Source organism: Moschus berezovskii, chromosome 14 (assembly GCF_049115385.1).
Source record: "Moschus berezovskii isolate FMDL1 chromosome 14, NW_MosBer_1.0, whole genome shotgun sequence".
NCBI lineage: Eukaryota > Metazoa > Chordata > Mammalia > Artiodactyla > Moschidae > Moschus > Moschus berezovskii.
In genome coordinates, this window is record NC_142473.1 from 80,625,727 (window position 1) to 80,732,151 (window position 106,425).

General features: G+C 57.6%; 5 protein-coding genes and 1 long non-coding RNA gene across 12 annotated transcripts; 3 read left to right on the top strand and 3 right to left on the bottom strand.

The window, feature by feature from the left end:
• Positions 1-1,950: 1,950 nt before the first annotated feature.
• On the top strand, positions 1,951-42,284 carry CREB3L1 (cAMP responsive element binding protein 3 like 1). Its single transcript, XM_055423940.2, has 12 exons — positions 1,951-2,550; positions 23,128-23,356; positions 26,602-26,786; positions 29,635-29,713; positions 32,166-32,323; positions 32,960-33,109; positions 33,355-33,413; positions 33,734-33,802; positions 35,617-35,716; positions 36,653-36,779; positions 38,982-39,249; positions 39,436-42,284. Exons 1-12 carry the CDS (start codon positions 2,449-2,451, stop codon positions 39,470-39,472), a joined length of 1,563 nt encoding a protein of 520 aa, XP_055279915.1. The 5' UTR covers positions 1,951-2,448; the 3' UTR covers positions 39,473-42,284.
• LOC148775665 (uncharacterized) lies at positions 23,763-49,239 on the bottom strand. The gene is made up of 4 exons (XR_016039010.1): positions 49,114-49,239; positions 48,114-48,240; positions 24,916-25,036; positions 23,763-24,030 (listed from the first exon to the last, which is right to left on the bottom strand). It is a non-coding gene; the product is annotated as an uncharacterized LOC148775665 (long non-coding RNA).
• Positions 49,240-51,760: 2,521 nt separating this feature from the next.
• Positions 51,761-94,624, top strand: DGKZ (diacylglycerol kinase zeta). 4 transcript variants are annotated; one of them, XM_055423946.2, is made up of 31 exons: positions 51,761-52,078; positions 82,902-83,010; positions 83,250-83,345; positions 83,608-83,682; positions 84,819-84,875; positions 84,996-85,064; positions 85,831-85,902; positions 86,015-86,131; positions 86,232-86,303; positions 86,582-86,677; positions 86,919-87,001; positions 87,098-87,158; positions 87,241-87,354; positions 87,464-87,604; positions 88,025-88,103; positions 88,305-88,360; positions 88,520-88,582; positions 88,684-88,757; positions 88,846-88,957; positions 89,394-89,593; positions 89,794-89,894; positions 89,983-90,062; positions 90,152-90,221; positions 90,336-90,376; positions 90,868-91,007; positions 92,319-92,350; positions 92,602-92,645; positions 93,076-93,196; positions 93,278-93,311; positions 93,557-93,656; positions 93,891-94,624. In XM_055423946.2, the coding sequence occupies exons 1-31, from the start codon at positions 51,888-51,890 to the stop codon at positions 94,005-94,007; spliced, it is 2,817 nt and encodes a 938-aa protein (XP_055279921.1). In that variant the 5' UTR covers positions 51,761-51,887; the 3' UTR covers positions 94,008-94,624. The 4 variants fall into 4 exon arrangements, with proteins under 4 accessions (XP_055279921.1, XP_055279922.1, XP_055279918.1 ...); XM_055423947.2 differs by lacking the exon at positions 51,761-52,078 and adding an exon at positions 62,213-62,403 and having other exon boundaries at positions 83,605-83,682; XM_055423943.2 differs by lacking the exon at positions 51,761-52,078 and adding an exon at positions 81,871-82,614 and having other exon boundaries at positions 83,605-83,682.
• LOC148775666 (uncharacterized) lies at positions 63,761-65,302 on the bottom strand. Its single transcript, XM_088843603.1, has 3 exons — positions 65,191-65,302; positions 64,865-65,089; positions 63,761-64,822 (listed from the first exon to the last, which is right to left on the bottom strand). Exons 1-3 carry the CDS (start codon positions 65,300-65,302, stop codon positions 63,795-63,797), a joined length of 1,365 nt encoding a protein of 454 aa, XP_088699729.1. The 3' UTR covers positions 63,761-63,794.
• Positions 94,625-94,961: 337 nt separating the features above from the next.
• Positions 94,962-97,835, top strand: MDK (midkine). Of its 4 annotated transcripts, none has more exons than XM_055422710.2 (5): positions 94,962-95,002; positions 96,239-96,315; positions 96,410-96,577; positions 96,677-96,838; positions 97,521-97,835. In XM_055422710.2, the coding sequence occupies exons 1-5, from the start codon at positions 94,977-94,979 to the stop codon at positions 97,544-97,546; spliced, it is 459 nt and encodes a 152-aa protein (XP_055278685.1). In that variant the 5' UTR covers positions 94,962-94,976; the 3' UTR covers positions 97,547-97,835. The 4 variants fall into 4 exon arrangements, with proteins under 4 accessions (XP_055278685.1, XP_055278687.1, XP_088699410.1 ...); XM_055422712.2 differs by lacking the exon at positions 94,962-95,002 and adding an exon at positions 95,120-95,262 and having other exon boundaries at positions 97,521-97,833; XM_088843284.1 differs by lacking the exon at positions 94,962-95,002 and adding an exon at positions 95,545-95,563 and having other exon boundaries at positions 97,521-97,833.
• A 161-nt stretch (positions 97,836-97,996) lies between these two features.
• Positions 97,997-106,113, bottom strand: CHRM4 (cholinergic receptor muscarinic 4). Its single transcript, XM_055422713.2, has 2 exons — positions 105,980-106,113; positions 97,997-100,644 (listed from the first exon to the last, which is right to left on the bottom strand). Exon 2 carries the CDS (start codon positions 100,613-100,615, stop codon positions 99,173-99,175), a length of 1,443 nt encoding a protein of 480 aa, XP_055278688.2. The 5' UTR covers positions 100,616-100,644; positions 105,980-106,113; the 3' UTR covers positions 97,997-99,172.
• Between the last annotated feature and the right edge of the window lie 312 nt (positions 106,114-106,425).

Below are 106,425 nucleotides of genomic sequence, written 5' to 3' on the forward strand. Positions count from 1 at the left end.
AGACTCCACAGGAGGTGCCAGAACCAGAGTGTCTCCCCAGGATTATTTTCAATGGTTTCCTGGGGAGTTCACCTGGGTAAGAATCAGGAAAGAGAGGACACTCTAATCTTATTTATCTAAGACTATATAATCTTCCCCAATCACTTAAGTGGTGCCTGTGTCTCTAATTACAGAGCAGGCTGGGAGGAACACAGGCACAATTTCCAGCCAACCTCAGGCAGAGGGGCACTTTGGTTCCTCCTGGGAGCCTGCAGAGACTCCAGCTCAGGAGCCAGGACTCCAGACACCTGTAGTCACGAAATCGCCCACCATGGACCACTTGTCCACCTAGCCAGAGATCACAACCACCACACACCCCCCCCACGAAGGGCCAGTCAAACTCTCAGTGTCTGACTGCTCCCCAGTTGGCCAGATGTGACACACCTGGGGAAAACACCCGCAGTCTCAGCACCCTCATTCTACCTGCCACTGTTTAGAGACTGAACTGATTTCTTTCTGGCCCAGCCTAACTTTCAGAGGGCTTCCCCAGTGGCTCAGTGGTCAAGAATCTGCCTTCAATGCAGGAGATGTGGGTTCAATCTCTGGGTCAGGAAGATTCCCAGGAGGAGGGCATGGCAACCAACTCCAGTGCTCTTGCCTGGAGAATCCCGTGGACAGAGAGGCCTACAGTCCACAGGGTCACAAAGAGTCAAACACAACAGAAGCAACTTAGCACACAGCACAGCTTCTCAGAGTTGCATTGCTGGTGGACCGGTCCCCAGAGCATGGGCTGTATTCCCAGCTTCTTAGGAACAAACTCTCCAGGAGGTCCAGGAGCTAATAGTCATATGACAATCTGGAGGGTCAGAACTTCATTGTCCAGAACTATGTCAACTGGATCAGGAAATGGGCAGAAAGCCACATGCCTGCCAGCCTCTCCAGGCAAGCAAACAGCTGCTATCTCAGCCTAGGTCTTGCCCTTTCCCCACCTTGGCTCTGAGAGAGCAATCTGGGTGACATCCCTGGCTTAACTGCAATGACATCTCTGCTTCTTAAAGGCCTTTTGGTTCCTGAGCTAATTAAAAGCTCCAAACAAGGAGGACACATTTAATCCTATTAATGACTTCTGGGCAGGAACCATGAGCCCAGCCCTCTGAGGGAGTGACTTTCTGGCCATATCCATTTGCTCAGGTGCCTGGTGATTGTTTATCAGCCCTTTCAAGAGATTAAGCTGTACTCTGGAGCGAGTCACTTAGATAATGGATCCAGGGGGGCCTGGGAGTGTCCTGTGACCACGGAGCATGCAGCCAGCCCACATCTTGGCTCACACAGACTACATGGCCACTCTTCTCCAACTTCTAGCTCTTCAGAACCATCAGGGGTACTTGATGAGAAGAGGGGTCCTTACCTCATCTCTCCTGCCCTCCCCCCTCAACATAACTTTCACACACAGGAAAACTGGATACAGTCTTTGCCCTAGGGATCTCAGAGTCCAGAGGGGTCAGAGACACAGGAGCAAACAATGACAATCAAGGAGGTAAGCACACCATATAGCAATGGTAATTGCTTCAGTCTGGGGTCAGGGAAGGCTTCTTGGGGGAGGAGATCTGAAAATCCCCCCAAAGAGAGGAGATTTGTGGAGGGGCCCATGAGATGGAATTCCCTGACTTTGGACTTGGTTCAGACTCCTGCATAAGCCTAGAGGAATAGAAATAACTCAGCTCCCTCGTGAACTTATGGGAGTGTGGTTGGCAAAGCCTTAAGAAGCTGAGGTTCAAAGAACACGGTTACTGGAGCTAGGAAATGTTTGCTTCCAGCCCCTACCTTGAGCAACAGAGATTTGCAAGACTAGCTCGCAGCTGTCTCTTTAAAGGAGTAGGGAAACGATTCCTAGGCCACGCCCCTCCTCATTAATATGAAACTATCGTGAATATTGATGTGGGAGGCGTGGCGCCTTGGCCAGCTGGGCTAACCAGCCCGGGGTTCCCGGCTTCGCAGAGAGGAAAAGTGACAGAAGCCGTGCAGAGGGAGACGCAGAGAGAGCGGAGCGCCCGGCAGCCACCCAGTCTCGGGGGGAGCGCTCAGCTCCCCCGCCCCCGGCTCCCACCCTGTCCGGGGGCGCTCCTCAAGCCCTCAGCCCCACTCCCGAGCTCCCCATGGAAGCCAGCTGTGCCCCGGGAGGAGCCGGCGGAGGAGGAGTCGGCTAGATGCCCGCGGTGCGCCCGGGGCCCCTGAGCGCGGCCAGCTGTGCGCCGCTGCCCTAAGGCCTCCGCGCCCCCCGCGCCCCCGACCCGGGGCCGCGCCGCCTCTGCCCGCCCCTCCCGCGGGGCTTCGCCCGGGACCTGCCCGCCCCCCCACCCCACACCCCGCCCGCTTGCCAGCGCTCGGGCCGGAGCTCTGGGCCGGGCGCGCCGCCGCCCTGGAGTGAGGGGAAGCCCGGCCGCAGGGGGGTCTCCGGAGCCGGCCGCGATGGACGCCGTCTTGGAGCCCTTCCCGGCCGACAGGCTGTTTCCCGGATCCAGCTTCCTGGACTTGGGGGATCTGAACGAGTCGGATTTCCTCAACAATGCGGTAAGATGAAGGGTCTGGGCTTCGCCTTCCACCGCTCCTTACGCCTCTTCGCGGTGCGCCTGGGGGCCCGGAAGAACCGGGCTACACACATCATGGGCAGCAGTGGGGGGAGGGCGGCTCGGCGCTGGGTCCCCTTGAGGGACCCGTCCTTAGGGCTCTGAGATTCGCTGACCCGATCCCTCTACACTTCCCTGGAACCCCGAACCTGGACTGGAGCCTACGAGCTTGCGCCAGTCCGCGCTCCTCCTGGGGGCTCCGTCCGTGTGGATACACTGGCCTCGGCCTTCCAGGGGAAGGGAACTCGTCGAGGAGTCGGGGCCACCCGATCCCCGAATATGAGCTCAGGAGACACCGATTCTGCCCCTGCCCCAGTTCTCCTAGTCGTCCTGCAGCCCCCAGCCCGGGGTTCGGGGCCAGATTGGGCACAAAGTGGCGGCGCCCTTTCCTGCGCCCCCGTTAGGACTTCGGCGGCTCTGCCTCTGGCTCTCCGCTGGGGGGCGCACAGGGGAGTGTTGGAAGGGCCAGAGACCAGACGCACTTTGGGGGTGGGGGGCCAGAGCCAGACCCCGATTTTGAGCCACACTCGGAAATTCAGGGGTGCTGCCGTGCCTGCCCCCCCAGGAAATCAGGCCAGAGATTTCCCCCAGGGAGGGACCTGACCCTCAACTGGTCGGGCGCAGCACAGGGTGATCGCTCAGGAGGAGGGAGGTTTTTTCTCTAGGTCTGTTTCTCAGTCCCTCGAGTCTCTCTCTCCCTGTGGCTTGTAACTATCCGTGTCTCCGGGCTTGTGCTTCTCTTCTGTTCCCCACCATCACCCCTAGTAAAGAAACCTGGTTTCTTTCTTCTTCCTTTCCTCCTTCTCTCGGGCTCAGCCTTACGGCGCTGGGGTGGGGGGTGGGGTGGGAGATGGGCTCTGTAAGGGGAGAAAGTATTGGGGTTCAGAAGGGCTTGCAGAGTTGAAACGTCGGCAGCTTGGGGGTTCTGAGGGGATCCCCACTCCAGGCAGTGAACTGTCTCTCTGTCTCTCTCGTACACACAGTAATCATCTCAAGGGTCTCTATTTGCTGACCTCTAACTCCTGGGAGTACCATGAATTTGGCAGACAAGAGTCAAGTGCACACAAACTTAAGGGGTTGGGCATCTTGGACTTCCACCTAAACTGTCCCATGCTGCTGATGGGTGAACAAGCCCAGAGACAGGAACCCAAGTTGGGGAGGCATGGGGTGAGAGGTCCCCTGGTCCTCCATTAGGCAGCAGATCCAGGTCACCCTGCTCTCCGAGGAAGGTCCCAGGTGCCAATCAGAGAAAGCACACTTCTGCAGACAAGGAGGAGGGGAGAGAGCTTGACCTGGTAGCGGGGAGACTGGAGTTCCAGTCCACCTCTGCTTCTGCTTCTCCCTGGGAGCCTGGGCTGCGCTTTCCCGCCTGCGCCTGTTTACAATACAGGGAGAGGTTGGATCAGTCTTTCTATGGATGCTGTGGCCCAGGGCTCCTGAAGTTGGTGACAGACACTGGTTGGAGGGAGGGGGGCTTGCTGGAGCACATGCCTTTGTTGATGGAGCCCTCTGTGAGGTTCCCTGAGCCCGCAGCAGCTCAGATTTGGGCTTTCTTCTGAATGAACTCTGCCGCCTACAGCCTCCTGCTGCGGCTGCATTGAGCCTTGTGTCCCCCAGCTGCTCATCTGGGCCTTGGTCCAGCGCAGGAAAGGATGCATGATTGTGATCAGACAGTGGTATCCAGTACTGGGCCTGGGGAGGAAAAACTCTGCTGAGGGAGCTCCTTATCTCAGGCCCAAGCAAGGCCAGGTGAGGCAGGGGGAGAGGAAAGAATTTCTAAGAGGAAAGAAAGCTCCTGGGATGGGAATCAGAAAACTGGGTTCTAGCTGTGCTTCTGCTGCCAGCCAGCTGGGCAGTTCAGACAAGTGACTTTTCTTCCTGTGGACCTTGGATTCTTTATCTGAAACATGGAGATATAGAAGGCTTTCCCATAGTGTTATAGAGATTTAGTGAGAAAATTGAAGATTAATGTAGGATGATGCCTGACAGGTAAGTTTCCGTAGGTAGCATGCTCTGGAGACTAATGGTGATGGTGGTAGAGACTACTCGGGTAGGAGTTGCTGTGTGCCCCTGAGCAAGTTACCTTCCTTTTCTGGTGCCTCCCTTTAGATGACAAAGGTCCCTCCCAGTTAGGAACCCATTCCAACCTCATCCCCAACTCCCTTTTCTTTCTGCATAAGGATAGGAAAGTGTTTCCAGGGTTAAAGATGGGAATGGGTGAGGTCTGTGTGCTTCTCAGTCTGGAAGATGGAGGGTAGGTTATTCACTATCCTTAAAAATCCAGATAAAGGCCATGAAGTCACAGTAGAAACCATGTATGCTCTATTACTCTATTAAAAAGGCAAAAATCAAAAGGATGCTCACCCTGAACACACGTGTGTAAGAAATATGCATGCTCTTAGAGACAGGAGAATGAGTTGCATACTCTGTGTAAGTCTTGTGTGCTTGGCGGTGACCAGGGGTGCTGTATTTTCCATTCTATGAGGACGTCTTTATCCCGTGGCAATCTACTCTTTGTGATTCTCAGAGCCATCCCTGGGAAGGCGCTCCCTTTCCTGCCCATCGAGGGGGCTTCTCCTCCCACCCCCTCCCCACTCTTCCACAGCTCCTGATGTGCACCCGCCCCCCAACTACAGCCCTCTCCCCTGGGACCGTCAGCCCCTGGCGGGAAGGAGAGAGGGCCTGGTATTCAGAAAACTGGGATAAAGGACCAGAGGGAGAACAGGTCACGTCCCCAGAGAGAGATACCAGCTCCGTCCTCGTCCTCTGGCTCAGGGAAAGGATGACTCTGATTTTTCTAGAGGGAAATGGCTCTGGATCCCAGAGAAGCCCCACAGCTGGGAGGGTGTGGGGAGGAGGGGAAGGCGGAAGAAGAGTTCTGTTGTCTCCGAGGGGCACAGCAGGAAGCTGCAAGGGTGTTTGCCCGGCACACTCATTCACCTCCCTGCAGCTGGGGAGGTCAGGTGTGGGGATGACTGGAACGAGGGACCAGGCCTGGAGAAGAGGGGTGTGAGAGCTAAGGCTGATCATTGTCCCCAGGCCCCCTAGCCTGGCTGCTCCTGCGCTAAGCAGGGAACCGCTACCGTCACCACCCCAGCCTTTGGGGGATTTAGGGAGATTAGAGAAGTATGTGCATTTGGGTGTTTCTTTGTCTGTGTGTGGGCCTTTAACAGCCCTTAGAAGGGGAGGGGTGTGTGTGTACGTGTGTGTTTCTCTTTAAATTTTCACCAACAGGAAGGAGGATCCAAGGAGGAAAGAACTCTGGTCTCCAAATAGAATCCACTAGAAAAAAAACTAATAGAGAAAAACTAATGGAGGAGCCCAAATCTCAGAGCCCCCATTCAGGAAGGGAGATCACTCCAGACACCTCCTTCTCTTCCAAAATGCTGAGTTTGTTGTGGGCAGCTTTGTATTTTGTTTTTGCTCCCCCTCTGCCCACTTAGGATGTGAGCTCCTTGAGGGCAGGTGTTTATCTGTCTTGTTCATTGCTGTATCCCCCCAGTGCCTAGCACAGTGCTTGGCACAAAGGAGGCTTCAACCAACCATTGCTGATGAATGAAAGGGAACCCAGGCCAGGCCACACATTCTTTAAGGAAGAGGAAAAAGGATGCTCATCTCCTCCCAGCCATCAGGGTCCTGTGGCCCACACTGTCTCTGAAATTCAGGAAGATTTCCAATAAATTATCATTGCCTTGACTCATTACTACCCTCGGTGCAGACTCCCATAGCCCCTGGTTTAGGACGGTCTCCAGTTGACTGATCCACAGCATATTTGAACGTGTGGCTTAGGCCTCACCCTCAAGCACTGGTTAGCTCCAGGGCTTCCATCTTCCCCAGTTTCCCATTGTTCAGGTTGCTCTGGGACACCTGGATCCACATTCACCCAGCTTAAAACTAAACCTTCTCTGGTCCTGCCCCAGGGCCTGTGTACATGCTATTCCTGACTCTAGAATGCTTTCCCTCCCCTCCAGCTCCCTCCATCTCATCTTCCTCAGTTCAGATGTCACCTGCTTAGAGAAGCCTTCCCAGCCGCCTTAAGTGAACCCCTCTATCACTTCGTTTCAGGCCTTTTTGGATGTTGCTGACAATGCTGCATGGCATGTAGGATCTCACTTCTCTGACCAGGGACCGAAGCCATGGCCCCTGCAGTGGAAGCGTAGTCTCAGCCACTGGACCACCAGGGAAGTTCTTGTTTCAGCCCTCTGATTTCTTCATAGCCCATGTCCCAGTTTACAGTTACCTTATCAGCTTATTGTCCATTTCCTCTGTGAGTAAGCAAGTTCCCTGAGAACAGAGACCATGTCAGTTGTGTTCATCGCCATAAACCTAGCACAGTACCATGGCACAAAATAGGCACTTAATATAGTAAAACTCTGCCAGAAGACAACTAAGCCGAGTGCAGAAATTTTCAATCATGTAAAATGTGGAGTTACGTTATTGTAGGGTCAATGAAAAGTAGTATTTTTCAGTTGGTCTGTACTATCACAAAAAAAACACACAAAAGTAAAGCTGTGAAACCTCAGTACATGCAGCAGACCAAACTAAGGACGTTCCAAAGAAGCCCAAGGCAGTCACTTCTTTACTTGCCCACCTTTATTTGAGATTGGGTCCCAGGGATAGGACAGAAGCCAAGTCTGGGTCATGCTGAAGTGTACTTTGCTCCATTTCATGGGTTTACTGTATTTGTAGAGAAAATGACTGCAGACCAAGGCAGTCCTTGTAAGGGAAGGGGAGACAGTTTTCGTAAAGACAGGCCTGAGTGTTCAGGACGTGTACTGATAGTTCCAGAGGGGGCCCTGGATTCTCAGGTCCCGGCCTGGCCAGCCCTGAGGGTAACGGGGACACTGGATCCCACGAAAATGCTGTCTATGCCCCGTTCTGCTGTGAGGGCCCCCCAGTTTCCCTGGACTGGCCAGGAATTTGCTTGGTTATTCTTCAATACACACATGCCATCCTTTAACAACTGGGAACTAAAGGAGCACCAGTGCTCGTCACTGTGCAGAGTGACCTCCAGCCACTCACGACCCAGTGAGAGGGACAGACGGGGACGTGGGCAGAGCGGCGCTGCAGACACCATGATGGAGCAGGGCACTGAGGGGGCCGGGGAGGCGCCCCCAGCTGGGCTGCTGGTCTTGGAAGACTCAGAGGAGATGACCTCCACTCCCTCCCTCTCCAGTATCCCATCCCTGTTGGCAAAGGAGTTATCAGGAGGCGTTTCAGCAAGGAGGACTGGGGCTGTGTCCATTTTACTGAGCCTGGTGTACAGGCATTATTGTCCCTTGTGAAGATGAGAAAACTGACAGTTACAGAGGAGGGGAGATCTAAATGCTGTTCTCAGGGCAAGGTCCCATGGGGTCAAGGGGGAGAAAGCCCTGTCTTCTCTACCATTCTTGTTCTGATTTGAACTTTGCCCTCTAGGGCAAGGAACATTTGAGATCGCAGATAGAAGAAGGGCCTCGCCTTCACCCTCACCTACTCCCATCTTTAGGGCACCATGGATGCCTGGGGCTTTAAGGGCAGAGCCAACACATTGCCTGGCCTGTGAGAGGAGAGACCCCACATCCCTTCCCCTACCTTCTCTTCATCCTCACTCCCTGGCCCACCTGGGAACTTGGAGCTTTGCTCTTTGTAGCTCCCAGGACAGGGAAGGATGAAGGGCACCCCACTTTGTGTCTTCCCCTCCCCCATATGGTGTTTCTCCCACAAGTCCTGGTCCCAAGTCCTCTCAGAGCATCCTTCTGTGGGACATGGCTTGCCCTTGAACCTCCCTCAAGAAACCAGCTCCAGAAGCCGGAGAATAGGCTGTTCTGGCCAACTCGGCACTCCAGAGGGCAGGATGGAGGAGGAAGTTCTGCGTGGAGTTAAGTAAAGACCATGAGCATTGCTCCGGCTAGAACACGACGTAACCCGCTTCAGCGGGCAGAGTAGGTGGTAGAACCCTGGCTCAGGACTGGGGAGAAGGCAGGCCTGAGGGTGTCTGGTTCAGGGGAAGCTGGGAGGGGCAAGATACAGACCAGATCTCTGACCCGGAGAGAAAACAGATCAAAGGGGATATCCCTGGAATGTCAAAGATCCCGAAACTTACGACTTGGACATGGCATGTCATCCAAGAGGCCAGCTTCACAGCTGGAGCAATACTGGGCTTCTCTGCCGCCGGGTTCAGTGTGCCTCGTCCCCCAACTCTCGCAGGACAGAGCCCTTGCTGCGGCTGCCCTGACCCCTTGGCTCTGGGCCCAGGAGCCACTTCACCCAGCACAGAACGGCTGACACATCTGGGTTGGGCTGTGTGGTCCGAGCGAACAGCTGGACAGCAGCAGCAGCTGTGCCCCGCTTCCCCCTTCCAGAAGAGTAACAGAAAGGAAGGCAGCAGTGGGGAAAAGCAGGCTCTTCAGGCCCTCGTGGAGAGCCAGGAGGCAGTGTTCTTTTCTTTGTAATGCTTATTTACTTACTTTTGGCTGTGCTAGGTTTTCTCTGATTCTGCAGGCTTACACTAGTTGGGGCGGGCAGGGGCTCCTCTGTTGTTGCAGAGCATCGGCTGTAGGAGGGCGGGTTCAGTAGTTGTGACACAGGGGCTTAGTTGCCCCACAGCATGTGGGATGCTTCCCCCAACAAGCCTGGACCAGGGATTGATTGACAGGTGGATTCTTAACCATTGGACCACCAGGGAAGCCCCTGGCAGGCAGTTTTAAAACAGCAACTGGGGGGACCTGCCAGGGAGGCAGGGCTAAGCCTTTTCCCCTGTGTTCCTCTCTGCCTGGAATGTCCTCACCGCTCATCACCTCATCTCCCTAGCTCACTGTGTGACCTTGGGCAAGTCACCTCCACTTTCCGGGCCTCAGTTTCCTCGTTGCTGAACTAGACTGAGAGTTCTTGAGGGTGGGGCAATTATTTTTGTCTATTCCCTAGTCATGGCCATAGTGATTGAGTGCTCAGGAAATGTTTATTTATTGAATAGCTGGAAGGAAGGAGTGAGAAGGGGTGACAGATGGATGAACAAGGGGGTGGGTGGGTACTGGAAGAAGGGGGACTTCCACACGTTCAGCTTTGATGGTACTTCAGGTCGCTTTTGTTTATTTATCAAGATAAATAGTGAATCTTCACCTAAATCCCGTATATGCCTTTTACTGTATCATGGGCCTTTTCTTTCTGTTTTTTTCCAAGCTTTCTTGATGTATGCTTGATTCACAATGTTGCATTAGTTTCGAGTTTACAGCCAGTGAATCACTTATACATGCATACATGTAGCCACCTGTTATCAGATTCCTTTCCCATGTGGGTCACCACAGGACACTGAGTCCCCTGTGCTACACAGCAGGTCCTTGTTAGTCATCTGCTTGATATACCGTACTGTGTATGTGAATCCCAGTCTAATTATGGTGGCCTTTGTTATTATGAAATATGTCATGCACATAAGAGAATATATATAATGCATATATGTGAATTACAAAGTACAATAAAATGGACACCTAGGCACTCACTCCCAGCTCAAGAAATTGACCCAGCTCTCAAATCTCCTGGGCTCTCAAAGTTGCATGAGTTGGTGGAAAAGTTGAGCGGCATACTCTAAATCCACACTCCACTCTGGGCAGATCCTGGATAGGAATTCTCCTGAGACCTGGTGCCTATTTCCAGACAGCAAGTCCCAGGTCAGACGGCAGATACCTCGAAAGCCCTGGGAAGCCAAGCCATACCTGAGGTGGGGTGGGGTGACCATTAGTGGTCGATTTTAGCCCTGCCCAGACCTGGGGGCAAACTGTGGCTCTCCCCGCTCGTCGTCTGCGTCAGTTTGGACAGGTGCCTTAGCCTCTCTGAGCCTATCTTCCTCATTCATAAGGAGAGACGACTGTGGCGCATGGGGTTCTTAAGAACGCGGTCAGATAACTCTGGCAGAGTCTAGCGCAGCGCATGGCATATGGCAAGCCCCTATAAACAAACAGTAGTTGTTAACTGGCGTTTTTATCCTCATTCTCGTTGTCAGAAAGGCAGGTCCCCAGCACTGGACAGCCCTTGGAGGAATGTCCCAGCTTTATCCCTCTGCCGATCCCTAACCATGGGGATTTTATTTGCCTGTCTGTTTGACCTCTCTGAAGCTGAAAGGCTGCCTTCTTTGGGTAAAAGCAGAAGACCCCAGACCCTTTCTCAGGGCTCTGTCTTCCTGGACATCAGGAGAGGGATGGGCAAACCCGGAAACCCGGGTGAAGACCCAGGGCGTGGAATGGGGGCCCATATTTTGTGTCTGGCCCTGTACTAGGTGGGACTGGGGCGGCAGAGAAATCCATCATTCCTTCCGTATCCAGTGTTGTTGTGTGTCCTCAAGAGCACAAGCTCTGCAACCAGAGCTCAGGTTCAAATCCTGGCTCAGCCACTTACTGGCCTTCACTTCTCTGTGCCTCAGTTTCCGCAGCTGTTAAATGGCAGTACTAACAGTGCTAACAGTGCTATCAGTGCTAACAGTACTAACAGTACTAACAGTGCTATCAGTGCTAACAGTACTAACAGTGCTATCAGTGCTAACAGTACTAACAGTGCTAAGAGTACTAACAGTGCTATCAGTACTAACAGTGCTAACAGTGCTATCAGTGCTAACAGTGCTAAGAGTACTAACAGTGCTAACAGTGCTAACAGTGCTAACAGTACTAACAGTGCTAACAGTGCTAACAGTACTAACAGTGCTATCAGTACTAACAGTACTAACAGTGCTAAAAGTGCTAACAGTGCTAAGAGTACTAACAGTGCTAACAGTACTAACAGTGCTATCAGTGCTAACAGTACTAACAGTGCTAAGAGTACTAACAGTACTAACAGTGCTATCAGTGCTAACAGTACTAACAGTGCTAAGAGTACTAACAGTGCTAAGAGTACTAACAGTGCTAACAGTACTAACAGTGCTAAGAGTACTAACAGTGCTATCAGTGCTAACAGTACTAACAGTGCTATGAGTACTAACAGTGCTATGAATGCTAACAGTACTAACAGTGCTATCAGTGCTAACAGTACTAACAGTGCTAAGAGTACTAACAGTGCTATCAGTACTAACAGTGCTAACAGTGCTATCAGTGCTAACAGTGCTATCAGTGCTAACAGTGCTAACAGTGCTAACAGTGCTATCAGTGCTAACAGTGCTAACAGTGCTAACAGTACTAACAGTGCTATCAGTACTAACAGTGCTAACAGTGCTAACAGTACTAACAGTACTAACAGTGCTTAGCTGATCTTCTGAAATTTAAATCAGGCCCTGCATGGAAGGAGCTAGAACAGTTGTTGTTCAGTTGCTATCCAACCCTTTGCGACCTGACGAACTGCAGCACACCAGGCTTCCCTGTCCTTCACTGTCTCCCAGAGTTTGCTCACACTCAAGTCCGTTAAGTTGGTGATGCCATCCAACCATCTCATCCTCTGCCACCCCTTTCTCCTTTTGCCTTCCATCTTTCCCAGCATCATGGTCTTTTCCAATGAGTCGGCTTTTCACATCAAGTGCCCCAAGCACTGGCGCTTCAGTACCTGGCATATAAATATTAACTATCACTATTATTATTATTAGGTATACTATATGCCAGGCCTATGTGAAGCCCTGCAGCAGGTTCAGGATAAAATCCATCCTCTATCCGCCCCTCAAGGAGGTTAAAGTTTAGAAGGAGAGATGGGCCCCACTGTGGATACTTAAGAGTTCAAGGCCTGATATTGACCAGTGACCTAACCGTCTGTGAGTGCTACAGTGAAGATGGATCGGATTCTTCCAGCTGGATGATCAAGGAAGGCTTCCTGGGGGAAGCAGCACCAAGTTGGACCTTAAAAGATGACAGGAGTTAGAATGAGGAGATAAAGGGTAAAGGCCTTTCCAGGCACAGGGAATGATACAAGCTAAAGGCCCTGCAGCCATGGAGCTTCCAGCCGTTTCAGGAGCCATCCAACTAGGCTGGAGGGAAAGGAAAGAGGAGGCATTCCAGCTACAGTGGGAAGTTGAGATCAATCTGTAACAGACCTTGAATGCTGTGCTTAGGAACTGGGAGTGTTTTCAGCTGGCAGAAGGGAGCCAACACAAGTTTTCAGAGTTCTGAGCTGGAGAGGGTGGTGGTCCCAGCTGTCCTGAACAGTCTCAGTGCTAGGAGGTCTAGGGTCCATTAGGATAACCCAGCTGTCTGCCTGTCTGCATGAACAGGGCCTCTCCCCTAAGACAGACAGCACCGTGGGCCCTCTCTGTGCCCAGAGCAGGCCAAGGCAGCAGCAGACCCCAGGGCCCTTCTCTCCTCTGACTTCTACCCGCTGCGCTGATGTGACTTGCACGGGCCAAGAGCACCAGCTCCCTGCTGACTGCCTCTTCCCCAGCACTCAGGGCCAGGCTGACCTGGGGAGGCCCAAGGCAGCTCCACCCTTGCAGATATACGAGCTGTCCTAGCTCTGATCTGAACCATGTCCTGCCTCCTGGCCCAGCCCCAAGACCTTAAGGGGGTTCCCTGACCCCCACATTACAGTTCAAGACCCTCTACTATCAGACCAAGCGTGTCCTTATTGACCTCGAAGGAACCTAGAAGGATCTGAGCCCTCCCTCTGAGCCCAGCCCAGCTTGGCACCTCCTCTCCTAGGCCCTCCCACCAATCAGCTGGGACAAGATACCCAAAGCCCCTTCCATCACCCTCCCAGAGAGGAGGATCAACCCTGCCCTCTACCACCCCAAAGCCTTCACCCCTCTCTCTCCCAGGGCTGCAAATCAGTTCCACATTTGGGATCTGGCAGGCATTATCTCTGCTCAGAACTTTCCCCTCCCAGTTAGCTTAGGCTTCCATCTCCCCACCATCCGTCATGGTCAGCCCATGGGGTGTGTGCAAGGGGAAGGGCTTTTTTAAAATTTTTCTGGCCTTTGGCGACCCCTTCAGAGGCCTGAGAGGGAGCTGGACTGAGGCAAAGTACCAGAAGGACAGTGGGCACAAGGCTCTCCCAGGGAGAGATGAAAGAGGAAGCGGAGGGGGTTGGGCAGAGGCAGAGCTTGAGCAAGCAGATGAGGGGCCGAGGGGCTGGGGGTGGTGAGGGAAGGACCGAGGTAGTTCCCAGCTCAGCACATTCCTGAGACATCTGGACGCGCTGGAAGGGCCCCAGCTGGCCTGATGGCTGTGGCTCCAGCTTCCCCACTCTGTGATGTCAGGACCCAGTGTTCCCCCCATCCTCTCAGAGTCCCGCTGGCCTCGGGTCCACTGCGGGGGCCGGGTGCTGGACCTCCCACCCCCAGGGAGCAAGAAAGAAACCCCTGGGGCAGTGGCAGAAACGCCTGAGTCAGCGGAGGGCCTGGCCTGATGCGGGAGGCAGACATGAAAGACCCAGGGGGTTGCCCAAGCGACTGACTCAAGGAGATTCCTTCTCTGGGCTGATGAGGCCTGCCCCCTCCCTGCTCCATGGAGGGGAGATGGAGGCAGAGCGGAGACTCTGGGAACGGCTGCGTACCTTGGGCGATGTTGTCCCTGGCAAGTCCATTCCCTTTGTTGACTCTCCGTTTCCCTCTCCGTAATAACAATAACTCCATTTGAAGGGAGCCTTCTAAGTATCCTGCGCTGTACAAAGCACTTGACAAAGGTGACCTCACTTGACCCTCACAGCAACCTCACAGGTGCTGGGGTAGGTATAAATACTCCTAGTTTATAGCTGAGGCAGAGGCTCCAAGAGGCTAAGTAACTTGCCCAAGGCAACACAGCAGGCAGCGAGCTAGGATTAGAACAGGGTTTGTCTGCGCTCTTGCTCATAACCATTCAACTCCATCGCCTCCACAAGGAAAAGGGGATGGACGTGATGATGCCAGAGTTCCTTTCAACTCTTAAGATTGTAATGATTTCTTTTGGCTATGGTGGAGCTCTTTGAGAAAGGCAGAGGCAGGCTTAGTCACACACTAGTGGGGGAAGGAGGGCAGAGGCCGCTGGCATTGAAGCATCAGATGGGTCAGGCATCTTTGGAGGTTCCTCCTCCAGAGGAGTCCAACCCCCTCGGAGTCACAGCCCGATCCCCAGCCGAGCCCAGGGGTCCCACACCTTCCCTGAAGGAAGGGAGTAAATAAGGAGAGCGAGAATGCAACTTCTTCCAAAAATAAGACCTGAGGACAACTCAGACAGGCCGGTACCGCTGAGGAAGCCAGAGGCCAAACGCTGAGTGCACAGAGGAGAGGGAACAGGCCAAGGGAATTCCAGCCAGAGCCCGGTGGCAGGCTCCGGCCCAGGGAGGGCCTTCCAGCTGGCCAGGGGCCGGGAGAGCAGCCCAGCCGGCTGGCCACTGGGCTCCATTTATACTCTTGGGCCTGGCCGAAGTCTGGGGACAGTGCCTCCAGTGCTGAGTCGGGGGCTGTGTTCCCTGGGGACCTGGTCTACCTGGGGCTTAAGAGAGCAAAGCCTTGGGAAGGAACAACCCGGAGAATGGGTACAACGGGCCCCACTAGGGAGGAGCTGAGGGAAGGCGTCCAGACACATGGAAACTCTGCCTGGAGCGGGAGCAAGCTGGCATCAGAGCGGAATTCAGGGCAGTTCATTCCTGGAGGCTCAGCTGCAGGAAAAAGGCCTCGTCCCTTTGCTGCCTGGCCCCGTCCTTCGCTCACCCACTCGCTCAGTCAGTCGCTCGGCAAACAGCTGGGACCTGTGCTAGACTTTGGAGACACACACAAGGACTGGATACAGCCAGACCCAGCGGTGACACGGCTGGGCCATGCAAGCGACACGAAGGAACTTCTCAACCATCCTAAGAGCCAGAGGGAGTCATCAGTGGACAGTGAGCAGGGAAGTCACATCGTCATATTTACGTTAGAAGATCCCTCTCGACGCAAGGTGGCGACTGTTCCAGAGACAGAGCAGAGTTCAAACCTTGGACCTACCTTCAGAAATGGGTGGTCACGCTGCTAGTCAGGAAGCCTTCTGTGAACAGGAACTGGGCTCGGTTCATCTCTGTGTCCACAGGGCTGGCGCACAGTAGGTCCTCAGTAAACCCTGAACAAATGCATAAATGATGAATAAGTGACAGGTGGGAATACTCACCACTACACCAATGAAGATAAATGATGACTAGGTGGATGGGATTAGACGCCCTCATTCTCCCGCAGCCCCCAGCGCCAGTCCTGGCACTCAGTCTCCAGTGTCCTGAGCTGTCCCACAGGGATCCTCTGGCCACTGCCTATGGACCAACATCTCCAGCAGCCAGACCATGGGCTGCTGTGCCCTCTGTGGTGCCAGTCACAGCTAATCCCAGCCCTGGGCGGCGGCACTAACTGCCATCGCTTCCTCCTGCCCAGACAGTACCTGGCAGCCGCCCCAGAGTTGGGCCACAGCACATGGGCCGCCTGGTTAGAAGATGCCAGGGGCTGGCTGGGAACCTGCAGGCCAGCTCCCTACTTTCCTGAGGGCCCTGTGGCCTGGCCAGGGATGGGCTCACAAAGTCAGGAGCGGGAGCTGGAGAGCCTAACAGGACAGTTGGGGGGGCCCTTCTCTGCAAGCGGCAGCCCGTAGTGGGGTAGTGGGTACCAGCTGCCCTTCCCTCTCCCCACTTCCTTTCTCTAGCACAGCACAGAAAAGCTCGTTCCCCGTGCAGCCCCCTCTCCCAACCCCAGGCCTCACTGTCCCAGCCCCAGGCCAGCTCAGGCATCCCAAGGCTCCTTCCCTGGGGGGTCACATGACTCAGGCGTGTGGCTTGGCACAGTCGGCATTCGGTTCTGTGGTGGTGTGAGATGTTGTCTGTGTTCCTGTAAGAATGCGCATGGCCATGTCTGTGACCGTGACTGTCTGGGGTGAGCACACGTGTAAGCGTGTGTGCACATGGAAGTCTGTGTCTGATCACATGTGAGGACTGTGTCCTTGTTGGTTCTTAGTGGCTGCCGGTGTCAGCCTGTGTGAGCCCAGAGAGTGTCTGTATTGATGCAACAGCACCCGCGCCGGGCTGCACAGGGAACAGTCTGAATGTGTCTGTGGGTGGGGATCTCGGGCTGTGCGGTGTCAGGGAGGTGGGTTTCCCTGTGGAAGAAGGGACCTCACAGCTCACATCTGTGTACCATGTGCATACGCGTACACACGTGCACACATACAGGGAAGTGTTTCTGCTTATTTGGACTTGGGCTCTGTGGTGAAGAGTTCGTTCAGTAGGGGGAAAATATGAAACCTCAGCAGCTGCCTTCCCCGGGCCTGTGGGGAATGGGGGATGAGAGTGAGGTTGGAGGTTGGAACAATGTGCTTCCCTTCACCCCCCCATGCCCTGCCAGGAAGGCTCAGGGAGGGACTGGCTCCAGGGATGAGGAAAACTGGCTCCATCCCTTCATGGTCCGCAGAGAGGCCAAAGGCAGAGGAAAAGAGCCCACTTTCTGAGGACTAGTCCACTTCACCTTGTGCCTGCCATCCCTGCCTTAATAGGAATACAGACAGGGGAAACAGGCCTGGACAGAAGACCACCTGCGCCTGCCCAGATCTCAGAGCACAGCTGGATCTTGAACTGGGGTCTCCTGAGTCTGAGTCCAGGACAGCCTTCCAGTCTGGCTCTGGGAGGATGCCTGGATCTCACCTGCGACCCCCTCCCCTCAAATGACTGGATGAATGTGTGTTAGTCGCTCGTTCATGTCTGACTCTTTTCGACCCCATGGACTATAGCCCACCAGGCTCCTCTGTCCATGGAATTTCCCATACAAGAATATTGGAGTGGGTTGCCATTTCCTCCTCCAAGGGATCTTCGCGAATCAGGGATCAAACCGGAGTCAACAAGCAGACTGGTTACTGTCTGAGCTATCAGGGAAGTCAAATGACTGGAGGGTGATGCTTAAAGGTTGGGAGGGCCTGTGTACCCAGGGGCCCACCTCCCTTCCCCAAGCCCCTCCCTGCTCTCTCTTGACCCTACCCCCACCCCATCCCCACACAGGGCACAACAGTGATTCAGACTGGTGGCCCCTCAGCTTGAAATGGGGGCAATTTTCTAGTGACCACGAGGCAAGTAACCGTCCGGGAATGTAGGAGGGGGGTAGCCTGCGGGGGAGGGGAAGGGCTCTCCTCCCGTCTCTCAGCAGAGCTCACTCTCTCGGAAGGAATGTCCGGGCTCGACATCCCCACCCCACCCCCCCAACACACACACACAATCCTTATCCCACAGCTCAGCCTGGACCCACTCCGGTCTCCTCCCTCCTTTCCCCAAACAGACTGCCTCAGCCTGACCCGGGGAGGGGCGGAAGCCCGCGATGGGGGCGCAGGCACGCCGAGCTTCTAGGGGGCCTGAGAGAAGGGGGCGCTCTGAGGCTGCGGCAGCTTGGGGTGCGGGGACTCCTTTCCCACACATATCCTCATCGGACAGCTGCGCCCCCAGAGCTTTCCCCTTGCTCCGCACCGAGTCTCGGGAAGGAATTCGAGCTGGGGAACCGAAAGGAACCTCAGACGGCGCTATTACCGCCCCAGGAGTGTCTCGCCTCCCACCCCTCCCAGGGAAGGAGACCCCGCTCCCCATCCTAGCCCCAAGCTAGGATGACTCCAGCAGGGAAAGGAGCTGGAAGAGCCGCGAAGGAAGTTAAGAGTTGGAATCCAGCCTCCCCTTTTCGAGCTGGAGATGTCCGAGGAGACCCCCTCCGTCTGCACTTCCCCGTGCGCGGCTGAGGCCAGGCCAGCTGATAAGGGACTCAGGGCACCGTCGGACTGCCAGGCCCATCGGCAAGCTCAGATGGGCCGTCTCTGCCTCTGCCCCAGGTCCAGGCAGGGACGCAAGACCAGACCCCGTCCGCACACTCGGCCCTTATCCCCGCGCGGTCCGCGGAGGCCGAGGACCCTCCCCGACAGGGCCGGGCCCTCCTCCCGCCGCCTCGCCACGGCTCCTGCGGCCGGTCTCGCGCAGCTTCCTCCCATTGGCCCGGACCGCCGCACATCCGACCAATGAGCAGGCTGGATTCCGGCACGGGGCGGCCCCCTGCGCGCCCGCGTTTACGTCCCTTGGGCCAGCGCGGGGCAGGCAGGACCTGGTCCTTCTTTAATCTTAAAGGGCCCGCTGCTGAGACGCGGCCTCGGGAGGAGATGCTGCCGACTGGGAGGGGTGCCCCGAGAGCTCGGGACCTCTCCTCCAAGAGAGTGGAGACGGCGCCGGCTGCGCGTGGCCGCCGAGAGGGAGCTTATGTTGGCAAGACTCTTGGAAAAAGTCTTTTAACAAGGAGGGAAACAAATCATATTTCCTTCTCTGGTTTCCCACCCTGGTTGCTTGGAAAGGCACCCCCATAAGAACGCTCACCCCCAGTAGAACTCGGTACCCCTCAGAACGGTAGGTAGGATCCTGCCTCCCACCCCTGTCGTGTCCATCAGGTAGTCTGAAACCTGAACTTCCTGTGTGTGAACTGGAGGACGAGCTGGTTGTAGTTTTGCGGGGGTAGGGAGGCGGGACAAGGAGTCTTGATGGAGCTTAGGAGGCCTGAGATCTCCAGAGGGTCCTGTCCGGGGTGAGGGGTGGGAACGGTGGTTGCAGAGGAAGAGGAGAAGTCAGGAAGAAGTTGCTCCTCTATTCCTGTGCAGCCCCAGAGCTGTTGAGAACCCCTCCCTCGACATCACCGCCTCCTATGTGATGGTGATAGGTCCCTCTCTGGACCTCAGCTTCCTCATTAGCAAGTGGGGAGAGGGGGCGTGGACCATGGGTTTTCCCAGGTCCCTTCTGCCTCTAAATTGATGGTATAAACCATAACTGGCTGAGAGGCCAGGCATCACATAGAAATAGGACTACGAAAAATCTCTCTAAAAGGAGGCCTTCTGGCATCCTCCTGAGAGCAGAAGGTGGGCTTGGGGTGACGGGACATGCCTACCGTCACCACTGGAGGTCCACCCAGCACACAGGGAAGTCCTGAGCAAGGAGGCCCCAGTTCTCTGAGTGTCCCCCGTCCCCTCCCCTGCCTGACCCTTGGCCGCCCTCCCCTTCCACTTGGCTCCCACCCTCGGGAGGGAAGCTCTGTCGGCTGGGCCTTGGCTGCTGTCTCCAGCAGGTGGGGTGGGGGCCACTCACAAACTGGGGCCAACTGAGCTCCCTCAGCAGGTTCCCTATGGGCACCCCATAAGGGGTCTCTGAGAAGGACTGGCTTATCTGCATGGAGCTGAATCCTTGAGGGACCCTGGCCCACACTGGAGGAAGCCTCTCTCCTCTCCCAGGCCCCGGAAAAGGGCTTGGCAAACCCTTATCGCCTGAGATGCAGCTGCTGAAGAAATACCTTAGCAGCTGACTCACTGGGCTCCTCACAGCCCTTTCCCACTGGGCCCCACACCAGGCCTTTGAGAGACCCCAAAAGAAAGAGGAGAGAGAGGGTGCCCCCAGCTGGGCTGTCCCAGACCCCGCCGAAGGTAGGCCAGCACAGTCCACCCTGTGATTGACCGTGTGGCTGGGGGGCGTTGCGCCTGGTGGACGGTCTTCGGCTGGGATCGTTATTATTCTTAGAGACTTGTTCAACCTCTCACCTCCAGGTGCTGCCTTACCCCAGACATTGATGCGTCACTGACACACTGATGCCGTTGCCCTCTGGGGTACAAGGCCCTGACCTTCCACCATTAGTTGTTGAGTGTCTGTCCTGGGCCAGGGACTGGGCCCAGCAGGGGAACAAGTGCAGACCCTACCTCAGGGAGTTCAGAGTCCAGCAGATGAGCAACTCCTGACCAGGGGAGAGTCCGCTGACACTGGGGAAGGACTGGGTGGTGGCGGGTTGTGGACCCTTCACTGCTCTCCTTGGCTCCCTGGGCCTCAGTTTCCCTATCTGCCACATGTAGATATGCAACTTCCTTATCTCTTTGGGTAGTTGTGAGGATTAACTAAGATGGTGCCTGTGAAAGCACTTTAGAAAGTTAACATCGCGAGACAAATATAGGCTAGTGATGATCAGTTCTGACAAGCTGGGGAGAGCTGAGAGTGCTTAAGTCAGTGGGTTTCTGAGCTCATTTTATCCTGGATTCTCTGATTTGGGGGGAGGATCAAACCAGCTCCCTGCATTGGCTCCAGGCTCAGTTCACCTCAGGCCCAGGGTTAGGCTTTTCATAAAACAGCAATTATTGAGCACCCACTGCATACTAGGCCCTGTTCTCAGTGTTATAGGTTATCTACTGTGCAGATGTATTTGTATGTTATTTGGATCCATGTGTTCTTTGTATTTCCTCACTTTATCCTCATAATTCTGTGAGGGCAGCATTGAGCACCTAATGCACATTTTATCCTCATAACAGCACTGTGCGGTTGGAACTATTATTTTCCCCATTACAGATGAGGAAACAGGCCTAGAAAAGTGAATTAACTTAGCAAGGAGTCAGCTAAGAGTCAAAAGTCTTGACCCCCTGAATCTTATTCTCACACCAAGGGCTTTTCTGCTCACCCCTTCCAGACTAGGCCAAGTGCCAATTATTCCAGGCCAGAAAGCCAGCAACTCCAGAAGTCAGTTCTTACCCATTCACCAGCTGGGACCCCCAGGGTCAGAAGCAAAACCCCAGCAAATTCATTCAGTCAGTGAAGCACAAATGAACAGGAGGCTTCCCTGTGGTTAAGACTCTGTGCTGCCACTGCAGGTGGGGGCAGGGGGCTGGGTTCGATCCCTGATGGGGGAGCTAAGATCCCACGTGCAGCCCAGAGTGGCCAAAAAAAAATGAAGAACACTAACATGTTCTTACATATTTATAATTCTTTAGAGAGAAAAAACAAGAACTTCCTATGAACCAGCTGCTGCTGGATGCTTTATTAATAAGAGGTTTGTTGAGTAATTACTACGTATCAGGAACTATTCTAAATGCTTTACATATATTAACTTGTTTAATCCTCACAATAACCCTAGCAGATAAGAACTATTATCATCTCCACTGTACAAAGGAGGAAATGAACCATAGAAACACTGATCGACTTTCCTAGGATCACGGAGACCAATATTTTTCAGACTATTTTGTTTCTGAGAAATATATTTTACATCCTTCTCACAAACATACACACACACACATAACTGAGATAAAAATTTACCACGTATTTAACTTCCCTATACGCAGCACACCCTGGTATTTTTCTCATCTATTTTGTTCTGTTTTCTTTTTCCTTAAATTCTGGTCATGACCTGCTTCCCAGCCCACCACTGAGTCACCCCCCGCAGTCTGAATGGCACTGAGTCATAGCGAGGAGCATCAGGGCCAGAATTCAGACCAAGTGATACGGCCCTGGAGCCTGATCTCTTGGCAGAAAGAATGTCTGGGAAAACGGAAACACTGCAGGCGTGAGGACCCTGCCAATGAGGGGAGCGGCTGTTCCGTCCCTCAGTCGTGTCCGACTCCCTGTGATCCCAAGGACTGCAGCTCACCAGGCTCCTCTGTCCTCCACTGTCTCCCGGCGTTTGCTCACACTCATATCCATTGAGGGGAGCAGGGTCCTCGATAATCTTGCCACCTTGCATTCCAGCAAAAGAGAATAGAATACAAAAGTCACTGATAACGCCTTCGGAGTGTAAGCTTGCTGGCGGAGGTAGAGTTATTCTTTAGTACTTAGTTCCTTAGTCCTCTTGTGACAGAAGTAGGGTGGACTGAGAAGCAGGCTTGGGCAATCTAATCGTTTTGACCAAGGTCACCGGGCCAGAATTATAGCCGTGTGTCCTATTGCTTGGATTCTTTCCCACCATCCAGGGCACAACCTTGAGGATACCGCCGGAGAGGTTGGAGACGTCCGTGGAGGTGGTGGGGATGGTGATGTGCTGATGGGGTGACAGCAGTGATAGAAAGGATAATGGTTGGATGACTTATCTGGTCGTCCAGCGGCTAAGGTTACCCCGGGCTCCCAATGCAGGGGGCTGGGTTCGATTCCTGGTCAGGGAACTAGATCCCTCACGCTGCAACTGTGGGATCCTGGCCACTTGGGTTCAAGTCCCAATCTGAGGTACACGCTTTCAGTGGGAAGAGTGATGGGGAGGTTGCAGATGTCGACCGAAAAAGATGCACAGCAGGAGAGTTGGGAGTTAAGGTTTCTTCTGGGGCAAAATGAGGACTATAGCCCAGGAGACAGCCCCTCAGATAGTTCTGAGAAACTGCTCCAAAGAGGTTGTGGGGGAAGGCCGATCCATATGATTCTGGTGAAGGGGGCGTTCCGTGCAGTCCAGCACTTAACTTACAAAAGGTTTCTGCTAGCCACGAGGAGCTGATGTCACCAGTGAGATTTAGTGCTTGTCTAGATATGAGGAGATGCAAGGATTGGGATCATGACATCAGTTGCTGAAAATATCCAGCTCTCTAAAGACCTGTGTCACTCATTTCCCTGGAGCACAGAGTGCCTGATTCTGTTCCCCGAACTCCCGTCAGGGCGTGTCAAAGGTCAACAGGTACAGTAGCACAGGGTTCAGTCTCCACAGATGGTGGTTTCGTTGCTCATTCTTGTCCAACTCTTAGTGACTCTATGGACTGCAGCCCACCAGGCTCCTCTACCCATGGCATTTTCCAAGCAAGAATCCTGGAGTGGATGGCCAGATGGAAGACAGCCTTGGCAGGCGCCCGTTTGTCTTTGACACAGGGACCACGGTGGATGAGCTGACCCCTTCCTCCCTCTCCTCCCCTAGCACTTCCCAGAGCACTTGGACCCCTTTGCAGAGAACATGGAGGACTTCTCCAACGACCTGTTCAGCAGTTTCTTTGATGGCCCTGTGCTGGACGAGAAGAGCCCGCTCCTGGACGTGGACCTGGACTCCCCCACACCGGGCATCCAGGCTGAGCACAGTTACTCCCTGAGTGGCGACTCGGCCCCTCAGAGCCCCGTCGTGCCCATCAAGATGGAAGACACCACCCAAGGTAAGGGGGGTGGCGCAGCCCGGGACCCCAGGCCCAGAGAAGCCTCTCACAGCCGCCTCTCAAGGGAGACCATCCTCCATGTTCCGGTTCTGCCTCAAGTCCAACCCAGAAGGGCCCTTGTCAAGAGGCTCTTCCACTGACTTGATGTGCGAAGGGGTAGGTCCCAGACCGGCAGCAGCACCTGGGAACTCGTTGGAAAGGCAGGTTCTCGGGTCCCACCCAGACCTGCCAGATCAGAAACGCTTTGGGGAGGGTCCAGCTTTCCAGGTGACACTGACTGATGCTTAGGTCCCAGAACCAGTCTTAGATAAAACAATTGAGTGGCTGGTGTTGGGAGGATTAAACAGAAAGTGTGGACCAGTTACCAGGACTCTAGAACATAACCATCTCCTCACACTGTGAGGTCCTCTGAGACATTACCTGGGAGACCACCTGCTCCTACTTCTGTTCCCGAAGGCGGGACTCCCTGAAGCTCTCCTCGGCCCACCTCCTCCCCTTTGATGCAAAGGACCCTCTGAGTCTTTCCTCTCAGGTGATCAACACTCAGAACGCCAGCCTGTGCCCTCCCTAGAAATGGTCTCTTTGGGCATTTCCTCAGGTACAGGTGGTGCTGGCTCCGTCCTGTTTGGCCGGGTGATCCTGGACTCAGCCTTCATGAGCCTCCGTTTCTTCATCTCAAACGGGAATAACAGTAAACGTTTCAATAGCACTGTCCAGTTTACAGAGTGCCTTCCTGTTAATTATCTCGTTTATTTCTCACAACTCACAGGGGAGATCAGAGTCACTTTAATCTGACTCCCCACTTGTCTGGTAAGGAAAATGAGACTTCAGGAAAGCTGAGTTGTTTCGGTCACACACAGTAAAATGCAGAGCAGGGACCTGGGAGCAAGCAGGCTCCTGGTTCTAAACCTCATACCCTTGCCACCACCACACTTGCCAGCCTTAAGGGGCAGTTAGGGGTACTGGCTTTGGTGTTCATCCCGATGCCTCCACCAGCTGCTGTGTGGCCTTGAACAAGTTGCTTAACCTCTCTGAACCTCAGTTATCAAATGAAGACATAAACAGCTCGAGAATTCTGGCATATATATAAATATGTGAAAGTGATAGTCATTCAGCCACGTTCAAGACTCTGTGGACTATAGCCCGCCAGGCTCCTCTGTCCATGGAATTCTCCAGGCAAGAATACTGGAGTGGGTTGCCATTCCCTTCTCCTGGAGATCTTCTGGACCCAGAGATCAAACCCAGGTCTCCTGCGTTGCAGGTTCTTTACTGTCTGAGCCACTAGGGAAATCCCTATATAAATATATTCACGTGTGTGTATCTATATATATGTTTGTTGTTTTGCAGTCGCTAAGCATATCTGACTCTTTGCAACCCCGTGGACTGCGGCACACCAGGCTTCCCTGTCCTTCACTGTCTCCATACATATCATTTGTGGCTATTTCATTGTGTATATAAAGTCCTATGAAGACGATAGTGGCTAGAACCATGAACGGGTTCTTATTCCTCCTTCCCTTCAGAGGACAATGGTCTTGAGTGGAGTTTTTAAATTTTCTCACCTATTAAGTGAACAGAATAGCAGTGCTGGCCCCCAAGGTTGATGGTCAGTTCAGTTCAGTTCAGTCGCTCAGTCGTGTCTGACTCTCCGCAGCCCCATGAATCACAGCACGCCAGGCCTCCCTGTCCATCGTAGGAATACACAAATTCATATGCATCGAGCTTAGAATTGGTCTCAGTGCACGATGTGTGAGCTACTTCTGAGGGTCTTTGAGATTCCCCGAGGGCAGAGACGGCCCTTATACCCTGCCCCGTCCACCCGCCCCCGTCCACCCGCTTGAGGGCAGGGACACCTACCGGGGCTTTAAGAGGCTCCAGGGCTCGTGGCTGTGGAGGTCCCAGCAGTTTCCCTACACGCCCTGACCTCAGCCCTGCCCTCTGGAGGTCACCTCAGTGGGGCGGCGGGCTCCAGCCTGGGGAAAGGCAGCATGTGGGGTGGACCGCCTCCCAGCCTGGCAACTCCTCACCACCCCAAGTCTATTTTTAGAGCAATTTGTCTGTGGGTCCTCTGCAGGGGGCAGCTTCCCGGAGGCTGGCAGGCTGGCCCTGTAATTTGGGAAGATTGTGAGTGTTCCTGGAGCCCAGGGGCGGGGGCCCTCAGGCTCCCTTCAGGGTGGGGCCTGGCTTCAGAGGTGGGATCAGGCAGGCTTCAGAGGTGGGATCAGGCAGCTGCTGACCCCTCTCCCCACCCGTAACAGGCCTCAGAGCCTCCAGTCCCTCTAGCCCCTCCGTGCTGGCTCCTCAGACCTCAGTCTCACCCGAGTCAGGTGCTGGGGCCACCAGGAGCAGAGCTGACTTGGAGAGGACTGTAGGCACCCATCAGGAAAGCGGGTGACACCTGGCAGCCCTGTGGCCCGGATGAGGCCAGGAGGCCCATGGAGTGGGCAGGAGGTGGACGCTGCCCTGGGAAACCTGGGCATCACCCATCCTCCCATCCAGGCACCAGACGGTCCCATGGACTCTTCCTTCTTGTCTCCAGTATATTCTTCTCCACCCCTGCTGCCACTGCCTTAGCACGTGCCTCATTTCCTCTCTCCGGAAACAGCCTCCTGAGGGTCTCACCGCCTCTGTCTCGCCTGCAGTCAGTCCAGTCTGCACACAGAGGCAAAGTGATCTTTTTTAACCTTAAAAACCCGAGCATGCTTAAAACCCTTCAGTGTCTCCTTGTTACCTTTAGGACAAAGTCACAGCTCCGAGTCCCGCCTCCAAGGCCGACCCATCCCTGCTGGCCTCTCTGACTCCATCTTCCCCCTTCCCTTTGCATTCTAACTGCGCTGAACTGCTCATGACTCTCTCCAGACCCCCAGCACCTAGCATGGCACTCATTAGATGTTTGCTGAATAAATGTAACCGTATGCACATAGCTGCCATTTGTTGAACATTTACTTCTTGACCAGTACGTTTACAGAGAAAGCTAAGGCTCAGAGAGGTTAAGCAACTTGCCTAAGGTCACACAGCCAGGCAGGAGGGGTCTGTTGTCCAAGCCCACTCTGTAAACTGCTGAATGAAGAAGATGCCTCCATGTGTTCTGGGCCCAGCCCACTCTGCCCTCCCACCTCACCAGCACCGCCCCCCATGCCCTTCCCTTCCCGCCTCCTGGTGTACCCTGTCCAGCACAGGGGCCAGGAGACGGGCTGAGCCCTCTGCTCTGGGAGTCCCCTGAGCCTGGGTCCTGCCCCCTTCCCTAGATGTGGAACACGGAGCGTGGGTGCTGGGACACAAACTGTGCTCGGTCATGGTGAAGCAGGAGCAGAGCCCGGAGCTGCCCGTGGACCCTCTGGCCGCCTCCTCGGCCATGGCCGCCGCTGCCGCCATGGCCACCACCCCACTGCTGGGCCTCAGCCCCCTGACCAGGCTGCCCGTCCCCCACCAGGTGAGCCTGGGGCCTATTTACGGGGGCCGAGGGTGGGAGGAGGGGGATGGATCTCTGTAGGAAGGACCATCCAAAACCCTGGGCACCCAGGGCTCTGAACAGGGAGCAGCGTGGCCCTTAGGAGTCTCCAGACTCTGTCTCTGCCCCCGCCTTGGGCCACCCTTTCACCAACCTAGAACAGACTCAGACCACAGGGCCCTCCCTGTGTGCGGAAGAAGACGAAGGAACCCAGTCAGGGCTGGGCATCAGGGACCCCGTCCAGGGTCTCAGGGTAGGAGACAGCCCAGACCACTTAATTTTCTCAGTGTCCAGATTTTTAAAAGCGAAGAAAGACCTAAATGGAAATATAAAAATTATACCCTATTTCCATTGTTTATATTCATGAGATCAATATGTTTAACCTACAATCGCAGGCCGGCCCTCCCCCCACGAATGTTTAGATACCATCGCTCAGCTATAGAACCAAAGCAGACATCTGAAGACCCTTCTGGGGACCTGAGGCCCAGACCCCCAGCGCCTGGGAGAGGCCCTGCCTGGTCCCGGCTCTGCTCGCACTTGTGCTGTGGGCACAGTGCCTTCCTTCTTTATCCGTCAGCTTCCTTGTCTGTAAAATGGGAGTGTGAACTATGGCTAAGGGGCTCCTGCTCTTGCATCTCAAACATGAGTTGTTGTTGTTTAGTCGCTACCTTGTGTCCGACTCTTTGCAACCCCATGGACTGTAGCCCGCCATGCTCCTCTGTCCATGGGATTTCCCAGGCAAGAACACTGGAGTGGGTTGTCATTTCTTTCCCCAGGGGATCTGCCCAACCCAGGGATGCGAACCCGCATCTCCTGCATTGGCAGGAGCATCCTTTACCGCTGAGTCACCGGGAAGCCCTTGAGTCAGGCTTTGGCTGGCACTGCCCCCTGCTGGCCACACGGCTCACCCACTCAAAACGCATGTGGCCCAAGGGCTTCCCAGGTGGCAGCAGTGGTAAAGAACCTGCCTAACAGTGCCAGAGATGTAAGAGATACGGGTTTGATTCCTGAGTCGGGAAGATCCACCAGAGGAGGAAATGGCAACCCACTCCACTTCAGCATTCTTGCCTGAAGAATCCCATGGACGAGAGAGCCTGGGGTCGCAAAGAGTCAGACACGACTGAAGCGACTTAGCCCGCACGCAGAGGCAAGAAAGGGCATTCCCTCCTCCACCAGGGACTGGAGGATTCAGGCTGGCTGCAGACAGAGAGGCTCTTTGGGGACCATCTCCAGGACTGGCTCTGCAACTCCTCAGGCCTCCCCAGAGCAGGAAGAGAAGACAGGACGGCCGTGGAGCCAAGGTCATGGAAGTTAGGCGCTGGCCTCAGGGGAACGAACTGAGAGGTTAAGCAGCTTGCCCCACGTTGCACAGTCGGAAGAAATGGAGCTGCGTTCCAGACTCATCCACCAGACCCCGGAGCCCACCTTTTCCACTCGAGTGAGGTGTGGGAACCAGAGCTGGACGGCGAGAATGGGCGTGTGACCCACCAAAGTGGAGTCGCCGAATGTGCCTTTCATCTGTCACTTGAGGGCTCAGCTGGAATGTAGACCAGGGGATCTCCAAGGTCCCAGCCAGCCTCACCCTCCTATGAGTCCGACTCATCTGCTGAAATTCAGGATTCTGGGTCCCACCCACGATATCATGAGCTCTCTCTGCTGGCTTCTGGACCTGGAGCGGGGAGATGGGCCTGAAATCCAGCACCCAACACTGTCTTCTCAAAGAGAACACCCCTTAGGCGCGTGTTGGTACTCCTGCATAGGAAGCCGTGCCTGCTGATGTCCTTTCTGAAACAGCCCGTTGGAATGGTATAAAGAAATAGGGATGCGTGTTTATTTAAAGCATTCATCTAATCCTCCCAGTCCCTCGCTGAAAACCCATTGTGCGAGCATGCTAAGTCACTTCAGTCGTGTCCGACTCGTTGCAACCCCATGGGCTGTAGCCCACCAGGCTCCTCTGTCCATGGGGATTCTCCAGGCAAGAATACTGGAGTGGGTTGCCATGCCCGCCTCCAGGGGATCTTCCCGACCCAGGGTTCGAACCCACGTCTCTTATGTCTCCTGCACTGGCAAGTGGTTTCTTTATTACTAGCGGTACCTGGGAAGCCGCTGAAAGCCACCGGGGGTCCGCCTTGCTTCTTTCTCTGGATTCTCCTCCCGCCGCGTCCTCTCCCCAGACCTGCTCTGTGTCTCGCCGTCCACCTCTGACACTGAGCCGACACTCTGGACACCGTCCGTACTCGCCATTTCCGGATCTAGCTGGGCTCTGTCTGGGCACTGTGCTTTGGCAGATGCCTTGCCCTCGCCCACGTCCTGCCCCACCCTGTATCTGGAATACTGCTGTTTCTACTGCAGGACTCAGACTTCAGCTGCTCAGGGACGCTCGGGGGTCTTTCTCTAATGTCTCCTTCGGTACTGTGGTTACCGTTCAGTGAATCTGGCAGCGTAATCTTCCAGACATTACGTTATGTGGGTCTCATGGCAACCCAGATACCCAGGCCTGCATGGTGTTCACAGTCGGTGTAGGGTCACCCTCCTCCAAAAAAGACGGCCCTGGCCTCAGAGGCCACAGGAAGCCCTTCTTCCCTGAACTCAGGAGCTAGACGATGTTCCTAGGCCACCACTCTCTTCCCTTAGGCCTGACTTGCCTTCTCTAAGCACAAGAACTTGCCTCTGCTCCGTCTGGGATATGCCTGGAACCCTGAGCCCAGCTACATTCTTAATGCTGTAGGGCAGGACCCACTCCACAGACCCAGGGAGGGAGGGAAGTTGGAGGGCCTGGTGGGGACAGGACCCCGGAGCGGCTGATGAGCGGGCCCTGCCTCCTCCTCAGGCCCCGGGAGAGATGACTCAGCTGCCAGTGATCAAAGCGGAGCCCCAGGAGGTGAACCAGTTCCTCAGAGTGACAGCAGGTGAGTGTGTCTGGAGAGGGGCCCTTGGTCTCCAGTCTTGGACAGACCGCAGTCCTTACCCCTTGCTTCAGCCCGCCTGCCTCCCTTTTCTCCCACAGTGGTCTCTCCTCCCGTCCGCGCCCGTTCTGCATCCCTCCGGTCCCCCTCCCACTCCTGCGACTGTCATCACGGTCCTCACCACCTTCTCGCCCCGTTTGCCGGTCTCCCCTCCCATCACTCACTGGCTGAAGTCCTCTCTGTGCCGTCAGCTCACCCATCCACCCGTCCCTTCATCCAGTTTCTCATCTCCCCGTCCATCTGTCCATTCTGCCTTCTATCCATTCGTCCAACGAGAGTACACTGGGCATCTCCTAGTTCCAGGAACTGGGGCCACAGAGAGAGGACAGCCACTGTACCCAAGGAGCTCACACAGCAGTGAGGGTCACCGACACACCACCAACGACACAGCTGTGTTACGGGCTAAAGATGACAGATCCCAGGAAACACCTCCCCAGACCTGACAGGAGAGGAGAGAACAGAGGGAGCTTCTTGGATTGGGAAGCAGAGAGGACTAACTTAATCTCTCCAATCCCACCTCATTCATTCATCCAACACTGATTAAGCAGCACCTGTGTATCAGGCACTGGACTAAGCACCACAAGGTTTAGGAAGATGGATAAGACCCAAGTTTCACCCTCAAGTTACTCATAGCCTCTGAGAGAAGATAGAATCAACCGGAGGTAGAGAAGGCAATGGCAAGCCACTCCAGTACTCTTGCCTGGAAAATCCCATGGATGGAGGAGCCTGGTAGGCTGCAGTCCATGGGGTCGCTGAGTCAGACATGACTGAGCGACTTCACTTTCACTTTTCACTTTCACACATTGGAGAAGGAAATGGCAACCCACTCCAGTGTTCTTGCCTGGAGAATCCCAGGGACGGGGGAGCCTGATGGACCTCCATCTATGGGGTCACACAGAGTCAGACACGACTGAAGCGACTTAGCAGTAGCAGCAGAAAGGGACCAGTGTGAAAACGCCTTACATCATAAAGCATGGTGGCATCCATTAGCCCATTGCATCCTCCCAGCTCCATACAGGGAGTCATTTCACCCCCAATTCAACAGGGAAGAGAGACTGGAGATGTTAAGTAAACATGAATATAGGTCACACAGTTCTGAGGTACAACAGTCAGGACTTGAACTCAGGTCTGACTCCAAGTTCAGTGGTCTTTACAATACGGCGTCCACAACAGGCAGAGGAGAGCCAAAGAAGAGAGAGGGGACTCCTGTAGGAGGCAGTGGCGGGCAGAGCCCGGAAGGCCGCAGGGGTTCCTCCTGCCAGTCTCAGCCCAGCTCTGCGGTGCAATGGGCTCTAGATTCCCAAGTGTGCGTGCACGCGTGCTCAGCCGTGTCTGTCTCTGCAATCCCAGGGACTGCAGCCTCCCAGGCTCTTGGTCCTCTTGGCTTGGCCCAGGCCTCTTCCCGATGCTGTGGCCAAGAGAGGCAGCAGGGAGGGCGTGCTAGGGAGAGCAGTGCTCCTGGCGGGTCTGCTGAAAGCTCAGTACCTACTGCCCTGTTACCCTGAGGTTGGAAATGGACACCCTGGTGTTTTGAAATGGAAAGAAAGGGACAGAGGCTGTCACTTGCCCTGCCTGATCCCCATGGGTCTCACTGTGGGCAGACTCCAGTCCTCTCCTGGGGTTGCCAAGTTGGAGGCTCACAGACCCTGAGCCTTGTGAAGTGAGGGTTTAGTCACTAAGCCATGTCCGACTCTTGCAACCCCAGGGACTGTAGCCCACCAGGCTCCTCTGTCCATGGGATTTCCCAGGCAAGAATAGTGGAGTGGGTTGCCATTTCCTTCTCCAGGGGATCTTCCTGACCCAGGGATTGAACCTGGGTCTCCTGCGTCTCTGGCGGTCTCCTGCGTTGCAGGGGGATTCTTTACTGACTGAGCCACCAGGGAAAGGAGCCCCAAGAATGCAGCTCCTGTGTTATCCCTGCCAAGTGTTAGTGTTGGTCGCTCGGTCATTTCCAGCTCTGTGACCCCACCCACGGACTGAGGTCCACCAGGCTCCTCTGTCCGCGGAATTCTCCAGTAAAGAACTCTGGAGTGGGTAGCCATTCCCTTCTCCAGGGCATCTTCCCAGCCCAAGGATGGAACCCAGGTCTCCTGCATTGTAGGGGGATTCATTATCGTCTGAGCCACCAGGGAATCCCCACCAAGAACCAGGTTTAAAGGAGCTGGGCTCGGTGGAGTCAGGGATGGTGTGGCCCTCAGAAATAGTCTTCTGGGGTGTCAACTCTACTTTCTGACATACTAGGGTTGGGGGGGTGGTGGATCCTGATGTTATAGGGGTCAAGGCCCGAGCAGTCTGCCCACATGCCTTCTGGACCAGCTTAGGCCTGTGCTGTGTTGAACTCTGTCCGCCCAGAGCTGGGGTGCCCGGCTGACCTGGCTCCCCCTGCTCCCCGCAGAGGACCTGGTGCAGATGCCTCCGACGCCCCCCAGCAGCCACGGCAGCGACAGCGACGGCTCCCAGAGCCCCCGCTCTCCGCCCCCCTCCAGCCCTGTCCGGCCCGTGGCCCGCTGCTCCACGGCCATCTCCACCTCTCCGCTCCTCACCGCCCCTCACGTAAGCAGCTGGGGCCAGACTGACCCCAGAGTCGAGGGATCCAGTGTCTGGTGGGAGCCCTAAGCCTGATCCCGACCCCCATCAGAACGCAGGAGGCGCCTGCCCCGCAGATGGGAGTGAAGATCTTTTAATCGTGCTTGGGGATGAATAGGAAACGGGAAGAGAGTCCAAGAGGCCTGCTGAACCCACTGGCCGCCAAGCTAGGTCTACAACTTGACAGTCCTGACCTCCAGGGGTCGGCCCAGGCTGCCTCCAAGGAGCAGTGTTTGCAGAGTGAAGTTCAGGAGGCCCTGCGACGGGTGGGGGACCCCTCAGGTCTAGAGGTGGTAGGTGTCCGAGGTGGGTGCTGTTCAGGGGGCCCTGGACAAGTAAGCTCTGAGGCTATGGATTCCACAGTAGGATCTAGGGATCAGCCCTTCCCAACAATATATTGACGGCCTAACATGCCAGGCTGCCAGCAACATCCTCAGCACTTGTGACATGTTACTGGATTTAATTCAGATCCGCCCCTCTTGCAGATGAGGAAGCTGAGGTTCAGTGAGCTGGGTGCCTTAGTCATGCCAAGGGTGAATGGCCGAGCTCGGATTTGAATGCAGGGCTGTATGGTTTGTAACTAGTATATCCCCCTTGCCACAGAAATTACAGGGGACGTCGGGGCCGCTGCTCCTGACAGAGGAGGAGAAGCGCACCCTGGTTGCTGAGGGCTACCCCATCCCCACCAAACTCCCCCTCACCAAAGCCGAGGAGAAGGCCTTGAAGAGGGTCCGGAGGAAAATCAAGAACAAGGTAAAGCACGAGGCAGACTCCGGCCCTGCCCTGGGCTTCCTTGGGGGTGGGGGGTGGGGGTAGGCCTCTGCTCCCCTGGCCATGCCAGTCCTGAAACTGGGGAGCCCAGGAAGTGGATGAGTGGCATGGTAACTCCGTGAGGAACAGGGAAGCCTGGCCGACTGCGGTCCACGGGGTCACGGAGAGCCGGACGCAGCTTGGTGATTGAACGATAACAACTCCCGTTTGGGGGCTTCGCCCTCTAGATCTCGGCCCAGGAGAGCCGCCGTAAGAAGAAGGAGTACGTGGAGTGCCTGGAGAAGAAGTAAGTGGCCAGGGCGTGTGGAGAGCCCGGGAGCCTGGGCTCCGCTCCCCAACCTGGCTTCCTCTCCTGCCCTCTTGGGGGTGGAGGTGGGGGCGGGGCATGGGGAGCAGGATGCTGGTGGGCAGGGCAAAGGGGGCAGCAGAGGGACCTCCCTGGTGGTCCAGTGGTGACGACTCTGTGCTCCCAGTGCAGGGGGCACAGGTTCAAATCCTGGTCGGGGACTAAGATTCTGCATGCCACACACCATGTGACCCCAAAATCGGCGGGGGGAGCCAGGTCTGGGGGCTGCCGCTGAGCCTGTGCCTGCTTGGCCCCCACAGGGTGGAGACATTTACATCTGAGAACAACGAACTGTGGAAGAAGGTGGAAACCCTGGAGAATGCCAACAGGTGGGTGGTGCCACCTGTGTTCCCCCTGCCCTTCTGCAGCCAGTGACTGGCTCTGGCATAGCTCTGGGAGGCAGGAGGGAGGAGAGGCCGCTGAGTTCAGAGTGATGCAAATCCCAGAAGCAGGGGCCCTACAGCCTGGGACCCTCAGTTTCCCATCCTGCTTCATCCACTCAGAACTCTAGATACTGGACAGGGCTGGTGAGATGCTTAAATGAGGCAATACAGACCAGCAGTAGCAGCAGCCCCTGGGCATTTGTCGAAGTGCTTTGTGTTCAGGCCTCGTGCCTGCCCTATTGACCCGGGGAAGGTTCCACCACCTATGTGTTAACAAGACCTCCCAGTAATTCTGAGGCACCTTGAAGTTAGAGCGCCGGTGTACATGTTTACTACTCAAAGTGAGTTTCTCAGACCAGCGTGTCAGCATCAGCTAGGGGCTTGCAGAAGTGCAGAATCTCGGGCCTCTCCCCACACTTGAATCAGAATCTGCATTTCAACAAGACACTTAAGTGATTCACACACACGATTAAGTTTGAGAAGCAGTCCTGAGCCCACACAGGGCCTGGCATGCGGTGGCCACAGAAAGTCACAACTCTGGGTGCTGCTTTTGTGATCCTGGGAACACTGTCGCGTGTCACGGGCCCCAGTTTCTCTGTCTGCATGGAGATGATGGAAGTGGTACCTCCCCGGATTCGTGTGATGATGTAATGAGACCTACCAAGTAAAGGGCCAACACTGTCCGTGCCTTTTGAGAATGCTCCCTTCATGTTAAATTTTCTTCTTCTTTTTTCTTGTTGTTATTCCGAATTCTTGTTCGTGACCAGTCATGAGCCCACAGTAGGTCTTTAATAATTGTTCGCTGGGAGTAATTAAAATAGCAGCCAACAGCTGGTAGGGAGCAGGTGCTCAACAGAAGGCTTTTTCCTTCTTTCCTTCCTTCTCCCACAGCTTCTCCAGCAGGATCCAGTCACTCCCCTGGTTGACCTGGAGAATGCCCCCCTGACTCAGGGAAGAGGGGTGGGAGCCCTCGCCCCTCACCTGCTTCCTCTGGCCCAGATTCCTCTCTGGTCCCAAACAGGGCCAGGCCCTTGGAGCTATTTCGCCACCTGCTGTACATTCTGGGAACTGCAAACGCATGGACCAGCTGGGCGGGAGGGAAGAGATGATTCAACATTTGTTCACCGAGGGTGGGCTGATCCCTTGCTGGGGAGGACCCAGTCCCTGCCCTCAGGGAGCCCCCACAGTTAGCAAAAGAGACGGATGTCATTGTTCAGTCACTGAGCCGTGTCCGACTCTCTGGGACCCCGTGGAATGACATACAAATTTGTAAATGAACAAAGTGTTACAGGTGCTGTGATAAAAGCAAAAACAGCGACAAAATTAACAAAAATGGTAGCTGCCACGCTCACTCCTCACCATGTACCAGGCTGCTGCCAGACACGTCCTTCTCATCAGCTCAGGGTAGGAGGAGGGAAGGTCAATTTTGCTGCGGCTGGTGCGGGGTTAAAGAAAAAGAAGGTGACCTCGCCCAGGTGGCTGGACCCGCCTCCAGCCTCTGCTCTGGCCAGGAGAAGCCTCACGGGGCTCCTCTGAGCTCCCAGGGTGACCCAGCTATTCACTGCCCTGGCCACGCCACAGAGGAGCCAAGTGGGAAGTGACCTTTTCTGCCTTGAGTGAAGCGGGCACCTGGTGTGGAAGCCAAGTCTAGAGCCAGCCCAGGTGCCCCCACCCCAGCCCGCACCCAGGGAGAGCCCCAGGAGGCAGAGATGCCTGCCTGCTGGGTCAGAGCCGCTGGGTGACCACTGTGCCCCCCGCAGGACTCTGCTCCAGCAGCTGCAGAAACTCCAGACTCTGGTCACCAACAAGATCTCCAGACCTTACAAGATGGCCGCCACCCAGACCGGGACCTGCCTCATGGTAGGTTACTGCTCGCTCACCAGAGCCGCAAAAGGCCCGGTCTTCCCCAGGCCGGCTTCCAGGGGAGTGGGGGGCGGGGTGCAGAGCTTTCAGGGACCGAAATATTGTAGGCAGCGTCACCAGGGTGAAATACCCTAATCACTGGTGCACTGGCTCCGGCAGACCCCAGCCTCTTTCACCAAAGCCCATGGAACCTTCCAGAACATGGCTTTCCCTGACCAGTTCTGACACGGTGTGGATGTGTAGTGATTCACACGAACCCTGCTGGGGGTGACAGGCCAAGTGCCGTGAGGAGGCAGCCTCTGAGGATCTGGTGGGGGGATGGGCCTGGGGCGATGCAGGGAAATATGGACATGTCTCTCTCTAGCATGCCTGGTGGGGAGTCCAGGCTGTGGCCAGGGTCTCTGCTAGCTCCTTTTCCACGCTCCCTGTAGCTGTGCAGCCTGTTGCCTTTGGGTTAATCACTGCCCCCGGGCCCTCTGAGATCCTCAAGCTGTCAGGTAGCAAAGCCAGAGTAGAGGGAGGTGTTAGTTTGGGCTCTGACTCTTAGCTCCCCGTGCTGGCCAGTCTTCCTGGGAATCCTGCTGGGAATCGGGTGTGAAGATATATCCCTGTCCCTTGCCCCAGCTTCAGTCTCCTCCAGCACCTACCCCTTCCTTCCTGATTCCTTTCCACCCCAGAGGTGATAGCCACACTGGCCAACTCCCTCTCTTTTCTAGCACTGCCTGGGGTGGCCCCTCTCCAATGGGCTAAGATGGCCTGACAACCTCCACCTTCTCCTCCACCACATGGCTCTGGGAGCAGATTTCCTGAAAAATGATGAGCCTTTGGCTCCCATTGGCTCATGGAGGGGGAAGGGAGAAGGGTTTTGGGGGTGGCCAGGGTTGCAGCCGTCCCCTGGCCCAGCTCGGCCCACCACACTCTCTCCACTACTAGGTGGCAGCCTTGTGCTTCGTCCTGGTGCTGGGCTCCCTTGTGCCCTGCCTCCCTGAGTTCTCCTCTGGCTCCCAGACTGTGAAGGAAGACCCGATGGCCACTGACAGTGTGTACACCGCCAGTCAGAGTGAGTGCCCCAAGCAGGGCTGCCCTCCCCCCACACCAGCCCCAACTTCTGGGCAGAAGACCGACGCAAGTGAGGAGCCAGGTCTGGGGCTGACACCGTCTCATTCTACCTTCCCATTTTGCAGATGGGGAAACTGAGGCCCCTCCCAAGGGTCTATGATTTGTTCCATGTTAGTTATAGAATTAGGACTACAGTGCAGAACCCCTGATTCCCAACCCACCCAGGAGTGGCTTGGCCAGGGGAGGAGGTTTAGGGAATAACAGGAATGTTCCCACCCTAGCCCCCATGTATTATGGTGCTGGTTGGTAGGGGGCATCTGCTCAGGCACCATCAATATTTTATAACTGGGATAGTAAGTGAGTTTCAGCTCCAGGGCCATTTTCCATAAGATGGTAGTGGCTGCATGAAGCACGGTTAAGAAGGACTCTGAGGCCCCGTTCAGGATCAACAGGAAGGAGTGGCAAGATCCACTGGTAATGTCTGTCATGGGCAGAAGCTTAGGAGTGGTGGTGTGGCCTCACCACCGCATGGGGCTTGTGAGGACTGTTAAGAACATGGAGTTTCCGAGTCAGTCATATCTGCCACTCGCTAAGTGTGTGACCTCGGGTGTATGTCTGAAGCATGCTAAATTTTAATCTCTTATCTCGAAAATGGGAGTTACCAGTTCCACGCTTACTGAGCATGTTTGCTGTGAGGACTAAATGACGTGGTGCATGAAGGCTCTCAGTACAGTTCCTGGTCCACAGCAGGCTCTTACTAAATGGACAATAATCTCTCCTTTTTTGATGAGCTCGCAAGAGGAGAGAAGAGACACAGCATGCAGTGGCAAGGGGAGAACCGGCCCAGGGGCAGCGAAAATAGTGTGGATTTCCGGAGGCAGAGGATACTTCAGACAGACCTCCAGAGGAACTTCCAGACGGTCCCTCATGGCCTCCTGGAGCGAGTCATCCAGCAGGGCAGGAGGAGGAAAATGAAACAGATGGGAGGTCGGGGAGAGCGAGGAGCTGGGGAGGAGTGAGTTTCAAGAAGGAGGGATGCTGCAGGGAGAATGAGTTGGGCCTGCAGGGCCTTGAGGGGAGGGAGTGGCCCTGGGGAGGGTTAGGGGAAGAGGAAGCAGAGGCGGGGAGTAAAAACCCCTCCCTGGACCAGAGCAGACAGAGAAGCAGAGAAGAGGCAGTTGCTAAGGAAGGTGGGTGGCAGGGATGTAAGATCCTGAGAAGCACATGTCCGTTTTTCTCAAGGTCAGAGGGGTCTGTGTGATGGGAGGCACAGGGCACCTCGAAGAGGAAGGAATGGAAATTGGGGGAGTAGGGGGAGGGGGAGGGGTGTTGATGGACAAAAGCAGAGTCAGAGGGGCCAGAGGAGTGAAGGAATGAATGAGCCCCTCGGAGTGAACGCAGTGGGTTTCAGGCTCAGGGTCCCCACAGGGCAGGGCAAAGAGGAGGAAGCGACCCCTGGAGCAGGCTGGCCCACGGAGCTGGGGCAGCGCACAGATGTAGGGGCCCTGCTCAGGCAAACCGTGAGGTCAGGGCCCTGAGAGTGAGGAGGGTGCTGGAGGCTCCTGGAGTCAGGCGGGCCGGGGTCTGCAGCTCAGCCTCAGTGCATCGTCCTTAGTCTGGGACAACGTCCCTGACAACCTGGAGCCTCAATGACCTGTTCTGTGAAATGGACCTAAAAACATCTCATTCCAAGAGTTTCTGTTAATGATTTGATATAGGTTAAAGGACGCCAACAATGTCTGATAGGCATGGTAGATATCCAACAAATGTGTTTTCTCTTGTCCTCATCTCCCTGAGGGGTAAACTGGGGCCTCAAATGGGGAAAAGGTTTATTCAAGGTCTCACAGGAAGGGAGTGGCTCAGTAGGATGAGAACCCAGCTCTCAGATGCCCCAGCCCAGTGCCTTCTGCTTAGGGAGCGCTAACTTGCTCTGAGTGCAGTTTCAGTCACTCTGTTATCTCATTTAAACCTCACATCGACAGGAGGTTGGCCCCTAGTATTCCTTTTTACAGATGAGCAAGCTCAGGAAGGTGAAAGCAAAGGCATGGCTTGCCTGCAGTCACACAGCTGGGAATCATTGCTGGATTCAGATCCAGGCCTGGAAGAGTCCAGGGCCCAGGTCCTTGACCACTGGGCCCTGAATGCAGCCTAGACTGGGAGGGAGCCTCTTGGCACCAAGGCTCACCCTGAGCTCCTTCTCCAGTGCCCTCCCGGAGCCTCCTGTTCTACGACGAGGGAGCAGGCTCATGGGAGGATGGCCGCAGCGCCCTGCTGCCCGTGGAGCCCCCGGATGGCTGGGAGATCAAGCCCGGGGGGCCGGCGGAGCAGCGACCCCAGGACCACCTGCAACATGACCACCTGGACAGCACCCATGAGACCAGCAAGTACCTGAGTGAGGCCTGGCCAAAGGATGTCGGTGGGAACGGCACGAGTCCTGACTTCTCCCACCCTAAGGAGTGGTTCCATGAGAGGTGGGTGGGTGGCCCCTTCCTTTCCCGGGGTCCCAGGCTCCACCCAGCCTCTGCCCACCCCTGGTCCCCACGTAATCAGCAACATCCTCCCGCGGCCCCATCCCTCCCAAGTCCAAACCCAGCTTGCAGAGGGGCGAGAGGGTCCTCCCCGGACAGAGTCATCCCTGACTTCCCTTCTCTCTCCAGGGATCTGGGTCCCAACACCACCGTCAAGCTCTCCTAGGCCATGCCAAGACCCAGGACACAGGGCGTACCCTCTGCTACTCAGAAGAGGGGTCGTCCTGCTCACCAACCCGGATCCGGCTCGTACCCCTGCCCCCTGGGGTCCCATCCCAGGAGAAAGGGTTCCACTCCCCACCCCCCACCAGCCCCTCTTTGCCCCAGATTTTGACTGGGACCCCCTTCCCCCCACATTTGGACTGCTCCCTTGGGCCAACCACTCTGTTCTTACCCCCTCCCTCCCACAACCATCCGTCCTTCTCAGATAAACCACTCACTGTGTTACCCACCTCCTTTCTCATAATGACCAAGAGGACCACTGCCTCCCTGCCCCACCCTGACCACAAACACACACAGACACATCAACAGACCGACCCACTAAGCCCCTCCCCGCCCCCGCACTGTACAGAGACCAAGAACAGAAATTGTTTGTAAATAATGAACCTTATTTTTTATTATTGCCAATCCCTAAGATATTGTATTTTACAAGTCTCCCTCCTACCTTCAACCCTCCCTTGTTTTGTATTTTATGAAGTTAGTGCGGGCTTTGCTGCTCCCTGGCCCAGGAGAGAGGGTCCCCCCCCAACCCCTCACCGGGCCTCCCCCTGCCGCTGCCCAAGCCGCTGGGCCTTTTTAATTGCCAAACTGCTTCACCCATCAGCTCAGCACATGCTTTAAGAAGGCAAAAGTAAAAAAAAAAAAATGATGCAGCATCAATCCCTGACTCTGTGCCTTTCTTCATGGGAGGGGGCGTGGAGGGGGCGTGGGACTGAAGATGAAGGAATAAGAAGGGTAAGTTTATCTGGGGGCTTCCCAGGTGGCACTAGTGGTAAAGAACCCGCCTGCCAACGCGGGAGACATAAGAGATGCCAGTTCGATCTCTAGATCGGGAAGATCCCCTGGAGGATGGATGGCTACTCACTCCAGTGTTCTTGCCTAGAGAATCCCACGGATAGAGGAGCCTGGTGGGCTATGGTCCACAGGGTCGCAAAGAGTCAGACAGGCCTGAAGGGACTTAGCACACATGGAAGTTTATTTTATATTCCGATCAGCAGTGATCGAGGGTGAGGGGTTTGAGAAGGCATTTGTACTGGGTTCCCTCTTCCAGCCAGACACAGAATTCAAATGAGATGGTGAAAGAATTCTGCTGCAATCCCCCTAGCCCAAGGCTCCTCCCAGCTCCTACTACCACTGTGTAAGGAAGCAGAGAGGCATATAAGCCACCGAGGCGGCCTTTAAGGGTGGGAGCTGCGAGCACTGGGTGGTGAGCACAGGGCGGCCAGACGCTGCGCCAGGCCCTGTGCACACGGCGCCCACATCGGTCCTCATTCCTGCCCGTTTCTTAGTTTCTTGTATCGTTGCCTCATCTGCATCAGAGGAGCACACTTCAGAGTAAAAAGAGCTGCCTTTGGCTTCTGGAACCGCCACTTGCTAGCCACGTGCAGTGGGCAGAATTCCAATATGGGCTCCAGGGATCCTGCACCCTGGGGTGCACACCCAGGGTCCTCCCTTCCCCTAGGGTCTGGGGGGGACCTGTGCATGTCAGGGATGCCACTCCCATAGTTAGGTGACCTTTCATGGAAAAAGTAAAGGGATTTTTGCAGGTATAATGAAGGTCCCAAACTGACTTAATTAAAAGGGAGGAACTTCCCTGGTGGTCCAGCGACTAAGACTCCATGCCCCCCCAATGCAGGGGGCCCTAGTTTTGACCCCTGGTCAAGGAACTAGATCACACATGCCACAAATAGGATGTGAGGTGGCCAAGCAAATAAACAATAAATAAATAAATAAATTTTAAGGCCCTGGGTGGGCCTGACTTAATTGGGTGAAAGCCATTAAAAGAGGGACTGCTGCTGCTGCTGCTAAGTTGCTTCAGTCGTGTCCGACTCTGTGCGACCCCATAGACAGCAGCCCACCAGGCTCCACTGTCCCTGGGATTCTCCAGGCAAGAACACTGGAGTGGGTTGCCATTTCCTGCTTCAATGCATGAAAGTGAAAAGTGAAAGTGAAGTCACTCAGTCGTGTCCAACTCTTAGCAACCCCGTGGACTGCAGCCTACCAGGCTCCTCCATCTATGGGATTTTCCAGGCAAGAGTACTGGAGTGGGATGCCATTGCCTTCTCCGAAAAGAGGGACTGAGCCCTTCCCAGTGAGAAAGAGAGTCTCCTGCTGGCCTTAAAGAAGCAAACAGCCGTGTTTTGTACCACGTGGAGAGGGCAGCCTCTAGCCTCTTAGGGCCTCACGCTCCAGTGGCAAGGCACTGGATTCTGCCAACCACCTGAGCAGCTTAGAAGAGGACCCCCAGCTCCAGATGAGGCTCCCACCCAGTCCACACCTGGGCAGCCACCTGGGGAGGGCCCTAGCACAGGACCCAACTGAGCTGTGCCCTGAGCCACAGACACGAGGCCACACTAGTGTTGTTGTAAGCCGCAGTGTTTGTTGTAATTCGTTATGCAGTGTAGGACGCTAAGTAACCTGAACCTCCCTGAGCCTCCACTTCCCTACCTGCAAGAAAAGAATATAAATACCATTCAGAGTGTGAGGTTACGGGAATTCAGTGAGGCGTTTAGAAGAGGACCCAGTGCACACCGACTCTGAGAAAGATTGACTGTGCCTTTAAAATATGTGTGTGAGTCGCTCAGTCAGGTCAGCCTCTTTGTGACCCCATGGTCTGTCCCTGGAGTTCTCCAGGCAAGAATACTGGAGTGGGTTGCCATTCCCTTCTCCAAGGGATCTTCCCAACCCAGGGATCGAACCCAGGTCTCCTGCATTGCAGGCAGATTCTTGACCATCTGAGCTACCAGGGAAGCCCCTTTTAAGTTACATGTATATAAACTAATTTATCTATTTGCCTGTACTGGGTCTTGTGTGGCATGTGGCGTGTAGACTCTTAGTTTCAGTATGTGGGATCTAGTTCCCTGACGTGGGATCTAGTTCCCTGACCAGGGATCGAACCCTGGCCCCTCGCATTGGGAGCACAGAGTCTGAGCATGAGGAAGTCCCTAGCTGTGCCTTTAGAGACAGTATTCATGCAATGAGCTAAGGGCCAAGCTAGGGGTGCTGTTACAGCACAGAAGAGGGTGCCTTCCCCAGACAAGCGGCAAGGGCTTCCCGGAGTAGATGACACGAAAGACTGTTGGAAGTAGTCAGGAGAGGGAAAGGGGCATCCCGGAAAGAAATGGCGCGGGCAAAGCCCTCACAGGTGGGAGACAGAGTGGGAAAACTCCAAGAAAATCTCAAATAGTTCAGAAGAGCCGGAAGGTAGACAGCAAGAATGCTGAGAACTGAGGCTGGATAGTGATCAGGGGCCAGAGCCAGAAGGCCTTGGATGCCTGGATCAGGCCGTTGATGTTAATCACACAAGCAGGATACCTTCATACTTGGAAGCAGGGACGGTGGTGGGATGGCACCTGGGTCAGCTGCCCACCAGAAGCAAAGATGGACAAGACCAGACAGAACTCTAGAGCTTCAGAACTGGCCTCCAAGGCCCAGCCGCTCTCCCCGTTCTCCCACAGCCTCATCTTGACCACTTGATGGGGACCTCGTTGCCTGCTGCAGGGCGTCAGTTTTAACTGCTAAAATACACAGGCCTTTTAAAGCAAAGGCATTAAAGTCTGGGCTCTGGGCCAAAGCTATGATTATTATTAACAAGAACTTTTAGCTCAACCCCCTTTCCTGACTGATTCATCCATTCCCTCTATTAGTCACTCAACAAACTGTTTTCAAAGGTCTCCCAGGATTGTGGAGGCGGTTGGGAAGTGAACCAGTCATCAGGCCCAGTGTGATGGAAGGGTGCTAAGGAAATACAGAAGAGTGTCACGTAGTTCAGATTCCATGGATCAGGGAGGGCAACTTGGAGGAGGTGGCCTTTAACTGAGTCTTCTTTTTTAATATGTACGTATGTATGTATTTGGCTGCGTCAGGTCTTAGTTGCAGCACTCAGGAGCTTTGTTGCAACACACAGGATATTTCGTTGAGGTGCACGGGCCCTCTAGCTGTGGTGCACCGGCTTAGCTGTTCCGCGGCATGTGGCATCTCAGTTCCCTGACCAAGTATCAAACTCACATCCCTGCATTGCAGGCTGGATTCTGAACCACTGGACCACCAGGGAAGTCCCTTGACTGAGTCTTAAGGGTGGTAGGAGTCAGCGAGGTACAGAAGGGCTTAGAGTGTTTGGGGTGCAGAGGATATCGTGTGGACATGTAGCCATCAAGAGCTGGGCTAGGACTGGGGTGACGCAGAGGGGTGGTTAGGGTGCAAACTTTAAGGAGGCGCTTGTACAGCCCTGGGAATGAGCACCTCCTTAAATGTGGCACTCTAAAGTGTGACACTTGCCTCACCCTCCTCCTGGCCCTGATGGAAGGTATGGCCCTTGCAGGGATCTAAAGAAAAAAAAATTTTATCCTGAAGGTGACAGAGAGTTACTGAATGTTTTTAAACCAGAGAGTGAGATAATCAGATTTGCCTGTCCTGGGGCTCTACGGGGGATAGAGCGAAGATGAGACAGATTCCAGAAATAATTAGAAGGAATTATCAACAGGCTTTGACATAAAATTGGCTGTGGGGTGCAAGAGTGAGGCTGGAGCCGGGCAGGACGTTTAGATGTCTGACTTTGAGGCCATGGTGGCGGATAAGACCATTTGTTGAGACAGGGAATGCTGGAGGAGGAGCAGGTTTGGAGAGAAAAAGAATTCATTTTAGCACATCTTGCATTTGAGCTGCCTGTAGAGTGTTCACATTAGCATGCAAGCCTAGGACTTGGCAGAGAGGGATCCCGGTCGGAGATTAGGAAATTGTCAGCATCCAGGTGGCATGTTAAAATCTTGGATCCACGTAAAGGGAAAAGAGACTTGGGGCGGAAGTACAGGGAAGGTGGACACTGAGGGACAGTGGAAGAGGAGGAGTAACCAAGAAGGCTGTGAGGAGTGGCCAGAGAGGGGAGAAACCCTGGGAGGGGCGAGTCTTGGAAGCTGACGGAGAGAGCACCCAGGAGCGGAGCTCACAGCTGGCAGATGCCGTCTGGAGGCTGGGAAGATCAGCAGACCAGGTGTCCGTTCACTTTGACAACGAAGTCACCAGTGGCTGTGGCTGGAGCCGTGGAGGGGAGAACTGGGCCAGAAGGGAGATGGGGTGGAAATGAGAACATGTGGGATGGATGCGAAGCCTGAAGCAGATGGGGATGCAGTGAACACACGTCGCTGAGGGTGGCATCGAGAGGGGCGATCAGAGCCCTCTGGGACTGCTCTTTCAGACGGGGGAGAGATGACCACGGTTATTTCTAGAAAAACATTTTCTGCTTCACTGACTATGCTAAAGCCTTTGACCGTGTGGACCACAAAAAAACTGTGGAAATTTCTTCAAGAGATGGGAATACCAGACCACCTTACCTGCCTCCTGAGAAACCTGTATGCAGGTCAAGAAGCAACAGTTGGAACCAGGCATGGAACCGCAGACTGGTTCAAAACTGGGAAAGGAGTACGTCAAGGCTGTGTATTGTCGCCCTGCTTATTTAACTTCTATGCCGAGTATATCATGTGAAATGCCAGGCTGGACGAGTCACGAGCTGGAATCAAGGTCGCCAGGGAGAAATATCAGCAACTGAGATATGCAGGTGATAACACAGATAACACAGATATGCAGATGATAACGCAGAAAGCGGAACTAAGAGGAACTAAAAAGCCTCTTGATGAAGGTGAAAGAGGACAGTGAAAAAGCTGATTTAAACTCAACATTCAAAGAAAGAAGATCATGGCATCCAGTCCCATCACTTCATGGCAAACAGGTGGGGAAAAAATCAAAACAATGACAGACTTTTTTTGGGCCCCAAAATCACTGTGAACGGTGACTGCAGCCATCAAATTAAAAAAACACTTGCTCCTTGGAAGAAAAGCTATGACAAACCTGCTGCTGCTGCTAAGTCGCTTCAGTCGTGTACGACTCTGTGCGACCCCATAAATGGCAGCAGACCAGGCTCCGCCGTCCCTGGGATTCTCCAGGCAAGAACACTGGAGTGGCTTGCCATTTCCTTCTCCAATGTGTTAAAGTGAAAACTGAAAGTGAAGTCGCTCAGTCGTGTCCGACTAGTAGCGACCCCATGGACTGCAGCCTACCAGGCTCCTCTGTTCATGCGATTTTCTAGGCAAGAGTGCTGGAGTGGCTTGCCATTGCCTTCTCCGATGACAAACCTAGACAGGTATTAAAAAGCAGAGACATCTCTTTGCCAGCAAAGGTCTGTATAGTCAAAGTTATGGTTTTTCCAGTGGTCATGTATGGATGTGAGAGCTGGACCGTAAAGAAGGCTGAGTGCCAAAGAATTGATGCTTTCAAACTGGTGCTGGAGAAGACTCTTGAGAGTCCCTTGGACAGCAAGGAGATCCAACCAGTCCATCCAAAAGGAAATCAACCCTGAATTTTCACTGGAAGGACTGATGCTGAAGCTGAAGCTCCAATACTTTGGCCACCTGTTACAAAGAGCCGACTCATTGTAAGAGACCCTGATGCTGGGAAAGATTGAAGGCAGGAGGAGAAGGGGGCAACAGAGGATGAGATGGTTGGATGACATCATCAACTCAATGGACAGGAGTTTGAGCAAACTCCTGCAGACAGTGAAGGACAGGGAAGCCTGGCATGCTTCAGTTGATGGGGTCACAAAGAGTCAGAGACGACTGAGCAATGGAACAACAACAATAATCTCAATGTAAGGCCGGACCCCGGCGGCCATCTTGGCTTCTCCTCCCCGGCGGCCATCTTGGCTTCTTCTTCTCTCCGTTTCCCGCCGGCGGGAAGAAGTCCCGCCAAACCGCTGAAGAGTCTCTGACGCAACAGCTCTTGACGAAATCAACCCTCCTTCCTAACCTCCAGAGCGACCAACCGGTCTCGCCACCTCGACTAGCTGACCTAGGAGAGACCGCCACTCCAGACCTCGCCTTTTTTGGGAAGAATTTCTCTGCTCCTTACTGAGAGGCTGTAGGAGTAGCACTCTGCCTTTGTTCGGCGGACTTCCCCGACCTCGCTCTGTCACGTCCAGGAATCCCGCCCTGGGGCGCCTAGCCATTAAAGCCTGTTACATTAATCGGCGTCTGGGTTCTTTTATTTAACGTCATGGGCCGTTTTGACCTTACAATCTCTAGAAGACAAGGAGTCAACACAGAGGGAAGATGACGGCTGATGGGAGTAGAGGAAGGGAAGGGATCCAGGGAGGAGGTGGAAAGATCCACTTTGGCCTGGAGAAGCCTAGATAAACATGGAGGGCACCGTGTGACCGAAGACCATGGAGAGACAGGAAACTGAGGGAGACCACCTACGACTGTGAAGTTTGAGGACAAGACAGTGGGGGGGGGGGGGGTGAGCATGCGGGCTGCCCTGGAGGGTGAAGGGCAAAGTTTGAAACAGTTGCTCAGAGGAACGGGACCCACAAATATTTTAGGTGTCTCTTACACGCATGCAACCATGATGACCTTGGAGGGCAAGCAAGACCCGGTTCCTGATAGCAAAGGGCTTGAAACCTAGCATCCTCTCATTATTGATTTGTGACCATCTGCCAGGCATTGGACTGAGAACTTTACAAGTCCCAGTTAGGGTGAGCATTTTTACAGCTGAAGAACGTGGGGTTCAGAGAGATGAAATGACTTGACCAAGGTCATTCAGCAAGTAAGTGGCAAAGTGGGTATTTGAAGACAGGTCTGGGCCTTTCCTGTTGGCTCAGCAGTTTAAAGAATCCATCTGCCAAGGCAGGAGACACAGGTTCGATCCCTGATCTGGGAATATCCCACATGCAGAGGAGCAACTGAGCCTGGCAGCCGCAATTACTGAGCCCACGCGCCCTCGAGCCTGTCCTCTGCAATAAAAAGAGCTGCCACAATGAGAAGCCAGCACACCACAAGCAGAGAGTAGCCCCCACTCGCCACAACTAGGGAAAAGCCTTCGCAGCAATGAAGACCCAGCACAGCCAAATATAAGCAAAGAGAAAACTACAAAAAGAAGACAGATCTGTTTGGCTTCAGAGCTCATGTTGCCCCTCCGGCTCTCCAGCTCTTAACCCAGCACCCCTTCCACCTTCCTTCCCCACAGCCCAGCTCTTAATCTGGCACAAGATCCAAGTACACTGGGGCTTCCTGGAGCCCAGGGTTTGGCAAGCGGGTCAAAGCATGGTCATCTGCAGTCGTGACCCTATGCCCATCCATCTCAGACAGTGCTCCCCGCCTGTGTTAGGAAGCAGGGCTACTTCCCTCATGCAAGCCACCTGTTGACTTCCGCCTCCTCAGCACTGTGTCACTGTCCCTAAGGGGGCCCCTCCCCAGTATGTCCCCAGTGATGGAGCTGCAGCCTTTGCACTGTATTGTCAGCCCTGGCAGCTGGCACTGCCACACACACAAACACACACACACACATGATGGCTTTCATGAGGCCAGTCACCCTGCTCAGATTGCCACAACAAACCCTTTGTTACACCTGGAAACCAAAGCTCTGTCAGCATGGAGAGCGGCTGTGAGTGATGCCTCAGAGCTGGGATGGGCTGGGGCAAGGCTCCAATTCCAGAGAGTGGACCACCCCAGAAGCCATCTGACCAAATGGGGCACCTATTTGATGAGGGTAACAGGTGCCCCTTGGGGCACTGGGAGGGAGGAGACAGGCTGGGAACTCACCTCTAAAGAAGCCTGAGTCGCTTGGACATCAGAGTGACAGTTAAGAGTATGCGTCTGACGTTCCTGCTTCACTTCTGTGCGTGACCTTGGCAAATAACCAAACCTCTCAAAGCCTCAGCATCCTCGTCTGTAAAATAGTACCCACCCTCATGAAACTGTTGTGAGGGATAACTGAAAGCTTGCTGATGAAGTTCTTAGCACAAGGTCAGTTAGGCAGTAAACACTCAAAAGGCATTAGCTGTTACTTTCTGAGTGCAGAGGCGAGCAAGGAGCCAGCTGCAGCTGGGAGAGGCTGCAGAAGGTGGTCAGGCTGCTGGCGGGGGAGGGGGCTTTCATTCTTCCCTTGGATTCTTGGGAAGAGGGCAGAGCCACACAGCTAAAAAAATAACGCAGTCAGCAGCTGATCCTACGTGGGGGAGGTGTGAGGACAGAGGGGAGAAGTTTCCACTTAAAAAGGATTGAGAGGGGCGAGCTCAGCAAAGAGTCGACCAAAAAACCGACCTGGAAACTCAGCAGCTAAGCAGCTGTGAAGGAATGTCAAATCCAGCAGAACGACCATAATTCTCGGTATAGGAGGCTACCCCGGACCTGGCTGTTTGGAAAATTAGCAATCCTAGAGGCCATCTCAGGGGCAAAGCTGTGAGGGCAGGGAGGAGCTCTCAAGGGCCTCACCACCCCCACTCCCCTCCACCCCCTCCCACACCCCCCTACTCGCAACAGGACTTCTTTAGAACTTGGCCTTCCAGTGCAAGCTCCCCAGTGGTCAAGATGCTTAATGCAATTCCATTTATTACATTCATCCAAGATGGAACTGATAGACCAGAAGAGAGGGGGAGGCAGAATGGAGGCAGCTGCCTTTGGGGCATTTAAAGATGAGGGAAACAGGCCAATGTGAGGCTGTTATTGTGTGGCAGGCAGCCCGTGGGGAGTGGAAAAGAGCATGAGTTCTGGGGCCAAAAGACCTAGATTTAAACCCTGGCTCGCCACTCACTCACCTCACCTGAGCCATCTTGGAGCAAATAAATCACTTGAATGACATCTCAGGGTCCTCATCTGTAACATGGAGGAAGCGATAGCATCTACCACCCGTGCTTGTGGTAAGAATCAAATGAGATGTTAGTTATTGTTAGAGGGTGAAGGGGAATGCCCGGAGAGGGGCCCAGGAAGCAGTTACGGGGCTGTGGGAGGGCGACAACGTCTGTAGTGGAGTGTCAGGGAGGGCCTTATGGGGGATGTGGCATCTGAGAATGGCCTTGACAGATGGCCAGGATTTCAGAGAAAGGGGCATACTGCCGGCAATGGGAACAACACGAGCAAAGGCACAGAGCAGGACAGCCACTGTCGGGCTCGTGAGAGTTGGAGGAGCCTTGAGCAGTACAGCTCTCCCCTCTGTAATCTGCTCTCTGCCTCTGAGAGTCTGGTCCCTCCTACCTTCCGGGACTCACAGTCAGTGGGGAAAGATAAGACAGACTAGACACCGGGTGCAGAGGGCAATGGGGCCTGGGAAGAAAAAGAGTGCCTTTCAGCTGGAGCCATCCAGGGAGACTTCCTGGAGGTGGAGGCATTTCAGCGGATCGAATTTGAAGTACAGTAACAGAAGATTTCAGATGAACAAAGCTATACAGTGAGTGAAGTCGCTCAGTCGTGTCCAACTCTTTGAGATCTCATGGACTGTAGCCTACCAGGCTCCTCTGTCCATGGGATTTTCCAGGCAACAGTACTGGAGTGGATTGCCATTTCCTTCTCCAGGGGATCTTCCCAACCCAGGGATCGAACCCGGGTCTCCCACATTGTAGACAGACGCTTTACCGTCTGAGCCACAGGGCTGATGCCAATTCCCAGAATACAGAACACAGATGAGTGGAAGGAAACGGATGGAACTGGAGGATAGGATGTGGGGAGGTGAAGGTAGGCCTTGAATGCCAGGCTAAGTACAGGCAAGGTGGGGGGGGCACTAAATATTGCAGAGGGAGAGTAAATGCTGTGGTCAAAGTGAGGCAGGAGATAGATTGGGGCCCCCACTTCCCCAGGGTAAAGCGATTGGAGATTCATTCCCTGTGGACCAAAACTCCAAGAGGAGAATAGCAGGACAATTAAGAGAGGCAGCTAGGCCCTGCCCAGACCACATATTTCTCGTTCTCAAGTCAGGAGATCTCTTAGACTACACAGATGCAGAAAAGGCTCCTTGGAGGTCAAAGGGTGAGTTATGTCAAGGGATGTTCTTCCAGTACCCTCTGCGGTAGAATCCACCTTGGCTTAGAGACGCGAGTGCACACATTCAAGGATCTTGAGACCTGCCAAATATGGACCGTGAACCAGGCAAACCAGAATGATTGGCCAAAGGAAACCCAGGAGAAACACCCCATACAAGTAACTCAAACTGCCACGGGGCACGACTCAGGGACTCTTCCTCTAGTCTGCCCGTGTGTCTACGTACACTTTTCCTCTTAATAAATACTCCACTTGCTCGATACTATCTGTCTTGGGTGAGGGCCCTTGGCACTGCTCACTAGTCTAGGGGCTAGGATCTGGTGCTTTCACTGCCACAATCCAGCCCCAGTCTCTGGCTGGGAACCCAAAACCTGCTCCAAGCCGTTGCAGGCCACCCGAGATCAAAAGGTCAACTTCAGAAAGATGAGTCTAGGGTAGTGGACAGGAGGCATTAGATCTGAGACGTTACCCAGGGTCCGGCCATCACTCACATGAAAGGTTCAAGTGCAGAACATCCCAAGGACAAGAGGAGATGCTGTAAGGAGGAACCATGGAATTTCCAAGGAGAAGAAGATGAACCTCAGAGAGACCTCTAGTCTTTCCTTCCTGAGTTGGGTTCTCCCCTCTCCCAACCCAGTGATGGATTCAATCTTCTGGGAGATTGAATCCTGGCCCAGGGCTTTCAGGGGACAAGCCACAGGAGGCTGAAGGCTCTCCATCCCACACCCGCTGGCATCTGGGCAGGGTTCAGCAGAGAGCTAGGCCTAGAGAGCTAACACTTTACCTGCAATCAAGTCCATCCTCAAATTCAAGGCATCCTGGCCCATGTTGCCTTTCCTGCGCCCCTTCTTCAAATCTAATTGGACCTCTCAAGTCCCGTGGCACCGACGGGGTTAAAGCCAGCTCGTGTCACCGCCCCCGCCAACATCCCCCCACCCCGCCCCCCCCAACCTGCCCGCCGCCGCGGCGAATGCGAAGCCGGAAAGCGCGGGCAGAGAGGGGTGCATCGCTGCCGCTGAGTGACGGGCGGGCCGATGATTGGCAGCTGCCGGCGGCGGGGCACAGGGGAGGGGGCCCGGGGGTGGGCTTTGGCGGGCGCCCGGGGCCGGGATCGCGCCCGCCGCGGCCGGGCGGGCTCGCTCCTCCGGTGCCCGAGCCGGGCTGGCGGCGCGGGGCGGCGCCCTCCCCTGTCCCCCGCGGGCGGGCGGGTGTCTCTAAGGTGACAGCCCGGGTGCGCGGCCGCCGCTGCGGCCGCAGGAGCGCGCTCAGCGCCCGGGCTCGGGCTCCAGCCGTCCGGGGGCGCCCCCAGCGCTCACCGCGCAGCACCCCGACACCCACCAAGACCGCTCCCCCGAGGGGCGCGGGAGGCTCCCGCCGGCCCTTCCCGGGCGCGGCCCCCGCCGCCGTCTGGGCCCCGGACGTCGGGAGGGACGTGCGGGACCGCGCGCTCCCCACCCCGCAAACCCGCCTCGCGGCCCCGGGCTCAGAAGGAAGGGAGACTGAACTTGAGCAGGGAACCCCGAAAGGCCGCCGGAGCCGCGGGCAGCCGAGGGAAGCCGCAGGATGGCCGAGGGGCCGGGCGGCGGGGCGCCCCGCGGGGACGGGGCTGGCGGCGGCCGGGCGGCCGAGGAGGAGGTGGTGCGAAGGCGCTGCCTGCGAGGCCAGGAGGCCGAGGCACCCCGGGGCGGGGCCGCCGGACCCCCGGTGGAGGAGCGGTTCCGCCAGATGCACCTACGGAAACAGGTGTCCTACAGGTAAGAAGGATGCGGGCAGAGGGGAGCCCGCCGCTTGGGACCACCCCCACCTTCCATCAAGACTCATCGAGCGCCTGCCAGGCACTGCTCGAGGCCTTGGGGGTTCAGAATTGACTACCAGGGGGCCTCTGTCCTCTGTGTCCAGGGGGAGCTTCTGCGGCCCTTCCTCTAATGGACAGTGAAAGCCCTAGTCATTCAACGTGGAGTTACCAATGCCGGCTGCGTGTCAGGCTCTGCACTGGTGCTGAGGGGGGAAAATAATCAAGATATGATCCTTAGAAACCTCTGTCTGCTGGGGAGACCCGGGACATGCCCCCGGCCCTTCTTCTGGGGGAAAGAGGGACCCCCCCCATTCATTCAATAGGCCTTACTTGAGCTTTCCTGGGGGCTGACCCTATGCTAAGCGCTGGCCTGTGGAAGTGACTGAGATGGTGCTCCCTGCCGCCATGGCTGAGACCCTGCTGCCTAGAGAAAGGGAAGAAATCCCCCCTCCCCCGTGGACCCCTCTGCCCACGCAGATACTCCCTGGCATCCAGGTAGCAGACTGAAACTTGCCCTCCTACCCTACCTTCACCTGTGCCCGGAGGAATCAGCTGGAGCAGCGGGCCCCAGCGACCACTTTTCTGATTTGGGATGGGGTGGGGGTAGGACTGCCCCTCAAGTAAGGGTGGGTAATTACACAGGGGAGGGATCCGAGGGGGTTGGAGGCAGGGCAAGGACAGCCTTTACCATCCCCGTCTCTCCCAGACCACAGCCTCAACCAGAACTTGCTGCCCCTCTCAAAAGCCCCTGGCTCAGAGAGACCTTTGGGGGGTCCGGCAGGGACATGAAGGTAGCTGCAGTCCTTGAAGCCATCAGCCTGGTTAGCGGGATCTCCTATCTGTTCACAACACCGAGGACTTGAGATGTGTGAGGCTGCCCTGTTCCTCCCCGGGGCTTCTAGGAAGGAATATCCTAAAACTGACCAGTCCTGGGAGCTTGACGGACTCCATTCTTTTTTTAATATGTATTTATGTTTCTTTATTTGGCTGCACTGTGTCTTAGTTGTGGCATGTGAGATCTAGTTCCCTGATCAAAAATTGAGCCCAGGCCCCCTCACTTTGGGAGCGCAAAGACTTAGCCACTGGACCACCAGGGAAGTCCTGGACTCCAGTATTTTTAATGGCTATGAAACCATTGGGGGGGAGATGAGAGAGGAGGGAAGGGGACTTTTCCACCGCCATGAAGTGAGATGCTCAGAGTAAATGGGGCAGGAGGTGAAGTTCCCACGGCCCTGCTTTCACTGTCTGAGGCCTGTAAGGAATCACTGGACTACAGTACTGAGTTCTTCTAGAACACCGTGCTGCGAGAAGGGCGTCATCTGTCCCCTAGTTGCAGAGAGAGCGGCCCCTGAAAGTCTCCTGGGAGAGGAGAGAGTACAAAAGGACTGATGGGTGAGGGCATCGAATGGAATACACATTTCTCTGGGAGTCAGGAGGCCTGACCTGTATTCTCACTTTTGCCAGTGACCTGCGTGTCCGAGAGCTAGGAACACACTCTTTCTCTCTCTGGGCCTCAGTTCTTCACCTGTGACGTAAGAGAGAGACCCAAGGTTTTCTTTAAGCTGTGGGTCAGGGCCGAACAGCATCTGGAGCTGAAAAGGAAGCCAGCGCGGAGTAGAGGCTGAGAGAGATGCAGGCAGAGAATAACCGAAGGGCTGAGAAGATACTGTGCAGGAGCACACGCACACTTGGAGACAGACACAAGGGCCGGGATTTGCCCAAGGTGGCTCCTGAATGGAGGGTGCTCCCCAGCCCAAACTTGAGGCCTCTAGTCACCAAGGATGCAGGGTCACCAAGCTGTGGCTCCCCTCTGGCTGTGAAAGGATGTGGAGACGGGGAGACCTCTGGGTCACCTGTGTGAGAGCTGCAGAAAACAGCACCATGGTGGATTCCAGCTGTCATCACCCCTGGACAGATCAAGTGAGGCGCCTCCTCACACCCGGAGGCAAGGCCAGAAGTCTTGTCTTAGGACCAGGGCAGGACAGAGCGTCAGGGCAAGAAGGGTGGAGGAAGCCCTGAGAAAGAGACCAGGTCCGCCCACGGGACCCCAGTGGGAGGACTCAGCCCTCCCCTGTGGCTGTGTCCAGGCCGCTGGGGGCTGGCCAGAGCTCAGGCCCGCGTAGGCCTTTCCACCTCCTCCGCCTGCCTGCAGCTCCATGCAGCTCTGGCTCGCAGCTAAACCTCCCACCCCGCTGTGAGGAGTTGCTAAGAAAAGCAGTTGAAAGCCATTCACAGAGAGAAAAGGCTTTTAGACAGAAATGCGGGGGCAAAAAAATTTGAGGGCGAGGGGTGGCAGCGGAAGCGGGATAGGGCTTGGCTGCCTCTGACGTCAGTGAGGACGGGGGTTTTCAGCAGGACAGTAAGAGCTTTTAGGGACGTGAGGGGTTCTGGGAAATAGGTTCCCTTCCACCCCGCAGCTCCGGTGGTGTGGGCTGGAAGCAGCCCTGGCAGCTGCTTCAAGGGGATGGAGAGGCAGCAGGTTTCTGGCAGGAGAAACTCTTGGCGGGGAGGGAAGTGGAAGGACACCTTGTTTCTGCATCTGGGCCTGAGGAAAACTCCCAGACACTCAAGGACTGAGCTCAAGGCCCACTGGAGGGTGGCCTCCAGCCTGGGAGAAGCCAGGTGTATGAGAGACACTGGCTTTGGTCTGAAAGGACCAGTCAGAAGATGCAGAACTTGAACCTCTGGAGATAAGCCCAGTAGTTCCCAAACCCCAGATCAGCTGAGGATCTCTTTTAAAATCATTTCTAAAGCCCTCCCTAGAGATCCTGATACAGAGAGTCTGGGGTTGGGCCTGGGCATCTCGACTTTTAAAAACCTTCCCCAGGTGGGACTTTACTAGGTGGTCCAATGGCTAAGACTCCATGCTGCCAATACAGGGGGCCCAGATTAGATCTAGGGAACTAGATCCCACATGCTACAACTAAGACCCAGCACAGCCAAAGAAGTGAATAAATAATATTAAAATAAATAAAAAAGAATTTGAAATAGTAAAATGGATGGAAAAGAAAAACCTCCCTCAAATAATTTTGACAGTCAAGTAGGTCTGGAAACCGTGGGCTTTACCTATGGAGACACTGGAGGAGACAGACAAAGGTACAAAGTGAGCCAGGCCATCGTGGGAGGCGGCTGTCAGGGGGCGTCTCTGTACTGGGTGCTGTTGTGGCCCTCAGTCAGTCAGTTCAGTTGCTCAGTCGTGTCCAACTCTTTGCGACTCTATGGCCTGGAGCACGCCAGGCCTCCCTGTCCATCACCAACTCCCAGAGTTACTCAAGCTCATGTCCATTGAGTCGGTGATGCCGTCCAACCATGTCATCCTCTGTCGTCCCCGTCTCCTCCCGCCCTCAATCTTTCCCAGCATCAGTTGTGGCCCTGGAAAGACCTTAAAGAAGCGCCAGCAACTCTGTCTGGAGCTGACCCTTGGCCAGACACTGTGTGAGATACAAGTATGAGATAACATTCTTCTCTTGACAAAAGTATGATTCAGTCCAGGGCCAGGCAGCAAACAGTTCCAGCTTTGCAGGTCACATGGTCACTGCAGCTCTGCTCTGCCATCACAGCGCAAAAGCAGCCATAGACAATATGGAAACCAATGAGCGTGACTGGATTCCAGTAAAACTTTATTTATAGGCACTGAACTTTAAATTTCATATGATTTCTACTGTCACAAATATTATTCTTTTTCTTTTTTTCCAACCATTTAAAATTGTAAAGACCATTCTTAGCTCACAGCCACACAACATCAGGCAGTGCGCCAAATGTAGTCCACTGGCCACAGTTTGCCAACCCCGATCTAGCAGATGGCGTGAGACAAACACTTGGAAAAGAAAGCTGATGGTGGGCTTTGGGAACAAACCTGGGCATTGAGCAAAGTGGCACATGCATTGCCCTGAGAGAGACAGTGTGATGCCCGTGCATGCAGTCTTTAGGGTCAGAGAAATATGGGTTCGAATTCCAGCTCTGCCCCTTCTTAGCTGGGTAAATCACTTTCACCTCTGACCTCATTTCCTCTATGGAAAATGCAAACAGTGATACCTGTACCAGAAGGTAGCTGGCAAGATGAAATAAGACATGTAAAGTTCCTGACTTTTAGCAGGAGTGAGACACAAGTTAGATCTTCTACCCTCTCTAGCTGGATCTCCTTGTGGGTTGGGGGTGCAGCGCAGGCCAGGAAGGTCCCATAACAAAGTTGGCCTGGAGCGATGGATGCTTGGTGAGACCTGGTAGTGAGAGTTCAACAAAGGGAGGGCTTCCCAGGCAGTGCTAGTGGTAAAGAATCCACCTGCCAATGCAGGAGACACAAGAGATGCAGGTTTGATCCCTGGGTCGGGAAGATCTCCTGGAGGAGGAAATGGCAAACCCCTCCAGTATTCTTGCCTGGAGAGTCCCATGGACAGAGGAGCCTGGCGGGCTACAGTCATGGGGCCACAAAGAGTCAGAGATGACTGAGCGACTGAGCCCAAGAGCAAAGACTGAGCACGCGAGCATGTCCCCAGGCTGCAGTCCTCCCCCTGCCCGCTCCACCCCTCCCCCTGCCCGCTCCACCCCTGCGGAGAGGCTGGGGGGAAGAGACCGCGGGTGCCAGCTGGCAGGGGAGGGTGCCCCCTGCTGTGGGCATGGGACTGCGGGTACAAAGCTCCTCAAGGGAGGGGCACCTGATCCGACTCTCCCTGCTGCTATTTACCAGAAGCTAAAAATAACCCAAGAGTGACAGGGAGATGGGGCCGATTTGTAATTTAAATAGCAACAGGATAAAGCAAGGAGCTGCAAGAGATCACATTCTGTCCTGAATTAAAAATGCAAAAACCGGGGGCAGAGAGCTGAGCTGGAGCTGGAGGAGGGGGCCCACTGCCAGAGGAAGCCGGAAGATGGGGGGTCTATCATTTTCCTTCCTTTGGGAAGGGCGGGGGCCCAGGCCCAGCCCGGAACTCCTTCCTCCCCTCAGGGACCTGAGGTTCTTGCTGACTAGTGAGTCAAAGGCCGGCAGGGAGGGCTGTGCCCAGAGGTGGGGCCAGGCTTATCGCAAAGGCAGCTGTGTCGGGATTGGGATTCCAGAAAGTGGGCCTTATCAGACCCTATTTTGGCCCAGGGTGCCTGAGACAGGCCCCCTTAGCATCCCACGGCCCCCACTCTCGCACCAGCGGCCTTTCTGGAGGGGAGCTGGGAAGATCAGTTCCAGCAGAGGCATTGGAACAGGTTCTTCTCTGCTGTGCTGCTGAAAAGGCATCAGGAAGCCTGGGCTGGAGCCTCATTTTCACGTCCACCGGTGCCACTGCAGATCAGAGCATTGAGAGAAGCCCTCACGGACCCAGGCCTCAAGGACAAGGTTAGCGCAGGTTAGGGAGGAAACGTGTCTTTGAGGATGCACAAAGTGGGCAGAGAAGGCACTGGGAACAGATTTGTTTTCTGCTGGGCCCCTCAGTGCTTAACCAGGGTTCTTGGCCTATGGATGTTTGGGGAAGGGAGACTAATCAGGATTCATAGAGTGAGGGAGAATCCGAGGACCACTGGGCAGCATCTTACAGATGAAAAACTGAGCCTCAGAGAAGTTAAGCAATGTGCTAAGATCCCATAGTCAGTAACTGGGAGAGCCAGCATCCAGACTCAGGTCAGTTTCACTCCAAAGCCCTTTGTCGGCTTCCAAGGCCTGGACATTCATCCTTAGGGATCGTTCCGTCTGGCTCTGTACTTAGTGCACAGATCCCTGGGAGGGATAATAGCAGAGGGGTGGGGGTGGGGCTGGAAGGTGGTTCTGCAATCAGAGCTTGTGATCCAACAGATGGGGATGAGAGGCTTGAAGGGCCTGCTTATCTTGCCCTAGGAGGTCTGGTGCTACCATCCAGGCTGGAAGCAGCAGGAAGCTCCTGAGGGCAGATCCAGCTAACCCCAATCAAGGGCACAGACACCTAGGCTCCTCTCCCCTTCCCCGCGCCCCCGTCCCCCAGCCTGGGGACCTGGGAGGTGCCGAAGGACAGTTTCCAAGAGGGATCGTGGTTTGAGGGACCACCCATGACTCTGGAGCTACCCATGCTACATTCACAGCTCTCTTGCCCCAGTGGGAAAGGGCCCCCAGGCCCTCCTCCAGATTTCCTCCCACACATGACTTTAATGAGGCTACCCAGAAGGAGCCTAATCAAAATTCCATCTGTCACTAGCCAGCAGCACCTGCAGCCCAGCTCAGGTACATCTGTCTCCTCTGTGGATCAGCAGGTGCTTTGGGGCTCTAGCTTGCTCCCAAGGACTCCACCAGGTACCTGGATCACAGACTTAGCTGCTGGGAAGGGACATGGGCTCCAAATATCCCCCATGTCTCACCACAGCCACTCACGCAAACAGGAAGCCAGCTCCCTCCCTCTGCTCTGCTTGTTGGGCTCCTATATTCAGCTCATTTCAACTTCCATAGGAAGTTACTAAGCACATCCTATGCATCCAGCATGGAGCCAGAAGCAACACTGGGGTCAGGAATCCTGTAAGGAGATAAGACTTCATAAGCAGAAAAGGTCATATAATGGAGGAGTATCTGGGGGAAAAAGAAGATGAGTGCCAGAGAGACATCAGTGGGGTAGGAGGACCGACTCTGGAGCAGCATTCGACACTTCAGTTCAGTCGCTCAGTCGTGTCCGACTCTTTGCGACCCCATGGACTGCAGCACGCCAGGCCTCCCTGTCCATCACCAACTCCCGGAGTCCACCCAAACTCACGTCCATCGTGTTGGTGATGCCATCCAGCCATCTCATGCTCTGTCGTCCCCTTTCACTTAGTAGGTCTTTATAAAATATGTGTCATATGAATGAGTGGAAACCTGGAGATCGGGGAAGGAGATTCAAATGAAACTGTCAGAGCTGGACAAGATCTTGGAAACCATCTGGTCCGACCCAGAGATATTAAGTGATTTGCCCACCGTTTCACAGCAAGGGCTGGGGTTTGACCCGACTCCTTCCACCTTCCCTTTTTTTTTGCTTTGGAGACGGGTTCTGCAAGATGGAGGTTCCGATTGGCCAAGCTCGATGGGCAGATGGGGCAGAGGAAGCAGCATAAGCGGGATGCAGTGGCGGGGTGAGAGCAGCCTGTTCAAGGAAGTGTGAAGAAAGAGGGGAGAAAGGCTTACTGAGCACTTCCTGAGAGGCAGGCACCAGCATGGTGTGAGCTGAGAGAACAGTCTCTGCAGGGAGAGCTCGGACCAAGAGGCCAAAATGAAAGGAACCGGAACATAAGGAGCCCTGAAGGTCAGGCCAAGGAGGTTGGCTTGGCTGGTTTTGAGAGCAGAAGCTGTCCAGATCGTGGGTTAAGTGTTTGGTGCCCTGGTACATTTCTTTTCCCCAGCTCCCACTTGCTCATCCAGGCCATGGAAAGTAGAACACCCCATCCTCTGGGGCCTCGACCAAGCCCAGAATAATTTTCTTACCCAGATTCCTCTTCCTGTGAGTATCTGCGTGGATTCCAAGGGGTCCCCAGCTCCCCAGTGCTGGCACACCTTGTCCTAGGAACTGCCAAGGGCATTCTCCCCGGCCCTGTGCACCTGTCCCTTCCAGCCTCGTCCTCCCCACCCCACCTGCAAAGCACCGACAGCTTCAGTGAGTACAAGCCCAAGGGGGCCGTGGTCCACGGCCAGGCTGCTCTGCCTCCCAGAGTCCCCAGCCTGCCTGGCTTCCCCTCCAGGAGTCACATTTCCTGCTCTCTGCTGCTCCAGGGCTGCCAGAAGCCTCACTAAAAACAAGCCCAGCCCCATTTCCTCTGTTTAACTGTTCAAGCTACTTCCAGAATCCCTGGGGGGGTGGGGGAAGACAAGGCCCTGCAACAGCCTCCTTCTAGTACAGGCCTTGGCCTGGCTGGCAGAGTCTCTGTTGGGGCTTTACAGCACACAGGACCTGCCTTGATCGAGGCAGGATGACGGGCTGGAGGTAGAAACCCTGGGAAAGGGGGTGCCAAGCCTCAGCAGCATTACCTAGCTCTGTCCCCAACCCCAGAGGGACAATAGGATGTCTTATTCACGGGTACCGACTCGGGGGTGAAAGTCTTATTTCTACCACTCACAGGTTGGGTCCCCTTGGACAAATGAGCTTAGCCGCTCTGTGCCTCAGGCTCCCCATCAGTCAAAGGGGATAAATAATAAGATCTATGTCATAAGGTTGTCACAGGAATTCAAAGGTTTGGGACACAAGAAATGTCCAAGAAATATTAGCTATTTATCATTATTATTATTACCAAGTATTACTTATTCATGACATAGCGTGATTTATGAAACAAATAGTTAATGAGAAGTATTATGTTCCAGTCATGAGGGTCACAAAGGTGATTATAGCACCAGATGGAGGGTTTTTTATTTAATATTTGTTTACTTATGTATTTGGCTGCATTGGGTCTTCATTGCAGCATGTGGAATTTTAGTTCTGACATGTGAGATCCAGTTCCCCAACTAGGGATCAAACCCTGGCCCCCTGCATCGGGAGCACAGAGTCTTAGCCACCGGGCCACCAAGGAAGTCCCCAGATGAGGTTTCTAAGGGCTGGAAGGGCACTGTGTACATTCATTCCTGTGTCTGCAGGTTCTGTAGTGTCAATATTTATTGAACTGAACTGAACTGACACCATTTCTGTCCTCGAGAAATTTACAGCCTTTCTGGGGTAACAAACACATATAGAGTTAAAGAACTAATTATAGAGCAGCGTGATTAAAGAGTGCTTGAGGAAGGTATGATTTCCATCCCAGAACCAACCCTAATAATAAAGAGTAAGTGTATGCCTTACTATTTATTTAGCAAATTCTCAGAAATGGCCTCAGAGCCCACCCAGTGTGGCCTTCTTGCTATTCTTTAGACACATCCGGTACATTCCTAGTCAAAGGGCCTTTGCTCTGACTGCTCCTTCCACCTGGACTGCTCTTCTCCCAGGCAGTCACATCATTTGCTCTCTCAACTCATTCGATCTGTTCTCAACTGTCACCTCTTCAGGGAGGCCTTCCCCAGTCCCCCTCCCTAAATGGCATCTCCATTTATCCTCCTCTTCCGCCTTCACCTTGGCTTCATTTTTCTCCGTAGCTCATCTCATCTCATCACCTGACATTCTTTCATATATGATTTGTTTAGAATAGAATTTACACAACATGTGGTTAGAGCGCTGGTTCCCTGCACCCTGCCGTCTAGTCTGATATACAGCCTGATGCACAGAACACAGTAACTGTCCATTGAATGAATGAATTTATAAACCCTTTTGTCTCTTATTTAATCCTCCTAAAACTAAGAGATGCAGGTTCAATCCCTGGGTCGGGAAGATCCCCTACAGAAGGAAATGGCAACCCACTGCGGTATTCTTGCCTGGGAAATCCCACAAACAGAGGCGCCAGATGGGCTCCATACAGCCTATGGGGTCGCAAAGAGTCGGATGCGACCAACGAAACAAAAAAAACTTACCGACAACAACAAAAAGCTCCACGAGCTTAGTTAGTACTAGTGCCCCCTTCCACGTTACAGATGAGAAAATCGAGGCTCAGAAAAGCTCCCTGACACGCGTGTCCCCTAGTCTATCTGTTTGTAGCCTACCTTATTCCTGAAAGGACTTCAGGTGACCTTGGAGAGACAGAGCTCTCGGACCAGGGTACACAGCTGGTAAGGGGCAGAAACAGGATGTGCGACCACATCGTCTAGTTCCAGTCCAGCTACCTTTCCACTCCGCCACATTCCGTGTGCCTGACCCTGTGCTGGGCGGTGTGGTGCTCACAGGGCTAAGAGGAGAGAGCTGCATGCAGGCTGGGCACAGGGCACCCGGTGGTGGTGATGAAGTGGGCAGCCTCGGCAGGACCAAGAGGTGAAGATCGGAGCTGTTAGGCGGAGAGGGAGGCCAGACTGGGGCCACAGTTCAGATCCCAGCCTGGGCAGGCCTGCTGGCTGCCTGGCAGCCTCTGACTTGGTATTGTCTCCCGGCTGCTGGGCCGGGCTTGTCCTCACCTGCCTCTCACCCTCTCAGGGCAGCCCTTCTTGCCAGCCAGCCTCCTGTCCTGGCCAGCGGAAGGCGCCTGTGAGGCCTGTGGTCCTCTCCGGGGCAGCCGGCCGGCCTCTCGCAGGGCCCCCGGGTCAGGAAGTGCCGAAAGAGGAAGAGAGTCGCCGGGCAGGATGAGCGCACGGGGGGCCGGCCACAGTACTGGGGGAGGCTGCGATGAGGCTGCAGCTCTGGGCCCCGCGGAGCTTCTGGCGACGGAAGAAGGGGAGCGGCCCGGGGCTCTGAGACAGATGTGGCGCTACCGCTCCTGGGACGTCCCACAGATCCCAGCCGAGGTCCCCCAGTCTCAGTAGGTATTTGGGCGGCCTGAGAATGGGCATGGGGACCTTTGGCCCTCAATCTGTCCATGAGTCTTTTATCTGGGGTGGGGGAGTCGGCAGAAGTGGGGTTACCCCTCTCCCTGTGTCAGGTGACTCTGCAGAGGCTCAGAAAAGGACAGAGGACTTCTTGGCAGCGTAAGAGGGGCTCTGATGTTTGAACTGCTGGGGGGCGGTGTGGCAGGGGGCTGAGCTTGCAGAAGGCGGAGTCAAGGGAGCTAACAGCAATAGGATCTGGGAAGAGAAGCCCCCACAGGAATGTGGCAGTGGATGTCTTGCACAGAATCAGCAGGGTCTTCAGCTGCCTCTGATCTCCCCGCTCAGAGCTTGGTAAGAGCCATTGGGAAACTTTCCCAAAGGGTCCCAGGCACCCGAGGAGGACCATGTCCAGTCCCGTGGGGTTTTCACTGCCGCTGTGGCACCTGCTGCTGGTGGGAGTACTCCAGGGGGTGGTACCCCATGCCTGGTCCAGGCCAGGAGGAAACTTGAAGGAAGCCGGGAGAAGGTTCTGAGCTTCTGGATGGTGACTACTGGTTCCAAACGGCAGGCTTGCCCACATGTCACAGCTCCCAGCACTGGCTATATGTGGTTGGCTGAGGCTGGAAAATGGGCTGCCAGAACCCCAGAGAGGGTGAAAGTGAAGTGACACAGGATGTGGCTTTGCAGAGAGGAGTGTTAACAGAAACAGCGGGCACCTCATATGGGCATCAGGGTGGCAGTGCTGGAGGGAGAAGACCATACTCTCCAGCCTCCTGGCCTCCTCCCGTCAGCCCTGCAGGAGCTATCAGAGGCAGGCCCCAAGCTGCTGATTCCCGAGTGTGTGTGTGCAGGCCTTGCCAACCACAGGTGACTGCTCTGATCCCAGCGGTTTTCCTCATCTCTAGAAGGGGACAAACTTTGCTGTCTGAGGGGGTGTGTTTGTATATCTGTGAGGTATATTTCTGGGTGTGTAAGGTATATGGAGGGAAGCCCAGGTGACTCAGTGGTAAAGAATCCACCTGCCAAGGTAGGAGTCACAGGAGACACGGGTTCGATCCCTGGGTCAGGAAGATCCCCTGGAGGAGGAACTAGCAGCCAGCTCCGGTATTCTTGCCTGGAAAAAATCCCGTGGACAGAGGAGCCTGATGGGCTACAGTCCATGAAGTCACAAGCTGTCGGATGCGACTGGGCACAAACGCGCACGGTATACTTGAGAGGGATGCAACATGTAACCATCGTTCTGGGTTATATCTGAGCATAGAAGAAAGACGTATGCGCTCGCTGACGGCGTGTATGCTGGGGAATGACAGCGCGGTCCTTCCTTTTGTGTACCTATTTATGTGTGTGTAAGAGACGCGCAGGTGAGTCCTGTGGTGTAAGAGATCTACAGGTCCCATCGCATGTTGTGTTGGGAAAGTGCCATGCACTGGGAGTGTGACAGTGTTAGAAACAGCCTTGAAGAGATGTGGAGAGATGAGCTTGTGTAACAAACGTGTGACCGGTGTGCGCGAGGGTCCTTCCGCGACTTTGGTCCTGGCGTAAAATCTCCGACGTGTGAGAAGCTGGGGGTGGGACGTGCTGGCGAGCGTAATCGTGTGTGAGGCGTGTTTGTTTCCGTGCGTACCGGGAGCGCCGTGTGACTTCTGTCCCCGTGGGCGTGCTTTCGGAGCGCCGAGCGAGTAGGGGTGGAGCTGCCGCAAGTGGCCGGGACCGCCCCGGGTGTGCGGGAGAGGCGTCTACTCGCTGCAGACGTGGGAGGGGAGGTGGCGACAGCCCCCTCGCGAGTGTTCACTTGTGGTCCGAGGGGGGCGCGGGGAGCGGGGCTGAGGAGGAGAACACGGTGGCGCGTGTCCGGGCTCGCGCGCCGCGCGGGCGTGTCAGTGCAGACTCGGTCGCACGCGGGCGGCGGACCCGGGCGCGGGCTCGAGGGCGGGGCCTCGGCGGCCCCACCCCCTCCGCTCGGTCGCGCCCCGCCCCTCTGGCGGCCTGCGGCTCGGCGGGCCGCCGGCAGAGGGCGCGGCGGGCCGGGCGCCGCCGCGTAACCGAGGGGGCGTGCTCGGCGGCGGGGCAGGCAGCGGCCCGGCCAGCTATGCGGGGTCCTGCGGCCGCAGCTGGCGGCACTTCCTGGAGCGGCGGCGGCCGCTTCCCCGGCACCTGGGCGTGGGGCGCGGGGCGGGCGGAGTCGGCGCGCGCCATGGCCGAGGCGGGCGCTGAGGAGCCGGCGTGCTGAGCCCCGGCCGCCGGCCCGGCATGGGCGTCTCCCGCGGGCCCGCCGCCGGCCGGGGCTAGGGCCGGATGGAGCCGCGGGACGGCAGCCCCGAGGCCCGGAGCAGCGACTCCGAGTCGGCCTCCGCCTCGTCCAGCGGCTCCGAGCGCGACGCGGGTCCCGAGCCGGACAAGGCGCCGCGGCGTCTCAGCAAGCGGCGCTTCCCAGGGCTGCGGCTCTTCGGGCACAGGTGAGCGCGGCGGCGGCGGCGGCGGCGGCGGCAGGAAGCATCCCTCGGCCACCCGGTGCTGAGCCCGGGCGGGCTGTCCCCGCGCGCTGGCGATCCGGGCCGTCTTGGCGCTGGGCTCTGCATGGGGGTGTCCGCCCCCGGCGCCCGGGCACTGCCGCCGGGTGGGTGGGTGGGTGGGTGTCATTCTCTGGCACCGGCAGCTCAGCGCGCCTTCTCTGGGGTACTGAGACAGGGGCGGCTTCCAGCAGAGAGGCAGAATCACCTAACCCCCTGGAACCAGCGGGTCGGGCCCCCACGACTAGTCGCGCTCCCCTTTCTTGGCACTGATAGGAACCGGGCATCCTCTGAGCCTCTTGGTCCCAGGGAGGTGGGCAGTCACGTCGTCGTCGTCACTCTGGTCCTCCGGGTGGCCAGGTTGCCTACCACCGCGCTGCATGGCATCTGCAGAACGTGGACTCCAGGATCCTTCAGTCACGACCCATGCCTGTCCCCGCAGCCCTGGTCACCGATTTAATCGCTGGGCATTTTAAGCTGCTGTTTGGGGTGGGGGGTGGTCTCACCACCTGTTCTACACTGCTCTGAATTAGCAGGGAGGCCCGCAATCTCTGCTGGGGAGTAGGCACATCCCCCCCACCCCCATCTAGTCCTGCTGGGAAGGGGATGGGGTGCTGGTTCTTTCAAGCTCCCTCTCGCCACCTCCCCCAGCACGCCAAATATCACCATCTTGTGCCTGTGACAGGGCTTTGACCAGGACTCTGGGGGAGGGTGTGGAAAGATTGAGTGGAAGGCAGCCCGGGGCCTGTGTGCTGGCGTTGGCCTGGGAGCGCTTCCTGCCCCTGCACTCCTGGTATAAGGTGAGAGGAGGTGGAGCCCCGTGAGTACTGCCACCTGGCTCCCTGGGTTTTCTCCTGGCTTACCCTGGCCTTCACCAGTGGCCGCAGAGCTCTCAGCCAATCAGCTTAGGACCCCAGAGCCAACTCAAATTGGACTCTGACCACTTGGAGTGTGCCCAGGGCCTCCCGCTCACTTGCCCTCAGTTGTCCAGGCTTCATGGTACTGGAGGCCCCCCACGCCCCGAGCTTTGCCCTGTCCCTTCCCCAGGGATGACCTCACCCACCAATAACATGGGCAGCTTTTTCCTGTACAGGTTGGCGTCGCTGTGATGCAGACCTGCGCCCTCTGGCTGCCCTGCCCTAACCAGGGCCCTGCTCTTTGCCCCTACACTGTGTCACCAAGCCCACAGATCTGATCCTCACACAGGCAGATGGAGCTCCCTCCGTAAGCCCTTGTGAAACCATGCAGGCTTCAGTGTCACATCAAACGGGAAAGGGCGCAAAGCGACTCGTGCCTCTGTTTTGTCACCCACAGCCCTGCAAGAGGGAGCAGTTGACACCCAGCTCCGCAGGATGTAGCCTCCAGTGTTCACAGGCTCATGAAGGGGAGGGAGGGCTCCGGCAGAGGCTTCCTGTCCCTGCCCACGGGGTACCAAGTGTCGGGCCCTTCCGACCCTTGACTGTGTCCCTCATGAAGGGCACAGGTTTGCGCACATAGCAGCGAACCCTCAGGAGGAAGAAAAAGAAGCGGGAGAAGGACGGGTACCTTTACATCCATCTCTCAAATAACCAGGATGGGTATTAACTTCTCCCGTTTTTATAGACGAGAGGAATACAGGCTCAAAGAGATGAGTAGTTTGCCCAGAGTCACACGGCAAGTGTAAGAGTCAGAGACAGAGTTTGAACTCTAGTCTGATTCCAAAACCCGCATCCTTTTCTCTCTACCAAACAGAATGTCACAGTGACCTCAGGACCTTTAGAAGTACAGATTCCTAGCTCTTACTTGGACATGTCTGACTTATCAGGTCTGGAGATGGGGCTGGGCATTTTATAAAAACTTGCCAAGTGTTTCTAAAGTGCTTCCAAGTTTGAGAGCCACCATATTACGTCCCTCTGGGGATGGTAAGCGATCTGATAGGTTAGTGTATGAGAAGAACCTCCAACAGCAACTTTGGAAGCATGGCAGGAGTGTCCCTGCCTGGTAGCATTGTGCTTGGGCAGCGGGCGTAAAGAAATGAATGTGTTTGGAAAACCCCGTAGAGTCAGGGTGAGGGCAGCCGGGGGCAAAGACTTCCTCCTGGCAGGCCTGGAGTTCAGAGAGGCAGATGTGGCCCGGGGCTGATCTCTGTCCCCTTGCTTTGACTGGAGGCAGGACGGGACAGATGTTGGGAACAGTGCACTGCAGTGGCACTGCCTCTTTGACAGTATCACCTGGTCCTGCCCTCTTTCTGGTCCAGCCTCAGGTGAACCCAGTCCGCCATCTTTCCTCAGGCACTGAGCTCATCCTCAGCCCAGCTCTTGCTGCTCATTGGACCTCCGCCCTCTGATGATCAGCCCCCACCTTGCTTCCCTCCTCTCCCCCACCCCCATACACACTTCAGGCCTTGGGACCTAGGGTCCCGCTTTGCGAATAGACCATGGCTGGGAGAGAGGATAGCAAATAGATTGGTGGCAGCTGCAGATGCTGCACTGAATCTTCTGCGTTTGGATCTTGGCTTGATGGTAGAGGTCTGGAGTCCACTAGCCTTCAGATCTTGGCTCAATGATAGAGATCTAGAATCCACTTGCATTCGGATCTTGGCTCGGTGGTAGAGGTCTGGAATCCCCTAGCATTCGCATCTTGGCTCGGTGGTAGAGGTCTGGAATCCACTATCATTTGCATCTTGGCTCAGTGGTAGAGGTCTGGAACCCACTAGCACTCTTCCATGGGCTTGGGAGGGTTAGCGATGGTACATGGGCTGCGTGTTTACCATCCCTGGTGTGGTGAGGAGGAGGATGGTCTCCGCCTGGCATCTCCCTTAAAGCCCACCGCAGCCTCTGACACCAACCTCTCACAGGTTCACCGTCTGGAAGCTAGGGAGCAGTGTGCCACCTGTCCGTTTTTATTTAGCCCAGGAAGACTCATGGCTGAACCGTGCTCCTCCCCAGCTCCATTCCACGTCTTCTGTCCTTGCTGGGAACCATCAGCCTCTCCCCATGAGGAGGTGTAGGCCCCGCCCTACCCAGGGCATCTGGGTTTTCTTCTCCTGTCTATTCAGTCTCCTGGCTTGAGAAGTGGTCAGTCAGAAGCGTGAGGGAAGGTGACTGCCTCCTCCTCGTCTTCCAGGGCTCACCTCCAGAGGACGCCCTCCAGCCTCTGGCCCTGTGCCAGCAGCCTGACCCTGCGCAGGTCACAAGCTGGTGGATTAACTGGTTTGGCACCCCAGGGGCATCAGAAATTATCTGACCGTTCATCCGTCTAGACAGAAGGAGCCTCAGCCCGCAGAGCCCATGGGAGCCCAAGCATGGGGTGTACCCGCCCTGCCCTTTATCCTGCTTAAAGTCACTCGTTCCCGGAGGGCAGGAAGCACACCTGTGGGACAAGTCGGAGACAATAGGTCCTATTTAGAGGTGATACCACGTGCAGGGCCCAGTGAGCATGGACCTGGAGTCCAGATGGTGGAGGCCGCCTGCCAGGCGGCCTGAGCAGCAGCAGCCCCAGTTGGGGTTGGTTTTGCAATGGTCGGAAGGGACGTGTTGAGGGACGCCTCACGTTCAGAGGCGGGAGCCCGGGCTCTGGCGCCCGGTTGTCTGGGTGCAAAAGGCTCTGAGTGGTTTGTCTTGCTCAGGCTAATTCTGGGAGCGGCCCCGGGGGCCAGGGGAGGCAGGTGTGAGCCAGGGCCCCCGGGTTTGGGAAGATAAAGGGGCCTTGGCATGTGAACTGTGGGTCTGCTCACCTGAGCGCCCCCTCCCCGCACAACGCTGGGTGCCAGCGGGAGCCAGCCAGGCCGGGTGCAGGTGGGGCCCGTGGTCTTCCCCCGCTGCCACACACCCGCAGCTCTGGCTTAACGGGCAGGGGAGGGGCACGGGCAGCTCTTGGCACTTTTTTTCTCCGTGCCGTCCTCCGGAAAGGTCAGGTCTCAGGATGCAGAGCCACCCGGGACTGTCCCGTGGCGAAAGAGCACCCGAGTAGGTGTCCTCCTCGGCAAGGACAGGGGAAGGGCCGAGTGACCCTGGGAGAGGGAGAAGCAGCCCTGCCGTCCTCCGCTTTTGGAGCCCTTTCCAGGATCCACCAGTCACCCCCCGAGCAGAGGGGGAGGCGAGTGGGCACGCTGGCCCTGAGGCCTGGCCTGCGCTGGTTCCGAGGAGAAGCCCCAGGGGGCTCCCTGTCCCTGACCAAGGCAAGCAGATTCTTGGGTCCACACGCTGAGGGGAACTTTTTCCTGCAGTGTCACCAGAGTGACACAAGGGGGCGACAGCTACCACCGAGGGCCGGGCGTGATGGGGCCATCCCCTCGCCTGCCCTCCACTGGTGCCACGGGCCAGTGGGTGGGCCCACACAGACCCCTGCTGCTGACACCCTGGGCGCCAGGACGCAGCTGGGCAGGAGGTAGGCTGGGCGTGAGCCTTCACATCACCTGACCCGACCCTGCTCCCTGCCTCTGAAGACCGAGGCCCAGGGCAGTGCCCTTGCCCGGGCTGAGGTCTCATAGCTAGCGAGGGGTCATTTGGGCCTCCAGTGCCGGTCCCCTGACTCCAGGATCGTGCCAGTTTGTACCCCACGCCAGGACCCCGGAGGCCTCCCCACTTTCCAAGAGACCCTCAATCTGGCACCTTCTGGCCTGCCCACCCTCGCCGCCTTCCTGCTGCCACCTGAGTGATTCTTTCGGTGGGCCTGTGGGGAACCCCCTGCACCTGCATCCAGGCTCAGCATCTCTCTCATCCTGGGCTAGATCAGGGTGCACTTCCAGGGGGTGCCCCCACCGAACCACTGTCTCTGAACCTCCGCATGGCTGGGGTCCCCGGGGTCCTTCAGGTGTCAGCCCCACGCAGGGCTGCAGTGTGGTTCCCCACTCCCAGGGCTCTCAGCCCAGGGCCCCTCCAGCACTCCAGTCTCACAAGCAGGAGCCTGCGAAGGTGGTTTCAGGTGGCAGGGGACAGGTCATATCAGCAACCAGACAGATGCCTCTGAGGAGCTCGCATCCTGCCATCTTTTTGGCCCCCTTCCTCAGCTGAGACCCCAGAGGCAGGGTTTGGTGGCAGAGAGTAGGTCAGAGGCAACCTGAGGCTCTGGGGCCTGGGGAGGAGCACTCCCGCCCCCGCCCCCACCTGGACGCTGGGGATGTGCTCACTTGTCCTTCTCCGAGGATTCACAGTTACCAGAAGCTTGAAAGTCCATCATTTCATGTAATCTGCCCAACAGCCTTGTAGTTGATTTCATTCCCATTTTAACATATGAGACCCCAAGGCTCAGAGAGGCCATCAAGGCTCATGACCCGGGGTCACGCGGTTTATGCTGGAGCCCAGAACCAAGTATCCTTCCAAACACCAGGCTGCCCTGGGACGTACTGGCCCTCCCTACTTCTTTTATTATCCCATCACCAAACTGGTAGAGTCTAAGAAGTGGTTTGAGGGCTCCTTGAAAGCGAGAGATCTTTGTCCTGCGTGGGAGTGGAGTAAGGCCTCCGCATGGTCTGTGACCCCGCCCCACAGGAGAATTGAGACCAGGATTCTCGCTCCTGGGAGAGCAAGGCCGGGCCGGGGCGGGCGGACCCACGGTTAGGGAGACCAGGTTTGTAAGCAGGAGGTCCTGTGGCTCCCTGACTGGATCTGGAGTGGAGGAGCAAGCCTGGGGCCTTTCATCTGGCCTTCAAAGCGCAGGGAACAGACGACTCAAAAGGACACACTCAAAGGAGCCCCAGGGGTGGTCAGTGAGTGGCCTGTGGCCTGGGAGAACAGAGCGCACCAGGCCTCCTGGGGAGAGGTCTAAAGAGAGGTGGGGGCCCCCGAGCCCTCTCGCCCCACTCTGGAACCTCTCCTTGCTTGCGCCTGGCCGGGCGCCCATTCCTAGCGCCCACTTGGAGGTCTCTCCCCTGCCAGGGCTGAGCCAAAATAGCTGTCTAGGAGCCTGGGCCCGCACCGCCCACACCCCAGCATCTCGCGGGTTAACAGCTTGCCTGTCTCTCCACCCCCCCTTCCCCAGCTTGCTGACATTTTACTGAAGCGGGGGTGGTTGTGAAAGGGGGCAAGCTGGTTCCTGCTCCCCGGCCCACACAGACACCCTACTGACACAGCCTGTCACCCGCTCACCCTCCCCTTCCAGGGGAGACCTCTCTTCCGGCCCCACCGACGTGGGGTTCCTACTATGAGACAGCATGAGGCGTGCTCAGGGTTCCACGCCACGGCTGAAACCCGTCCCCGTCCATGGAAGACAGACCCAGGAGCCCCCAGGAGCTGTTCTCCGTCTGGGGGTCTTTATATATATATATATATATATGAAAAAAATCTTTAAAAAAATGGATAAAATTCTTTTTTAAAAACAGTAAGTATTTTGCCACGAGGAAAGTATATAGAATAACACCTACCAGTTAGCTTGGCCAGATCTTACCAACATACCGTAGATAGAGACGAAGGCCTCCCTGTCTGTCTCCCCAGAGGAAACCACAGCCCTGATTGGGGTGTTTAGACTCTTGTGCCTGTTTTATGATATTTTTCCCCGCGTATATCTGCATCCATAGCAACACACAGTACGGTTTGGTATGGTTTTGCCGTTTGAGTTAAAATAGTGTATCGTACATATTCTGAATTTAGGCTTTTCCCTCCATATTTTGGAGATTTAACCATCTTGAAACCTGAGCTCTAGCGTGAACCTGTTTTAAATGCCATATACTATTCTTCTTGTCCAGCAGCTTGTTTACCCAGTCTCCTGTTGATGGACATTTAGGTTGTTGGCAGGTTTTTTCCCATGCAGGTAATCCTCCAGAGACGGTGCTGGTCCGAGGCTCCTTGTGCGTTCCGTCCACCGGCGTGCTTGGTTGCAGGGCAGTGTGTCTTCAGCTTTGACTTGCTGCTGTTTAGTCGCTCAGTCACATTCGACTCTTTTGTCACCCCATGGACTGTAGCCCACCAGGCTCCTCTGTCTGTGGGGTTTCCCAGGCAAGACTACTGGAGCGCGTTGCCATTTCCTCCTCCAGGGATCTTCCCGACCCAGGGATCAAACCCACATCCGCTTAGATAGTTGTAACCAAATGGTGCTCCAGAGTGGGTGTTCTGAGTTTTAGGCCTCTGGAGTTACTTCCCGTCTTTAAAGTTTTGTCAAATCGAGGAATAGGGTTACCCTGAACACTTTTTCTTTCAAGTCTGCAGTAGTGCCTTGAGGAAGACAAGACGGTGTTATCCCCCTTAATCTGTTGGGGAAATTGAGGCCCAGCCAGGCTAAGAAACTTGGCTTGAGGTTGCATAGCCAGTCAGAGGAAGAATACATCTGGACCTTTTGAGTCCAAATCCTCAGAAAGACCTTTGATCCTGGTAAACTCAGGGAGATTGTAGGTGCAGAAAAAAAAAACAAAACTCTGTATGGCGTGCAGAACGCCTGAGAAGTAGAGTAGGGCCCTGGGGGCTGACAGCTGATTCTAAGATCTTCTCATAGATGAAGGGGGAGGAAGCAGCGTGGTCAGAAGATTTCAGAGGAGTTAAATTTTGAATGAGGGGTAAAGAGTGGGATGCTGCTCCTGGCAGATGGGGAGTGACGGCCTGCTGCAGAGGTGACAGAAGGGACCAGTCACAGGAGAGGAGGGAGGCGGGGGCCAGCAGGGGCTTCACAACTCTCAGCACGGCGTGGAGAGAGGCGGAGGGAGGCGTATCGGCCTCCCCATCGGGGATCAGTTTCACCCTGTGCGTCTGAGACACGAGCTCAGCCCACACCAGCAACTGGCAGGAAAGGGGTGCAGGACCTGGCCGGCCACTGCGACACTGGGCCAGCCCAGAGCCCTGCCCGCTCAGCCGGCCCCACGAGGCTGCGCCTGGGCCGTTCACTGTCCTCTCCGTTCACTCTTCAGACCACGTCTGGCGCTTCTGGACCCTGGGGGTGCAGTTACGGGTGACACGTGGTCCTGGGGTCACACAGGCTGGTGGGGGACACTGAGTCGTAAACCAGCGCCAATGGCCCAGAATAACCAAGGGAGGGCCTGCACGTGGGAGCAGCGAACCCCCTGGGAGAGGAGGTTGGGGAGAACTTTCCGGCAGAGCCAGTGTCTGAGCCAGCTCTGAAAGGAGAGGGGAAAAGATGAAGAAGAGCTCACTGAGCAGAAGGGAAGGAAGGGTGTCCCAGGCAGAGAGGCTGCCAAGTGCCGCCCGGACAGACAGGAAGAGACCCCCGCATACTGACTGGCAGAAGCTTCTAGAGGTGGAGGGAGGGGTTGAGAGCGTAAACCCAGAGCAGGCTTCTGGGTTGGAACCCCAGCCCTGCCCCTTACTGGCTGCGTGATCACAAGCAAGTTATGTAATCTCTTTGTCCCTCAGTTTCCTGGTCTGTTAAATGTAGATAATATTACTTTTTATGAAGTGAAAAGAGACAGTATTTGTAAAACACTTAGGTGGTACATAGTGAGGTGCGTATCTGTGAAATAAAAAGCATGAAGGAGAAATGGGAGAGGAGGTTGACGGCCAGACCCAGGTCTGCTTTCGGTTCTCTGGCAGTAGAGAACCATTGAAAGATAGGTGGGCACTTGAAGGTGAAGTCTGGTGACAGCAGGAGGATGGCTTGGAGGGGAGGCTCTGAAGGAATGAGTCAGATTTTAATTCCACAAACGTTTGTCCAGGGCCTCTCAGGAGTCGGGCCCTGAGTCGGGGACTCAGGATAGAAGGAGAGACTGGGGATAGTTCAGCAAGGAGCTCAGAGCTGGGGTCCTGGCCTGGCCCCCTGACATCTCAGGCAGCCGCTCTTCATCCCCCACCCCTCGGCCACATCCTCACCTGTGACTGCATGGCACCAAACCCAGTGGCCAGGTCTCATCGTGGAGAGTGTAGAGGGGGTGGTGGCACCCCTTCCGGAGAGGAGCCCCGGCTGTCACTGCCTGGGTTCTCTGGAGAGGAGAGGGCGGCAGCTGCTAAAAACGAAGGCTGCCACCATCCGCCTGGGCCCAGCAAAGAGAAGTAGCCGGCCCTTGTGGTCAGCCCTCGGGTGTGGTACCTGAGGTGGAGGAAGCCCTTCTCTTCCTTTAACTGGTCCCTCCTCCACGGAATTCCCAGTTCCTTCCTCCTCAGCTGATCAGTGGTGAGCACTGGACTCGCTGCTAGACACTGTGCTGGGCATGCCCAGATGCGCTGGACCTGGCCCCTGCCCTCTCCCGACCTGCAGCCAGGGGCTTGTCCGGTGGGCAGGAGGAGCGAGTGAGGACCTCCTGGGGCCCCGGGGCCGGGCAACCAGATGGCCGCTGTGGAGTCATTAGTGGGAGTGGTGCCCTGTTGGCTGGGGCAGCTACGAGCAGGCGGGATTGTGATACGGGGCAGGGAGGGAAGCCAGTGTTCCAGGCAGAAGGTGTGCCGTGGGCCAGGGCGCAGCAGTGAGCGCGAGCTCAGCGAGGGGGCAGAGAACAGCCTTGGGTAGAACCATGGGAGGCTGCATTACTGGCGCACTGCAGACGCACACTTGCTCGGTTAGAGGATTTAGGATTCATTCTGAATCAGGGGTTCCCAAAGTATGGTCCTGGGGGTGCCCTCGACCCTTTCAGGGGATCGTTGGGATCAAAACTATTTTCATGATAATACTTTCAAAGCTGCCCTGGTTTATGTCCTTTTCACAGTGTTGATATTGGACTCATGGTATAGAAGCAGTGGTGGTAAAACATGGTGTAAAAGCAGTGGCATAGCCACTGGAACCTTGGCATACACCAAGGCAACGGCCCCACCATAAACGCATAGCCACTGTATTCACACTCACAGCAACAACAACAAAAAATGCCGTAAATATATCAATTTTATAAAGCCTGGATCCTTGCGTGTACATTTTAAAAAATACTGCGTGAAGAAATGTGAAATATACATGAGGCACTTCTGCTGCAAACCGAACTTTGATGGTTGTCTTGAAAAACACTTTTATGACTGAGTTGCAGGCCCTACTAGTCACTTTTTTTATTTTAAAGGATACACCATTTTAGCTTGAAAGGACACCTGACAGACAAAAACCCTTTAAACTTGGATATTTAGCAGACATTTTCTCAAAAAAGAATGCAGTGAGCTTGTCACTTCAAAAACAGTGTTTGTTGCTGTTGATAAAATTTCAGCTTTTCAGCGAAAATTAGAATTTTGGAAACCTCGTTCCAGTATCTGGAGATCTGCCTAAATCAGTAAACCAATATTTTCCAATGACCAGTGCTTAATGTTTCAAAATTCAAAATGCAAGATAGACCAATGAAAAGTTCACTGATAACATTTCAGATTCCACATAGCCACTAACTTTTAAGAAACTACCACTTGTGATATTTTGGTATAGTAGCAGAGAAGAATATCTGTAATTGCCTGAAAGGGCTATTAAAATACTCTTTCCTTTTCTTATTACTTGTCAGTGTGAGGCAGAATTTTCTTCGTATACTTCAGCCAAATTAACATATCACAACAGATTGCCTGCAGAGGCAGATACTAGAATCCAGATGTCTTCTATTAAGCTAGACATTAGAGATTTACAAAATTAAAACATGCCACTCTTCTCGCTACTTTTTTGTGTTGGAAGATAGAGCTTATTTTCCATAAAAGTGTGTTATTAACATGCTGGGCTTATTGTTTTTAAATAGTATTTTAATATATTTTAAATGAATAAATAGTATTTTAAACATTTCTCAATTTTGATTTCTAATAGGAAAAAGTGAAAGTTGCTCAGTCACGTCCCACTCTTTGTGACCCCATGGACTGTAGCCTCTGTCCATGAAATTTTCCAGGCCAGAACACTGGAGTGAGTTGCCATTCTCTTCTCCAGGGGATCTTCCCAACCCGGGGATCCAACCCAGGTCTCCTGCATTTGCAGGCAGGTTCTCCACCGTCTGAGCCACCACGGAAGCTAATATGGTCAACGTTAATAGCTGTAACTCTTGAAGAACACCTTTTGGGGATCTTCGGTAATTTGTAAGAGTGTAAGGGGGTCCTAGGACTAGGATGTTGGAGAGCTGGTGCTCAGGATTCTGGGGGCCGGGAGTGTAAACCGAGGGTTGGCATGCTGGGCCAGGTGGGTGTGACGTGGACTGGCTTCTTCTGGACCTGACAGGTCCCCTGGCAGGGCTGCGAAACCCGGGATCTGGAGGCCAGGCTCAGCCCTTCCGAGCTCTGGGCATGACGGGCCTCCTCGAGCCTCTGGTGCCCTGGTGGTTCAGCTGGGACCAAAATGTCACTTGCACAGGGGGAGTTACAAGCCTCCTGTCTGGTAATCCTTGTGAAAAAGCGCTTTGTAAGTTGTGAAACACTCCACAAGATATTTGTTTTTGTGGTTATTTTGTCTGGGGCCGGTGCTTAGCTGTCTCACATTCTTTCCCCAGACCCCGGAAAAACCTGTCCACAGGGAGCTCGAGGGTGTAGGGTGACCCCCCAACGTCTAAACCCACCCACCCCCCGCCCCCTCGCCTTCCTGGAGCTGAGACAGAGGCTGTGCTTGTGACCTGGCTGGCTGGAGGGGAGGCTCCCAGGCTATTGCCCTGCCAGCCTCTGGGGACGTTGGGAAGAGAAGCCGGGAAGCCAGGCTCGTGCCCACGTGTGCCCGCCCGGCCACCCGCCCAGCGGCCGCTGCCTGCTTGCTCTGCTGGGAGAGGAAGTGCAGTCGGTTACCAATCGGGTTATTTTCATAACGGCTGTCTCAGGCTGGGGGGGCGGGGAGGAGGGTGGGAGGGGGAGGGGGCAGAGGAGCAGCCTCAGCGGCTAGCTCTCCAAACTAGGACTTGCTCAGCCGGAGGCCAGCGGCCCAGAGCTGGCGCTGCAGCGGGGCTCGACTGCCCACAGGGACCCCGGCCCCCACCCGCCCGCTCTGCCTGCCGCCTGAGGGCACCTCCCGCCTGCCACCCTGCCTTCCAGATCAGGTCAAAGGGGCTTCCCTCAACCCTCCCTTGCCTTCTGCTTCCTAACCCTCTTGGACCTGTTGGGGTGGGGTTGCAGGGAGAGGGTCCCCCAGACACCGCTGTCCCCAAACCAGGCTCCTGGAGCTGATGGAAAGGGAACAGGCAGGGGTGGGGGTCTGAGCTGCTGTCCCCAAGCCAGGGCAGAACCTGTCATGGTAAACATGACTGACCTAGTCACCCCCTGTACCGTGCAGCCCTGGTCCACCTCTCCCGCTGTGAAGTTTGCTTTGCTTTGGTGTGGTTTGGCAGGCTCTCCTTAGTGAGTGGAGACCTGGGCGCAGCCCCCAGGCGGGCCCCACGTCCAGCCATCCCCCACCCTTCCCTCGACCCCAGCCTCTGTGGGAGCAGAGCCACCAGGGCGGCTCCTGACCCGCAGGCCCTGCTGTGGGGCTGCTGAAGATGACCGCTGTGCACCGTTGCCCCCTTCTTCAGGGCGCTGGGTGGGGACCCACTCAGTGTGGCTGAATCCCACAGGGTGGCCTGTGCGAGCACCCCGGGAGGCAGAGCAGTCCCTGGGGGCCCTGTTTGGTGCCGGGGCAGAGGGCATCTGTCCCAGCATGAGCAGACCCCCCGCACAGCCCAGGCTACCAAACTGTGTTCCTCATATGATGGGTGGTGGCCATCCTGGCTACTCCTGCTTCCCTTTCTGGGCTCCTACCTGCACCGTGCGTGCATGCTCAGTTGTATTTGACTTTAGATGACTCCATGGACTGTAGTCCACCAGGCTCCTCCATCCATGGGATTCTGCAGGCAAGAATACTGGAGCGGGTTGCCATGCCCTGCTCCAGGAGATCTTCCCAACCCAGGGATCGAACCCACGTTTCTTACGTCTCCTGCTTTGGCTGGTGGGTTCTTTACCACTGAACCACCTGGGAGCAGAGACAGACTCCGGTAGGTGGCACGATCCACACGCCCGGGTGTCTGCTGTGGATGTAGGCCCTGCCAAGCCCCTCCTCTCTGCCGGCTGTCATTAGGTACTTTCTACCGTGATGTCATCTGAACCTCTCTCATGTCAAAGCCTCTGGACTAGGTCGTTTCAGTCCTGTTTTGCAGATGAGAAAATTGAGACTCCAGAAGGTTAGTTGATCAGCCCAGGAAAGCAGTGGCAGATACAGGATTCCAAAGCTTGAAGCTAACATAGCGTGAGCCACTCTAACTGGGAGATCAGGAGTCCTGTCCTTTCTAGCCAGCAGCCGATGGAGCTGGGGCACTTGTGTCCACTCACCCCTGGCAGCTGCCTGAGCTTAGCCACCTGCAGCCACACTGTCTGCTGTTCACCAAGGGTGCCCAGCCAGCCACCACCGTGCCCGTCTCCCCACAGCATCCTCTACCTCCTCCCCAGGCTCCTAGCAGCCAGCTGGACATTGACGGGGCCCCTGAGTCCTTTCCCAGCCCATCCCCTTTGAGCGTGACAGGCTTCCCCCGCCCCAAGCCCCTGACCAGGAGGCTGAGGGCAGCCGTTTTTGCTCCGCTGTTGGTGTCAGAACCCTGCAGGGCCTCCTCCGGTGACCTTTACACGTACTGAGTGTGGTGTGTGGAAGCTGACAAGCGTGAGGTGAGAGGAAGCTGCCGCCCAGGGCCGTGCCTGGGAGGAGGCTGCAGGCGCAGGCAGGGGAGAGTCCCAGACAGGCCTGGGGGCCCGCAGGCCTCGGAGCAGACCCAAGAGAGGCCTGGGCCGAGGTAGGAAGTCAGGAGTCAGGCTTTTGCTGACCAGAGGACAGAGGTTTCTATGGCGACCGGAGGAACAGGAAGCCTGGGCCCCGGGGGGAGGGGGTGTCGGAGCGCAGAGGCGTGGTCGCCTTAGAGAGAGCGTGTCATAAACCGTCAGATCAGCCAGCTGACGGCCTCCTCCGACAAGGAAACTGAGGCCCGAGAGGGAGCAGCTTTGCACGAGGTCACGCGGCACCGGCCTGGCCTGGCCTGCCCCCGCTGGTGGTGAGCGCACCACCAGGCCGCTGAGGAGACCCCGGGCCCGGTGGGGACCCGGGCGCGGCAGGAGCCCCTCTAAGTCGCCCCCCGTGTCCTGAGGCAGGTGAGCCGCGAGGCCTCTCCACCCCCCATGCCCCTCTTGTCGCAGGCGCGGGCCGGGCAGCCGGCAGGGCCCACCCTGTCCGCCACCCACGGAGTGCCTGCCGCGCCTCCCCCCCAGTGACTGTGGCCTTTTGTTTTCTGGGTGACACTCGCATCAGGCGGTGTGTTCGGGTGACTAATCTCCTCCGGGCTGGGCAGCTGTCACAGGGCGGCCTGACCAGGCGAGCGGGGAAAGCTGACACCCTGGGGCAGTGCTGGCAAGCCGGCGGCAGCGGGCCACCAGGCCACCGCCAGGCTCCTCCTGCTGGGCACGGTGCAGACCCTGCGTCAGGCTGACCTGAGTTCAGGTCCCGCTCCTGCCTGTGACCAGCCATGTGACCCTGGAACCTGGGCCTCATCTCCTCAAGCCAGTTTCCTCCTCTCTGTAATGGAGCAGTTGATCCTGCCTGCCTCAGGGGAGGTAGTTAGGATCAATCGAGATGAGTAAAAGCGCTTGTCACGTGGTGGGTGATGGGCAGACAGACCACTGTTGTCATTATGGCACCTTAGTCCCAGCTCAGACACAGGCTTTGCCCTCCAGTGGAGGTGGGTTCCAGCCCCTCTCCACACGGACTAGCTGTGCACGTTGGGCTAGTTATCTCCTCAGTCTCTCATCAGGAGCCAGCCATGATACAGTATCTATTCCTTAGGGTGCTGTGGTTTATAAAACAGTGCACATGTTTGCCAAGGACTTAGTACCCTGCCTGATTGGTGTGGGAACTCAGCAAATGTCAGGCAGGACGGCACTGATTTTAGGAGGAAACCAGGAGCTCTTCTGCCCTCCTCCCCGTCACCTGCAGAGGCTAGCAGATCGTAAGCAGCGGAGCCCTGGAGCCCGGCAGACCCCAGCACTGCTTCTTCAGGCTTGGCTGCCTCCATGTCAGCACCCCTGCATGTGTCCACAGCCCTGGCCTGACGCTGTCTGCCCGGACACCCAAGTAAAGTGAAGTCGCTCAGTCATGTCTGACTCTTTGCAACCCCATCGACTGTAACCTACCAGGCTCCTCCGTCCATGGGATTCTCCAGGCAAGAGTATTGGAGTGGGTTGCCATTTCCTTCTCCAGGGGATCTTCCCGACCCAGGGATTGAACCCGGGTCTCCCGCATTGCAGGCAGAGGCTTTACCGTCAGAGGCACCAGGGAAGCCAACCAGGGCAGTAGCAAATCAAGCTGGGAGGGGGAGGAGTAGGAGCTGGCCATGCAGCCCAGCCCGGATTCCTCAAGCCCATCCTCCACTCTCTCACGCCCGCAGCTGACAGAAGTGTCTCTCCTGTCAGCCCCAGGCAGGGGTCCCGTGGCTGTGACACAGACCTCCCTGTGGCTGCCAGAGCCCAGGAGAGTACCGGATGGTGTACACAGGTGTCCCTGGGCGCTTGGGAGGCATGGCCCCCCCTGAAGCACACCAGGCCCCGTGCCCTTTCCCCACCGTTAGGAGGGGCTAAGAGTGCACGTGCTCCCCTTGGCCTGTGTAGACGGGGCGATGGGGCAGGTGAGCTGGCGAAGGAATCGGAGCCCATGTTCAGACTACGTCAAGGGAGGATGGCTCGAGCAAGAGCGTAGTCCCCAGGACTCCTGCAGGATGGTGCTCCAGGTAGCTTTGTGTTGGGATTCTGAGCGTTGGGGATTCGGGTCTTGGCCCCCAGGTCAAGGTGCAGTTCACGGGCTCCCTCAGTGGCCAGACTGGGAGGGTTTGCAGACATCGTCCAGCACTGTCACACATGGGTTGTCCATCCTGGGCCTCTTCAGAAAGGTGAGGCCTGGGAAGTGCTTACCGTCAGCCCCTCAGAACAAGAGCGCACCCACAGAGCCCAGAGGCGCTCTGGTGGCTCTTGTGGCTTCCCGCATGAGGCCCCTCCGGTGGCTTCTCTTCCCGCCCCGTGCAGCTGCCTCTCCCGTTCTCAGGCCGGGGGGTGGGGTGAGTTCCCAGAGGCCTTCCACCCCCAAGGCCAGATCCTTTCCCTTTCTGGGGCCACTGTCAGCCTGGCCCCAAGTCTGGGGGTCATAGCGGGGCTGAATTTCCCTTCAGAGAGCCTCATTTTCTTACCATCGCTTGGTTTGTGCTGTATCCCAGGAGGGGACACCTTAGCCTAACCTGCCCAAGGAGAGGAAAAACCTTGCCCTCAGCCTCTCAGTGTCATATCTTTTTGCCTTTTCATACTGTTCATGGGTTCTTAAGGCAAGCATACTAAAGTGGTTTGCTATTCCCCTTTCCCCAGTGAACCACATTTTGTCAGAATTCTCCCCCATGACCCATCCATCTTGGGTGGCCCTACATGGCATGACTTATAGTTTCATTGAGCTAGACAAGGCTGTGATCCATGTGATCAGTTTGGTTAGTTTTCTGTGATCGATTGTGGAAATCAATCCTGAACATTCATTGGAAGGGCTGATGCTGAAGCTGAAGCTCCAGTACTTTGACCACGAGATGCAAAGGGCTGACACATTAGAAAAGACCCTGATGCTGGGAAAGATAGAAGGCAGGGTGAGATGGTTGGACTCAACCACTGACTCAACGGATATGAGTCTGAGCAAGCTCCAGGAGATGGTGAAGGACAGGGAAGCCTGGTGTGCTGCAGTCCATGGGGTCGCAGAGTCACACGAGACTGAGCAGCTGAACAGCAGCCCCACAGTCTGTCTAGGTTGACTCCAGGCTCCCAGCTTCCTTTGTCTTTTCCTTTCCATCAGCTTCAGGCAAGGGACTTGAAGTTCTTTAGGCCAGAGCTTTGTGGATCTTGGTGCCTGGACAGGGGAACCCAGAAGGGTAGCTGGCAGCCCTCCTCCGCAGTGCTCCTGCGGCTGTAGGGGGGCGGAATTGGGGAGCAGCAGTGTGTCCAGCATTGATGAGTGTGGGTTCCCTGCTGGGCCTTCTGGTACCCCACCCCGTTTAAGGGGCTCAGAGTACCCCCATTTCCTCCCGAGTGTCCCCTTCTCTGCTGTAAGGGCAGAGGCTGGGACTGGGCTCCTGGGCCTGGGACGGGCCCTGACCTGGCCCGGCTCCTGACGCCCGGTCTCTGTGCCCAACAGCCACCCGCCTGCCCCTGCCATGAGGACCTTCATTAAGAGACACTTCCAGCGGAAGGCGCCGGGCCCTGGAGAGGGGCCGCGGCGGCCCAGCGGCGTGGGGCTGCCCACGGGCAAGGCCCGGCGCCGCTCGCCCGCGGGGCAGGCCTCCTCCTCGCTGGCTCAGCGGCGGCGCTCCAGCGCGCAGCTCCAGGGCTGCCTCCTGGGCTGTGGGGTGGGGGCCTCGCGTCCCGGCCGCCGCCGGCGCTCCAGCACCGCGCCCCCGGCCTGCAACCCGCGCTTCGCAGTGGAGGAGGTGCCCACCCCGCCGCAGCCGGCCGTGGTGGGGCCCCAGCTTCTGGTGGCACCCCTGCTGTTGGCTGGGCTCGTGGGCACGGAGGAGGAGGAAGGCTTGCAGAAGGAGGATGAGAGGGTCGCTTCGCCGAGCGCCGGGACCCCAGGGCCGCCCCCGCCCCGCGGCGCGCTGCCGCTGCTGCCCGTGCCACGCTGGCGCCGGCGCCGGGCCTCCTCCCACCTGCTGCCCGCAGACGTGGTGAAAGACCGCGCTCTCTGGGGCCTGCACGGCCACTACCGGCGCCTCAGCCAGCCGCGGCCCGCGGGCCCGCACCCCAGCCCAGGGGGTCGAAGATCCTCGGGCACTGCAGCTGGCCCCAGGATGCCCGCCCGCGTGCGCCTGCTGTCCCGCCGGCGCCAGGTAGCCCTGCGGCGCAAATCAGCCGGACCCCAGACCTGGAGTGCCCTGCTTGCGTAGGTATAGCTGCGGCCAGCAGGGCAGTGGTGTGACCTCCGGGGTCTGGCCCTAGGGCCCCCTGCTCGGCAGCGGCTCTGGGCTGGGCTCGGAAGCCAGCAGGGCTGCAAGGAGAGTCCATTCTCCTCGGGGATCCTCTCAGAGCCGGGGGGCCTCCTGAGGCCTCCTCTGCCCTCCGTGCCTTGACCCGGGGTTGAGGTCAAGATGAAGGCAGAGATCCCAGGCGAGAGGAAGGAAGCAGAGGCGCTGCGCACCCAGCTGGCCTCAGCCGTCTCCTCCTCCACAGGAAAGCCATCACCAAGTCGGGCCTCCAGCACCTGGCACCCCCTCCTCCTGCTCCCGGGGCCCTGCGCAGCGAGCCTGAGCGGCAGATCCGGAGCACCGTGGACTGGAGTGTGAGTGCCCAGGAGCTGGGAGGGGTCGCTGGGGGTCGGAAGTCCTGCAGGTGGCTGCACGGGGAGCCCATTGGCCTGTGGGGTCAGGGCAGACCTCCCAGGGTGGCCACGCTCGAGCCAAGCCTTGAAGCCAACAGTGGGGAGAGCAGGATGCAGCGAAGTAGACTGTGGGGGCTGGAGCAGGTTTGTCTTGGGAGAGGGGTAGAGGGGCAGAGCAGGCGTGCTGTCCCGTCCTTCAGGAGTCAGCGACGTATGGGGAGCACATCTGGTTCGAGACCAACGTGTCCGGGGACTTCTGCTACGTTGGAGAGCAGTACTGCGTTGCCAAGATGCTGGTGAGTGAGCGCGGTGCGGCACGCCGCCCCCTGGTGGCAGAGCCGGGCCTCGAGCCCTGTAGGCCGGACCTCCCAGGGGAGGGTGGCAGCGAGGCTTTAGCCTGAGCCGCCCTGCAGGGGGCTGCCCCCAGGAGGGACTGGGTCCTGAAGCCAGGACTGGGGCTCGACAGTGCTCTCCCAGTGCAGCTGTGCCAGGGCAGGCGCGGGGCAGCACCCGGGCCGGGGTTACCCGGTGCCTCAGGGACCTTGTTTCCCACAGCAGAAATCAGTGTCCCGGAGAAAGTGTGCGGCCTGCAAGATTGTGGTCCACACGCCCTGCATTGAGCAGCTCGAGAAGGTGAGCATGGCTGCTCAGGCTTTCCTGCCCCTCCCCCTCGGGGTGCTGAAGCCCTCACGGCACTCCTACACGTCACACAAATGCCACCGGCCAGGGGTGCCTCAGTGTGTGCAGTGGTGATCAAGCTGAGGACCTTGGAGCTGCAGTGCCTGCATTTGCACCCTGGCTCCCCCTCCATTTGCTGCTGTGTCCCCGCTGCCCAGAACAAGCCTGGCACAGAGCGAGGTTCACAAGACTATTGCTAGACAAGATGAAGTCGTGAATGCTGGCTGAGATGCCATTTTTATCAGTTCCCAAACTAACACTTAGAAGGGGCTGTGCCTTGCTGAAGCTTTGTACCTCAGCTCTGTCTGGGCCAGTCCTGTGTGGGCCCTGAAGCCCAGCTCTGTCCCCTCCACAGCGCGGCTGTAAAGACCTTTTCCCAGGGACCATTGTCCACGGAGCGTCTGCAGCTAGGGGCGTTTCTAGGGAGGGAGGGAGAAGGACAACTGCATGAGAGGGTCCAGGCCTGGGGGGTGGGGTCTGTCATGGCCCCACAGGACTCCCCACCAGCAGAAACCCAGACCAGCGTGAGAGAAATCCTGCAGGACTAGGGATGGCTTGAACGAGGCTGATGCAGATGGCTTCCCCTTCTCCCCAACTCGTATAGTGAAGTTTCCCTACAGTTTTCCTAGGGCTGAAGCAGGGTCCCTGAGGAAGAGAGAGACGCCTGTAGCCCCAAGCCCTGTAGATCCGTCACACCAGCCCCTAAGGTGATAAACCAGGATCCACAAATGCGCTGACGGTCTCCAGGGGCCAGTCCACAAGCATGGGCTGGGTTGCCTGCAGGTGACTAAGCTGGAGAGCTGCAGGGCGAGGAAGAGCACAGGACAGCTCAGCCTTGCTGCCATTTTAGCGGGGAAGATGGATACAGAACTTGCTGTCCCCCTCATCCCAAAGACTGGGCAGCGGAAGGGAGCTTCCTTCTGGCTAGTGGAGAGGAGGAGGGATGCCGGAGGGCCTCCGAGGTGTCTGGCGGGGGCCCTCCCTCCTTGGTGAGGATGCCTCCCGAGTGACACCTTCTGAAGGGGGTGGCCACGTGCCTGACCCCACGAAGGGCGGTTCTGACATTTTGGTGGTCACTGCGTGTTTCACAGATAAATTTCCGCTGTAAGCCATCCTTCCGTGAATCGGGCTCCAGGAACGTCCGTGAGGTAAGTGCCCAGGGTAGTTAGGGCCCCGGCTTTCCTGAGCGGGCCCCTTGGAAGTGACTCCAGAGAGTCACCAGGCTTCCACCCCTCACTCACCCCAGTGCTGCTTCTCTCCTCCAACAGCCAACCTTCGTGCGGCACCACTGGGTACACCGGCGACGCCAGGACGGCAAGTGTAGGCACTGCGGGAAGGTGAGGCCCCGCCCGAGCAAGCTGGTCCTGGTCCCGGCGACCCTGCACTACCACGTGTGACCCGTCTGTCCCTGACCGCGGACAGAGTCCCGGGCCCACTCTCTCTGGCTGCCGTGCCCTGGGCAGAGTGGGAGAGCAGGGAAGAAAGCCTCCTCCTCCGAGAGCAGTGTGGCTGCACCGCTCGGAAGCTGTGAGCAAGCCCTTCGAGAAGCATGGAGGCTTTTTCCCTCGCTAGCTCAGCCGATGCTTGTTGAGGACCTGCCGGATGCCCAGCACAGGGCCCTGTCCTCCAGGCTGCAGGGCCCTCCCGAGCGCGGCCTAGGTTTCACTGACCTGTCTGACCCCCCGCCCACTCCCCAGTAAGCAGGCTCTCGAGAGGTCTAGGGGCCTTGTCCCTCCTCCCTCCATCCACCCTGAGTGTCCAGCACGTTGGGCACAGTAGGCCCTGCGATAAACCTGTGTTTAAGATGAGCAGGGAGACTGTGATGGTTACAGCACAGAGCTTTGAGAGTCTGGGTGGGGAAGGAGGGACTGGAGTTAGGCAGGAGTTATCTGTGAACTCCTTTCCAGCAGATGGTGCAGTGAACTTCAGAGACCCAGCCTGGCTCAGCCCCCATGACTCTAGGGACTCCTTTTATAGTTCTTTTCTTTTAAAAAAAAAAAAGTGCTCAGTTGCCCTGGGCGGAGAGACATTGGCGGCAGGAAGGGGCCGGGCCTGCTGCTCTGGGCCCAGCCCTGGGGACCCTCACCACCCTCTGACCCCCAGGGCTTCCAGCAGAAGTTCACCTTCCACAGCAAGGAGATCGTGGCCATCAGCTGCTCCTGGTGCAAGCAAGCAGTAAGTGTTGCTCCCCTGCCGGCAGGCTGTCCCCCAGGGTTGTGCGGGGTGCGGGCTGCAGGTCTCGGCCAGGCCTAGCTCAGCCACGCGCCCCGCCCCCACCCCCCTCCAGTACCACAGCAAGGTGTCCTGCTTCATGCTGCAGCAGATTGAGGAGCCGTGCTCCCTGGGGGTCCACGCTGCCGTGGTCATCCCCCCCACCTGGATCCTCCGGGCCCGCAGGCCCCAGGTGAGTCCCGCCTGTGCCAGGACACCCCTACCCCCGCAACCCCTAGGGTCTGCCGGCCGCCCCAACCGCCTTGTCACCCACACCTCCACTTCCCTCACAGAACACCCTCAAAGCCAGCAAGAAGAAAAAGAGAGCATCCTTCAAGAGGAAGTCTAGCAAGAAAGGACCTGAGGTTAGACGCGGGACCAGGCAGGCAGCTGGAGGGGAACAGGATGTGGGGGCCTGTTTCTTGGGACACGGAGCCCGCCCCCCGGAGCTGATGATGCAGCTGTTGCTGGGTCAGTCTGGGCTCTCGGGCCCCCAAGCAGGGTGAGAGGTCAGGTCCTCCTCTGGGGCCCACTGTGAGGTCTGACCCCACAGTGATACTCTCAGGGGCGCCCGGGGCACGGAGGACAGGGTGAGGGTCCACCAGGGGGGGAACCAGCCTTACGGGTGCTCTCTGTCTCCAAGGAGGGCCGCTGGAGACCCTTCATCATCAGGCCCACCCCGTCCCCGCTCATGAAGCCCCTGCTGGTGTTTGTGAACCCCAAGAGTGGGGGCAACCAGGTACTTACAGCCTCCCGCCTCCTCTGAGAGCCTTGGGGGAGGGGTGGGAATAGCTCAGGCCCTCCCCCCAGCAGGTGTTCCCAGGTAGGCTCGGGCCGCATCCCTCTTTCCCAGGGATGCTGAGAAAATCCCATTCTATCTCCGCCTCTTGCCTCTTCCTGGGCCCACGCGCTTCTTCCCACCTCAGCCCACCACCCCTCACTGCCTCCCCACTTCCCTGTTGGCTCCTGGTCTCCCACAGGGCGCCAAGATCATACAGTCCTTCCTCTGGTATCTGAATCCCCGGCAAGTCTTTGACCTGAGCCAGGGAGGACCCAGGGAGGCGTAAGTACCCACCAGGGCTCTGTGGGGTCGGTGGTGAGGGCTGGCCTGGTGCGCTCTCAGGGCGCCGCTCATGGACCCTGACCCCTCTGACCCCAGGCTGGAGATGTACCGCCGGGTGCACAATCTGCGGATCCTGGCCTGCGGGGGTGATGGCACGGTGAGTACTCCTGCCCCCATCCCGCACCGCACCGCGCCTGCCACCTGCTCTGACTTGGCCCGCTCTGCCCTGCCCCCTCCAGGTCGGCTGGATCCTCTCCACGCTGGACCAGCTGCGCTTGAAGCCGCCGCCGCCGGTCGCCATCCTGCCCCTGGGCACTGGCAATGACTTGGCCCGCACCCTCAACTGGGGCGGGGTGAGCACCCAGGGACGGGGCAGGGAGCCAGGGGTGTGGGGGCAGGGTGCCGGGGGAGGCCCAGACCCCAGAGGAGCTCAGTTCCCGCCTGCCCCTGACCCCCACCCAGGGCTACACCGACGAGCCTGTGTCCAAGATCCTGTCCCACGTGGAGGAGGGAAACGTGGTACAGCTGGACCGCTGGGACCTCCGTGCGGAGCCCAACCCCGAGGCGGGGCCCGAGGAGCGAGACGAGGGGGCTACCGACCGGGTGGGTCAGCCGGGGGGCCCGGGGGTGTCTGGGGTCTGGGGCAAGTCTTCGTGTCACCAGACTTCGGCCTCTCCTTGGGAAGAGGGAATGGTGGTCCTCAACTCACGAGAGAGTTGTCTGCAGCCTCTCGGCACATCTTACTAAACTTCTGCTATACAGCCAGGCACCACTGGTTCTCAGCAGCGCACAGAACCAGGTCCTGGAGCGTGTGAGGCCCGTCAGGGAGGAGGGTCATGGGTGGGTGAGAGGCCTGGGAAGAGAAGCCAGCCGGGTACAGGCCGCTTTGGTGTGCAGGCGCTCGGCTGGGCTCCCTGGGAGCTGAGGAGGCTGGGCTGAGGCCCCCTTTGTGCAGAGGTGGCTGTGGGGAGGGGCGGGGTACGTGCGGGAGCTCCTCATGCCTGTCCCTTGGCCCTCCTCCAGCTGCCTCTGGATGTCTTCAACAACTACTTCAGCCTGGGCTTTGATGCCCACGTCACCCTGGAGTTCCACGAGTCTCGAGGTGGGTGCGTCTTTACTGAGGAGGCTGCCCGTGGGTGGTGGTGGTGGTGGGGGAACCCAGGAGGGGCCCTGAGAAGGCCAGACCTCGCCCCTGCCAGTACAAGGCATTCGTCCATCGTCAGCCCTCCTGCCTGAGCCCAGCTTGGAAAGCCCCAGCAGGCTCAGAGCAGCTGACTGTCCCCTATTTCTTGTCACCACCCAGAGGCCAACCCAGAGAAGTTCAACAGCCGCTTCCGGAATAAGATGTTCTATGCCGGGGTGAGTCCGGGCCCACCGCCGCGCAGTACCGTTACCACGCCCACCCATTCTCCCACCAACGCCCCCACCCACCCGTATCCACTGGGCCTCAGGACCCCTGCACGGCAGCGGGAGGGACACACCCTGTTAGCAGATGGTGACGCCCTCTGTCTCCCACAGACAGCCTTCTCCGACTTCCTGATGGGCAGCTCCAAGGACTTGGCCAAGCACATCCGCGTGGTGGTGAGCGGGCTGTGCCCGCAGGCAGGGTGGGTGGGTCTGGCGGGAGGGAGACCCCCTGGGTCCCTATGCCCTCAACCCCGTCCGACCGTTCCTGCCCACAGTGTGATGGGACTGACCTGACCCCCAAGATTCAGGACCTGAAACCCCAGTGCATTGTTTTCCTGAACATCCCCAGGTAAGGAGGGGAGGGCGCTGGGTGGGCCCTGCTGTCCCGGTCCTGCATGGCCGTCCTCTGCAGCCCGTGGCGGTGCCCTCCCCTCCAGGTACTGTGCGGGCACCATGCCCTGGGGCCACCCTGGGGACCACCACGACTTCGAGCCCCAGCGGCATGATGACGGCTACCTCGAGGTCATCGGCTTTACCATGACCTCCCTGGTGAGTCAGCCAGCATGGCCACCTGGAGCCCCAGGCCGGCCCTGGCCCTGGCCCCAGGATGGAAGGGAACACCTTCCCTGGCGGTTCAGTGGTAAAGAATCTACCTTGCAATGCAGGGCACATGAGTTTGACCCCTTTTGGGAGAACCTAAGATCCCATATGCCTCAGGTTAACTAAGCCTGCATGACAAAACTGAGACCCGAAGCAGCCAGATAAATACAAAAATATAAAAAAATAATGGAAGGGGTCACCCAGTTCCTTTTCATTGGCCAGGACAGAAGAATTCACCCTCACCTCCTTTCTCTGGCTGGGGTCGCACCCTCCTCTGCTCTCTGTCGGGTGGGGGATCACTCACTCTGTTCTCCGGCCTGGGGAAAGGAAAGCCTGCAGTCCTGCTGCCCCCTGGCCCCTGACCCTGAGCCTCCCATGCCCATAGGCCGCGCTCCAGGTGGGCGGGCATGGCGAGCGGCTGACACAGTGCCGAGAGGTGCTGCTCACCACGTCCAAAGCCATCCCGGTGCAGGTGGATGGTGAGCCCTGCAAGCTCGCAGCCTCCTGCATCCGCATCGCCCTGCGCAACCAGGCCACCATGGTGCAGAAGGCCAAGCGGCGGAGCGCCGCCCCCCTGCACAGCGAGTATGTACCCCCCCGCCGGCCCACATGCCCCGGGCCCCAGAGACTCTGCCCCTCCACAGCCTCAGTTTCCCCCTCTGGGAAGGAGGCTAACAGTCCCCCCGGGCAGTTGGGGCGGGGGAGGCGGTACGTGGTGTGATGCCTGGTGGGACTGGCAGCTTGGGCAGGGCCCTTGCCGAGCCATGTGGCCGCCCTGCCTGTAGCCAGCAGCCGGTGCCGGAGCAGCTGCGAGTCCGGGTGAGCGGGGTCAGCATGCACGACTACGAGGCCCTGCACTACAACAAGGAGCAGCTCCGAGCGGCCTGTGAGTGGCGGGCGGGCGGGGAGGGGGCGCTGAGCTGCCGGCCCGGGCTGGCGTCCCGCCTGCTGCTCACGGCCGCCCTGCCCTGCAGCCGTGCCGCTGGGCACTGTGGTGGTCCCGGGAGACAGCGACCTGGAGCTGTGCCGCGCTCACATCGAGAGGCTCCGGCAGGTGAGAGGTGGGGCCAGGGCTTGCCCACGGGGCCCCCGCTGGCCCAGGTTCTGGTGGCCTCTAGCCCCAGCCTCTGCCTCTCTTGCCAGGAGCCCGAAGGTGCTGGAGCCAAGTCCCCGATGTGCCAGAAACTGTCCCCCAAGTGGTGCTTCCTCGATGGTGAGTGGCCCCCGAAGGGCGTCCTGCCCTGTCCCTTGGCAGTCCTGGGTGGGGCGGCAGGAGACCTGGGCCTGGACAGGGGGCCACCTTCCTCAGCCAGCCCTCTCCCCACAGCCACCACTGCCAGCCGCTTCTACAGAATCGACAGGGCCCAGGTAAGCACTTGAGGTCTGCTCCAAAAACCGCTGGCTCCAGGCCCCCATGTCACCTGTCCTGCTTGGCCGGCCTCCATGGCCGGTCACACCCGTGTCCATGATGGACAGTGCACAGGAATGGTGCTGACGGGGACCTGGGCTCGCGGGGTTGGGTTGTTGGGGAGCCTCAAAGCACAGGCATCTTCCAGCCAGACACGGAAGGAAAGGTGCTTTGGGTCAGAGGCCGGGGCACCCGGTAAAGGCTTAGCCGTGGGAAGGGGCTGCCAGCTGGGGGGCCCCCTGTGTGAGGTCAGGGGATCCCAGGCAGGAAGGGAGAGGAAGGGGTGGGGTGGGGTGGGGGCTGGCAGGGCCACAGGCCTGGCTGCCCTGTCAGTGGCCCACCTCACGGCCACGGCTTCTCCAGGTCTACTGACCTGGCGTCCCCCTGCACCCCCATCAGCTGCCCTGCAGGGCCCTGACCCTCGGCCTGACTTTCCCCCCCAACCCCATAGGAACACCTCAACTACGTGACTGAGATCGCGCAGGACGAGATTTATATCCTGGACCCTGAGCTGCTCGGGGCATCTGCCCGGCCTGACCTCCCCACCCCGACGTCCCCTCTCCCCACCTCGCCCTGCTCCCCCACATCCGGGTGAGTCCCGAGCCTCAGCCCACCCTCCCCCGCAGCCATTGCCGCAAAGGGCAGCCAACTGAACCGCCCCCACCCCGCCGCAACCCCGGCCAGACCATGAGCCCTCCGCCCCACTGACCACCATCCACCCTGCTGCGGCAGCCAGAGACCCGGGCTCCCTCCCAGCCGCCGCCACCCTCGCCTGAGTGCCCTGCAGTCCCCTGGCCTCCTGCTGTCCCCCAGCAGCCTGTGGGCACGTGCCCTGGCCTGCTCCTGGTCACTTCACCCTGGGCACCGGCGCCCTCCTCCACCGCCACAGTGCAGCCCCCTCACCTGTCCGTTCTTTGCCGCCTCGTTGGCCCACCTCCAGACTTGTCCTTGCCTCCCCGATCTTCACCCTCTACTCATGCCTCGGCTTGGGTGTGCCTTCCCCGCAGTCTCTGGGGAGCACCCCCTGAAGTTGCTGTTCAGTCACACCACCCAGTCTCCGGTTCTTCTACACTTCCTGCTGTTCCAGAACACTTTGTTTACTCTTTGTCTGACTTTGTCTCTCTGACTAGAATGTAAGCTCCCTGAGAGCAAGTTCTCCACCTGTCTTGTTCATGGCTGTGTTGCTGGTGCCCAGAACAGCACCTGACACGCAGGAGGCACTCAATAAACTGTTGAAAGAACCAAGGGTGCCCCGCACTGGGGCTGGGGAGGGCGACAAGCTGGGCCTGTGCTGTAGCCACATCACCCTGCCATGTCTCATCCTGCCACAGCTCATCCTGGCACATCTCCCCCCTGTCACCCTGCCACGTCTCCCCCTGTCACCCTGCCACAGCTCATCCTGGCACTGTCACCCTGTCACCTTAGGTCACTCATCTGTCACCCTATCATGTCAGCTTGTCACATGCTGTCACCCTCATATCTTGTCACCTTATCTCCTGTCACCCTGTCACATGTCACTGTCACATCTTGTCACCTTGTCACATCCTGTCACCATCACATCTCATGTCACCTCATCACTGTCACACCTCATCCTGTCACCCTGTCACGTCACTGTCACACCTCATCCTGTCACCCTGTCACATGTCACCCGTCACATCTCATCCTGTCACACCTCATGTCACCCGTCACATCTCATCATGTCACCCTCATGTCTTGTCACCTTATCTCCTGTCACATATGTCACTGTCACATCTCGTCACCCTGTCACATCCTGTCACCGTCACATCTCATGTCGCCTCATCACTGTCACATCCTGTCACCTTGTCACACCTCACCCTGTCACACCTCATGTCACCAGTCACATCTCATCATGTCACCCTGTCACATCTGCTCTGTTTGCAGGTCACTGCCAGGGGACGCTGCGCCCCCTACAGGTGAGGCCTCTCCCTGCAGGGGTCCTGGTTTCTCCCTGGTCAGAGGACCCAGGCTCGGTGGGGTGGGGCGGGGCCGGGTGGAGCCCATACACAGCCCCACACCAACATAGCTATAGTCACGTTTGCCACAGCCCTCGGCACACGTGCCCCTCAGGCCCGCTTTGCACAATAATACATCACACACGTGTTCACGCACTGACGCAAGCAAAGGCCTCCCGTGCCAGAGTGTAACAGGCTGGTGTTCCGAGCAGGTGAAGAGCTCATCGAGGCTGCCAAGAGGAACGATTTCTGTAAGGTACTAGTGCCAGGCTCAGGCTTCTTCCGCTTGGCAGCCCCAGCGGGGCCCGGGGAGTGGGACCTCTGGCTGGGCCAGGAGCTACTCGCCTGTCATGACCTGGCCTTCTGGGGGGGGTCTCCATGTGATTGTCCCAATCTGCCCTGCCCCGCCCACAATCATTGTCCCTCCATAGGGGCTTCCTAGCTCAGTCCATCTGTCCCCAGGGCACAGAAGGGAGCAAGTCTTAGAGGAACCACAGGCTCCAAGGCTTCCAGGGAATCCAAGGGCACCTGGGATGAGAGATGCCCAGTGTCTCTCCCTTGCACTCCCAAAAGACCCCCGAAGACCTCTAGGGAGCCTGGGGCCTGTGGGAGTCGGAGGGGCGTTTCTGTGGTGGGAAGGAGGGTGGTCTTGAGGCACCCAGCCTTGCCCTGCCTTCTGCCCCCAGCTCCAGGAGCTGCACCGAGCTGGGGGCGACCTCACCCACCGCGACGAGCGGAGCCGCACGCTCCTGCACCACGCAGTCAGCACCGGCAGCAAGGAAGTGGTCCGCTACCTGCTGGAGCACGGTGAGCTGTGCCCCTGGGGCCCCCGGGGCCCGGGCGAGACTGCTGGGCCTCTCTGACCTCTTCCCCGCCCCCCTTCTCCAGCGCCCACTGAGATCCTTGATGCCGTGGAGGAAAAGTGAGTATCTGCGCAGGGCAGGGCCCCAGTTACCCTGGAAACCACCCAGGCTTCATCTAGCCCCTCCGTGTGGATCCTGTCAGAGCCCATAAAACCCTTCCTGGCCACACCTGTCGCCCTCTGGGCCACCCACACCCCCCCTAAGCCCCAGGACCCCACACTTCCTGCCCCTTCTGATGGCCCCTGCGGAGACAGGAGGGCCCAGGGGACTGGACGGGGTCCATAGCCAGCCCCTGTTCCCCCAGCGGGGAGACCTGCCTGCACCAGGCAGCGGCCCTGGGCCAGCGCACCATCTGCCACTACATCGTGGAGGCCGGGGCCTCGCTCATGAAGACCGACCAGCAGGTGAGTGGAGGGGCAGGGTGGGCATGGAGGAATCCACGCAGACACAGAGCCACCCTTCCCCAAACTCCACCCGTGGGAGAGGGGAGCCTGGGAGGGCGGCCTCGGGATTCAGAGCTGACCTTCAACACAGACCGGACCCCAAGCCTGAGCCGCAGAAGGCAGCTCCTCCCAAGGGAAGCGGGGCCAACAGGCTCCTGAGGTGACAGCAGCTCCCCCACCACCACCCCCATCCAGGGCGACACTCCCCGGCAGAGGGCTGAGAAGGCTCAGGACACGGAACTGGCGGCATACCTGGAGAACCGGCAGCATTACCAGATGATCCAGCGGGAGGACCAAGAGACGGCGGTGTGAGGGCCGCCCAGCCAGCCCCCTCCTGGCCACCGCACCGCCACATTCCAGTCAGACGGCCACAGAGGGACCCAGGCCCCAGGGAAGGAGCCGCGTGCTGCTCCCTGAGGAGCTGCCCAGACCTGGGGCTGGACTCTAAGGAGCTGGGGGGGGTCTCACCCCGTCCCCTGAGGCCACAGCCTAACCCGGAGGGAGGCTCACAGGGGACCAGGAAACTGGACTGGGCTGGGCAGGCCTGGGGGTGGGGGGATGGCATTGGGAGTGGCCCTCACCTTCCTGCTGTGGGGGCCCTGCAGTTCAGGGGCCGCAGCTGGGAGGGCCTAGGGCCTTGAGGGGGCCCCCAGGAAGAGGCTTCTTAAGCCTCCCAGCCCTTTGGGACTGTCACTCTGAGGCTCCTGGGAGCTCAGCCCCCCCTCTCCTGCCCTGATCCCCCACCCACCCGGGGTCTTCTGCTGCATCAGCCTGCCCGCCGCCGCCCTGCTTAGCACCTCCCCTGTGACCCTCCTCCCAAACCCAGTCATTTCACCCCCAACTCTGTGGCCTGGGGGTTGGGATGGGGCTCCCTTATGGTGACTTGTTTACAGCTGGGTGTGACTCAGTAAAGTGTATTTTTTTTCCTTTCTGCTTTTCTTTTTTTTTGATGGGGGGGTCTTTCTGAAGCAGTGGGATCTGCTGGGTTATCCGCAGGGTGGGGGACTGGATGCAGTGAACGCAGACCCATTTCAGGGGGTCCTGATTCCCGTTCGGGGGTGGGGTCTGAGGGCCTGCCCGGGACCTGACCTCGGCCAGGCTGCCGGGCTCGCGGGGGCCGGGGGAGGAGCCGACTTCCTCCTGCTTCCCGCTTCCCGCTGGGACGATAACAATGAAAGTGAAAGAGGTGGGGCAGGGGCCAGGCCCGGTTGCCCTGGGGCTGGGCAAGCCCCCTTCCCCTGGCCTCCACCGCTCTGGCTCCTACGGGGACCTGAAGAGGCGATGCCCGAGGTCCCGGCTCACAAGGGGTGGGCATCTGCAGCCGCTGCAGGGCTATATCTGGAACTTCTCAGACGGCTCCTGTCCGCTCTTAAGTCTTAACCAAACCCCGGCCTGCGGGCTCCTCCTTTCTCAATTTCCCCCGCCCCCACGCGCGCCCCCTCCAACCTGCGCTCCGAGAAAAGCGCAGCGGCCTCCGCGCCGCCCCCAGCAACAACCCGTGCGCTCTTCTGGGGTTCCCCTGCGAGCCCCACCGCAACACGGAGCAGAGCATCTCCCTGCACACTTGGTGAAGCGATCCGAGGCGGGGTCTGGGGCTCCCTCCCCAGCATCTAAGGGGCGCTGAGAGTCTAGCGGGCCCTGGGAGGTGGAGGGGGAACTCGACGGGGTTCATCACTGCACCCTCCCGGGGCTCGGCGGACAGAGCCGCACACCGGCTCGAACGCGGGCACCGCGCCGGGACCTGGGACACACCCGGGGCTCCGTACCCGCTCCTGGTCTCCACCTAAGGCTCCGTGGCCGTGGAGGGAAGCGGGCGTCCAGGGGGAAAAGGGGACGGCAAACCGGGGCTGGGGCCGAGGGAGCGCCAGGTTGGGGCATGGGGAATGGGGTGTGGGGACCGGACGGGAGGCCCGGGGCCGGGAGAGCCCGGGATCGGCGGGTGGGGGCCCCAGGAGAGCCGGGCGTCTGAGAGCCGAGGGCAGAGGCCGGGTGAGGCAAGGGTGTGGGGCGAGCGGCGGGAAGGGCGGGGTGGGGGCGCGGGCAGGGAGGGGAGGCGGGGACGCCGGGGTCGGGGGGCGGCGCGGGTTTGGGGAGGGGGCGGGGCAGGTCCTTCCTCGGTGGGGGGAGGGGGCGGGGGCCCATGTGACCGGCTCAGACCGGTTCTGGAGACAAAAGGGGCCGCGGCGGCCGGAGCGGGACGGCCCGGCGCGGGAGGGAGCGAAGCCGCCGCGCGGGCAGCGAGCGAGTGAGCGTGCGGGGCCCCGAAGGGCGCGCGGCGGCTTCGGGGCCCCCGGCCGCTGCCCATCTGGGTTCCGGAGGCGGGGAGGGGGTCTGAGCTGCGTCCCGGGCTCCAGGAGGCCCCCGGGGATTCCTCCTGCTCTGCGCCCGGGCTGGCGGCGAGGGGCCAGGCCCCCCCCATTCCGCCGCCACCGCAATAGCAGCCCGACCCTTTGGGCCTGGCCTGGGAACTGGGGCAAAGAGGGGGGGGCGGTGGTCCATGCCTGCGGCCCCCCGGGGGGACTCTGACCCTGCTCTCCCCTCAGGATGCAGCGCCGAAGCTTCCTCCTCCTCGCCCTCCTCGCCCTGCTGGCGCTCACCTCCGCGGTGGCCAAAAAGAAAGGTGATCCGGCGGGGGCGGGGGGCTGAAAGGGGCCCGGAGTCCAGGAAGGGTCAGCCCTAGTCCGGGTCCTGAGCTCTGCTCCCCTGCGTTGCAGACAAAGTGAAGAAGGGAGGCCCGGGGAGCGAGTGTGCCGAGTGGACCTGGGGGCCCTGCACCCCCAGCAGCAAGGACTGCGGCGTGGGATTCCGCGAGGGCACCTGCGGGTCCCAGACGCAGCGCATCCGGTGCCGGGTGCCCTGTAACTGGAAGAAGGAGTTCGGAGGTGAGGTGGGGTGCCCGCGGAGGGTAGGCAGGGGGGTCCCAGGTTCACGGGCCCCTTCACAGGCTACCCAGCCCTGACCTCCCCGCGCTTTCCCACCAGCCGACTGCAAGTACAAGTTTGAGACCTGGGGGGCGTGCGATGGGGGCACAGGCACCAAAGCCCGCCAAGGGACCCTGAAGAAGGCGCGGTACAATGCCCAGTGCCAGGAGACCATCCGAGTGACCAAGCCCTGCAGCGCCAAGACCAAAGCCAAGGCCAAAGGTTAGCGAGAGTGGGTGGGTAGGGATGGGGTTGTCACAGGTGGCTGCCCCCAGCTGTGAAGGCAGTGGTGAAGCCGCTGTTTTGAGATACTGGCCAGTGACTTCTTGATGTCTATACTGTTTTTCTATAGGCAGAGATACCTTAGGTGGGTGGTACTGAGAGCTCTGCAGATGGAGTTTGGGAGGTTGAAACCCTGGCTCAAGTAAGGACCAAGTCAGTGGTTCTGTTGGAGCCTTTGGCTTAGGATCCAGGGCAGTGGGCCTGGAAGGGCCTGGCTTTGTCATTTCCCAGCAGGTGGGGGCAGTTTCTAGCTGGGAAAGACTTCCTTACTTCCTCTCTCCCTTTAGCTTCCTTCCTGACTCCAGGCAGTCCTGGAGGCCAGCCAGGCAGAGGGGCATATGCCCACTTCCCAGGTGAGGGGACTGAGGCTGTGTTCCAGGGCTGAGACCGGGAACTGGGAGGTTTTCTGATTTCCCAGCGGAAGTCTAAGCTGGCGGAGTGAGGAACGTCCCAGAGCATCACAATGGCTGCCCGGGCCCAGGGGCTTCCCAGCGGGCTGATGGAGAACCACCAGGGGGCAGAATTTTGTTTTCTCTAATGTGCGTGCTGCAGAGAAGGGGGGGGGGGTCTCCACTGGGTCAGCGGAACCCTGCTAATGCAGTGTTTCTTTCTTGTTTTACAGCCAAGAAAGGGAAGGAAAAGGACTAGCGGCCAGGCCTGGATGCCGAGGAGCCCCGGCTTCACTCGGAGGCCCGGCCCACACCCTCCCTCCACAGGCGCAAGATGTTACCCGCCAGTGCCTTCTGCCTTCTGCCTCCTCGTTAGCTTTATCAATCATGCCCTGCTTCTTCCCTTTCACCTGCCCACATTACCCCAAGTGCCCAAAGTGGGGAGGGACAGGGATTCTGGGCAGCTTGAACACCCCCTCAAAGGGATTTGATTCCCCTGTACCCACTTTTCTTTTTCCCCCAACTGGATACCATTACTAAAAAAAAAATAAATATCTTTTTGTTCCCAATAAAAGCTTTTCTTTTAATATATAAAAGCCCCTTCCCAGGGAGTTTGCTGTGCTGATTTGTTGGAGGTGGGAGAATGGAGGAGAGAGAGGGCTGGAGGGAACGATGGCTTTCGGGGGTTTGGGGGCTTGGCGGAGAGTGCCCCCCAGAGCTCATGGAGGAAGAACAGTTATGAAAATTTCTTCCAGGGGCCCCTACTGAACCCTGGAAGGGTGCCCCCGATCAAGTCCACTGAGCCCTTCAGTCCTGTTTCTCCAGGGGCCAGACCAGGGGTGGGGAAGGAACCCGGGGGACAATAGGACTGATACCCCCCATCTCAGTTTCCCCCAGGTCAAGATCTTTGGGTCCAGCCCACTGCCAATCCGGAAGGTTCAAGCTGTTGAGAGAAGAGAGGTGGGGGGTCTCTTGCCCTCCTCACCAGCCGTGCCCCACCCCCCACTGTCAAGGAAGACTGTTGGGGTCAAATCCACCCCACCCCGGGGTTTCTCCCTGGTGACCCACTGGAGCGTCCCTCACACTGCAGAGGCCAGCGCCAATACCCCTCGCAGTCCCACCCTCACTACCTGTGACCTGGGACAAGCCCCCTCCTTGGGGAGGGGGACAACGCCACAGAAGGATGGAACCACTCAGCTCAGCCTCGGGTGGGAGGTGGCCGGACTCCAGTTCCTGAGTGAACCCCTGATCTCCCCACTCGCCCATCCTGAATGTGCCCCGGGTGTCCTATAAAGGGTGTGTTCAGAGCCCACTCTGCCTGGCTTCCCCCACACCCACCCAACCAGAGCCTGGCTGAGTAGCTGCAGCAAGGGGAGTCTCTGCCCCTGGAGTGGGATTTAGGAGGAGGGGCAGAGCCTACATGCGGGGGTGTTGGGGGCAGAAAGCACCGGTTACAGCAGAATAGGGGTCCCTCCCTTTCCATTCCCTTCCTGAGCCTTCTTTCCCAACCATTGGCCCTCTTACTCCTCCCAAAGGAGGCTCTGCTCCCCTCCAGATGTCCCTTCTTTCAGCCACACCGGCCAGTCACAGTGGGGCAAGGTGCCCATGTGGGCCAGTGCCCCCCAGGTCCCTGAGGCCGGACCACAGAGCTGGTTCAGGCCGTCCGGCTCAGTCACCTCCTGGGGCTGATCCTCCTCAGCCTGAGCAGAGACCTGGTCTCGGAATCCAGCCAGAGCCTCTTCTGAGCCTCACGGGGTCTCGGGGACCTCAGTTCTCTTTGGAGAGTGTGAACACTGAGAAGTGCCTCCAAATCCCTCCTGGACATCAGCCGAGCCACGTGGTCGCCCGCACACGCAGCAGCACCTCCAGCGGCACCCCTGCCTGCCTACCTGGCGGTGCCGATGTTCCGGTGCTGGCAGAGCAGCAGGTGCCGGAAGGTCTTTTTGAAGGTGGCGTTGCAGAGGGCGTAGCAGGCCGGGTTGACGGTGCTGTTGACGTAACAGAGCCAGTAGCCGATGGACCACACCGTCTCGGGGATGCAGCTCCGGCAGAAGGTGTTCACCAGGACCATGACGTTGTAGGGCGTCCAGGTGAGGATGAAGGCCAGCAGGATGGCGAAGATGGTCCGAGTCACCTTGCGCTCCCGGGCCGCCATCTGCCGCTTCTTCCGCACCTGGCTGCGGGCGATGCTGGCGAACTTACGGGCCACGTTGGCCGCCGGGCGCGCGCCAGCCGGCGTGGCGGGCACCACCTCAACGGCGGTCACGCACGCGCTGCCCGTCTGCTTCGTCACGATCTGGATCTTGGACCACTTGGAGGCCGGGTTGAGGGTCCGTGGCTGGAGGCGCGGCGCGGGCGCGGCGGGCGCGGCGGCCTCCGTGGTGGACAGCTCTGTGGCCGGGCGCTCCTTGGTGTTCTGGGTGGCGCTGCCCGAGCTGGACTCGTTGGAGGTGTCCTTGTCGGCCACGGGGCGCGGCGGCGGCGGCAGCGCGGGCGGAGGGGCCTCCTCCAGCTTCCCGTTGCGCAGCTCGCCCCGCGCCGCGGCGCCTCCCGGGGGCGGCGGCTTCGTGGCGCTCTGCTTCATCAGCGGGCTCCTGAGGAAGGCCAGCGTCTTGGCCTTCTTCTCCTTCGGGCCTTCGGGCCGGTGCTTGTGAACTCGGCTGCGACTGGCCAGGGAGATGTGGACGTAGAGCACCGTCATGATGACCACGGGCAGGTAGAAGGCGGCGATGGCCGTGCCGAAGGTCACCGCGGGGTTGGACAGGAACTGGATGAAGCACTGGTTGTCGGGCACCGTCCGCTTGCCCACCACAAACTGCCAGAACAAGATGGCGGGCGCCCAGAGCACGAAGGACAGGACCCAGGCGGCGGCGATCATCAGGCCTGCCATCTTGGTAGTGCGCCGGGCCGGGTAGGTGAGGGGCTTAGTGACGCAGAAGTACCGGTCAAAGCTGATGATGAGCAGGTTCATGACAGAGGCGTTGCTCACCACGTAGTCCAGGGCCAGCCACAGGTCGCAGACCACAGCGCCCAGGGGCCAGTAGCCCTTGATGATGTATACGGTGTAGAGGTTCATGGAGAAAGCGCCGATGATGAGATCGGCACAGGCCAGGCTGAAGAGGAAGTAGTTGTTGACCGTCTGCAGCTGCCTGTTGACCTTGATGGACAGCATCACCAGGATGTTGCCCACGACCGTCACCAGGCTCAGGGAGCCCGTCACCGTGGCGATGAACACCATCTCCACCGTCTCATAGCGGTTGTGGGTCGACGTGACCAGGCGCACAGACTGGTTGCCCGAGCTGCCGTTGATCGGGGTGAAGTTCGCCATTATGGTTAGCGGCAGAGGGCGGACAGTGTCTGGAACAAGAGAGGAAGGGGGTGAGCTATTGACGCGCGTGAGAGGCATGAGGTGGGGTGCCCCGGAGTCAGGGTGACAGAGGAGCAACATCATCCCGCAGAAGCTTAGAGAACCGGGTCCCGTCACTTCCTCCTGTCTCCGCTCACGTGGCATTTACTGGTTGCCTACTCTGTGCAAGGGGACGACAGAGGATGAGATGGCTGGATGGCATCATCGACTCAACGGACATGAGTTTGGGTAAACTCCGGGAGTTGGTGGTGGACAGGGAGGCCTGGCGTGCTGCAGCCCATGGGGTTGCAAAGAGTCGGACACGACTGAGCGACTGAACTGAACTGAACTCTGTGCAAGGGCTGGGGTTACAGACATGAAGGAGACACACGCAGCCCCCCACTCTCACGGAGCTCACATCCCGATCAGGGGAGACACACAAACACAAGAGCAACGAAAAAGCGCTAGAACAAAAACAAGGGCAGGTGACAGAGAATGAGTCAGAGAGGGGATGGGCAGTCAGAGCTGCAGAGAGGGGCCTCGGCGAGGGCGAGGGCAGAGCTGAGGCCCGGAGGCGCCTGCGCTGCATGGACAGGAGGCCAGTGTGGGGGGAGGGGTGGGGGCAAGGGTGGTCCCGGACAGCAGCACGTGGCTCAGGTCAGAGGTGTCCCTGCATTGACCCTCTGTATCACTTATTTTTCTTTTTTAGATTTTTAAATATTTTTTTAATTAGAGGATAATCACACTATTGTGCTGGTTTCTTGCTATCTACCAACATGAATCAGCATTAGGTACATTTTGTCCCCTCCCTCTTGAACCTGGTCACTTCTTAACCAAACGTTGCAGCGGGACTTGCCCACTAATCCCTACGGAAGGCACTGGGGACAAAGGCAAGAATATATACTACCAGTGAACGTGCATTGTCTCCCAAGCACTTTCTATGCTTTTTGTAAGTATTCATTCATTTCATCCTCACAACAAACCTAGGAAGTAGATGCTGTTATTTATTTATCGGTCGTGGGGTGCAGCATGTGGGATCTTAGTTCCCTGACTAGGGATCAAACCCGCGCCCCTGCAGTGGAAGCACGGAGTCTTAACTGCTGGACGGCCAGAGACATCTCAGATATTGTTATTCTGACTAACAGATGAAGAATCCGAGACCATAACCTGCCCAAGGTTCCATAGCTCCTGCAGCTCATGTTGTTGTCCCAGAGCTAAGGGATCTGGCAGAGGGAGGCCCAAAGAGCCACAGGAGCCAGTGGTCCCAGAGGTGACCTGACCTGATCACGGAACAGGTGGCATGGAACCGGAAATTCAATGAGGAGGGGACAGTGCCACTGTGGCAGCCCCTCCCGGAACCCTCCCCCAGCTCCAGGGTGTGGGGGTGCAGCGCAAGGGTAGCTGGGGTCTGTCTGTGAAGAATCAGAAGCCGAAAGGGCCCATCCACTGAGGGGAGACTCCCAGGGCTTCCTGGGGGCCAGTGCCCAATGGGAACCCGAAGGGGGAGCGAGTAGCCCAGAGGGGCTGCGGCAGGGGCGCCCGTGGCCAGCCTCGCCTGCCAGGGCGCAGCAGTCGCCCTCGCCGGAGGCCCCGAGCACGGACTTGTCCCTGAAGCCTCTTCATGTCCCGCACCGCCTCTCCCTCCATGTGAGGGAGGCCCACGCCTGGCGCGCTGTGCCAGGGCAGCCATTCAGCCCAGCCTCCTTCACACCCGCCAACACGCACACTGTTACACACGCACACGGGCCCATCACAGCTCTGCCAGCCCCGCAGCTCCCTGGCGTATCTGCGTAGTTCTGTGCGTCTGTGAGAGAGAGAAACAGAGGTGGAGGCAGCGGGGTGTGGAGGAAGGAGCCCCGCAGCCAGGCTCCCAGGGTCTTAGCTGGGCGCCCATGCACAAGCCACCTCTCACCTCCCTGCCCCTCCCGGTCTCCTTTGCAAAGTAGAGAGAGGCTGCCTGTCCTGGGACAGCCTCCCTCCCGGCAGCAATGTGGGTCAGCACCTCAACTGCCTCTCCAGTTCAAACGTGCACTGGAGGCTGGAGCCAGGTACCAGGATGAGCACCCCACAGCCGGGGTGCCCCCCCAAGCCCATCTTCAGTCAGTCACCATCACAGCCCCAGCCTCCTGGCCTGGCAGTTTCAATCCTCACAACCAAGTTCTTAGTTCACAGTAGAGGCTCAGAGCAGGGGGGTGCCACTCCTAAGGTGGCAGAAGACTCAAGGGCAAAGACCAAGTACCATGCTCACAGACTCCAAAATAGAAGCTCAGGCACCACCTTCTGGGTGAGACAGGAGGCAGGGGCACCCAGCCTGGGGAGGCTGCCTTCTATAGGCACGTGCCGTTTGGCTGGCGAGGGTTGGGCAGGAATGGTTCGTCCGCCAGCCCCAAGGAAACCCTTGCCTTAGACCCCCCCAGGCTCCCACCAGGGTCTGAACACAGGCCAGTGAGATCGGAATGGAGCTGGAGGTACCAAATAGGAAACACATAATAGCTCTTGTTTATCGAGTGTGAACTATGAGTCAGGGATCCCTCTGAGCTTTTTATATAGATTATCGGGTTTAATCCTCACAGCAGCCAAAAAAGGCAGGTGCTATAAGTGTCTTTAGCTTACTGAGGTATCTTCTTACACGCGAGGATAATGTGAATTAACTTGCTTAAAGTCACCCAGTGTGTAAGGAGGGGCGGGGAAAGAATTGGAGCCCGGGAGCTACCTTAACCCCAAGGTGCCACCACAGCATCTTGTTTTCCTGCCTCTACTCCACCCTGCCTAGGGTCGCTCAGTGGTTAAAAGCATCTTCCTGCAACATAGGAGACACCAGAGACAGGAGTTTGATACCAAGGTTGGGAAGATCCCCTGGAGAAGGAAAAACAACCCACTCCAGTATTCTTACATGGAGAATCCCGAGGGACAGAGGAGCCTGGCGGACTACAGTCCACGGGGTCACAGAGTCAGACAGGACTGAGCACACGGCACGGGGGTAGATCAGGGGAGGCCTGAGTGTAGGGTCTCTTCTCATTCCCTGTGGGCTCCCTCTCTTAGTTTTCCCAGAAAAAAACAGATCTCTTGTCTCCATCTGAACAGCTTGTCTCCAATCAGGTGGCCAAGGGTTTATTCGCCCTGGACCTGCTTGGGGAAGCGGCCAGCTGCAGATAGGTCTAGGCAAATACTTTCCCCTCTTCCCGCCCCAAGCATCTTTCAGGGGGTCACCCCCAGACATTCCAACTGCAGCCCCTGATGGGGTGCTTCTCTGGGATCCAGGCCCGCGGGAACCTGGGGAGGGGAGCAGCCACTGCCTGGGGATGCGCGCACCGCTAGATGGCAATGTCGGTCCCTGGGTGCAGCGCCGGACCTAGAGCAGGTGGCCGCTATTCGCCCACCGCCCCCAAACTCCAAGAGCGACTGGGAACGCAGGGGAGTTCCCAGGTAGGACCTCACAGGGGAGGGACCAGGGGCCCCCTCGCCAGGTCCCGCCCCGGAGCTGCCTTGGGCTCCTCCAGGGGTTCCACAGTGGGAAAGTTATGGGCACCCGGTTCCATCCGGCACACTGCGAGGCACGGGTGGGCGGGAAGGCGAGTGCGAGTCCTGTCTGTGTGTGATCACCGGGGAGCGCGAGGAGAAGCTAGTCGCTGTCTGCATGTGCTGTGTGCGCGCGCTGAGCCACGCCTGGATACCAGTGCGCCCGTGTGTGCGTGAGCATGCTCGCGCCGTGTGGACACGTGCATGTGCGTGTCTGTGTGTGCCTGGAGTGCTGCGGCCTGGGGATGCACACGGTTCGGGTGTGCCTGCATCTGTGAGCCTGTGTACAGGAGCAAATGCCGGACCCACCGTGCGTCCTGTGGGTCCCGCGGGTCCCGCCCCTGCCCGGAGGCTCAGCCCATACTTCGGCTGTCTGAGTACCAAGGTCGGCCAAGAACCCTGGAGTAGATCGCTCCCCGCCTGTGTATGGGGAAGCGATCCCCCACCTGCACCGCAAGACGGGACTACAATCTGAGTTGCCAGGGAGACCCCAGACGTGGGGGCATCGTCTTAGCCCAGCGCCCCGCGGTGTCTGCGTCCCCAACGTTGAGGTGCCGGGTCCGCGACTGGGACGGACTTTTGTCGAGGGGCTACTGTTAGTCTCTCACCCCGACTTGCGGGACACTAGGCTCTGCTCAGTGTGCCCACTGCGTAGATATCGCCAAAGGGAGCCCAGTGTGCGGGGCGGAAGGGTGCGAGAAGCATCTCCATAACTGGGAGGCCCGGCCGGGGCTTGTGTAAGGCGTGTGTAAGACTCTTTCCCATCTCACACTCCTAACCCCGAACCCCGCTAAAGAGGCACCGCCCGGCTCCAGCGGCTGGAGAGGGCACCCGGCCTCTCGAGTCCTGGACTGGGGTGGGCCTAGTTGGGAATTATTACTGGGCCCAACTGGAGACCACGTCTCCCCGACTCCCTGGTGGTCGAAGGGGCCCTGGCTCCCCGGTGCTCCACCCTCCCCCAACTCCCTGGAGAGCAGTTCCTGCAGCCTCTGGGCGTGGGCACCTTGCTTTCCTGGGTCCTGGAGCCCCCCTTTCCCAGGCGCGGTGGGCTTGCGTTCCCTGTACGCCAGGGCGGGGGGCGGTGGTGGTGAAGGAGCGGGTGGGGGGTGAGTCCTAGATTCCTCGGCGTTCGTGCTAGGGCTCCAGGAAGGCTGTGGTCTCTGCTGTGTCCCTGGGGCAGGAGAGGAAACTCAGGAGTTGCGGGGAGGGAGAAGGGGCGCAGGGGATTTGGCACCGACATTGCGCGTGACACTTCCGCCATGGGGCTACCTCCCAGTTTCCGAGCCTGGGCGACAAAGGAGGGGAGTCTTGCAGGGGGGAGGGGCGCCAGGAGAGGGCAGGGGTGTTTCCCGTCAGAGTTCAAGGTCGCTGATGGAGGACTCGGTGGACTGGAGTGGGCTGGCGGCGCCGGGGTGGCGAGGAGACGGGCGGGAAAAAGCCTCTTTGGGGCTCCAGCGCCCGGCGCCCCGAAGAGCTGCCAGTGCAGGATGAAGTGCGGGGTCCCGCCCCCGACGGCTGCCCCGGGCTCCTGAGGGGCTGCGGGCGGGCACACACACCATCACCGCCGCCGCCGCAGCCCGACCTACTGCCTGTCCGTTCCTCCGGAGGCGCACCTGGAGAAGCCTCCGAGCCACACTCCAGGCCTTTCTTCCAGCGGGCCCCTCACCCCCAGGCCCTCTGCAGCTCCCAGCGCCGGGCTCGCCCCCCAAGAAGCCTGGGGCGCTGTCCTAGTCGGGCCCGCCTCGGGGAGCCTCCGAGGGTCCGGGAGCCAGGCGTCCCTCTCTGCCCACCGAGTCCCCCGCCCCCGCCAGCCGCGGAGTCACTTACCAGACACCTCCACCCCGTTCCCCTCGCACCTGACAGACGGCGGGACTGGGGGGTGGCCCCGCGGGCCGGCGGGCGGGGCGCGCGGCCGGGCCGCGGGCCGGGGGCGGGGACGGGGTGCGGAGGGGCGGCCCCTGCTCCGCCCGCAGCTCCCGGCGCTGTGGCTGAGACTCGCGCTCACGCTCGCACTTTTCCCCGAGCCGCGTGATGTCACGGGGAAGCAGCCAATCCTGGCGGGGCCGCGCCGCCCGCCCCGGGCCGGCCACCCAACGGGGACGCGCGGGGGGCACCACCCGGGCGTCGGGGACCCCTGCTACGCGCGCCCCTCCCTGCAGCCGGCCGGCGGCTCTCCACTCGGGCACTGTGAGGGGGCACCGCCCGCGGTCCCCAGCGCGGCTTAACGGGGAGCGCTGCCCTCCCGGGAGCCTGGGGGTGGGATGGGGTGGGGT

Coding starts and splice junctions, on each gene's coding strand:
- CREB3L1 (XM_055423940.2), top strand. CDS start 2,449: ATGGACGCCGTCTTGGAGCCCTTCCCGGCCGACAGGCTGTTTCCCGGA. Junction 23,357..26,601: donor GATGGAAGACACCACCCAAG/GTAAGGGGGGTG, acceptor CCCCTTCCCTAG/ATGTGGAACACGGAGCGTGG. Junction 33,803..35,616: donor ACCCTGGAGAATGCCAACAG/GTGGGTGGTGCC, acceptor TGCCCCCCGCAG/GACTCTGCTCCAGCAGCTGC.
- LOC148775666 (XM_088843603.1), bottom strand. CDS start 65,302: ATGCAGCGCGGTGGTAGGCAACCTGGCCACCCGGAGGACCAGAGTGAC. Junction 65,090..65,190: donor AGGATGCCCGGTTCCTATCA/GTGCCAAGAAAG, acceptor CCCCTGTCTCAG/TACCCCAGAGAAGGCGCGCT. Junction 64,823..64,864: donor CGCCGCCGCCGCGCTCACCT/GTGCCCGAAGAG, acceptor CCGCTTGCTGAG/ACGCCGCGGCGCCTTGTCCG.
- DGKZ (XM_055423943.2), top strand. CDS start 81,890: ATGAGGACCTTCATTAAGAGACACTTCCAGCGGAAGGCGCCGGGCCCT. Junction 87,355..87,463: donor GCACCCTCAACTGGGGCGGG/GTGAGCACCCAG, acceptor ACCCCCACCCAG/GGCTACACCGACGAGCCTGT. Junction 88,583..88,683: donor CCAAGCACATCCGCGTGGTG/GTGAGCGGGCTG, acceptor TCCTGCCCACAG/TGTGATGGGACTGACCTGAC.
- MDK (XM_055422710.2), top strand. CDS start 94,977: ATGCCCGAGGTCCCGGCTCACAAGGG. Junction 96,316..96,409: donor CGCGGTGGCCAAAAAGAAAG/GTGATCCGGCGG, acceptor CCTGCGTTGCAG/ACAAAGTGAAGAAGGGAGGC. Junction 96,839..97,520: donor GACCAAAGCCAAGGCCAAAG/GTTAGCGAGAGT, acceptor CTTGTTTTACAG/CCAAGAAAGGGAAGGAAAAG.
- CHRM4 (XM_055422713.2), bottom strand. CDS start 100,615: ATGGCGAACTTCACCCCGATCAACGGCAGCTCGGGCAACCAGTCTGTG.